This window comes from Ruditapes philippinarum, unplaced genomic scaffold (assembly GCF_026571515.1).
Source record: "Ruditapes philippinarum isolate M1 unplaced genomic scaffold, ASM2657151v2 ctg1957_1_1_1_1, whole genome shotgun sequence".
NCBI classification, from domain to species: Eukaryota; Metazoa; Mollusca; class Bivalvia; order Venerida; family Veneridae; genus Ruditapes; species Ruditapes philippinarum.
Genome location: NW_026857326.1, coordinates 4,017 through 108,644, shown reverse-complemented (window position 1 = coordinate 108,644; position 104,628 = coordinate 4,017). Strand labels below are relative to the sequence as shown.

Below are 104,628 nucleotides of genomic sequence, written 5' to 3'. Positions count from 1 at the left end.
CACATGATATTTCTAAGGGGAAACAGATGGAACCACGAGGTAAACCTGAATATCATGTATACGATTACCTGAACTATATAACACTAAGAATTATAGCCACAACGTTTAACAAAGAAGAAGTTGATGTATGTACGGAAATATATTCGAAACCACCTAACCTTGAAGGCTGTTTTCCCCTGAATTCTGCCGATTGTTCAAATGTTGTTTAACCGACAACGCCGACCGACCACAGCAGATGAATCATTTTGATCTATATCTAGAATAATTTCGCAGATTCGAAATTATCTATAAAACGAAAAAAATTTGACTTGACTAAATTTGCCATCATTCTGAGCCCACATTTTTTAAACTTGAACCTGAAGATCATTTAGATTACAGTAATAAACATAGAGGATATCACATGAGTGTCTTTTCATATTGATTTATTAAATGAGTTTGATAAAATATGGATTACGGGGCTCGGTCGAGCATGTTATCGGCGTCAATGTGTTTTAAATTAAGTTCAATGTTAAAAGACACGAAATGTAACATTTTTAATATCACAATGTTAATTTAAAGGGATGTCTTCCAGAATATGAGAAGTTTTCCCTTTTCTTCGGGAAATTTATTTTCTGGACACCCTGAGATCCGTAAGAACAAACTATTGAATAACTGAATTTAATAAATAAAAGAGTGTCCACCAGCAATGGCCTCGAACTCACGCATATAGTTTCAGACCTCCTGACGCCTCGAACATACACGTTCACAATAACTGTTGGATTAAGACGGAAACTAAATTCAATTTTATACAAATCAACTTATACCGTAGCGCTACGCTTTATAGATTTATAGATGGTTTTGTTAATGGCAGTCCCAATATGTAGTTTATCATTGAATGAACACTTTGCTACTTAATTAAGGTTAACTTTGAATGATTACGTGATGTTTTAATTATATTTGAATGTATGTATTTTTGTGACCATGTTGCATTTTGTACACGTCTTATATTAATAAACTATCTATCTATCTATTTTAAAGGTGATAAAATATAATTTGTAATGTGTTTACTTAGTTCATCCTTGACAGTAACTTACTTACATATCCCTCTTCATAAAATAGTAAAGAAATTTCATATACAAAATTGTTTTCAAAATTCATTTTTTCAGCCATTCCGGTAGACAATACACCTTTAAGTTTGATATTAAACTACTAAGCATTTGTCATTTTCTGGTCCTAATTATGCTGTGAAATTCAGCGAACGTCCGCACATATAAGATGAAGTCGACGCCAAAACGATATTACTCAAGAGTAAAATAGAAAACATGGTTACTTCACTCCCGCGACATCAAACGTGATAGACAAGGTTATTAACATTGTTGCCAATAATTAGATTCTTGGAGTGATTTAAACGTCAAAATGATAATGTTTGCCAACTGTTTGATTCACCTTAGTTACATCAAATGAAACATTTTGGTAAGCAAAAATTGTCACTTTTTGGAAAAAAAATTTAATTACGTGTATCTATATTTTACAGCGGGCAAAAATGATCTTTTGGCTACTAAAACAAAATTTTTCAAAATATTTTTTTCAAAAATGAAATAAGATCAAAATGACTCTTTGACCTAGTTCTAGTTTTTATACCGCCTCCGTGGTCAAGAGGTTAAGGTTGACTTGTATTTACTGATATCCCCTGATTTAAGTGTCACGGGTTCGAGTCTTGTTACAGTCTTCTTTGTGCGAGAGGTTGATGCCTAGTGCTTTTTTCCACCAAGGAACGATGGAAAGGTAAACTTAACCCCTTTATATTAACCCCTTTATATCACTAGAAAATTGTTGAAACGGGCGTTAAACAAATATCAAATCAAATCAATTTGGCCTAGTTCTTCGAACTTAACACGACTCATTTTCGATCTTGGCTTTATCTAGTTACATTTTCTGACTAGCGTTGATAAAAATTAATGCATTTATGAAGTTGCTTGAGTGACAATAAGCTGAAAATGGTCATTTTTGCAATTTGCACGGTTATGTTGACCCAGGTTTAGACCATAGATGATCCATTTTTAAACTCTACCTGAAGTTCGTCTATAGTGTCCAAAAAATTCGTGTACCTAACCTAGGCTGTTTCTGTACTTTAAGTTTGAAGAAAAATAGCTGTCTATCTTTTATTGGAAAACCAACTAATAATGTGTCTTCTGAAACTGTGTTCTTTTCTAGAAATTGCATTTCAAGTATATAGAGTAGTTGCTAAGCAACGGACTTAAATCCCTTCTCGAACAAGACACACGGACAAAGGTGTGGCGCTCCGTTCAGACACAATGAATACGTAAATCCCCGCTATTCTTCAACATAGACATCATCACAGTTACGTGTTGGTGCATTGGTAAGTGTTTAGTGTTCCGGACTACAAATCCAGAGGTCCCAGAGTCGAATCCTGGTCAGGGTATTTGAAATTCAGAGCAGCTTTTCAGTGTTTTCCACTTATATCTAGATATAGAAAGTACGAAACCGAGCTGTAGTGTAGCACGTTAAAGAAGCAATGGGTCTATTTGTAACGACGAAGAACTACTACTACGAGTACTACTACTACTATTACTACTACGAGTACTACTACTACTACTACTACTACTACTGCTGCTGCTACTGATACTGCTACTACTAATGCTACTGCTACTACTGCTACTACTAATGCTACTGCTGCTACTGCTGCTGCTGCTACTGCTGCTCCTGCTACTGCTACTACTGCTACTACTACTACTAATACTCCTACTGCTACTACTACTACTGCTACTACTAGCAATGCTACTACTGCTACTACTACTGCTACTACTACTGCTACTACTACTGCTACTCCTACTACTAATCCTACTACTGCTACTACTACTACTACTGCTACTACTCCTACTACTACTGCTACTCCTGCTACTACTACTGCTGCTACAACTACTGCTACTACTACTACTGCTATTACTACTACTTCTAATGCTACTACTACTACTGCTACTCCTACTACTAATCCTACTACTGCTACTACTGCTACTACTCCTACTACTACTGCTATTCCTGCTACTACTACTGCTACTACTACTGCTACTCCTACTACTAATCCTACTACTGCTACTACTGCTACTACTCCTACTACTACTGCTACTCCTGCTACTACTACTGCTGCTACAACTACTACTACTACTACTACTGCTACTACTACTGCTACTATTGCTCCTGCTACTACTACTCCTAATACTGCTGCTACTATTGCTACTACCACTGCTGCTGCCGCTGTTGCTACTGCTACTATTACTACTACTGCTACTCCTACTACTAATCCTACTACTGCTACTACTACTACTGCTGCTACTACTACTACTGCTACTGCTAATCCTGCTACTACTACTGCTACTGCTGCTACTGCTACTGCTACTTCTAATGCTACTGCTACTAGTACTTCTGCTACTACTACTGCTACTACTAATACTGCTACTACTGCTACTCCTGCTGCTCCTGCTACTACTACTGCTTCTACTTCTACTGCAACTACTACAACTACTGCTACTACTACTGCTACTACTGCTCCTGCTACTACTACTCTTACTGCTACTACTGCTGCTTCTACTGCTACTACTACTGCTACTGCTGCTGCTGCTACTGCTACTGCTACTACTACTACTACTACTGCTACTCATACTACTACTGCTACTACTGCTACTACTACTACTGCTACTACTACTACTGCTACTTTTACTTCTACCAGTACTAATACTACTACTACTACTTTACTAGTACTACTACTACTATAAGTACTACTACTACCACTACCACTACCACTACTACTTTTACTTCTACTACTACAACTACTACTTCTACTACCACTAGTACTACTAGTACTACTACTACTACCACCACTACTACTACTACTACCACCACTACTACTTACACCACCACCACCACCTCAGCCGCCGCTGCCGCCACCGCCACCACTACTGCTACTACTATTACTACTACTACTACTACTGCTACTACTCCTACTACTACTGCTAATCCTGCTACTACTACTGCTACTGCTGCTACTGCTACTGCTACTACTAATGCTACTGCTACTGCTACTACTACTTCTGCTACTACTACTGCTACTACTAATACTGCTACTACTACTACTACTCCTACTACTACTGCTACTCCTGCTGCTCCTGCTACTACTACTGCTTCTACTTCTACTGCAACTACTACTACTACTGCTACTACTACAACTACTGCTACTACTACTGCTACTACTGCTCCTGCTACTACTACTCTTACTGCTACTACTGCTGCTTCTACTGCTACTGCTACTACTACTGCTACTGCTGCTGCTACTGCTACTGCTACTACTACTACTACTACTACTCATACTACTACTGCTACTACTGCTACTACTACTACTGCTACTACTACTACTGCTACTTCTGCTACTACTACTGCTGTTACTACTACTGCTGTTACTACTGCTGTTACTACTACTGCTACTACTACTACTACTGCTGCTACTACGACTACTTCTACTACTACTACTGCTACTACTACTGTTACTACTGCTCCTGCTACTACTACTCCTATTACTACTACTTCTCCTAATACTACTACTTCTGCTGCTGCTACTGCTCCTACTACTGCTACTGCTGCTGCTGCTGCTGCTACTACTGCTACTGCTGCTACTACTACTACTTCTATTACCACCACCACCACTACTACTACTACTACTACTACAACTTCTCTAAAACTACTACTGCTACTAGTACTACCACTACTATTACCACTACCACTACTTTTACTTCTACCAGTACTAATACTACTACTACTACTTTACTAGTACTACTACTACTATAAGTACTACTACTACCACTACCACTACCACTACTACTTTTACTTCTACTACTACAACTACTACTTCTACTACCACTAGTACTACTAGTACTACTACTACTACCACCACTACTACTACTACTACCACCACTACTACTTACACCACCACCACCACCTCAGCCGCCGCTGCCGCCACCGCCACCACTACTGCTACTACTATTACTACTACTACTACTACTACTACTACTACTACTACTACTAGAATAGAGTACTCTTACTAATACTACTACTACTACTACTTTACTACTACTACTACTACTACTATTGGTACTAGTACTACTACTACTACTACTACTAGTTCTACATGTACTTCTTCTACAACTACCACTAGTACTACTAGTACTACTACTACTACTACTACTACTATTGGTACTAGTACTACTACTACTACTACTACTAGTTCTACATGTACTTCTACTACAACTACCACTAGTACTACTAGTACTACTACAACTACTACTAGTACTACTACTACTACTACTACTAGAATAGAGTACTCTTACTAGTTCTACTACTACTACTACTTTACTAGTTCTACTACTACTACTACTTTACTAGTACTTCTACTACCACTACTACTACTACTACTACTACTTGGCAGGTGAGCTAGAAAAGAGACAAAAGGACAATGTTAATTGCATCAATTAAAACTTGTTTATTAAAATTTCTTGCTTTAACAATTAACTGCTATAAAAATCTGAATTCAGAAAATACATGTATTCAAATATTTTTCACAACTTTAATTACATATGGCTGCCTGCTCTCAAGTTAAACAAAAGGCCCATTAAAGCCCGAGAGGGCACTAGAACCTTACCCTGGCAGCCATGATTTCCTAAGAGCTATAAAGACTTGTGCAATGTTGGAGCAAGTCACCTTGTGTGTTATTGTGCAGGTAAAACGGCCAAGTTCTGCTTTAATTAGGGTGCATCCTGCAAATGTACTTTCTTAGAAATACTCAAATAAAAGAGAAAAAAAAAAACTTTTAAAACAGGTAAAACTAAATGAAAAGTTTACTCATAATAAGTAAATGTGCTAATAATAATTAACATTTCAATTAAAACAAAAGCAGATTATCTTGTGTGTAATTGTGCAGGTAAAAAGGCTGTTTACTCGTTAAAAAGGCGCGACAATAGTATGACGTCAGATCACGTGATTCATGTAATCCCTTCAGAGTTCAGAGTTCATACTTCAGAGTTCAGACTTCATACTTAAGACTTCAGGTTTCAGACTTCGGAGTTCAGAGTTCAGACTTCGGAGTTCAGATTTCGGACTTCAGACTTCGGAGTTCAGAGTTCAGACTTCGGAGTTCAGATTTCAGAGTTCAGACTTCATACTTCAGACTTCAGATTTCAGACTTCGGAGTTCAGAGTTCAGACTTCGGAGTTCAGATTTCGGACTTCAGACTTCGGAGTTCAGAGTTCAGACTTCGGAGTTCAGATTTCAGAGTTCAAACTTCAGACTTCGGAGTTCAGAACACCTTAAATGCTATATGTATAAAGCATTATGTATGAAGTCTGAAGTCTGAAGTCCGAACTCTGAACTCTGAAGTCAGAAGTCACCACCGGTCTTTCGTAATTATTTGACAACCTCTCAAAAATGCTTCAAATGTAAATATGTTCAAAGTGATACAAACAATAGAATGAATGCAATGTATGTTAGATAAAATCGGCTGCTCTTTTGTTTGTTAATGTAGCGGGTAAATATTTTTTTTATTTATATAAGCTTTTTCCAATATCAAAAGAAATCAGTACGCTCAAATTCATAATTGCCTTACTCACGTCAAACTTGAAATTTTTAGTCACTTTCTATAAAAAAGACAAGGTGTACTTAAAATACTGCGTTTGTTTGTTTTTTGGGTTTACGTCACATCGACACAGTATAGGTCATACCTCGACGTTCCAGCTTTACTGGTGGGGGAAGACCTCAGGTGCCCTTCCGTGCATTATTTCAGGCACGAACGGGCACCTGAGTAGAACCACCGACGTTTCGTAAGCTAGCTGGATAGCTTCCTCACATGAAAGAATCCAAAGTCCCTGTCGGGATTCGAACCCACAGAGGTGAGTGGTTTGAAGTGTACACTGCGTAGCTACTAAAGCTACTAAAGTGACATGATACATGTCTGTACACATGTATTTATTTTTCAAGCATTATTGAAACTTGCCAGGTTGTTCAGAATTAAGTCTCATTGATATCTTGACATAAAAAAGTTAACAAAAAGACAATGTGCGAAACAAATCGTAATATGGAACGAGGAACGTGATGAAAAAAGCTCCCCTCCCTTAAACAAAATAATAAACAAATAAATAAATAAATAAATAAATAAATAAATAAATAAATAAATAAATAAAGAATAAGAAATAGAACATTGCAAATGAATAACGAAACAGGTAAACACTTTATAATGACTTTTGTGGTAACGTGCACTGACAATATAGCTGACTAAAATCGTCTTTTTAGACATGTTTCTTATTGGTTGTGACTAAAAAAAGGAATGGAGCACCACACTAAATACCGTATTCCGGTATATACCGGACAAGGCGCTTGAATGATAAAATGCTAAAATTTTGTCTTTTTACCCAACGGAATGAACTTTAACAGGTCTAATTCATCTTTTCACACCGAATCGAGTACGATAATCAAGGAAAAATGTAAAATTCGGCGAAAAAAAACCGATATTTGTCTATTTTGTGATCATGATTTCTGCAAGCGTCTAGAGGTACTGCTCCAATCCTGTATTGAGCTAAATCCTTTCTTATTTCCCCAGATAATGCTACCTTACAGCATTCTGACTTAACTTATATGACATGCTTAACCCAACAAAGATTGAAAACTTAAAGTCGTTTATACTTTCATTTATCATATATTTATTTTATATATTACGTTCGTTTATTTTTAACCTACATGCCAAATTTGTAAAAAAATATTATCAAATTGGTGAAACAAAGTCCTTAACGCAGAAAAGAATATTGTCATTTAATTAATTTATTTGAAAATGTTGTTTTTTTGCATGTTGGATTTTGACTGGCTATTTCATAAATGAGCAGCGACAACTATATTGTACATACGGTGTCTCCAACCCCTTTTAATATTTAGGGTACTAAACAAATATGTTGAACAATTGCTACAAAATATAGGGAAACTTTAAGACAAAGTTTTTTTTTTACTTTTATAATCTGTTAAATTGTATTTAACAATTGTACAGGACTTAATTTTGCTTTTTAATTGAAATCAACATAGCGTTAGAGCTAACGAACATGAAATCATAAAAATATACTACTATTGTCTTGTTCTATCTAAAAATCGTTTGCAATTTATTACAGGGTACAAATGATGATATCCTAACGAATAAATTCTACAATAAATTAACCAACATTTTCCTTTATTCGAATAAAAACATTGGCAGATAATCATTCATGTTTGGCACCAGACACTCTAACGACTGTTAAATTATAAATCAGAAATATTGCAGAAATATTGAGAAAAACACAATAAATATCTCAATAAAATTCCATGACACGACAGAATAACGTGCAGCAGAGCTGTTAATTAAATTAAATCTGAATAACAAAATGAATTGTATACCATATAGAAGTATTAAATGTGAGATTGCTAAAACGAAATTATATAAAAGATGCATTAAAATTTCAAGAATGTAAAAGTTTATTAATTGCCATTTTGATGAATCACTATTACATTGTATTAGATAACGAGGCCAAACAAAAGAAGCGCGTGTGCATATCTTATTATTTCGGAGAACCAAAGAACGCTGGCGTCATTATCAATAAAATTGGCAAATTAACACCATGAATGTTTTAATAACCATCAAGCTGTATTATGATATCATTTAAAATCAGTCTTGTTTAACTAATTGCGATTCAGTTGATATCAATATATAGGTCGATTACTTTATAAATATTTTAAACAGTACGACACAGACATAATTTAAGAGTATGCTCATTTATTCGCTGTAAAGTTGACTTGAAGCAGTAATATATATAAAGATTGACTATTATGATTATAAACTAAGGTGATTGACCAATAATTATATAATTTGTAATAACAAATGTGTTTGATACAATATAAAAACTACCTACATTATAAAATTAAACTTTGAATGCGTTAAAATTCGTTTGATACTTGTAACAAAATAAAAATATTTCCTTCTTTTAAATCGCTAGTTTCAAGCTGATTTGAGAACTATTTTTGGTGTTAGGATTGTTGGGAAGCACTGTTTAAGATATTGAATGTCAGCATCTTCGATCACAAAATACAAAACCTGGCCCACTCTTTTGTAAGTGTTAAGCATTATTACTGATACATTCTGAAAAGATATTTATAGTAAAATGTCCGTTGGTCTCATTGATCATTGATTACATTTTTCATAGTAAAATATAAAACTGAATTATGACAAAATGTCGAGATTTATTTTTCTATACCTATACACTTGGATGGGTATGACGTCACCTCAAATCGCCACAGTACTAAATGACGTGGTGCATAGGTCACAAATAAAACGGGCCGCCGCCCGATTTAATGATTTTTACCAAATTGGCGGTTCTGACGATTTCGCGAACGCCGGGCGATTTTTAAAATCTGATACCTGGTGTGGTCATGAATGAAACTGTTGCCGGGCGATTTTTTGGCCTAATTGATGTTAAAGACAGCATTTAAAGACTGGTGCCCCGATGTCCGGACGGCGTCTGTGCAATTTAATAAATGGATCGGACGGTCATCGTCTGGGCGGCGGGCGGTAAAGGCATTGAATTTTATGATATTATTTTAAAAATCAGTGGACAAATATGCTAGCAGAGAAGGCAGTTGATAGAGACAATAAAAAATACAACGCTGGTAGTTTGCCTTTACCTTAATACCAATATGCATAGACGTTCTTGCTGGACCATAAAGTTCATGTTATTCACAGATACATTTTTATGCAACTACAAAAATCTGAAGCCATATTACAACAAACTGAAACCACGCGATCGCCGCATAACAATACGATGACCGTTTGGTGCCTGTGCACGAATCGTTTGCGAACCGGGCGATATTCGTTCGCCAACTGGTGTCTATTCGGGCGCCGGTCGATGTCCGGATGGGGCTCGGGCGATGTCTGTACGGGTCCCTTTAAAATCGAACGGGGTTTTTGTATCAAAAACAATCGTCCGTTTAAACAAACATCGTCTAGGCGCCGCCTGGCGACCTGGCGATCACAGCTAGATGACTTTTTTCAACTCACTGACCCAAATTATCGTACGGTTTAAGTAGTACTTGAAACACGACGGCGCCCGCCCGATGACAAAAAATTTCAGCTGCTGCCGTCCGATTTTCACGGTGGCAAAAAAAAAAAAAAAATGGAAAATTGACGCCGTCCGGCGGCACTTTGTCATTTGTGACTTAGGCATTAACAGTCAAACAAGAGAATATTTTTTGACAGTCTTTATTGTTAAGTTACACAAAATGACATTTCTTTCCCTGGATGTTTAATATATGTTTTTTAAAAAAAAAACAACAAATACATGTATAGTTGTCAATCCATCGAACCGTCCCTCATGGTTAGATTACCGGTAATTTCCATTTTTCCAGGAAACTAAAAATGAAATAAATGACAATTTCATATTGACCTAAAAATGAAGTTTTCTAATGCTTTTTCACTTGCATTGTCTCGCTATCGATTTTCAAATTTAATCTACGTAATTTTTTTTTCAATATCCTTGCAGGCTTTCGCATAAGTGCCTCAGCTGACCTACTGATAATGTTCAAACCTTATTTTTCAGGCTTTTCTACCTCAGTGGTAAAATCACTTACAACATGATCAGAAATATTTTGATAGAAAGTTTTACATTTCAGTCGGAAAACAATTCATTTAATAAAAAATAGGAAAACCTGTAAAAGCTATCACCAAAAATAAATAAGAGAGTGAAGAGGAATTAAAACAAGAACGTTTTATACCGGAAGTGCATAATGGATTTAGTTATTCTTTTTTTGAAATTCCTTCTATCCCTGATTCATTTATTTAAACTTAACACATGTTGACTGTCTTTTTGACAGTCCAATTTCTTTTTTATGAAAATGATTTTCGTTTGAAATTTAAAACACCATTATTAAGCGGTTTACCGGTTATAAATGCATTCATTACCAATACAAAATATAAATAATGAAATGATTGACAGAATTTTGAAAATCTGGCTAAATGGAGATCTCTCGATATCAATGATACTAACAAAAAAAGGTTGAGGACTGAGCTTGACTAGACTGTTATTTCTAGATAATATCAGATGCAAAATAGATAATATCAGATGCAAAATCATTCAGTCCACACCACCTCCATCACCACCCCCTCCGCCGCACCGCCTCCCTCTGTAACACGATAAGCTAAACTGTGTACAGTAAAGTTAGTAATAGAAAGAGCATCAAAACACGAGGCTATCTGATTTGTACAAGGGCGCGTAGCCCCCGAGTATTAATCAGATTGCCGAGTGTTTTGATGTTTTTTCTCTTTTGTAACATAGTCAAACAAAAAAAACACGTTCCTTGTTGTCACAATATGAAACCCCAGAAAAAAACATCACCAACGAACAAGAATTAGAATATAATATTTCTATCTGCGGTCACAATCAATAAACCCCAGCAAAAATGAGCCAATAGTTATAAATTGGCATTCTCTGGAGTGCGGGTAACTAATACCTGCATTCCAATTAACGAACTGTACATGTATATACGATTAAACTCTGACACATTTTCAACAGAATGGTCCAGATTACTTATATTGTGATTAAATTCATTACAGAATACATAAAATGAGACAAAATTTGACAGTATATTTTATTGAAAGCGAGCGCATCATGCGTTAAATAATTGACAAACATATTAAAATAGAAGCGGAATATTTTGTGGCGGAACATTCTACTCTGTTTACATACACTTTTCATTATATTAAATTACATAGACATTCTTTATGTTAACGAGTCTTTGAAGGAAATCAAAATAATTGGTTTTAAAATTGTATGACATATTTTATCAGTTATAGCTTAATACACCTTATTGTAATGGATTCGATTGGTACAGACTTATTCATATTTTATGACAGCTATTTCGATATGATTTACTTCATTTACATGCATGCTCAATCCATTTGGAAACGTTAAAGTTATTATAACAGTGCACTTAAGAGAAAAAGCATTGGCATACAGATACTGGTTGAAACTCAATTTGTGTAATGGAACGTTTCGTTGCTTAGGGTTGGGTATATCCAATCCTTGAAGATCGTCCAATACAACAGTATTGTTGTGTTTATGGTATATTCAGCGTCTTTTATTTGATCTTTGTTCCTGTTGTATTGTACCAGTATTCAAATTATAATATTTTTTTTGCCTTAGAAATTAGTTTTTGACGGCTACCTAGTGATCAACAAGCTCCATAGCTGCCGATCCTCACTTGTTTAGTTCCGCCAATTGGTTTCTCGTTTTGGACACACGGATTCTTTTACTGGGGTGGGTGTGTACGGGTGGGTGGGTATTAACTAGCCACTTTACAAAAAGGGATAAACAGCCGTGCAAAAATATCTGCGGATGTTTCTATACTAGTGTCAAAGAAGCCACAAAAATGAAAAAAAAAAAAAAAAAAAAAAAAAAAAAGGGGGGGGGGGTCTGGAATGGTGGGGGCTTGGGGGCAGACACTTGCAATCAATGACAACAATAGAACAATTATTACATTTGTAGACTCTGTGTTTGTGTGTTCATGAGCACTAATGTATGATGCGACATATCTCACGCCCTATAGTCGATCATTGACTTCTAAGAGTCTCTGACTTTAATTCTTTTGTTTATCAACTCCCTAGGTTTGAATTGTGTCCGGATTTGTTGAATATTTTCAATATTGTCTTTAGCTGTAATTAAAATATACCTTTGTTGTAGCTACCACTTTTCTGTTCGTTCAAGGATTGATCGAGTAATTTAGAAAAATATATTTATATCGAAAAATATATTGTTTTTTGTTGTTATAGTATAATACAATCTATAGCTTCTGCTACTTTATTAGCTATGTTTTGATGTTTTCAAAGGATATAAAATTGTACGCAAGACAAGTCTGAAAGAGTTTTTCTTTTGAGCGAAAAAAGCATTTGCACTGAGTTTATTCATTTATCCAATAAACATGATAAAGAAAAGTTGCAAAAACATGTCATAATATTTTTACATTTTCAGATTATTTGATCAATAAATACAATAAACCAACTTTGTATAACAAAAAACATTGAAGCCTATCTGATATATACAAGTTTAATCATTAAGCAAACTTGCTGTACTAAAAGTAAGCAACCTTTTTAGAAAGGTAATAATTGTAGCTGCAAAAAGTGGTTTAGTAAACTACATAAAGGAACCCATAGTCGCTGTATATTTTAATGCATCGTCGGATACCCACGGCCGAACCATTAACATTTATCTGATTGCATGTTATGTGACATGTTTATCAATCGTGGGTATCCGACGATGATTTTAATGACAAGGGATGAAGTTTTAATAATTCAAAAATATTTCATTTAACTGTTTTCAAAATTGTTTTAAAAAAACGTTTGTATCGAGAATATAGTTGACAATAATCGATCAACAGAAAAAGGATTTTAGAGACCGGTGGCAGTCAAAGATCTGAGGGAGTCGATCTCACGGTCACTTTCTTGATATGTCCTCGATGCATGTGTGTGGTCGCATGGTCGAAAATCTGAAATAAAAGGTCATTCGTGTATCATCCAAACGTTTCAGATTAGTCTTTCAATCGTCTTGATGATACAAAAATATTTCATCTTTTTATTTTTTAATTGCACTTTAATATTCTTTCATATACCCAATAATACAATATATATATAATTTCTCTTTAACATAAAATATTATGCTCGCTCTTTGAAATTTACGTAAATTTACAATTGCATCACAACAAAACAATAGAATCAATTTCTGATTAAATTCTATTTCGACAACCATTTTCAAATCAAATCGATTTAGGAATGAAATTTTAAACGTATTCTCCAACAATTTCCGGAATTCCATTAACCTGTTTCACACTTTAATGCAGAAATGATTCTAATGTAAATACACCAGCCACCATTACATGTAGAACTTGCGTAATATAAGTTGGATGTTGGAGATCAATTGTCCCGAATGTGAAAATTTGTCCATGACATTCAAATCTCTGACATTGAGTCTAATTATCATTCGATTCTCATCACTTATGTATTTTCATGTAGGATTAGATGATGGAAACTTGCGGGAGAATTGGTAACTTATTTGCTGGGTTGGTTATCTAAGAAAGCCGGCTACAATAGGTGGACTGAACGCTTAGATATGATAAACAATGCCTTGCAATGGGCGTCAAAAATAGACAAACAAACAACAAACAAACAATATGAATAATAATTCATTGAATGATAGTTGTTCTTTGTTTATTGTTTTCAGATTCATTATTCATTTATTTTTCATGAAAGATAATTTACACATGATATGCCTTTGAATTTTATTTCAAATGCATACTGAAAACAATGACAATGCTAAACTCCATGTATTTACGGACAAATATTTGACTTGCTTTTGTTAAAGATATTTTTCTTTGGTTTAAGCGGACGTTTCTCTGCTGGGGGTTATATTGTGAAGATGTGTAATACAAGTATCAAATGCGTCAAAATTAGCTCATCTGATTCGGAGAAAAAGTCGACATATTTAGAGTGCTGTGTCAGTTAATGAATATTTCAATCTATTACCTAGCTCGAAAATCAAATCCAGCATGTAAGGTTTGTATATGGAAATTCAGCGTTTAAATTTTTTTAAATCTTCCAGCTGCCAGTAAATTCAACTCAAGCACGAAATTTGATTGATATCACTTTTGAATTGCAATCATCGACCTGCATCGAAATTCAGCCCGAATTTTAATTTTGAAATGTTTAAATTTCGATCAAAGTTCATCTTTAGCTCAAAATTCATCTTCAAAAGAGTTTTACTTCCGATCTCAGAACTTGCCCGGAAGTCAAAGTAGTTTCGATTTTCATAAATATCGATCTTCGAGCTGACTCGAAATTCAAACGAAGCTCGAAATTAGCTATATTGTCATGGTCCGATATGAGTGCTCGCTTCTCTTTATTCAAAAAGAATAAATAAATGATAGTTCGTCCATAGAGAATTCAATTGTTTTATTGCTCACATGTTATTAAATGTAATACTTGTAGTATTGACTGAATGCATTCAAGTCAAATAAATTGAAGGGAGAGGGACTATATAAATTTTCTTTCGCTCTAATCCTTTCAATTTTATGTAACAACTATATACATTTAAAATGTAAAATATGAAAATAAATATATTTAAACTTAATACATTGAAATATCAGATCGTCCACGATTTAGATATACCAATTTTGCCGGCTCGCCACGGCGAGCCGGTATTACGTTAGGATTTTACTGAGAAACAACCTTAAACTCCGAATCCATCCAAAAATTTAATCAAAGCTTGGCTTCCAGCTTTCTAACAAATTTATCTGTCAGGGCTGGAATCCAAAATTATTTAGCCAATCAAATTTAATCTTACATAGCGTCAAAAAACCTTCAATTTTCACGCCATTTTTTAAGAGCAGCAAGTATTGCTTTGAGCGCAAAGATATAATGATGATTAAAATGTTTGTTTTCATGAATTCTTTTCAATAAATCATATTTACACTGACTTTTGATTTAGCGATTTCACCTGTTTTCTCTGTAGTAAGTTTTCGTTTGGTTAATTAACATAAGTGTACATCTGGTTCTGTGCATTTTTTTCCCCGGTCATTTTATCCTTTCCGGTATGAATTTACTGGTGGGTGGGGGAATCCCGGGATCCGGGACGTCCGGGATCGTATTAGATATAGAGGAAAAACTAGTAAACTATAGATATTTGTGTTGATTATTGTCGTAATGAAAGGCCATTAAACGTTAAGTTTTTATTTTTTTAATTGTATGTAATGAACGTTAAATTAATTTAACTTAGGATATAGATTTATTAACAAACTTAAAATGCGGAAATCACAATACTTATAATTTATATGCCTAATTAATTGGAAAAATCAAAGACTATATTCTTGAATTGGTCAAATCTCGGGATCCCTTTATGTTTTAATACGATCCCAGCTTTTCTGAAAACTATATTCTTGAACTGGCCAATTCCTGGGATCTCTATATATTTTAATACGATCCCGGCTTTTCTGAAAACTATATTCTTGAACTGGTCAATTCCCGGCATTCCTATATGTTTTAATACGGTCCCGGCTTGTACTGTATTGAAAACTCAATATAATAAACTTTTCTAATATTTATTTACAGAAGTACTAACAGAGGTCTGAAGAACATCTTCTTAGACTGATCATTTTCCGGGATCCCTATTTTTTAATACGATCCCGGCTTTTCTGGCTGAATTGATTGACAACTTGTGTTTACTTTAGGACTTGTGTCTGTCACTCATTCCAATTACAACTTATCTTAGTATTAAGAGACATCTTAAGTTTATGAATTCTACCTATCTAACATTTTTTTGGTCAAGGTCAAAAGGCTATATAGTAAATGTGCATAGACATAGGGACTTCATTCTATATTCAGATATACTCATATTCCTCTTTGTTAAACTGAGAGAACTGGCTTCCATAACTTTATATGTCACTTTTATTTTGATGTTCGCTGAAGTCTCTTTGAACTGCTAACAGAACTGTCATTTTTACATTTAAACACATCCCTGGAAAAAAATTACGAAGCGAGTCGCTACTAGCTTTTTTTAAAAGCTAACCTTGTTAGTATTTACATTTGATATCATGGGGGCCGTTTTATTAACGTGTCGTAGTATACGACATTTTATTGTCACTGTCTTGCGTCTGTCGATGACAACATCGTTCGACCGTTTAATGAAACGTGTCGCAGACGTTGTGTTTCTGCGACAGCGCAGCCTTTGTCGTAGACACAAATTAATGCGAGACACAATCTAGCCAGTGCGCGTTTTGACGTCACATATAAAATCAAAGTTTTAAAAGTACTGATGGAATTTACATGATTATTATCAAACGGATAAATTTATTTGATTATTATAAAACGAATCAATACTTTTTAGTGTCAGTCAAAGAACAATTTTGGTGAGAAAAAACAGCTGCTATTTTCTGCACTCGGTTCATCCCTTAAAATACTATGTCACGCTACGGTTCCACCCTTAATGCCGGGTCTGTACTGAATGCTAAAGGCACATTATGTCTCAGAAGCGAGTTTTTTTACCAGAGCAAACACGGGTTTAATAACGTTTAAATAACGATTCTAGAGCATGCAGCTGCTTATCGCGGTGAATGTAAAATTATTTGTAAGTATTAACCAAAATGTAAACAAATTAGTATTTGACTTTTATACAATATAGAAAATACTAAATTACTATCACAACCAAATTGCCAAAAAATAATAGACGCAAAAGAAGGTTTATATTAATGTCCGATCAGTCACTTTTGGAAATTAAAACAGAAAACTAAAAAATCAAAAGCGTTTTTAAAAAACGCCAAAAGTATGTTTATAGTACTTTTATAGTAAATTAAAAGCTAAATGCAAGTATAACGTGTGGCGATCAATCGACGGAACGTCACGGCTATTATCTATAATAACCTCGGAGTAAGTAGTTATACCACGTGGTGTCAGATGTTAACAAAAAACAGAAAGTGTAATCTTTCATTATGTATTTTTAAAACGAATGTATATATTTGATATCTACAGCAAAATTAAATCTGTTTCTGTACAATTATGATTGAAAATGTCTGACAACAATTTTTAGTTTAAATACGTCCACTGATGTCCATTGATAAACAAACTGACTAAATGTCAACAGGTTGGCATTTTGTATTTTCGGTTTCTTCAAACAATAATAAATGTATAAATAATGTATTGTTTGCTTTTGTATCTATGAATTCACTTATTTCAAGTGAACTTTTACTTGATACATTGGAAATAAACTTGTCAACAACCCCCAGCATGTTTCATGTTTAGTTTCGTAGCGTACGTTAGACCGAAATACCGTATCTGTGCTGTGTATTCATACTATTGTCACGCCCGTTTAACTCACAACGAGTGTAAAATGTCCATCGGTAAAAATGTTGTGAGCAACTTCCGTTCCTCGTTGTGAGCACCCGTCTAGGACGTTTGACACGATAAACAAGGTGAGTTTTTCATAATTTTTGAAGATTACAGACATTTATTTAAAAATATCGGAATGCAGTTAGCTAGCGATGTGTTTTCCGAGTATGCACATGTAAAGATATTGCCTATTGGTCGACAATTTGATGGAAATACCGTGCGACGCACTCACTCGGGGTAGCTGGAAAACTGGAGACAACTTCTCTCCGGACCAAATTTAACATTGAAAACGTCGATTTTGGTGAGGTTTTGTGCATTCTAACCTTAAACAGATGCCCACAAGTCTTCAGCGTAAATAATTACATGAAAGTCTTCATAGAAACGAAGATAAACCCTTATTTGCTTTAATCCTCGTTGTGAGCACCATAACCTCGTTGTGAGCAAGACAAGCGCAGTGCGTGTCTGGTTTTAATATGTTATTCAGATGGTGAAAAAGAGGGCGTCCGTGGCTGAGTGGTTAAGGTCGTTGACTTCAAACCACTTGCCCCTCACCTCTTTGGGTTTGAATCCCGACAGGGACTTTGGATTCTTTCATGTGAGGAAGCTATCCAGCTAGCTTACGGAACGTCGGTGGTTCTACTCAGGTACCCGTTCGTGCCTGAAATAATGCACGGAATGGCACCAGAGGTCTTCCTCCATCAGTAAAGCTGGAACGTCGCGATATGACCTATACTGTGTCGATGTGACGTAAAACCCAACACAAACAAAAGATGGCGAAAATATAATTTTCAACCTACCAAAGCAATTAAAACGTTTTTGCACAGCAGCATTTCTTTAACAAAGTAACAAAAATAAAAATACTTCTCCCTTTTACATCGCTAGTTTTAAGCTGTTTTGAGAACTACTTTTTGTTGTTAGGATTGTTGGGAAAACGCTGTTCCAGAAATGGAATGTCAGCATTGTATTTCCTGATCTGCGATCAGAAAATACAAAATCTGCCTCACTCTTTTTAAGAGTTAAGCTGTATTACTGATACATTCGGAACAGATAAAAAGCTGAATATTGAGGACTTGGCTTGACTAGACTGTTATTCCTAGATAATATTAGCTGCAACATCTCTCAGTCCACACCCCCTCCACCGCACCCCCTCCGCCGCACCCCTCCCTCTGTAGCATGATAAGCTAAAATGTGGATAGTAAAATTAGTAATTGACATAGCATCAAAACACGAGGCTATCTGATTTATACGAGGGCGCGCAGCCCCCCCCCCCCCCGAGTATTAATCAGATTGCCGAGTGTTTTGATGTTCTTTCTCTTTTGTAACATAGTCAAACATAAAAACACGTTCCTTGTTGTCACAATATGAAAATCCCAGAAAACGTCACCAACGAACAAGAATTAGAATATAATATTTCTATCTGCCGGTCACAATCAATAAACCCAGCAAAATTGAGCCAGTAATTATATAAATTGGCATTCTCTGGAGTACGGGTAACTAATACCTGCATTCCAGTTAACGAACTGTGCATGTATACGTATACGATTAAACTCTGACATATTTTCAACAGAATGGTCCAGATTACTTATATTGTGATTAAATTCATTACAGAATACATAAAATGAGACAAAATTTGACAGTTTTTTTTTATTGAAAGCGAGCACGTCATGCGTTAAATAATTGCCAAACATATTAAAATAGAAGCGGAATATTTTGTGGCGAAACATTCTATTCTGTTTACATACACTTTTCATTATATTAAATTACCTAGACATTCTTTATGTTAACGAGTCTTCGAAGGACATCAAAATAATTGTTTTAAAATTTTATGACATATTTTATCAGTTATAGCTTAATACACCTTATTGTAATGGATTCGATTGGTACAGACTTATTAATATTTTATGACAGCTATTTCAATATGATTAACTTCATTTACATGCATGCTAAATCCATTTGGAAACGTTAAAGTTATCATAACAGTGCACTTAAGAGAAAAGCATTTGCATATAGATACTGGTTGAAACTCAATTTGTGTAATGAAACTTATCGTTGCTGAAGGTGAAGTATTTCCAATCATTGAAGATCGTCCAATACGATATTATTGTTGTGTTTATGATATTTTCAGCTTCTTTTATTTGATCTTTGATCTTGTTGTATTGTACCAGTATTCAAATTGTAATATTTTTTGTCTTAGAAATTAGTTTTTGACGGCTACCTATAGTGATCAACAGGCTCCATAGCTGCCGATCCCCACTTGTTTAGTATCGCCAATTGGTTTTCGTTTTGGACACACGGATTATTTTACTGGGATGGATGTGGGTGGGTGGAAACTAGCCACTTTACAATGAATGGCACGAATATGTTAAATAAACAGCCGTGCGAACATATCCGAAAATGTTTCTTTTCCAGTGTCAAAGAGCCACAAAAAAAGATCTGGAATGGTGGGGGATTGGGGCAGACACTTGCAATCAATGACAACAATAGAACAATTTTGACATTTGTAGACTCCTGTTCATGAACAATAATGTAAGATTCGACATATCTCGCGCTCTTAAGACGGTCATTCACTTCAAAAGGTCATTGACTTCAACTTTCGTGTTAATTTGTAATTTGTCCGGAATGTTGAATATTTTCGCTGTTGTCTGTAGCTGTAATTAAAATATAATTTAATTGTAGCTACTATTTTTCTGTTAGTTCCAGGATTGACCGAGTAATTTAAAAAATATATCTATATTGAAAAATATATTGAATTTTGTTGTTGTTATTTGTTCCTAAACGCTGTTATAGTATAATACAATCTATAGCTTTTGCTGCTTTATTAGCTATGTTTTGATGTTTTCAAAGGATATAAAATCGTGCGAAAGACAAGTCTGAAAGGGTTTTTCTTTTGAGCGAAAAAGCATTTGCACTGAGTTTATTCATTTATCCAATAAAGAAAAGTTGCAAAAACATGTCATAATACTTTTACATTTTCAGATTATTTGATCAATAAAAACAATAATGCAACTTTGTATGACAAAAAACATTGAAGCCTATCTGATATATAGAAGTTTAATCAATAAGTAAACTTGCTGTATTAAAAGTAAGCAACCTTTTTTGAAAGGTAATAATTGTAGCTGCAAAAAGTGGTTAAGTAAACTACATAAATGAACCCATAGTCTCTGTATATCTTAATAGTTTCCTGCGGGGAGGATTTGATTATTTGCGGATATTTCATTTAACTGTTTTCGAAATTGTTTTAAAAATTGTTTGTATCGGGATACAATAATCGATCAATAGGAGAAGGATTTTGGAGACTGGTGTCCGCCAAAAACCTGAGATAGTCGATAAGTAGGTCATCAGTGTATCATCCAGACGTTTAATATTTGTCTTTCAAACGTCTTGATTATACAATTATATTTTTATTTTTACATTTTTTTAAAATTTCTTTATTGTACTTGAATATTCTTTCATATACCCATCTTAAACTACCATATTGCATGAGGTATATATATTATTATCAATTGATCAAAAATAAGAAGCATCTTTAAAAAAGAGATACTCGGGCAAGGTAAAACTGGTTAACATGCATGTATAAGTTTTCTATGAAAAGTCATATAGAAATGTTAGCATAAGTTGCATAACAATGGCATAATAATGTCTTGTAGGGTTATTAGCCTTGAGAAATGGTACACAAGACTTCGGCCGGAAAAAAAACAAAAATACAGCATTGAGTTACCAATCATGTACGGTTTATATATCATGTGCTCCTCCATATACCGAAAACAGGTCACGTGCTCCTCCATGACTCAAAAATACGTCGCATACTTATACCATGCGGGCTCCAGCCAACAGGGAATAAACTAATAAGAGTTTAGTATTTTCAAATACGTTGAATAGCATTTAAAACATAAGAAAAGAGCGAGACCGTACCCAAGACACTTCTACTGTTAGTAGTGCTGGTACAATATTGATATACTAATGCTTATGTCTTGAAGACGATGATGATGATGTAGTTATGATGAAGATGAAGATGATGGTGATGTTGTTAAAATGACTATATCTGTGTGTTTCATATGAAAAACACAAACATTTGCGAAAAATATTAATTGCTTGCTTTATACACTATCATTATCTTATTGGGAGCTTTATCCGTCAAAACCAGGCATAATGACTTATACAGCTCCCCTTTGTTGTGAGCTATTTTTGTTGCAATTGCTATAAGTTATCGACGAATACGGCCCTCCAGAGAGCTATAGTCGTTGAGAGTTTTAAAGCGGCGTAACGCACGTTTGATTCTTGAAAAATTTTGGCCGATATATGCTTTTATTTCTCAAAATATTTTTTTGTGTGTGTTAAATTATAGTTTGCAAAATGTAACCCATTAGCCAATTATCAGAACCGTCTTTTTGTGACAATTTATTTCACATTAAGTGCAACTTTATTCAGGCAAAAACATCTACCATTGTTTAAATTTGATAAAATTCATATTTGCTTTAAAAAGAAATCGTTTCTGACGCATAATGCCTCTTTAACATAAATAATTATGTTCGCTCTTTGAATTTTACGTAAATTTAGCCTTGAATCAAAAAACACAATAGAATCGATCTCTGATTAAATTCCATTATGACAACCAATTTCAAATCAAATTGATTTAAGAATGGAATTTAAAACGAATTCTCCAACAAATTTCCGGAATTCTATTAACCTGTTTCACACTTTAATGCAGAAATGATTCTTATGTAAATACACTAGGAACCATTACATGTAGAACTTGCGTAATATAAGATGGATGTTGGAGATCAATTGCCCCGGATGTGAAATTTTGTCTATGATAATCAATCTCTGACATTTGTGTTTAATAATCCTTCGATTCTCATGACTTTCGTATTTTCATGTATAATAAGTTGTTGGACATTTGCTTCAGAATCGGTACCTTACTTGTCAGAAGGCAAGCTAGGTGGACATGATAAAAACATATGTGTTGCCATGGGCGTCAAACAATATGCACAATTCATTGAATCATTGAATAATAACTGTACTCTGTTTATTGTATTAAGATTCATTATTCATTTTTTTACATGAAAGCTAATTTACACATGATATGCCTTTGAGTTTGAGTTTCATTTCATATGCATAGCATAAACAATGACAATGCAGAATCCCATGCATTTACGGACCAATATTTGAATTGCGATATTATTATTTTGCTTCTGCTGGAGGATATATTGTGAAAATATAAAATACAAGTATCTAATTCGAAGAAAAACAAATGCATCAAAATTAGCTCAAAACATCTAATTCGAAGAAAAACAAATGCGTCAAAATTAGCTCGTTTTGTAAGAGATAGTGCATCTATTATTGCCTTACCTTTAACACACATTATAAATTTGTTATTGATACAAGGCACTGTACCTGATGATTTGAAGGCAGCCAGAGTTGTTCCTCTTTTCAAAAAGAATGATAAAACTGAAGTTGGCAACTACAGGCCTGTTTCCATATTAAGCATTGTTTCTAATTTTTTTGAAAGAGTTGTTTATGATCAGATTTCTTCCTATCTTAAAGAAATGGACATATTATATAAATTTCAATCAGGATTTAGAGGTGGTTTTTCCACGGACACTTGTCTTACACATCTATCTGATTTAATTAGGCTACATATGGATAAAGGTAATCTTGTAGGCATGATTTTAATGGATCTTCAAAAAGCATTTGATACAGTGGACCATTCAATCCTTTTAATGAAATTAGAAGCCATTGGTCTTAGTACTGATGTATTACAATGGTTTAGGTCATATCTGTCTGATAGGCAACAACTTGTTGATGTATCTGGTACTTTTTCCTCACATGAAAGGGTTACTTGTGGTGTTCCCCAAGGGTCTATCTTGGGACCATTATTATTTTTAATTTATGTAAATGATATGCAGGCTGTTGTTAAAAATAAACTTCTTCTTTATGCAGATGATTCTGCTATTCTTGTTACAGGTAAAAATAGGTCATCTATTGAAAAAGAACTGACAGATGAACTACATTCTGTCAGTCAATGGTTAATTGACAATAAACTTTCCCTTCACTTAGGCAAAACAGAGACAATATTATTTGGCTCTAAACATAGGTTAAAAACAGGTTCATCTCTTCATGTCAGTTGTAAAGGGACTGATATACAGTCAACTTCTAATGTCAAATATCTAGGTTCAACACTTGATCAGTCTCTCTCTGGTGAAGCAATGGCAAGTTCTATTATTAAAAAGGCCAATGCAAGGTTAAAGTTTCTGTATAGAAAACGTGATTATCTCACTTTTCACACTAAAAAACTTCTGGTTATGACCCTCATCCAATGTCATTTTGATTATGCATGTTGTTTCTGGTTTCCTGGGGTTACTAAATACTGGAAGGATAAACTCCAAGTCACACAAAATAAATTGATAAGATTTGTTCTAAATCTTGGTTATAGGTCACATATTGATAATGAACACTTTAAAATTTTAAATTGGCTACCTGTCCAGAAAAGAGTTGATCAAATCATTCTATGTAATGTTTATAAAATAAAACATGGACTTGCCCCTGAATATATGGGAGAAAACTTTATTCCATTAGATTCTGTTCATACTTACAGGACCAGGTCAAGTGAAAGTGGTTGTTATATGCTACCTAAGGTCAAAGGTTTCGGATCAAAGTCTTTTGCTTACAATGGATGTGTATTGTGGAATAAACTACCCTCTTCTATTAGGATGGAATCAAAATTGTACAATTTTAAATTATCTGTAAAAAAACATTTACTTAATGGGTAATTATCTCTTTTAAGGGTGTCTATCCTCTAGTCTTAATATTTATTACTTTTATTATTTTATTTTAATTTGAAAATTTTATGTATACTTTTGTCTTTCTTTAATTTAAAACTGTGATAAGTCATTTTCATGCCTCTCTTTGTCAAAACCATCAGTATCTAAGGACCACAATGGAAATAAGATATTAAGTTCTCTTTCTTGTGTTATCCTTGGTATGATGTTTTTGATATGGTGCATTTCTTTACATTGATATTTGTTTTTATTGTTTTATCATGTATTGGATATGTTTTTACCATGTTACTTACTGAATACTGAAATAAATCTATCTATCTATAAGGTCATCTAATTCGAAGAAAAACAAATGCATCAAAATTATCTCAATACATCTAATTCGAAGAAAAACAAATGCGTCAAAATTACCTCATCTAATTCGAAGAAAACAAATGCGTCAAAATTAGCTCATCTAATTCGAAGAAAAACAAATGCGTCAAAATTAGCTCATCTAATTCGAAGAAAAACAAATGCGTCAAAATTAGCTCATCTACTTCTAAGAAAAAAAATGAGTCAAAATTAGCTCATCTAATTCGAAGAAAAACAAATGCGTCGAAATTAGCATATCTAATTCGAAGAAAAACAAATGCGTCAAAATTAGCTCATCTAATTCGAAAAAAAAAACAAATGCGTCAAAATTAGCTTATCTTATTCGAAGAAAAACAAATGCGTCAAAATTAGCTCATCTAATTCAAAGGAAAAGTCCAACTTTTTAGAGTGCTGTGTGAGTTATTGAATTTAAATCTAATACCTGGCTCGAAAATCAAATCCAGCATGTAAGTTTTGTATATCGAAATTTAGCGTTTAAATTTTCTTAATCTTCCATTTGCAAATAATTTCAACTCAAGCACGAAATTTGATTTAGCTCATCTAATTCGAAGAAAAACAAATGCGTCAAAATTAGCTCATCTAATTCGAAGAAAAACAAATGCGTCAAAACTAGCTCATCTAATTCGAAGAAAAACAAATGCGTAAAAATTAGCTAATCTACTTCTAAGGAAAAAATGCGTCAAAATTAGCTCATCTAATTCGAAGAAAAACAAATGCGTCAAAATAAGCATATCTAATTCGAAGAAAAACAAATGCGTAAAAATTAGCTCATCTAATTCGAAGAAAAACAAATGCGTCAAAATTAGCTCATCTAATTCGAAGAAAAACAAATGCGTCAAAATTAGCTCATCTAATTCAAGGGAAAAGTCCAACTATTTAGAGTGCTGTGTGAGTTAATGAATTTAAATCTAATACCTGGCTCGAAAATCAAATCCAGCATGTAAGTTTTGTATATCGAAATTGAGCGTTTAAATTGTCTTAATCTTCAATTTGCCAACAATTTCAACTCAAGCACGAAATTTGATTGGTATTACTTTTGAATTCCAATCTTCGGCCTGCCTCTAAATTCAAACTTCAGCCCGAATTTTAGTTTTAAAATGTTTTAATTTCGATCAAAGTTCAACTTCAGCACGAAATTCATCTTCAAAAGATTTATACTTCCGATCTCAGACCTGGCCCGGAAGTCAAAGTAATTTCGATTTTGATAAATATCGATCTTCGAGCTGGCTCGAAATTCAAATCAAAAATAATAATGATCAAGAACACACTTCAGGTGCTTGGTATTTCAATCATTATTCAAACTAACCAGGACGCAACTGGACTTTTAGAATTTACTGCTATTCATATCTTGACATGAAAAACAAATGAAATGAAAATGTCCTTAACAACATATAAAACGTAAAAGTCCTTTAATTGCAAAAATATAGTCATTTTATTCCTTAATTTGAAAATGAAATGATTTTAACATGTTGGATTTTGACTGGTTATTTAACAATTTATAGCAACGACATCGATTGCCCCCACTTGACACCAATCTCTCTCATATTAACTACTAGTGAACAATTACAGGGAGCAATTGCAATAAAACATGGCGAAACTTGCAGCCACTGTTTTGTTTTCTTTACTTGTTTAAAAGCTATTATATTGTTTAAAACAATCATACAGGGCATTTTTCTTCTTTTTTTTTGGGGGGGGGGGGGGGGGCGTTATTCATCTGAAATGAAAATAAAACAACATTGTATTTAGTTGTTCATTTCTAAAAATCGTATGCTATTTATTACAGGATATAAATGAATCAAATTAATATGATATTCTAATGAATCGATGAATTCTAAAATAAATGAACCATTATTTCCCTTTATTCGAATAAAAACATTGAAAGTTAATCAAGAATCAAGTTTGACACCAGACATTTTAACGACTGTTAAATAATAAATCAGAAATATTGCAGAAATATTGAGAAAAAAAAAACAACATAAAAAATACCTCAATAAAATACCATAACGAAAACAGATAACCTTGAGCTTTTAATTAAATTAATTCTAAATAACAAAATAAATTGTCAACCATATAGAACAATTAAATGTGAGATTGCAAAAACGAAATTTTATAAAAGGTTCATTAAAATTTCAAGAATGTAAAAGTTTATTATTTGCCGTTTTGATGAATCACTATAAGTTACAGAGGCCGAACGAAGGAAACGCGTGTGCATATCCTATTTTTTAAGAACAAAAGAACGCTGACGTCATTAGCAATAACAAAGGCAAATTTCCACCTTGAATGTTTTAATAATCACCAAGCTGTATTATGTATCATTTAAAATCAGTCTTGTTTAACTAATTGCGATTCAATTGATATCAGTATATAAGTGGATTCCTTTATAAATATCTAAGCTGTACGACATTAACAACATGATTTAAAGACAAAGTCTATTAAAGTGACATTATGCTCATTTTTTTTCGCTGTCAAGTTGACTTGAAGCGGTAATATTTTTATATTTTTCTAAAGATTGATTATTATGGTTATAATGGTGATTGACCAATAATTAAATAATTTGTAACGAAAAATGTGTTTAATTCGTTGGATACTTGTAACAAAATAAACATATTTCTTTCTTTTACAACGCTAGTTTTAAGCTGTTTTGAGAACTACTGACAATGACAATGCTAAAATTCCATGTATTAACGGACAAATATTTGACTTGCTTTTGTTAAGATATTTTTCTTTTGGTTGAAGCAGACTGCTGGGGGTTATGTTGTGAAGATATAAAATACAAGAATCAAATGCATCAAAATTAGCTCATCTGATTCGGATAAAAAGTCGACATATTTAGAGTGCTGTGTCAGTTAATGAATTTCAATCTACTACCTGGCTCGAAAATCAAATCCAGCATATAAGTTTTGTATATCGAAATTGAGCGTTTAAATTTTTTTAATCTTCCAGCTGCCAGCAAATTCAACTCAAGCACGAAATTTGATTGATATAACTTTTGAATTCCGATCTTCGGCCTGCCTCGAAATTCAAACTTCAGCCTGAATTTTATTTTTGAAATGTTTCAATTTCGATCAAAGTTCAGCTTCAGCTCGAAATTCATCTTCAAAAGATTTTTACTTCCGATCTCAGAACTTGCCCGGAGTCAAAGTAATTTCGATTTTGATAAATATCGATCCACGAGCTGACTCGAAGTTTAAACTTAACTCAAAATATCGTCATAATTAGCATTCGCATGAAGGTAACAATTCAAGTACAACAACGAAACGCAAGCTGAAGCACTAAAATTAAAGAAAAATACGTTATAAACTTTTAATTAGTAATATACACTTCGTTAGCATCTTTTTTATCCATAAATTTATTTTTATTAAATGGGTTCATGTATACGGTAGAACTTAGACGATATGTTGTAGATGATATCAGCTGCAACATCTCTCAGTCCATACCTCTCCCCCGCCGCACCTCCTCCGCCGCACCCCCTCCCTCTGTAGCATGATTAGCTAAACTGCGGACAGTAAAATTAGTAATATACAGAGCATCAAAACACGAGGCTATCTGATTTGTACGAGGGCGCGTAGCCCCCGATTATCAATCAAATTGCCGAGTGTTTCAATGACGTTCTGTCTTTTGTAACATAGTCAAACATAAAAACACGTTGTCACAATATGAAACCCCAGAAAAAACGTCACCAACGAACGAGAATTAGAAAATAATATTTCTATCAGCGGTCACAATCAATAAACCCCGAAAATTAAGCAAAAATGAACCAATAATTATAAATTGACATTCTCTGGAGTGCGGGTAACTAATACCTGCATTCCAGTTAACGAACTATGCATGTTTATGTATGCGATTTAACTCTGACACATTTTCAACAGAATGGTCCAGAAGATTTCTTATGTTGTGATTAAATTCATTACAGAATACATACAAGAAAAGCATTGATGCAAAGCATCAAAGGGCGTCCAAGCAAGACATGCAGAAAGTGAAGATGAACTAGTAGACATATGATGAACAGATATTCTTATAAACTTTTCAATGGTTAATTTGTTTTTACCAGAATGAACGGACGAAAGACATTGTTCATTATGAACTTTGATTGGCATGCTAGAGATTAGAATATTACTTGTTATTTCATATGATCGTGATTACTAATAGCAACGGATATACATGTATACAATCATATATAATCCATATGTGTAACGCATGAGCAACACCACACTTGTCTCTTATTATGCTATCGCTATTAGCGAAGACCCCCTCTTAAGGTATCTGTTCACACTTAGTAAAAATATGACACTGGCTATATTACCATGTTGATCATGTTGAGCATAATTGTTTATTTTACAATAATTGTAATACCTATTTTAATATAAAAAATACAGATTAAATGAATATTGTTTTCCTCTCTTTTTTTGTGTTTTATGTGCTATTTTAATACTGAGTTTTTACGTTTACTACTCTTTTTTTATCAAAATTGTAAAATGTTTTAAGAATTCAATTGTCATATTGACCGACGATTATAAGTCAAATTAAACTTAACTGGAAAAAGTCAGTAAATTATGCTTAATCTTTCAATAAATTAAATAAAATATTTCAAAGTTGATAGTGTCATATTAATACCATAAAATGTACATTTTTCTCAATTATTGCACAAATTTATTGTTTTTATCCCATATAGATAAAATGAAACATGCTATTGTTGTTGTTGTTGATTTTTTTTCGAATTGTATGTTTATGTGTAATAATAATCAATAAATTTGAGAGTTGAGTGACAAACATTCATTTTGGAAAAAAAGATTATTTATCTGTAAAATATTTGTTCTGTTCTGTAACGATATCAAACATCTACTCCAAAACCGGGAGAGACCGGACAATAAACGTGTGATACTATTCGCCGGTCACTAGTAAATCCCGGTCAAAATAGACCGGGAGAGACCGGGAATTACCGATAGCAGTACATCCCTCTATAAATAGATTATCGGAATGTTTAGGTCATCAACTCATCATACCATATTAACCTACTTTGTACTACAAAATGATAAATAAAAAAAAAACGAAGAGACGGAAAAGGTTATTTCATGTATTGCGAAATTCTCCTTGTGCATATCGAGACATTTTTTTAATCAAGCACCCTCATACCGATCGGAATGATCGGCTTTTATTATGACCGACTAAAAGGCTCGAGAAGTTGCTGTCGCCCATTCACAAAATCTGATTTCATTCCATAAGGGCGCCGCGCTTCGGCGCGGACGCCAAAAATGAGACAAAATTTGACAGTATATTTTACTGAAAGCGAGCACGTCATGCGTTAAATAATCGCCAAACATATTAAAATAGAAGAGGAATATTTTCTGGCGGAACATTCTACACTTTCCATTATATTAAATTACATGTACCTAGACATTCTATTTGTTAACAAGTCTGTGAAGGAAAACAAAATAATTGGCTTTAAAATTATATGACATATTTCATCAGATATAGCTTTATACGTTTTAACGTATTGGAATAAAGTATGAGATTTGATTAGTACAGTTGGCAGAATTATTAATATTGTATGACAGCTATTTCAATTTGATTAACTTCATTTACATACAGTGCACAAAGCATTTGACAACGTTAATTTTATTAAAAATTGAGCACTTTATGGAGATACATTTAAATACGGATCTAACACGCTACAATGTTGGGACAGTACATTCAGACGCTTGCAGGAGTCATGATCACAAAGTAGAATCAAAGCACAGAAGGCGCTGAATTTGTTTGGGTCTCAGAATTTCAGAAAGGTGAAGGTTGTGAGATTATAAAACAATTTGTTTTTGTATAGTGCCACTAATGCTTTCCGGCGTTTTAATTGTAGTAAATTGCCTATAAGACTAATTGCAACACTGATATTCAATTCAATGTTTATTTAACTTAAACAATTTGGAAAAATAATGAGTTGCCTTAACTGGGATTTGAACTCCCGACCTCTCGATTCCTAAGAGAGCGCGCAAACACCTCGGCCACGGTGAAGTTATACGTTAACGGCATGAAGAAGACCATATTATTCTAAATTAGGGTTTGTAACGACGCTAACTGTTGTTTAACACAGATGTAAATGATCATGGAGCTTACTATAAGCATGTATATCTATAAAGAATAAAACAATATTAGAAATCTTCGACCATTCGGGAACTATTTTGCTTGAAAATAAATGAGCCTGTCATTTGACCATCTTCACGCAGTGATCTCCCCTCAATTTTTCGTCGTAAGTGTACATATAAAGGGAAGTAACCGCTTCTAAAAAGTGGACTACTTTCGGCATTTGCAATAAACAGCATCAGAGTCTGACATTCGCTACCATTATTTGTTTAGTCTGACGACCCAAACAAATAAAAACTATCGCTTGACTTCTAAGGGTCTCTGACTTTAATTCTCTTGTTTATCAACTCGCTGGGTTTGAAATTTGTCCGTAATGTTGAATATTTTTAATATTGTCTTTAGCTGTAATTAAAATATACCTTAATTGTAGCTGCCACCACTTTTCTGTTTGTTCAAGGGTTGATCGAGTAAATTAAAAAATATATCTATAACGAAAAATACATACGTATTGAATTTTGTGCTATTATTTGTTCCAAAACATTGTTATAGTTGTTAAAGTATAATAGAATCTATAGCTTCTGCTGCTTTATTAGCTATGTTTTGATGTTTTCAAAGGATATAAAATTGTACGCAAGACAAGTCTGAAAGGGTTTTTCTTTTGAGCGAAAAAAACATTTGCACTGACCTTATTCATTTATCCAATAAAGAAAGGTTGCAGAAACATGTCATAATATTTTTACATTTTCATATAATTTATAAATAAATGCGATAAACCAACTTTGTTTAACAAAAAACATTCAAGCTTATCTGATCTATACAAGTTTAATCAATAAACAAACTTGCTGTATTAAAAGTAAGCAATCTTCTTTGAAAGGTACAAAGGTATTGGAGATATAAAATAGTGGTTAAGTAAACTACACAAAGGAACCCATAGTCGCTGTATATTTTAATGCATCGTCGGATACCCACGGCCAAACCATTAACATTTATCTGATTGCATGTTATGTGACATGTTTATCAGTCGTGGGTATCCGACGATGATTTTAATGACAAGGGAGGAAGTTTTAATAATTCAAAATATTTCATTTAACTGTTTTCAAAATTGTTTAAAAAAAAAACGTTTGTATCGAGAATATAGTTGACAATAATCGATCAATAGAAGAAGGATTTTGGAGACTGGTGTCCGCCAAAAACCTGAGGGAGTCGATAAGTAGGTCATCTGTGTATCATCCAGACGTTTTAGATTAGTCTTTCAAGCGTCTTGATGATACAATAATATTTTAATCTTTTTATTTTTTGTTTGGGTTGCACTTGAATATTCTTTCATATGCCCATTTGAAACTACCATATGTGCATGAAATATAGATATTATTATCAATTTATTAATACAACGTTGATTAACCAACCATGTACGCTTTACACATCACGTGCTCCTCCATGTACCGAAAACGGATCAAGTGCTCCTCCATGCCGCAAAACAATACCGACAGGGAATGCACGTATTGGTCGAATAAAAGTTTATTATTTTCAAATACGATTAATAACAATTAAAAAAAATAAAGGAGGAAAACCGTACCCCAGTAACTCATGTGCATTTTTTCTACTGTTACTGCTACTAGGATGTTATTGTTCATGATGATGATGAGTCTTGATTACCTGCCGCTGATCTTGACGTATACAACTCCTCATTGTAGGGAACTATTTTAGTTGCAGTTGTATATGTGTGTTCTAAGTTAAATAAGGGTAAATCCACTCTTTCAGGCACTGAGAGAACGTACCCCGCCATTCTCTTTTGTGTTTTAATTGTTGCAGTTGTAGTTAGTTGTCGACTTATACCCCTACGGGAGTTTTTATGCGGCTTAACACAGGTTTGATATTTGAAACATATTGAAAAAATGCAAAATTTCAAAGGCCATTATGCCCGAGAAAGGCTTTTATTTCGAGAAATATTTTGTGTGTGTTTATTTTTAACCCATTATCCAATTATCTGAACTTATCTTTTCTTCTGTTGGTTTTGGGCAATAAGTACAGTTATAGTTATTTAGTTTTTTTTGTTTGGAACTCAAAAAACTTCTTTGTTAACGTTTTGCTTCTTTAAGAACTCATTGTTTCACATTTAGATCTACGTCTGCAAGAGAATGGGTAACTTACTTGCTGGTTGCTTGTCTAAGAAAGCCGGCTAGGTGAGCCGAACGCCGAGATATGATCAAATTATGTGTTGCAATGGGCAAACAATATGAATAATTAGTCATCGAATTGTACTCCAATTATCTGAACCGTCTTTTTCTTCTGTTGGTTTTAGGCAATAAGTACAGTTATAGTAATTTAGTTTTTTGTTTGGAACTTAAAATACTTCTTTGTTAACGTTTTGCTTCTTTAAGAACACATTGTTTCACATTTGGATCTACTTCATTCGGGTTACAAACATCTATAATGCTCCAAAAACATTGTTTAAATATTTTACATTATAAAATTCATATTTGCTTTTTCTAAAGAATTAAAACAATTATTCGTTTGTGATGCATAATGTGTCTTGATTGAAATTTACGCTAATTTACACTTGTATCTGATCACAAAAAAACCCCCAGTCATTCTGATTGAATTCATTTTTACAACCATTTTCAAATTAAATCGATTTTGGAATGAAATTTTAAACGCACTCTCCAGCAATTTCCGGAATTCCATTAACCTGTTTGATAGTTTAATGCAGAAATGAATCTTATGTAAATATGCTAGGAACCATTACATATGGAACTTGCGTAATATAAGATAAATGTTGGAGATTAATTGTTCCGGATGTGAAATTTTGTCCATGTCAATAAATATCTGACATTTGGGTCTAAAGATAATTCTTTTTTTCATCACTTTTGTAATTTCATGACAGATTAGTGGAAGAATCGGTAACTTAATTGTTGGCTGCTTATCTAAGAAAACCGGCTAGGTAGACCGGACGCCTAGATGTGATCAAAACATTTGTGTTACCATGGGCGTCAAACAATATGCAAACAATATTAATAATAATTCATCGAATAAAAGCTGTTCTCTGTTTATTGTTTTCAGATTCATTATTCATTTATATTTCATGAAAGCTATTTTACACATGATATGCCTTTGAGTTTTATTTAAAATGCATAGCATAAACAATGACAATGCAAAATTCCATACATGAACAGACCAATATTTGACTTGCTTTTGTTAAAGATATTTTTCTTTGGTTTAGGCGGACGTTCTCTGCTGGGGGTTATATTGTGAAGTTATAAAATACAAGTATCAAATGCGTCAAAATTAGGTCATCTGATTCGAAGAAAAAGTCAAATATTTGGAGTGCTATGCCAGTTAATAAAATTCTATCTACTACCTGGCTCGAAATTCAAATCAAGCATGTAAGTTTTGTATATCGAGCTTTCATCTATCTCGAAATTCAGCGTTTATAAACTTTCAATATTCCAGCTGCCTCGAAATTCACAATTCAGCCCGAAGTTTAGTTTTGAAATGTTTTAATTTCCATCAAAGTTCAACTACAGCTCGAAATTCACCTTCAAAAGATTTTTACTTCCGATCTCAGACCTGGCCCGGAAGTCATAGTAAACTTGATTTTGATAAATATCGATCTTCGAGCTTGTTTGAAATTCAAGCCTGGCTCGATATTAGCTAAATTGTCGAGGTCCGATGTCAGAGTTCGCAACTCGTTATTTAAAAAGAATAAATGAAAGTTTTTCATAGAGCATTCCGTTGTTTTATTGCTCACATGTTATTAAATGTAATACTTATAGGTTTAGCGCGGAGGAAGGTAGTCTAGTACTGGTGTTACTTTCCAGGGACGATGGTTAGGAAACTACCCGCCTATATGACTGAAATACTGTTGGAAAAAGGCGTTAAATGAAACAAACAAATAAAAAAAAAACAACAAAATAATTCTCATAGTATTGACTGAATGCATTCAAGTCAAATACATTGAAGGGAGAGGAACTATATAAATTTTCTTTCGCTCTAATCCCTTTCAATTTAATGAAACAATTATATACATTTAAAATGTAAAATATGTAAAATTTGAAATGAATATGTTTTATCTAAATACATTGAAATATCAAAACGTACACGGTTTAAATATCAGTTAGTATTTGATATCCTGATGCGTAAAAATCAAATTATAGTGTAGATATGGGTAAACTTGAGTAAAAAGCATCATCATCTTCATATTGTCACAATTTTACCATCATTATTCACTCTTTAAAGACGTGAATTAGTTTAGCGTGTAGTTAATAGCTATTGCTCTAACACATACATGTACTATATCAGTATGATGCCGACATTTTTTTGACAAGATGGAAAAAAAAAATATTGTTTAAATACTGTATACTGACATAAGGTCAGCGGTTAATCGAACACTTATTTTTGTTGTTGTTGTTATTTTTTGTATTTTTTCCCTTGATTTTTCTTAATATTAACACAATGATATGAGGCCGGTGATATATTGAAAACATGTGAAATGTAATACTTTTCAAATGAAGGTGTGTTACAATCAAGCTGATTTAAATGAAAGTTCTCAATGATGCGGAATCAATAATGCAGTCTGAATCTCATACAACATTAACCTTTAAATTAGTTTTGGTTGGTTTTGTAAATCTAAAGTTTACTGAACCATAAGCTACTTCCTTATTTAACAAATCTTATTTAAAATCATAGCGGAACGTTTGTCCTGTACTTAATGTGGTGATGATATTTTCTTATATATGACAAAGTGTTGACAGTAATCAAACAATTATCAAAGACTATTAATTGATTACACGTGATTTACTCCAGGTAAATATAAGGTGACTTTATTCAAATGCATATTTTTTTCTCTTTTTGTTTTCTAAATAATTACATAAGATATTTATTGATAAAAATTCTATGTTTCTTCCACTTATAATACCTCTACCTTAAACAACTGTAAATCAATTTCGAAATCGTCGCGTACCTTCAATCTTTAACTAAATTGTTAAAAGATGTCTATATAACCACGTTGTCTTTTTGAAAACAAAGTGTTATATAACCACAATCTTTATCTGAAAACAAATTGTTATAAAACCACGTTGTCTACTTGAAACCAAAGTGTCATATTACCGCGTTGTTTTTGGAAAACAAAGTGTTAAATTACCATATTGTCTAACTGAAAACAAAGTGTTATATAACCACGTTGTCTAACTGAAAACAAAGTGTTAAATAACCAAGTAGTCTCACTGACAACTAAGTGATATATTACCACGTTGTTTAAATGAAAACAAAGTGTTATATAATCACATTGTTTAACTGAAAACAAAGTGTTATATAACCACATTGTCTAACTAAAAACAAAGTGTCATATAACCACGTGTCTAATTGAAAAATGATATTTAATGTGTGTTGCGACTTCAAATCAATCAGTTTCATGTTATGGATAAAGAATTATGTCATTTTAGGTATTTTTTCATTCTGAACACATGAGCAAATGAATGTTGGAGATATAAAAATGAAGAATACTTTACTGGGACTAGTTTTACTTTTATGTGACACAGGTATGTTTTAAACATCATCATAATCAGCATATGACTACTTTTATATTACATATCTAACAGCATACAGGTTCACTTTCGTGTTTAAACATTTCTAATTTATGAGTAAAACGTAATCATGTAATTTCAATAAATTAACACTTGCGATGATTATTTTATTTCATTTGACTCTGATGTACACATTTTGTATTGAGCAATGGTGTATAACATCAAATATAAATGTTTTATAACTATTAAATGCATGAAGAGAAATGATAATGCATTTTCGACTAAAACACTTGAATGATTGTGTATGTGTATCTACGCTAAGGTAAAATAACTACTATTACACTTTATTTCCCATTTTCACAAATTTTTAATATAATAGAAAACAATATTTTATATAAACATCACTTTCCTTACATGTTACTCGGTCGGTATGCGTGCTTTAGCATTAGATTAAGAACTCCGTTAAAAGCTTGCACTCACCACTCCCTGTATATTTTATATGTTTATTTACAATTTTATCTTGACTTCCACATTTATTTATTTTCATAGAATCTATCGCATTTATTGTCACTCTGCATATTGTTCTTGTGAAAAAATATTTCAGTTCTTTCATTTTTGATCAGAATTTTTGTCAGATGTTTATAAAAAAATATAGTAAGTTAAAATAGATTTGGTATCAACTTTTTTGAAGTGTTATACACCGTTGTTTAGAAGCAGTAACAATTTAATAATTTTCACAATTTCCCTTACATCTTAAAGTTATAGCATTGAATGAATGTGACAGGTGTAACTGTTGTATAAATGGAACTTCAAGATGTGAATACAACAATAATGAAGACGGTGTTTGCTTGGATGGTTGTATTGACGGATATTATAGTGACAGTTGTATACATGCTTGTAGTAACAATTGTCTAACATGTTCTAGTGTAAACCGTTGTAACACATGCAAGAAGGGCTTCTATATTGGTCGTCATCCAGAAAATAATAAATATACAGAAGATTGTAGTTTATCGTGCCCGGACAACTGCATTTCATGCACTTCATATTATTATAACTGTAGCAAATGCAATGATGGATATTACAATGGGAGACAATACCCATCAAGCAATGTTGTAACCAACAAATGTCAACATAAATGTAGAGATAGTTGTTTATCATGTACATCATACGATAATTGTACACAATGTAAAACTGGGTTTACAGGTGATCTATGTGATAATTGTGAGGTAGGGAAGAATGGGAGTGTCGGATGCGTTGATTCTTGTTCTGTAGGCTGTGAAAATAACAAGTGTACTGAAACTGGGGAATGTCCTAGCTGTAAGGAGGGATTTACCGGGGTTAAATGTGATAGATGTATCGATGGTAAGTTCGGGAATCTCTGTGACCAAAACTGTCCTATTACCTGTTTAGCACGTAGGGCACAAAATGGGCGCAATTTAATGAAACACTTGCCATTTGTTACAAAGGTTACGAAGGTTGAGAATGAAATGAAAATTTCACACATTATTGTTACAAATGTTACAGGTTGTTACAAGTGTTACAGCACAAGCCTTAAAAATGGTCGAAAAACGGAATTAATAAGGTTACATAGATGTTACAAGGTTGTTACATAGTTGTTACAGCATTGTTACAAGTGTTACGAAAGTTTGGATTGAAATGAAAATTTCACAGATAATTGTTACAAATGTTACAGGTTGTTACAAGTGTTACAGCACAAGCCTTTAAAATGGTCAGAAATAGGAATTAATAGGGTTACATAGATGTTACAAGGATGTTACATAGTTGTTACAGCATTGTTACAAATGTTACGAGAGTTGAGAATAAAATGAAAATTTCACAGATAATTGTTACAAATGTTACAGGTTGTTACAAGTGTTACAGCACAAGCCTTAAAAATGGTCGAAAAACGGAATTAATAAGGTTACACAGATGTTACAAGGTTGTTACAGAGTTGTTACAGTATTGTTACAAATGTTACGAAGGTTGAGAATGAAATGAAAATTTCACACATTATTGTTACAAATGTTACAGGTTGTTACAAGTGTTACAGCACAAGCCTTAAAAATGGTCAGAAAACGGAATTAATAAGGTTACATAGATGTTACAAGGTTGTTACATAGTTGTTACAGTATTGTTACAAATGTTACGAGAGTTGAGAATAAAATGAAAATTTCACAGATAATTGTTACAAATGTTACAGGTTGTTACAAGTGTTACAGCACAAGCCTTGAAAATGGTCAGAAAACGGAATTAATAAGGTTACATAGATGTTACAATGTTGTTACATAGTTGTTACAGCATTGTTACAAAGGTTACGAAGGTTGAGAATGAAATGAAAATTTCACACATTATTGTTACAAATGTTACAGGTTGTTACAAGTGTTACAGCACAAGCCTTAAAAATGGTCAGAAAACGGAATTAATAAGGTTACATAGATGTTACAAGGTTGTTACATAGTTGTTACAGTATTGTTACAAATGTTACGAAGGTTGAGAATAAAATGAAAATTTCACACATAATTGTTACAAATGTTACAGGTTGTTACAAGTGTTACAGCACAAGCCTTGAAAATGAACATTTCTACTTACTTTTTACGACTGATTTCAAAACACATATAAGTTACCTTATGGGTTACAGCCTTTATATGTGTTACATCGATGTTACGTACATGTTACTTAGAGTTATACTTGTAACATATTAGAAGTGTTTCATTAAATTGCGCCCATTTTGTGCCCTATCTCAACATTGCATTGTTTATTACATATTTGTCCATGAAATCCTTTGTCACATGATGAACAAATGCTACTGGAAGAGCAATTTAAGCAGTTTGCGGGACATTGTTATCTCACATTGTTGACAAGTGTTTCCCCAGTGCTTTTCAATACAGTGAGAACACTTTGTCAATGAAGAACATGCTAAACAGGAGATAGGGCACAAAATGGGAAAGCAAAAAAATAAGGATTAAATTGACGTCAATTATTATAAATAACCCTAAATCTATCATGTGAAATGATAAAAATATGGTAGTGAAGCATGCAACAATCCTGGTGCTGCAACGATTTTCTGGTAGCTGTTTATATTCAAAAGTGAGATTTGCATAGTATATATTATGCAGAAACCTTTTGTTATTCTTTATGCAACTTGTAGACTCAAAAGATTAGAGAATAGCAGAATTCCTCTGGGATCCAATAAAGACCTGAGCTACTACAATATTAATAATGCCTTTGTTGGAGGTAGGTTGTTTATATACTACCTTTTTAACTTTTGTTTCTTCTGAATTATTAAAAAATTTATTCTTTTGATCATTGTATCATAATTTTGAATCATAAATTTGTTTAATTATAGTTTACATGTCAAACAAATAAAATGCAATGCACGATATTTTCAACAGATGTATAGGTACGGAGGGAAAATAACCGTAGTATCGCAGTATATTCAGCAAAGTTTTAAGAAAGACATCAGTATAAAGGCATACGTCTACTGAACATAATAAAATGTAAACGAAGAAAATCGAATGAGAATTGATAAAAACAGACAGTTTTATAGATAAAAAGACGCAATTCTGCCGCCGCCGATAGGGGGCGCTTTTGAGTCATATTAACATTCTTTCTTTACAAAATAAAGCTGCGGAATTAAAACCTACCTATCAACATGTTTGCAAGTCAAATAATAAAGCTCTGAGATATTGTCCAGTTTTGGTTGGAAACTAGCGAGTTACCTTTCAACATACATATATTTTTGTGATAAAGCTCAGTTGCTATGGAAAGCCAAAGTCTCATTATATAGTTTTAATCTTGGTTAAAATTAGGTACGATTTGTATCAAACTATAGTCAGAAATATGTTAACTAAGATAAGATTCTAAATTGAATATAAAAGTGTGCAGAATGTGAATTTTTATCAAGGGAAACTTAAACAAATTGCAACTATTGCAGCCACTACCGACACAGACACGATACCAGCTGACGTAAACCAACCTACAACTGTGTATGATACCGACACTGACACGAAACCAGCTGACGTTAACCAACCTACAACTGTGTATGAAAGTCTAACAGCTACCGGTGTAAACCGGTTTGCTGATTATAGTTCTCTAGAGCTACAGGTAATATTTCTAAAAGTTTACGATTAAACACATTCTGTTAGCTGATTTTAGTTCTTTGAAGTTATAGGTATGTTTTGATGATAAATGATAGATCATGTAAATAACATTCAATAAATCATTTAGTCTTTTTATTCATTGTGCATCCTAGCATAATGCTAATTAAAAATAAAAGGTATGTTTCGATAAAAGAAATAACATTCAATAAATCGTTTAGTCTTTTTATCAATTGTACAGTCGAGCATAATGCTAATTGAAACTTTTACGAAACTTTAGAACTCTCCCTCTCTCTCTCTAAGTATATATAAATGTATTGCACTTTCCTGTCAAGAAATATCTTTTTTATATACTTTCTCATTCTCTTTATTAGTATATAAATGATATATTCCACTTTCCTTTCATGAAATATCTGTATTTTTTTGTTTTACAAGGATGTGCCGACACCAGAATTACCGAATGATCACACAGTCAAATTAGATACTAGAGTCCAATACTACAATGTAACGGCAAAATAAAGAAGTGTTTAGGAATGGTTTGAATGGAAATTAACTAATTGACAAAGAAAGAAAACAGCAAAAAAAAAAACAAAAAAAAAACAACAACATTTAAGATGGTCTTAAGGATAACTTTGCGGGAAAATCGCCATATGGCCTCTACTGTGTCGTGGCGACGTAAATCCCCACAAAAATATATGATGTACTACCCAATCTAGAAATTGAGCGTTTCAAAACTTTAAATCTTCCAGCTGCTATTAAATTCAACTCAAGCACGAAATTAGATTGATAACACTTTTGAATTCCGATCTTCGGATTGCCTCGAACTTCAAACTTCAGCCAGAATTTAAGTTGTGAGATGTTTTGATTTCGATCAAAGATCAACGTTCGTTCGAAATTAATCTTCAAAATATTTTAACTTTCGATCTCAGAGCTGGCTCGAAGGTCAAAGTAAACACGATTTTAATATATATCGATCTACGAGCTGACTCGAAATTCAAACCAGGTTCGAAATTCAAACCTAGCTGGGAATTCAAACCAAGCTAGAAATCGGCTATATTGTTGAGGTCCGATGCCAGTGCTCGCTTCTCATTATTTAAGAAGCATAAATGTTCGTCTTTATTTAGAGCATTCCATTGTTTTATTGCTCACTTAATACTTAGTCTTGACTGAATTCATTCAAGGCAAACACATTGAAGGGAGAGGAACCATACACATTTTCTTTCATTCTAAACCCTTTCAATTTTATGTAACATAAAATGTAAAATATGTAAAATATTGAAATAAATATGTTTAAACTAAATACATTGAAATATCAAAACGTCCACGGTTTATATATCAAGTTAGTATTTAAATTTGAAATCCTGGTGCGTAAAAATCAAAATTATAGTGTAGATATGGGTAAACTTGAGTAAAAAGCACAATCATCTTCATATTGTCACAATTTTACCATCAATATTCACTCTTTAAAGACGTGAATTAGTTCATAGTGTAGTTAACAGCTATTTCTCTAACATATACATGTACTATATCAGTATGATGCCGACAATTGTTTGATAAGATGGAAAAAATCATTTTTATATTCTGTATACTGACATAAGGTCAGCGGTTAATCAAACACTTGTTTTTGTTGTTTTAGTTTTTTTCCTGATTTTTCTTAATATTAACACAATGATATGCGGCTGGTGATATATTGATAACATGTAAAAAATAAAAGTTAAGTTATTCATGTAATAAATACGTAATAATAGTTCAACCTCGGTTGGCTCGAACTACCGATCTCTCGACGAAAGAAGTTCGACTGTACTTGAAATACTGCTAAAATTAAGGTGTGTTACAGTCAAGATGATTTTATGAAAGTTTTCAATCATGCGGAATCAATTATCCAGTATGAATCTCATACAACATTTACTTTTAAATTAGTTTTGGTTGGTTTTGTAAATCTAAAATTTACTGAACCATAAGCTACTTCCTTATTTAACAAATCTTATTTAAAATCATAGCGGAACGTTTGTCCCACTAAATGTGATGATGATATTTTCTTACATTGATAAATGATATATGACAAATCTGAGTGTTGATAGTAAACATACAATTATCAAAGATTAATTGATTGATAACACGTGATAAACTCCAGGTAAATATGAGATTACTACCTTTAAATGCATACTTTTTATCTCTCTTCTTTTCTTAATACATGTAATTACATAAGATATTTATTGATTAAAATTCTATGTTTCTCTTCCACTTATAATACCTCTACCTAAAACATTTGTAAGTCCATTTCGAAATCGTCGCGTACCTTCAATCTGTATTTAAATTGTTATAAGATGCCTATATAATCACGTTGTTTATTTGAAAACAAAGTGTCATATAACCACGTTGTCTAATTGAAAAGAAAGTGTCATATAACCACGTTGTCTAATTAAAAACAAAGAGTAATGTAATAATGTTGTCTCATTGAAAAACAAAGTGCTATATAACCACGTTGTCTTATTGAAAACAAAGTGTTGTATAAACACGTTGTTCATTTGAAAACAAAGTGTTATATAACAACGTGTCAAATTATAAACAATGTGCTATATAACCACGGGTCTAATTGAAACATGATCTTTCGTGTGTGCTGCGACTTCAAACCAACCGCTTTCATGTTATGGATAAATATTGATGTCATTTTAGGTCTTTTTTATTCTGAACACATGAGCAAATGAATGTTGGAGATACAAAAATGAAGAAAACTTTGCTGGGACTAGTTTTACTTTTATGTGACACAGGTATGTTTTAAACAATATTATAATCAGCATATGACTACTTTTATATAACATACCTAACAGCATACAGGTTCACTTTCGTGTATAAACATTTCTAAATTATGAGTAAAACGTAATCATGTAATTTCAATAAATTAACACTTGCGAAGATTATTTTATTTCATTTGACTCCTATGTACACATTTTGTATTGAGCAATGGTGTATAATATCAAATAATGTTTTGTAACTATGACATGCATGAAGAAAAATAATAATGCATTTTCGACTAAACACTTGAAGATTGTATATGTTTATCTACGCTAAGGTAAAATAACTACTATTACACTTTATTTCCCATTTTCACAAATTTTAAATATAATAGAAAAAAATATTTTATATATATATTCACATTCATTACATGTTACTCGGTTGGTATGCGTGCTTTATCATTAGATTAAAGAACTCCATTAAAAGCTTGCACACACCACTCCCAGCATATTTTAAAATTAAGTTAATTTATCTTGACTTCCACATTTATTTATTTTCATAGAACTATCGCAGATATTGATATTGTCATGCCGCAGATTGTTCTTGTGAGAAACATGTTTTAATACTAATTTTGATCAGAATTTTTATCACATGTTTATGAAAAATTTAAATAAGTCAAAAGAGAGTATCAAGTTATATTAAATGTTATACATTGTTGTTTAGAAGCCGTAACAAAATAATATTTTTCACTTTTTCCCTTACATCTAATTTAAGTATAACAGAAAAAGATATTTTATATATATACTATCACATTCATTACATGTTACTCGGTTGGTATGCGTGCTTTATCTAAAGATTAAAGAACTCAAAAGACATTTACAGTTTTGTCTTGACTTCCACATTTATTTATTTTCATAGACTCTATCGCACATATTGTCACCCCGCAGATTGTTCTTGTGAGAAAAGTATTTCAATACTTTGATTTTTGATCAGAGTTTTTATCAGATGTTTTTGAAAATTTTAAGTAAATCAAATTAGATTTGGTATCAAATTATTTGAAGTGTTATACACCGTTGTTTAGAAGCAGTAACATTTTAGTTATTAGTTTCCTTTATATCTTTAAGTTCTAGCATTGAATGAATGTGGCAGATGTAACTGTTGTATAAATGGAACTTCAAGATGTAAATACAACAACAATGTAGACGCTGTTTGTTTGGATGGTTGTATTGACGGATATTATAGTTACAGTTGTATACATGCTTGTAGTAACAATTGTCTAACATGTTCTGGTGCAAGCAGTTGTAACACATGCAAAAATGGCTTCTATATTGGTCGTAATCTGGTTAATTATACAGAAGATTGTAGTTTATCGTGCCCGGACAATTGTAATTCATGCACTTCTTATTATAACTGTAGCAAATGCAATGATGGATATTACAATGGTAGACAATACCCATCAAGCGATGTTGTAGTCTACGATTGTCGACACGCTTGCAGTAATAATTGTGCAACATGTTCTGATGTAAGCACATGTCACACATGCAAAAATGGCTTCTATATTGGTCATAATCGAGAAAATAATAAATATAAAGATGACTGTAGTTTATCTTGCCCGGACAACTGTATTTCATGCACTTCATATTATAACTGTAGCATATGCAATGGTGGATATTACAATGGGAGACAATACCCATTGAGCGATGTTGTAACCTACACTTGTCAACATAAATGTAGAGATAATTGTATATCATGTACATCATACGATGTTTGCACACAATGTAAAAATGGGTTTACAGGTGATCTATGTGATAATTGTGAGGTAGGAAAGTACTGCTGGGTTGATACGTGTTCCGTAGGTTGTGAAAATAAAAATTGTACTTATAGTGGAGAATGTCCAAGATGTAAGGAAGGGTTTACCGGAGTTAAATGTGATAGATGCATCGATGGTAAGTTCGGGAATCTCTGTGAGCAAATCTGCCCACTTACCTGTTTAGCATGTTATTCATTGACGAATTGTTCTGACTGTATTGGAAAGCACTGGGGAAACACTTGTCAACAATGTCCCGCAAACTGCTTAAATTGCTCTTCCAGTAGCACTTGCTCATCATGTGACAAAGGATTCCATGGACAAATATGTAATAAACAATGCAATGTTAACTGTCTTGATGGTAGCTGTGACCTATTGTCTGGAAACTGCAATGACGGATGTGTCGCTGGCTTTTACGGAAACTTTTGTGATATGAAATGCAGCAATGACTGTGTGAATTTAATATGTGACAGAATACATGGGAATTGCAATACAGGACACAACGGTAAAATGTTTTCTATTTAGTAAACAATATAACATCTTACACAAACTAACACATTAAGCAAGCAAGTAAGTGAATGAGTCAATAATAATAATTATGATAAGAGTAATTATAACAATTTTACCGATTAAAACAATAATAACAATAGTAATAACAACAATATTTTTTCAATTTGAAATAAAGATAGCATGTTATTAAATAACTATACGTCATTAGTCCTATAAAAAAATTACCTGCCACGTTCAATAACACAATAGCCTGCCTTAAAACAGGGCCAATATCTATATCACTTTTTCGGCCCCGGGCCGAAAAGTGATATAGATATAAAGCCCGCATTTGAAGTTATTTGATTGGCTAATAAAGCAGGGCAAAAAATGACATTTCAAACATTTATTAATATCAATAAATGAATTATAGACCATATACCTATACTATAATATAAATTTATATCAGGTATGTCTGTTTCTTTGTTGCAGAAGATGTACTGAATGTTATACTAGTAGTAATAAGGATAATAATTGTTATTACACACATGTAGATAAAATAAGTTAACAAAACAATTGAAGACATTGCACTTTTCCATATGTTATGTATTTTATTGTTTTATTTAATACAACAGCTATAAATTCGGCGCCTGGAAATGAAGACACTAAAGGAATAATAATAGGTGCTGCTGTAGGTGGTGTCATTCTCCTGATAATAATACTGGTACTTGTTGCTGCTGTGGTCCTCCTGACAAGAAGGTAAATACAAGATCATTAATACATAAATGAAATAAATATATGTTTTAAGTCATGCCTTTAGTTTTATATCCTTAATTCAATAAATCGGAAATGAAATTATCCTGAACAACGGACGAATATAAAGCAACCCATAGACCGTTACAATATTTTACGTTAGGTCTGATTCGCTATGAAATTTATCAGTTGGAAAAAATCTTCAATATTCTGTTTTTATTGAAATTGTTTTTAGATGACTTTTTATTTTCAAAGCAATTGAATTTGACCAGACAAAACCTTCAATTCACTTTGACACAAATTTGACACAATTCAAATTCAAATTTCTAAAAATGTTACACAGTATGCAATCTAATAAATTACACGTTAAACGAATAAATGCCTGAGGGCATTCGCGATTTTTATACGTGCAAATTGTTTCATTCCATATTTATATTTTAATTTTTACTTTGGTAAAAAATGTTTGTCGTAAAGTTTCTAGCAAAACTACAGATAAGTATAGAAAACAGGGAACGGGCAATCAGCTTGGATTTCACGATATCTGCGGCATATCGACGTATCTAGTGTCGGAAACTTGTGAATAAGATGGCAGCATATAATTATTAAAATATCTCAAACACGTTTACTTTGCATCAAATCTAATTTTACCACAAATATTTGGAATACAAAATGTTTATTTAAAAGATGTTCTTATATAACAAATCAAAGGTTTTAGATAAATTATAAAATTTGACACGTGAAGAAATTTGTAGCATCATATTTTTTTTTTCAGGACTTTTACTCTAAAAATAACAGAGATATATTTTGCAATACCTCTTTCAAGAATCGACCTTAAGATAAGGGAAGCATGTATACTTTTAATTTTGACATAAGTGTTACATAAGTATACATTATTTGGTACCTATCAGATATTTTTCGGTTTGGGTATTTGCTAGAAAGGAATAACTTTTTCATCAAACAGATCCATTTCCTAATCAAATTCACAAATTCAAATCGGTTGATGGTCACGCAAGATATTAACAGAAATAGCTGAAATGTGACTAACAAAATCCAAAATGATTTAGTATAAGCGGATATACAGTATATAGAACAAATGTCTGAAATTGTTTCAACAATGCTGTGTGAAATACATCACCCTACCTTATATAAATTATTCTTTCTTTTTAAAATTCCAATTGGATTTTTAATTTTTATTTCTGTAAAATTGGAATGAATTCTGATAGGAGATATTTCCAGTAGAATATATTGAGAAAAAAAATCAGTAGGAAAAATTCCACTAGGAGACATTCCAATCGGATTTTTTTCCTGTTAAAACAAATGGAAAAAATGCAATTGGATGTTCAAAAGAAAATGCTCAAATTAACGCTTTTTCAACAGGAAAGTACATAAAAATACATACTTAGCATATGGTGAAACATTTCCACAATTTATATAAAATAAGAAAATGTAATTGAATAAATAGACAATGCTGCAAAATAATCCGATTGGAATTTCAAATTTTCCGGGTGGGTGACATTTCTTAGATTCAGCTGATATTTGCCCGGACAAAATTTTTAAAGTGTAACTTTAGACGAGAAAGCAAATAAATAAAGCTTAAATTGAAGTCAATTATTGTTAATTAACCCTAAATGTATCATGTGAAATGATTCATAAATGTTTAGGTCACTTTTAAATGGTAGTGAAGTTTGCCACAATCCTATTGGTGCAAAGATTTTCCGGTGACTGTTTATATAAAAAAAGTAAGATTTGCCTAGTATATATTATGCAGAAAACTATTGTTATTCTTTATTAATTTTGTAGACTCAAAAGATTAGAGAATAGCAACACTGCTTTGAGATCCAATACAGACCTGAACTACTACAATATTAATAATGTATTTCTTGGAGGTAGGTTGTTATAACAAAAAAAATCTTCTTTTGATCATTGAATCATAACTTTGCATCATAAATTCGTTTAACTATAGTTTACATGTCAAACAAATAAAATGCAATGCACGATATTTTCAACAGATGTATAGGTACGGAGGGAAATGAACCGTAAAATCGCAGTATATTCAGCAAAGTTTATAGAAAGACATCAATTTAAAGGCATAGTCTACTGAACATTATAAAATTTAAAGGAAGAAAATCGAATGAGAATTGATAAAAACAGGAAGTTTTATTGAAAAAAGAAGCAATTCTGCCACCGCCGATAATGGGCGCTTTGGGGTCATATAAAAAACAAAATAAAGTTGAGGAATTAAAACCTTCCTATCAACATGTTTGCAAGTCAATAATAAAGATCAGAGATATTGTCCAATTTTAGTCGGAAAGTAGCGAGTTAACCTTTCGACAAACATATATTTTTGTGATAAAGCTCCATTGCTATGGAAAGTCAACGTCTCATCATATAGTTTATATCTTGGTTTAATTTGGGTACGATTTGTATCAAACTATAGTAAGAAATATGTTAACTTAGATTCAATTCTTTATTGAATTTAAAAGTGTGCAGAATGTGATTTTATGTACGGAAACTTAAACATAATTGTAACCATTGCAGCCAATACTGACACAGACACGAGACAAGCTGACGTTATCCAACCTACAACTGTTTATGAAAGTTTAACCACTGCTGGTTCAAACCGGTTGGCTGATTATAGTTCTCTACAGCTACAGGTAATTCTTTACGATTAAACACATTCTGTTACTTTGAAGTTATAGGTATGTTTTGATGATAAATGTTTGATCATGTTAATAACATTCAATAAATCATTTAGTCTTTCTATCAATTGCACATGCGAGCAAAATGCTTATTGAAAATTTTACGAAACTTTAGAACTCTCTCTCTCTTTCTAAGTATATATAAATGTATTCCACTTTCCTTTCATGATATATCTATATTTTATGTTTTACAAGGATGTGCCGACATCAGAATTGCCGAATGATCACACAGTCCAATTAGATCCTGGAGTCCAATACTACAATGTATCGGCAAAATAAAGAAGTGTTTAGTAATGTTTTGTATGGAAATTTTCTAATTGACAAAGAAAGAAAAACAACAAAAGGAACAAACAAAAAAGCAAAAACAACAAAAACAAACAAACAAAAACCAACAAAACAACAACAACAAATTTTTTTAGATAGTCTCAAGGATTACTTTTCGGATTTTTTTTTGAATTTGTAACATGATATTTTGTATTAACGGAACGACGTTGACTAATTAATACGTGTAAAAATCTGGAAACAAAGTTATCCCTCGGAAGCATGGAAGCATTAATCACAACAAATCTACATGACAATTGTAGACTCGGTTTGATTGAGTCTATACATGAGGGATAATGAATTAGTGCAACATCCCTCACACTCCCTAGCACCGGCTTGAGCAGTTTTCAAGACTCGATACTTAATAAAGCTGGTATCAATGATCCCGAAGGATCAGAAAAATATAACAACACTAATTTTGTAAACAAAAAAGGTCACCTTTGAGATATTTCAGGACTTTCCTCTAAAGTGTAACAGCAAAGTTTGAAGATTTCGTTTGAAGATTAACAGTGAAAAGCGCGTGTCATGTTTCTAAAATGAAAATGAGGGTTTCTGGTCGTTTCACAATTATTTACAAAGCTTATTCTGCAAAATGTAACAGTTTAGTTGCGAGGCATGAAGCAAAACATCAAATAACATTAATAATAAGAAACAAGAATATCGAGAATGGCCAATTTCTATGTAGTTCCGTTAATCTTTTTTTGGTTAAAAAAAATCCTGAAATTGCCTTTGAGCTCCATATGTGCTGAAGAGATCCATATGTGATATAGCTACGGATCACTTTCATATAATCATTAAATAGCCAACGCACAGGAACAATTAAGGTTTCGTAGCTTTGTCTGAAAGTGTTTTTGATCACCACAATGACAGGGCTAACTAGCTTATGCTAGCATTAGAAATGCCAAAAGACCCGAGAACATAAAAATGTTGACGCAGAGCGGATACTACTTGTATGATAAACAATTCACTAATAAAGGATATGTAACTTGGACATGCCAAACTGAAAGTATTGAACTTTGTAAAGCTTTCGTATTATATAATTTGTTTCTATAATAATGTTTATATTCATAAAAATATTTATCACTTTAAGATTCCACAAGTTATAGTTATAGCGACGAGACTTTTATGTGGAAATATCATGGCCTGGTGCGACATCGAACATTTTTTCTTTACAGAATATGGACCGAGAACATGATCCAAAACTTATGACAGTACGTATTTCTCAAACAGAAGAAAAGCATGCTCGTCTATTTTCAGTGCTTTATAGTAAAACAAGAGCCTAGATTATGTAAATTTTTCAAGAGTTCAAAAAAGGCCATAATTCCGTCAACATCCATAATAGAATGGGCCTTATACAGTGACCTCCCAAATAAGTGTGTGAAATTTCAACACAATCCCTTCTGCAGATCTTGCACGCAGGAACTTCACAAAAGTGTAACAACAGATGTGTGAGAACAAAAGAATTCTTTGAATTGTCCAACTAAAAATGAATGTTTTAAGTGAACAATTTTAATCATTAACATGCTCTCATTTTGTAACTGTCATAACCAGCAAGTTTATTTAGTTCTTCCGTCAATTCCTGTGGAGTAAATCTCTTGAACTGACGTCTCGGTAAAATTATTGCTTCTTAAAATTAAATTAAAAAGAAATGGTATAATGTGGTAAAAACTCTTACAAAGGTTCTATTTGTTGTGGAATTGCTTTTGCGTGAGCTTAATACAAAGCACGCATTTTCGTCACGGTCATTTTCTTACCTGGAGCGTAACAAATTAACATTTTTGTATAGATTTGGGTAAACTTGAGTTAAAAGCATAATCATCTCCTTTTTGTTATTATTTTACCATCAATATTCACTCTTGAAAGAATTAGTTCAGTGTGTAGTTTTTGTTTGATTTGGGTTTTACGTCACACCGACACAGTATAGGTCATTTGGCGACGTTCCAGCTTTATTGGCGAAGGAAGACCTCAGGTGCCCCTCCGTGCATTTTTCAGGCACGAACGGGCACCTGAGTAGAACCACCGACGTTCCGTAAGCTTGCTGGATAGCTTCCTCACATTTAAGACTCCAAAGTCCCTGTCGGGATTCAAACCCATAGCGGTAAGGGGCAAGTGGTTTGAAGTCAACGACGTTAACCCCTCGGCCACGGACGCCCCCAGTGTGTAGTGAATTGCTAACATATACTATATGAGCATGATCCCGTTTTTTTTATCTTTTACAAGATGAAACAAATCATTTTTGATATACTTTATACTTACATAAGGCCAGCAGTTAACCAAACACTTAATTTGTTTTTGTTGTTGTTGTTGCTTTTTTGTGTCTTTTTTTTCTGAATTTTTAATGTTAATACAATGATACGAGGCTGGTGCTATATATTGAAAGCATGTGAAAAGTAATAGATAAGTTAAACATAAAATATTTTTCAAATGAAGGTGTGTTACAGTCAAGATGATTTCATGAAAGTTCTCAATGATGCGGAATCAATTATTTAGTATGAATCTCGTACAACAATTTACTTTAAAATTAGTTTTTGTTGGTTTCGTAAATCTAAAATTTACTGAACCATAAGCTACTTCCTTATTGAACAAATTTTATTTGAAATCAAAGCAAAACATTCGTCCTAATAAATGTGATGATGATATTTTTTGATATTGATAAATGATATGTGAGAAATCTGAGTGTTTACTGTAAACATACAATTATCAAAGACTTATTGATTGTTTTCATGTGATAAACTCCAGGTAAATATGAGATTACTTCCTTTAAATGCATACTTTTTCTCTCTCCTTTTTTCTTTCTAATTACAAAAGATATTTTTTGATTTAAATTCTATATTTCTTCCACTTATAATACCTCTACCTTAAACATTTGTAAATCCATTTCGAAATCGTCGCTGACCTTCAATCTTTATTTAAATTGTTAAAAGATGCCTATATAACCACGTTGTTTATTTGAAAACAAAGTGTCATATAACCACGTTGTCTAATTGAAAAGAAAGTGTCATATAACCACGTTGTCTAATTAAAAACAAAGAGTAATGTAATAATGTTGTGTAATTGAAAATCAAAGTGCAATATAACCACGTTGTCTAATTGAAAAGAATGTGCTATATAACCGCGTTGTCTCATTGAAAAAGAAAGTGTTATATAACCACGTTGTCTTATTGAAAACAAAGTGTTGTATAAACACGTTGTTCATTTGAAAACAAAGTGTTATATAACCACGTGTCAAATTATAAACAATGTGCTATATAACCACGGGTCTAATTGAAACATGATCTTTCGTGTGTGCTGCGACTTCAAACCAACCGCTTTCATGTTATGGATAAATATTGATGTCATTTTAGGTCTTTTTTATTCTGAACACATGAGCAAATGAATGTTGGAGATATAAAAATGAAGAAAACTTTGCTGGGACTAGTTTTACTTTTATGTGACACAGGTATGTTTTAAACATTATTATAATCAGCATATGACTACTTTTATATCAAATACATCACGACATACAGGTTCACTTTTGTGTATAAACATTTCTAAATTGTTAGTAAAACGTAATTATGTACATTAAATAAGTAAACACTTGCGATGATTATTTTATTTTATTTGACTCTTATGTACACATTTTGAATTGAGCAATGGTGTATAATATCAAATAAAATGTTTTGTAACTATAACATGCATGAAGAGAAATGATAATGCATTTTCGACTAAACACTTGAAGATTGTATATGTATGTCTACGCTAAAGTTAAATAACTACTATTACACTTTATTTCCCATTTTCACACATTTTAAATATAATAGAAAAAATATTTTATATATACATTCACATTCATTACATGTTACTCGGTTAGTATGCGTGCTTTATCATTAGATTAAAGAACTCCATTAAAAGCTTGCCCAACTACGCCCTGCATATCTTTTATGTTCATTTACAATTTTATCGTGACTTCCACATTTATTTATTTTCATAGAATCTATCGCATTTATTGTCACTCTGCATATTGTTCTTGTGAAAAAACATATTTCAGTTCTTTCATTATTGATCAGAATTTTTGTCAGATGTTTATAAAAAATTATAGTAAGTTAAAATAGATTTGGTATCAACTTTTTTGAAGTGTTATACACCGTTGTTTAGAAGCAGTAACATTTTAGTAATTTTCACTGTTTCCTTTATATCTTTAAGTTCTAGCATTCAATGAATGTGGCAGATGTAACTGTTGCATAAATGGAACTTCAAGATGTGAATACAACAACAATGAAGACAGTGTTTGCTTGGATGGTTGTATTGATGGATATCATAGTGACAGTTGTATGCATGCTTGTAGTAACAATTGTGTGACATGTTCTGGTGTAAACCGTTGTTACACATGCAAGAAGGGCTTCTATATTGGTCGTCATCCAGAAAATAATAAATATACAAAAGATTGTAGTTTATCGTGCCCGGACAACTGCATTTCATGCACTTCATATTATTATAACTGTAGCATATGCTATGATGGATATTACAATGGGAGACAATACCCATCGAGCGATATTGTAACCTACAATTGTCAACATAAATGTAGAGATAATTGTATATCATGTACAACATACGATAATTGTACACAATGTAAAACTGGGTTTAAAGGTGATCTATGTGATAATTGTGAGATAGGAAAGTACGGCTGCGTTAATTCGTGTTCCATAGGCTGTGAAAATAAAAAGTGTACTTATACTGGGGAATGTCCAAGGTGTAAGGAGGGATTTACCGGGGTTAAATGTGATAGATGTATCGACGGTATGTTCGGGAATCTCTGTGACCAAGGCTGTCATCTTACCTGTTTGGCATGTTCTCATTGACAAATTGTTCTGACTGTATTGGAAAGCACTGGGGACGAGCCTGTCAACAATGTCCCGTAAACTGTTTAAATTGTTCCTCCAATAGCATTTGCTCATCATGTGACACAGAATTCCATGGGAAAATATGTAATAAACAATGCAATGTTAACTGTCTTGATGGTCGCTGTGACCTACTCTCTGGAAACTGCAATGACGGATGTGTCAATGGCTTTTATGGAAACCCTTGTGATATGAAATGCGGCAATGACTGTGTGAATTTAACATGTGACAGAGTACGTGGGACGTGCTTACATGGCTGCAAGGCTGGATACAACGGTAAAATGTTTTCTATTTAATAAACAGTATAACATCTTACACAAACTAACACAGTAAGCAAGCAAGTAATTAAGTGAATGATTCAATAAGAATAATTATGAATAAAGTAATTATAACAATTTTACCGATTAAAACAACAATAAAAATAGTAATAACAACAATATTTTTTTTTTAATTTGAAAGAAAGATATTTTTAAAAGTAGAGCGGAAATAAAAGAAAAATTCACATTTAACCTGTTAATACTTAGAAACTAATGTGGGCTGGATGAAATATTTAACTCACAAAAAGGTATTGCTGTAAACCATATAAAAAAAGTGTTGCATTCCTGATATAACATTAAAAAATCAAAACGATGCGGGATGAATTTAATAAAGCATGAAAAAAGACGTTGTTTGAAAAGGGATTCAATGTAAGTTTGACACAAACATTAAAAGTATACCGAATTAATTGCAAACAAAATATATGGAAGTAGTATCTACTTGAAATTCATAAAGACATAGAACAATTAGCTCTATCGATGTAAGATGTAGCATACGTTTGAATACATAAAGAAATAACACACGCCGCTGTATCAATGTACGATGTAGCATACATTTGAATACATAAAGAAATAACACACGCCGCTGTATCAATGAACGATGTAGCATACATTTTAATACATAAAGAAATAACACACGCCGCTGTATCAATGTACGATGTAGCATACATTTAAATACATAAAAAAATAACACACGCGGCTGTATCAATGTACGATGTAGCATACATTTGAATACATAAAGAAATAATACAAGCAACTGTATTAGTGTATGGTCTAGCATTCATTTGAACACATAAAGACAGACATAATACAAGCAACTGTAACAATGTTCGGTGTAGTATTCACGATACAATGATTTCAAATCAATCATGAATAAAATTATAAAGGTGTCCTTCGTATAGAATTGTAATGGTTTAAGTGCCAATAAATTAAGAAAAAAAAGACTTTAATTTTAAAATTTTGGAAAATGATATTTGTATTCTTACTGCATCCAGAACGGATGAAAATTCATTTGAATTGTTATATATAAGTAATGAATAATATTAAAACGGACTTATGGTTGTTAGAAACATTGTGATACAATCATAAGGAAAACCTGAAATGAAACAATTATTTTATAACGCTTACATAGCTACTTTTGATTATGGATGCATTAGTAACAAATCAGACCTATATAGAAAAACGAAATTACAATAATAACTGACACAATTAATTTAAAGAAATTCGAAAAAAAAACAACAACAACAATTCTTTTGAAATGTTTCAAAATCTAAAATGGTTATCCTTTCCATCTAGATGTAATAACTTACCTTGACTTGTGGAACATAAAGCTATGAATAAATTGACACCAGCAGATATTTCTGATCTATAATAAAACGTATTTACTATTAAAGATAAACGCAGAAAAAGACATCATGCATAAAAGACAAGAAAACATTATTTGAAACATACTTTTTTTTTCTATTATGGGGTTATGGAACACTATGGAACACTATTCCTTTAGAAATAAGAAATTCTTCTAAAAGTCTTAAATTGTTTCAATAACATTTCAAACATTTATTAATATCAATAAATGAATTATAAACCATATACCTATACTATAATATAAATTTATATCAGGTCTGTCTTCTTTGTTGGAGTAGATGTACTGAATGTTATAATAGTAGTAGGAATAATGATAATAATTGTTATTATACACATGTAGAAAAAATAAGATAACAAAAGAATTGAAGACATTTGAGTCGCGTCGCGACAAAAACCAATATAATGGGTTTGCGACCAGCATGGATCAAGACCAGCCTTCGCATCCGCGCCGTCTGATCAGGAGCCATGCTTCTCTACTTGTTATAGAGTTGGAAAGCGAACAGCATGGATCCTGATCAGACCGCGCGGATGCGCAGGCTGGTCTGGATCCATGCTGGTCGCAAACCCATTATGATGGTTTTGTCATGACGCGGCTCATTTTACATTGTTCATATGTTATGTATTTTATCGTTTTTATTTTAATACAACAACTCTATATTCGGCGACTGGAAACGAAGACACTAAAGGAGTAATAATAGGTGCTGCTGTAGGTGGTGTCATTCTCATGATTATAATAGTGGTACTTGTTGCTGCTGTGGTCCTCCTGGCAAGAAGGTAAAATACCAGAACAATAATACATTAAATGAAATAAATATACATTTTAATTAAATTGATCGAAAAATAAAATTATCCTCAACATCGAATGCAATAGGATGTTACAACATGTGACGTTATGCCTGATTGGTTTTGAAATTTATCAGTTGGAAAATTTTAAAAATTTCTTCAATATCCTGTTTGTTTTGAAAATTGTTGAAGCAATTGAATTCGACCAGACAAAACTTCCAACTCACTTCTTTTTGATAATTCTATAACCTTTCACACAATTCAATTAAAATTTCTAAAAAAGTTACACAGTATGCAGTCGAATAAATTACATGTTGAACGAATAAATGCTTGAGGGCATTCACGATTTACAGGTGTAAATTATTGAAGTAAAAATTATTAAGTCATATTTACTGACATAAACTTTTACGTTGGTAAAAATGTTTGTCGTAATGTTTCTAGCAAAACTTATGGATAAAATGGCAGCATATAGTTATTAAAATATCTCAATCACATTTACTCTGCATCAAATTTAATTTTACAAAAAAAAAATATCTTTAATTACAAAATGTTCATTTAAAAGAAAAACAACAAATTAATAATATATCATGCGTTTGCATAAAAGATGTTCTTATAATTATAACAATTAAAGGTTTTAGACAAATTCTAAAATTTGAAACCCAGTCTGCAATTATTATGTAATTTTGTTGTGATTAATGCTTCCGAGGGATTACTTTGTTTCCAGAGTTTTATACTTCACAACAACGGGTGTCAAGTGCCGTGTGGCGGCTGTGAAAAGTTGCCCCGTTGTTCACTTCAGTGTTGTTATATTTTCAATTATTGTTAATTAACCCTAAATGTATCCTGTGAAATGATTTATAAATGTTTAGGAGACATTTAAATGGTAATGAAGTTTGCAACAATCCTGGTGCTGCAAAGATTTTCTGGTGGTTGTTTATATACAAAAGTGAGATTTGAATAGTATATATTATGCAAAAACCTTTTGTAATTCTTTATGAAACTTGTAGACTCAAAAAATTAGAGACTGGCATCACTCCTTTGGGATCCAAGCACTTTCTCATTCTCTTTATTAGTATATAAATGCACTTTCCTTTCATGTAATATCTGTATTTTTATGTTTTATAAGGATGTGCCGACATCATAATTGCCGAATGATCACATAGTCAAATTAGATCCTGGAGTCAAATACTACAATGTATCAGCAAAAAAAGAAGTATTTTGTATTTTTTGAATGGAAATTAATTAACTTATTGACAAAGAAAGAAAAAACAGCAAAAAAAGAGAAAGAAACAAAAAAAACAAAAACATTTAAGATGGCCTTAAGGATTAGCTTGCGGAAAAGTCGCCATATGGCCTCTACTGTGTTGTGGGGACGTAAACCCCAACAAAAAAATATATGATGTACAACCCATCTCGAAATTCAGCGTTTAAAAACTTTAAATCTTCCAGCTGCTACTAAATTCAACTGAAGCACGAAATTTCATTGATATCACTTTTGAATTCCAATCTTCGGATTGCCTCGAAATTCAAACTACAGCCCGAATTAAAGCTTTGAGATGTTTTAATTTCAATCAAAGATCAACGTTAGTTCGAAATTAATCTTCAAAATATTTTAACTTTCGATCTCAGAGCTGGCTCGAATGTCAAAGTAAACACGATTTTAATAGATATCGATCTACGAGCTGACTCGAAATTAAAACCAGTTTCGAAATTCAAACCTGGCTGGGAATTCAAACCAAGCTCGAAATCGGCTATATTGTCGGGGTCCGATGTCAGTGCTCGCTTCTCGTTATTTAAGAAGCATAAATGTTCGTCTTTATTTAGAGCATTCCATTATTTTATTGCTCACTTAATACTTAGTCTTGACTGAATGCATTCAAGTCAAATACATTGAAGGGAGAGGAACCATACAAATTTTCTTTCGTTCTAATCCCTTTCAATTTAATGTAACATAAAATGTAAAATATGTAAAATATTGAAATAAATATGTTTAAACTAAATACATTGAAATATCAAAAGGTCCACGGTTTATATATCAAGTAAGTATTTAAATTTGATATCCTGGTGCGTAAAAATCAAGATTATGGTACAGATTTAGGTAAACATGAGTTAAAAGCATAATCATCTTGTTATGATTTTACCAATATTCACTCTTACACGTGAATTAGTTCGCTATTGCTGAAACATATACTATATCAGCAAGATGCCAACATTTTTTTTATACAGTAAACTGACATAAAGTCAGCGGTTATCCAAACACATTTTTGTTGTTGCTTTTTTGTGTTTCACTTGTCTTTTCAATGTTAATACAATGATATGAGGTTGGTAATATATTGTTATATTAAAAAAGTTAAGTTATAATACTTTTCAAATGAAGGTGTGTTACAGTCAATGTGATTTTATGAAAGTTCTCAATGATGCGGAATCAATTATCCAGTACGAATCTTATACAACATTTACTTTTAAATTAGTTTTGGTTGGTTTTGTAAATCTAACAGTTACTGAACCATAAGCTACTTCCTTATTTAACAAATCTTATTTAAAATCATAGCGGAACGTTTGTCCCACTAAATGTGGTGATGATATTTTCTTATATTGATAAATGATATATGACAAATCTGAGTGTTGATAGTAATCATTCAATTATCAAAGACTAATTGATTGTTTACACGTGATTTACTCCAGGTAAATATGAGAATTCTTCATTTAAATACATACATTTTTTCTCTCTCTTTTTTTCTTAATAATTACATATGATAGTTATTGATTAAAATTCTATGTTTCTACCACTTATTATACCTCTAACTTAAACATTTGTAAGTCCATTTCGAAATCGTCGCGTATCTTTATCTAAATTGTTAAAAGATGCCTATATAACCACGTTGTTTATTTGAAAAGATTATGTCATATAACCACGTTGTCTAATTGAAAAGAAAGTGTCATATAACCACGTTGTCTAATTAAAAACAAAGAGTAATATAATAATGTTGTCTAATTGAAAATCAAAGTGCTATATAACCACGTTGTCTAATTGAAAAGAATGTGCTATATAACCACGTTGTCTCATTGAAAAACAAAGTGTTATATAACCACGTTGTCTTATTGAAAACAAAGTGTTGTATAAACACGTTGTTTATTTGAAAAGAAAGTGATATATAACAACGTGTCAAATTAGAAACAATGTGCTATATAACCACGTGTGTAATTGAAACATGGCATTTTATGTGTGTTGCGACTTCAAATCAATCAGTTTCATGTTATGGATAAATATGGATAAATATTGATGTCATTTTAGGCCTTTTTTATTCTGAACACATTGAGCAAATGAATGGTGGAGATATAAAAATGAAGAATACTTTGCTTGGACTAGTTTTACTTTTATGTGACACAGGTATGTTTTAAATATTATTATAATCAGCATATGACTACTTTTATATAACATACCTAACAGCATACAGGTTCACTTTCGTGAATAAACATTTCTAAATTATAAGTAAAACGTTATCATGTAATTTCAATAAATTTACACTTGCGATGATTATTTTATATCATTTGACTCTGATGTACACATTTTGTATTGAGCAATGGTGTATAATATCAAATAACAATGTTTTGTAACTATAACATGCATGAAGAGAAATGATAATGCATTTTCGACTAAACACTTGAAGATTGTATATGTATATCTACGCTAAGGTAAAATAACTACTATTACACTTTATTTCCCATTTTCACAAACTTTAAATATAACAGAAAAAATATTTTATATATATACAATCACATTCATTACATGTTACTCGGTTGGTATGCGTGCTTTATCATTAGATTAAATAACTCAATTAAAAGCTTGCACACACCACTCCCTACATATTTTATATGTTCATTTACAAATTTATCTTGACTTCTACATTTATTTATTTTCAAAGAGTCTATCGCAGATATTGTCATTCCACAGAATGTTCTTGTGAGAAAAATAATTCAATACTTTGACTTTTAATCAGAATTTTTATCACATGTTTATGAAAAATTTAAATAAGTCAAAAGAGAGTATCAAGTTATATGAAATGTTATACATTGTTGTTTAGAAGCCGTAACAAAATAATATTCTTCACTTTTTCCCTTACATCTTTAAGTTCTAGCATTGAATGAATGTGGCTGGTGTAACTGTTGTATAAATGGTACTTCAAGATGTGAATACAACATCAATGTAGACGCTGTTTGCTTGGATGGTTGTATTGACGGGTATCATAGTGACAGTTGTATACATGCTTGTAGTAACAATTGTGTGACATGTTCTGGTGTAAGCAGTTGTAACACATGCAAAAATGGCTACTATATTGGTCGTAATCCTGATAATAATCAATATAAAGACGATTGTAGTTTATCGTGCTCAGACAACTGTATTTCATGCGCTTCATATTTTAACTGTAGCATATGCAATGATGGATATTACAATGGGAGACAATACCCATCCAGCGATGTTGTAACCTACAACTGTCGACATGCTTGCAGTAATAATTGTGCAACATGTTCTGATGTAAGCACATGTCACACGTGCAAATATGGCTACTATATTGGTCGTAATCCGGAAAGGAATCAATATAAAGATGATTGTAGTTTATCGTGCCCAGACAACTGTATTTCATGCACTTCATATTTATCTGTAGTATATGCAATGATGGATATTACAATGGGAGACAATACCCATCCAGCAATGTTGTAACCTACAACTGTCAACATAAATGTAGAAATAATTGTATATCATGTACATCGTACGATGTTTGCACACAATGTAAAAATGGGTTTACAGGTGATCTATGTGAGACATGTGAGGTAGGAAAGTACGGATGCGTTGATTCTTGTTCTGTAGGTTGTGAAAATAAAAACTGTACTTATACTGGGGAATGCCCAAGCTGTAAGGAGGGGTTTACCGGGGTTAAATGTGATAGATGCATCGACGGTAAGTTCGGGAATCTCTGTGACCAAAACTGTCCACTTACCTGTTTAGCATGTTATTCAATGACAAGTTGTTCCGCATGTATTGAAAAGCACTGGGGAAACAGCTGTCAACAATGTCCCACAAACTGTTTAAATTGCTCTTCCAATAACATTTGCTCATCATGTGAGAAAGGATTCCATGGACAAATATGTAATAAACAATGCAATGTTAACTGCCTTCATGGTCGCTGTGACCTATTGTCTGGAAACTGCAATGACGGATGTGTCGCTGGCTTTTACGGGAACCTTTGTGATATGAAATGCGGCAATGACTGTGTGAATTTAACATGTGACAGAGTACATGGGACTTGCAAGACAGGACACAACGGTAAAATGTTTTCTATTTAATAAACAATATATTATCTTACACAAACTTACACATTAAGCAAGCAAGTAAGTGAATGAGTCAATAAGAATAATTATGATAAGAGTAAGTATAACAATTTTACCGATTAAAACAATAATAACAATAGTAATAACAACAATATTTTTTTCAATTTGAAATAAAGATAACATGTTATTAAATAACTATACGTCATTAGTCCTATAAAAAATTTACCTGCCACGTTCAATAACACAATAGCCTGCCTTAAAACAGGGCCAATATCCATATCACTTTTTCGGCCCCGGGCCGAAAAGTGATATAGATATAAAGTCCGCATTTGAAGTAATTTGATTGGCTAATAAAGCAGGGATAAAAAAAATGATATAGATTTCTGCAAGAAACTGGAAAATGGCAGCCATTTTGTTTTATCTTGGATTTTTTATTAACATTAAGGACCCGAAACAAATTATTTGAAACATACTTTTTATCATTCCACAACGGGGTTATGGAACACTATGGAACATTATTCTTTTAGAAATAAGAAATTCTAAAAGTCTGAAATTGTTTCAATAACATTTCAAACATTTATCAATATCAATAAATGAATTATAGACCATATACCTATACTATAATATAAATTTATATCAGGTATGTCTGTTTCTTTGTGGGAGGAGATGTACTGATTGTTATACTAGTAGTAATAATGATAATAATTATTATTATTATACATATAGATAAAATAAGTTTACAAAAGAATTGAAGATATTGCACATTTTCATATGTTATGTATTTTATCGTTTTATTTAATACAATAGCTATAAATTCGGCGACTGGAAATGAAGACACTAAAGGAGTAATAATAGGTGCTGCGGTAGGTGGTTGCATTCTTTTGATAATAATAGTGGTACTTGTTGCTGCTGTGGTCCTCCTGGCAAGAAGGTAAATACAAGAACAATAATACATATAATAAAATAAATATTTGTTTTAAGTTATGCCTTCAGTTTTTATCCTTAATTCAATAAATCGGAAATAAAATTATCCTGAACAACGGACGAATATAAAGCAATACATAGACCGTGACAATATTTTACGTTAGGTCTGATTCGCTTTGAAATTTATCACTTGGAAAAAATCTTTAATATTCTGTTATTATTGAAATTGTTTTTAGATGACTTTTAATTACCAAAACCTTCAATTCACTTTGACACAAATTTGACACAATTCAAATTCAAATTTCTAAAAATGTTATACAGTATGCAATCTTATCAATTACGCTTTGAACGAATAAATGCTTAAGGGCATTCACGATTTGCACGTGTAAATTATTGAAGTAAATTGTTTCATTCCATATTTATATTTTAATTTTTACTTTGGTAAAAAATGTTTGTCGTAAAGTTTATATAGAAAATTTTCTTTAGAATACAAAATGTTTATTTACAAGATGTTCTTATATAACAAATCAAAGGTTTTAGATAAATTTTAAAATTTGAAACGTGAAGAAATTTGTAGCATCATATTTTGTTTCAGGACATTTTACTCTAAAAATAACAGAGATATATTTTGCAATACCACTTTCAAGAATCGACCTTAAGATAAGGGAAGCATGTATACTTTTAATTTTGACATAAGTTTTACATAAATATACATTATTTGGTACCTATCAGATATTTTTCGGTTTGGGTATTTGCTAGAAAGGAATAACTTTTTCAGCAAACAGATCCATTTCCTAATCAAATTCACAGATTCAAATCGGTTGATGGTCACGCAAGATATTAACAGAAATCGCTGAAATGTGACTATCAAAATCCAAAATGATTGAGCGAATATCAAGTTTTTGTTAACTTTAAATTATGCAACTTGTTTAGAAATGATTGCGTAGTACTTTAAAATTTATTTATGTACAGTACAATAAAGAAATATAGATAATTATTATCTGCGAGATGATGAAAAATTATTAATAAATCGTTTTAATCAACGTAAAACAAATGCCTGAAATTGTTTCAACAATGCTGTTAAACGTTCATTTTTAATGGTCCAACCGACTTATTTCGTCTTAATTGAGTCTGGGAAATACATAACCCTACCTTATATAAATTATTCTTTCTTTTCAAAATTCCAATTGGATTAATAAATTTGAATAATTCCCATAGGATAAATTCCCAGTAGAAAATATTGAGAAAAAAAAATCGAATAGGAAAAAATCCAGTTCCAACCGGATTTTTTTTCCCAGTTAAAATAAATGGAAAAAATCTAGTTAACGCTATTCAACAGGAAAGCACACTAAAATACATACATAATATTATGGCGAGGCATTTCACAATTAAATAAAAAATCAAAAAATCTGATTGAATAAATAGACAATGCCGCAAAATAATTCGATTGGAATTTTAATTTGTCCGGGTGGGTGACAATTTTCCGGATGGATTCAGCTGAAATCCGCCCGGACAAATGTTTTAAAGTGTAAATTTAGACGAGAAAGCAAATAAATAAAGCTTAAATTAAAGTCAATAATTGTTAATTAACCCTTAATTTATCATGTGAAATGATTTATAAATGTTTAGGAGACATTTAAATGGTAATGAAGTTTGCAACAATCCTGGTGCTGCAAAGATTTTCTGGTGGTTTGTAAACAAAAGTAAGATTTGCCTATTATATATTATGCAGAAAACTATAGTTATTCTTTATGAAACTTGTAGACTCAAAAGATTAGAGAATAGCAGAACTCCTTTGGAATCCAATAAAGACCTGGGCTACTACAACATTAATAATGCCTTTGTTGGGGGTAGGTGGTTTATATATTAACTACCTTTTTAACTTTTGTTTTTTTCTGAATTACACAAACAAACTTTATTATTATTGTATCATATTTTTGAATCATAAATTTGTTTAATTATAGTTTACATGTCAAACAAATCAAATGCAATGCACGATATTTTCAACAGATGTATAGGTACGGAGGGAAATTAACCGTAGAATCGCAGTATATTCAGCAAAATTTTAAAAAAGAAATCAATATAATGGCATACGTATACTGAACATTATACAATTTAAATAAAGAAAATCGAATGAGAATTGATAAAAACAGGCAGTTTTATAGATAGAAAGACGCAATTCTGCCACCGCCGATAGGGGGCGCTTTTGGGTTATATTAACGCTCTTAAAATAAAGCTGCGGAATTAAAACCTACCTCTCAACCTGTTTGCATACCAATAATAAAGATCTGAGATGTCCAATTTTGGTCGGAAAGTAGCGAGTTACCTTTCGACATACATATATTTTTGTGATATAGCTCAATTGCTATGGAAAGCCAACGTTTCATCATATTTTATATCTTGGTTAAAGTTGGGTACGATTTGTATCAAACTATAGTAAGAAATATGTTAACTTAGATTCAATTCTTTATTGAATTTAAAAGTGTGCAGAATGTGATTTTATGTACGGAAACTTAAACATAATTGTAACCATTGCAGCCAATACTGACACAGACACGAGACAAGCTGACGTTATCCAACCTACAACTGTGTATGAAAGTTTAACCACTGCTTGTTCAAACCGGTTCGCTGATTATAGTTCTCTACAGCTACAGGTAATATTTTACGATTAAACACATTCTGTTAGATCATGTTAATAACATTCAATAAATCGTTTAGTACTTTTATTCATTGTGCATGCGATCATAATGCTAATTAAAAATTAAAGGTATGTTTTGATAAAAGAAATAACATTCAATAAATCGTTTAGTCTTTCTATCAATTGCACATGCGAGCATAATGCTTATTGAAACTTTTACGAAACTTAAGAACTCTCTCTTTCTCTTTATTAGTATATAAATGTATTCCACTTTCCTTTCATGAAATATCTGTATTTTTTTTTTGTTTTACAATGATGTGCCGACACCAGAATTGCCGAATGATCACACAGTCCAATTAGATCCTGGAGTCCAATACTACAATGTATCGGCAAAATAAAGAAGTATTTTGTAATGTTTTGAATGGAAATTAATTAACTAATTGACAAAGAAAGAAAAACAGCAAAAAAACAACAACAAAAAAAACAACAAAACAACAACAACAACAACAACAACAAAATTAAAGATGGTCTCAAGGATTACTTTGCAGATTGTCTTTGAATGTTTGTGGATTAGTCACAAAACTTAAATGCCATGAATTTCTCACTTTTATCAATAACTATGATATTATAGGTCTACAGGAAACTAAAACAGATGATACTGATGTAATTAATGTTCCTGGATTTTTAGTTCATATGTTTAATAGAATAAAGCTTTCAAATTATCGATCAGGTGGAATGGCATTATTGATTAAAACACATTTAGCACCATATGTTGATGTTGAGAGTAATAACAAATGTAATCTGATTAAATTGTTCACAATTTCAAATGAAATATACGGTTCAAATTGTAGTTCTCATGTAGAGGATCTAAAATGTGGAATTGTATATATACCGCCAGTTAGTGCGAAAAATTCTCACAGTGAACCTTTTTTGATATACAAAATGAAATATTTAGATATTTTATAAACATAAACATTTTCTGTTGTTTGGTGATTATAAAGCACGATGCCGTAGTTTAAAAGATTTTACGCCTGTTGACTTATTTATTTCTAACATGTGCGATTTATAATATGTTGAAACCGAAGAAAATGAAATAATGAAAAATTTTGAGCTATTTGATGTACCTGTAAATAGAATTTGTATAGATAATACTGTAAATCATTATGGAAATCAGTTGATTGAACTATGTAAAAATAACAATATGTTTATATGGAATGGTAGAGTTGGGGTCCAAAATTAACATGTAAGAATTCGATTACTGTTGATTATTTTATATCATCATCATTTGTTTTTGAGAATGTTTTAAATTTTAAAGTACATGATTTCTGTAGCTTATACTCTGATGTTCATTCCGACTTAGAAGCAGTGATAAGTATCAGGCCTAAAAACAATTTTTGTATTCCTTATGAAATATTGTTTGAACCATTAACTCTTAAAACTAAATTATAGGATAACAAGAATGCCCATACATTTTCCGAAAATCTTGACCTATCTAAAATCTCTGAATTGAATAAATGCTTGATGAAGTATTAGAAAAAAGCATAGTTGTACAGAACGACTTAGATGAAAAAGTTTCTGACATTTCCACTCTGTTTAATAATTGTTCTAAACAGTCATTTGGAGAGATAACTTAATATTCACTCTTGAAAGAATAAGTTCAGTGTGTAGTTTTTGTTTTTGTTTGATTCGGGTTTTACGTCACACCGACACAGTATAGGTCATTTGGCGACGTTTCAGCTTTATTGGCGGAGGAAGACCTCAGTTGCCCCTCCGTGCATTTTTTCAGGCACGAACGGGCACCTGAGCACCGTAAGCTAGCCTAGCTGGATAGCTTCCTCACATGATAGAATCTAAAGTCCCTGTCGGGGATTCAAACCCACAGCGGTGAGACGCAAGTGGTTTGAAGTCAACGACCTTAACCACTCGGCCACGGACGCCCCCAGTGTGTAGTGAATCGCTATTGCTGTAACATATACTATATGAGCATGATGCAGATTTTTTTCTTTTACAAGATGAAACAAATCATTTTTGATATACTTTATACTTACATAAGGCCAGCGGTTAACCGAACACTTAATTTGTTTTTGTTGTTGTTGTTGCTTTTTGTGTTTTTTCTCTGACTTTTTAATAATAATATTATGATCATATGAGGCTTGTGATATATTCAAAGCATGTGAAAAGGAATAATTAAGATAAACATGTAATACTTTTCATATGAAGGTGTGTTACAGTAAAGATGATTTAATGAAAGTTCTCAATGATGCGGAATCAATTATCCAGTATGAATCTCATACAACATTTACTTTTAAATTAGTTTTGGTTGGTTTTGTAAATCTAAAATTTACTGAACCATTAGCTACTTCCTATTTAACGAATTTTATTTAAAATCATAGCAAAACGTTTGTTTTGCTAAATGTGGTGATGATATTTTATTATATTGATAAGTGATATGTGAAAAATCTGAGTGTTGACAGTAATCATACAATTATCAAAGACTAATTGATTGATAACACGTGATAAACTCCAGGTAAATATGAGATTACTACCTTTAAATGCATACTTTTAATCTCTCTTCTTTTCTTAATACATGTAATTACATAAGATATTTATTGATTAAATTCTATGTTTCTCTTCCACTTATAATACCTCTACCTAAAACATTTGTAAGTCCATTTCGAAATCGTCGCGTACCTTCAATCTTTATTTAAATTGTTATAAGATGCCTATATAATCACGTTGTTTATTTGAAAACAAAGTGTCATATAACCACGTTGTCTAATTGAAAAGAAAGTGTCATATAACCACGTTGTCTAATTTAAAACAAAAAGTAATGTAATAATGTTGTCTCATTGAAAAACAAAGTGCTATATAACCACGTTGTCTTATTGAAAACAAAGTGTTGTATAAACACGTTGTTCATTTGAAAACAAAGTGTTATATAACAACGTGTCAAATTATAAACAATGTGCTATATAACCACGGGTCTAATTGAAACATGATCTTTCGTGTGTGCTGCGACTTCAAACCAACCGCTTTCATGTTATGGATAAATATTGATGTCATTTTAGGTCTTTTTTATTCTGAACACATAAGCAAATGAATGTTGGAGATATAAAAATGAAGAAAACTTTGCTGGGACTAGTTTTACTTTTATGTGACACAGGTATGTTTTAAACATCATTATAATCAGCATATGACTACTTTTATATTACATACCTAACAGCATACAGGTTCACTTTCGTGTTTAAACATTTCTAAATTATGAGTAAAACGTAATCATGTAATTTCAATAAATTAATACTTGCGATGATTATTTTATTTCATTTGACTCTGATGTACACATTTTGTATTGAGCAATGGTGTATAACATCAAATAAAAATGTTTTTTTTAACTATTACATGCATGAAGAGAAATGATAATGCATTTTCGACTGAACACTTGAAGATTGTATATGTATATCTACGCAAAAGTAAAATAAATGTAATTACACTTTATTTCCCATTTTCACAAATTCTAAATATAAAAGAAAAAAATTATTTTATATATACAATCATTTACATGTTACTCGGTCGGTATGCGTGCTTTATCATTAGATTAAAGAACTCCATTGAAAGCTTGCCCAACCACTCCCTGCATATTTTGTATGTTCTTTTACAATTTTATCTTGACTTCCACAGTGATTTATTTTCATAGACTCTATCGCACATATTGTCACGCCGCAGATTGTTCTTGTGAGAAAAATATTTCAATACCAATTTTGATCAGAATTTTTATCATATGTTTATGAAAAATTTAAATAAGTCAAAAGAGAGTATCAAGTTATTTATAATGTTGTATATTGTAGTTAAGAAGCCGTAACAAAATAATATTTTTTCACTGTTTCCCTTACATCTTTAAGTTCTAGCATTGATCTATGTGATAATTGTGAGGTAGGGAATAACGGGAGTGTCGACTGCGTTAATTCGTGTTCTGTAGGTTGTGAAAATAACAAGTGTACTTATACTGAGGGAATGTCCTAGGTGTAAGGAGGGGTTTACCGGGGTTAAATGTGATAGATGTATCGACGGTAAGTTCGGGAATCTCTGTGACCAAAACTGCCCACATACCTGTTTAGCATGTTATTCAATGACAAATTGTTCCGCATGTATTGAAAAGCACTGGGGAAATAGTTGTCAACAGTGTCCCGTAAACTGCTTAAATTGCTCTTCCAATAGAATTTGTTCATCATGTGAGAAAGGATTTCATGGACAAATATGTAATAAACAATGCAATGTTAACTGCCCTGATGGTCGCTGTGACCTATTGTCTGGAAACTGCAATGACGGATGTGTCGCTGGCTTTTACGGAAACTTTTGTGATATGAAATGCAGCAATGACTGTGTGAATTTAACATGTGACAGAGAACATGGGACCTGCTTACAAGGATGCAAGGCAGGATACAACGGTAAAATGTTTTCTATTTAATAAACAGAATAACATCTTACACAAACTAACACAGTAAGCAAGCAAGTAAGTGAATGAGTCAATGAGAATAATCATGATAAAAGTAATTATAAAAATTTTACCGATTAAAACAACAATAACAATAGTAATAACAACAATATTTTTTTTTAATTTGAAATAAAGATATTCTTTTTAAATTAGAACAGAAGTAAAAGAAAAGCTCACATTTAGCCTGTTTATACTTAGAAACTAATGAAGGCTGGATGACATATTGAACTCACAAAAAGTTATTGTTGTAAATAAAAAGAAGTGTTGCATTCCTGATATTACATTAAAAAATCAAAATGACGCGGGATAAATTTAAAAAGCATAAAATAAGGAAGTCATAACAAAAGCACCTGTATCAATGTATGGTATAGCATTCATTTTAATACGTAAAGACATCACACAAGCAACTGTATCACTGTATGGTGCAGCATTCATTTGAATACATAAAACATGAAACAAGCACCTGCATCAATGTTCGATATAGCATTTACGATACAATAATTTCAAATATGTCATGAATAAAATGATAAAGGTGTCCTTCGTATAAAATTGTAATGGTTTATGTGGCACAATATATATAGAAAAAAAGCTTAAAATGATATTTATATTCTTACTGCATCCTGAACGGTTGAAAATTCATTTGAATTGTTATATATAAGTAATGAATAATATTAAAACGGAATAATGGTTGTTAGAAATATTGTGATACAATCATAAGGAAAACCTGAAATGAAACAATTATTTTATAACGATTACATAGCTACTTTTGATTATGGACGTATTATATGTTCTCAAAGTAACAAATCAGACACATATAGAAAAACGAAATTACAAAAATAACTGACACAATTAATTTAAAGAAATTAGAAAAAAAAACGCCAACAATTCTCTTGAAATGTTTCAAAATCTAGAAAATTATAATTTCCATCTAGATGTAATAACTTATCTTGACTTGTGGTGTGTAAAGCTATGAATAAATTGACACCAGCAAATATTTCTGTACTTACTGTTAAAGATCAACGTAGAAAAAGACATCATGAAAAAGACATCATACATAAAGGACCCGAAACAAATTATTTGAAACATACTTTTTATCATTCCACAATGGGGTTATGTAACACTACGGAACATCATTCCTTTAGAAATAAGAAATGATAAAAGTCTTAAAGTGTTTCAATAACAATTCAAACATTTATTAATATCAATAAATGAATTATAGACCATATACCTATACTATAATATAAATTTATATCAGGTCTGTCTTCTTTGTTGGAGAAGATACACTGATTGTTATACTAATAGTAATAATGATAATAATTATTATTATACACATGTAGATAAAAAAAGTTAACAAAAGAATTAAAGACATTGCACATTTTTCATATGTTATGTATTTTATCGTTTTATTTAATACAACAGATATAAATTCGGCGACTGGAAATGATGACACTAAAGGAGTAATAATAGGTGCTGCTGTAGGTGGTGTCATTCTCCTGATTATAATAGTGGTACTTGTTGCTGCTGTGGTCCTCCTGGCAAGAAGGTAAAATACGAATACAATAAAACATTAAATGAAATGAATATATATGTTTTTAATTATGCTTTCAGTTTTTTTCTTATCCTTAATTCAAATGATCGAAAATAAAATTATTCTAAACAACAGACAAATAAAACGCATGTCATAGAATGCTACACTATTTTCTGTTTCCCTTTGAAAATTTTATCAGTTGGAAAAATTCTTTAATAATTTGTTCTTTCTGAAATTGTTTTTAGATGACACAATTGAATTTTACCAGACAAAACTTCCAACTCACTTCTTTAAACTTTAATAATTCTTTAACACAACTCAATTATAATTTCTAACAATGTTACACAGTATGCAATCTAATAAATTACATGTTGAACGAATAAATGCTTGAGGACATATACGATTTGCACGTGTAAATTAATGAAGTAAAATTTATCATGTCATATTTACTGACATTAACGTTTACGTTGGTAAAAATGTGTGTCGTAAAGTTTCTAGCAAAACTACAGATACGTATAGAAAACAGTGCACGGAAAATCTGCTTGGATTATACGATATCTGCGGCATATCGACACTTTATAACGCATATAAAATGGCAGCATATTGTTATTATTATCAAAATCCAAAGTGATTGAGTTAAAGCGAATATCAAATTTTTCAAAATTATCAAACTTTAAATTATGCAACTTGTTTAGAAATGATTGCGTGGTACTTTATAATTTATAAATGTACAGTACCATTAAAAAATATTGATAATTATTATCTGCGAGAAGATAAAACATTATTAATACATAATTTTAATCAACGTAGAACAAAAGTCTAAAATTGTTTCAACAGTGCTGTTAAACGTTCATTTTTTGTGGTCTAACCGACTCATTTCGTTTTTATTGAGTCTGGGAAATACATAACCCTACCTTATATAAATTATTCTTTCATTTCAAAATTCCAATTGGATTAATAAATTTGAATTAATTCCGATAGGATATATTCCCAGTAGAAAATATTAAGAAAACAATCCAGTAGGAAAAAATTCCAGTTGGAGGCATTCCAATCGGAATTGTTTCCAGTCAAAATAAATGGAAAAAATCCAATCGGATTTTCCGAAAAATGCTCAAATTAACGCTATTTCAACAGGAAAGTACCTTAAAATACACACTTAGCATATGGTAAAACATTTCCACAATTTAAATAAAATAAGAAAATCTAATTGAATAAATAGACAAAGCCGCAAAATAATTCAATTGGAATTTTAATGTTTCCGGGTTGGCGACATTTCTCCGGATGGATTCAGCTGAAATCCGCCCGGACAAATTTTTAAAGTGTAAATTTAGAGGAGAAAGCGAGTAAATCAAGCTTAAATTGTAGTCAATTATTGTTAATTAACACTAAATTTATCATGTGAAATGAGTAATTAAAGTTTAGGAAACTTTTAAATGGTTTTGACGTTTGCCACAACCCTATTGGTGCAAAGATATTCCGGTGGCTAGTAATATAAAAAAGTGAGATTTGCCTAGTATATAATATGCAGAAACCTTTTGTTATTCTTTATGAAACTTGTAGACTCAAAAGACTAGAGAATAGCAGCCCTCCATTGGGATCTAATAAAGACTTGAGCTACTACAATATTAATAATGTCTTTGTTGGAGGTAGGTAGTTATTACAAAAAAAATCTTCTTTTGATCATTGTATCATAATTTTGAATCATATTTTGTTTTTAATTATAGTTTACATGTCAAACAATTCAAATGCAATGCACGATATTTTCAACAGATGTATAGGTACGGAGGGAAATCAACCATAGAATCGCAGTATATTCAGCAAAATTTAAGAAAGACATCAGTATAAAGGCATACGTCTACTGAACATTATAAAATTTAAAAGGAAAATCGAATGAGAATTGATAAAAACAGGCAGTTTTATAGATAAAAAGACGCAATTCTGCCGCCGCCGCTAGGGGGCGCTTTGATGTCATATTATCGCTCTTTCTTTACGAAATAAAGCTGCGGAAGGAAAGCTTACATATTAACATGTATGTATACCAAAAATCTCCAACATCTGAGATGTTGTCCAAAAAGTAGCCTGCTACCCTAAAACATAAATATATTTTTGTGATAAACCTCTATGGAAAGCCAACGTCTCATCATATAGTTTATATCTTGCAATTTGTATCAAACTATAGTACTTAAGAAATATGCTAACTTAGATTCCATTCTTTATTGAATTTCAAAGTGTGCAGAATGTGATTTTATGTACGGAAACTTATACATAATTGTAACAATTGCAGCCAATATCGACACAGACACGAGACCAGCTGACGTGAACCAACTTAGAAATGTGTATGATACCGACACAGACACGAGACAAGCTGATGTTAATCAACCTACAACTGTGTATGAAAGTTTAACCACTACTGATGTAAACCGGTTCACTGATTATAGTTCTCTACAGCTACAGGTAATATTTCTAAAAAGTTTACGATTAAATACATACTGTTAGCTTATTTTAGTTCTTTGAAGTTATAGGTATGTTTTAATAAAAAAGGATAGATCATGTAAATAACATTCAATAAATCGTTTAGTCTTTTTATCAACTGTGCATGCAAGCATAATGATTATTGAACTATTACAAAACTTAAGAACTTTCTCATTCTCTTTATTAGGATATAAATGTATTCCACTTTCCTTTCATGAAATATCTGTATTTTTTTTGTTTTACAAGGATGTGCCGACATCAGAATTGCCGAATGATCACACAGTCAAATTAGATCCTGGAGTCCAATACTACAATGTATCGGCAAAATAAAGAAGTGTAATTTTTGTATGGAAATTAACTAATTGACAAAGAAAGAAAAACAACAAAAGAAAAAAAGAACAAAAAACTAAAAAAAAAAAAAGAAAAAAACATTAAAGATGGTCTCAAGGATTACTTTGCGGATTTGTATATAATGTTCAAAACATAATATTTTGTATTAACAAAACGACGTGGTCTCGTAAATTTCGTGTAAAAATCTGGAAACAAAGTGATCCCTCGGAAGCATTAATCACAACAAATTTACATGAAAATTGTAGACTCGGTTTGATTGAGTCTGTACATGAGGTATAATGAATGAGTGCAACATCCCTCACGCCCCCTAGCACCGGCTTGAGCGGTATTCAAGACTCAACACTGAATAGAGCTGGCATCAATGATCCCGAACGACCAGAAAAATATAACAACACCAATTTTGTAAACAAAAATGTCACCTTGGAGATTTTTCAGGATTTTCCAATAAAGTGAAACAGTAAAGTTTGATTTCTCTACGGGAAGTCTCTGTTCTTTATTTTGCGTAGCGATTGCCGAGGTACTTAACAGCAAAACAGTATCAGTATGACATCAGTATGTATATCAAAGTTGTGAAATAAAAAACCACACCGAGATATAATCAAATGATTTATCCACTAATGCTGCATAAACATGTATATATTAAAAAAATAACAAAATTTACCGTACGGTAAACCACAGGCGTTATAAATTATATATAGTAAACGGGCGCTGGATAGTAATTTTGTTTTTGATAATCAAGGGGGCTATGACCAGTAATGACAAGACAAATTTCATTAAAAATCTTTAAACTTTGTGAAGTTGACAGCACATAAAAAGTGAGTATTTTCCCCTACATCTAAAACATAACCCCTTAGGATATTTCCAATAACTTATTTATATATTTATTTATTTATTTATTTATTTATTTGTTTATTTATTTATTTATTTATTCGTAAAAGATAGTGATCCAGTTCATCGCGAAATCGGGACAGGATATCTTTATTTTATTTATAACGGTATCTCCTGCTTCTTGGTGCGATTTTTATTTTTCTATTGAAAAGTACGCTATAACTGAAAATTAATAAATAATCATTCAAATTTCATTAAAATTTAATAAATTTGGAAGCGTCTGTATGAAATCTTAAAAGTTCAGCATTTTAAAAATTAAAGACCACGATAATGAAAAAAGACATGCAATGATCTAAGGAAGTGCTTCTTATGTATTTCCGAAAGTTTTCTTGTTTGTAATATCCTTTATTTTCTTTATTCTGCCAGGCTACCAACTTGACCAATTTCAAAGCGTCAGAATAAAATCTTTTAAGTTCAACATCTTAAAAATAAAGATCACGATAGAAAAAGGCGTGAGATCTAAGAAAAAGCTATACTTATGTATTTCCGACCGTTTTCATGTTTGTAATATCCTTTTCATTAGGCTGCTAGGATGTTAGGATTTCAACTTGAGGCTGCTAGGCCGCCTGACTGCCAACTTTACGAACATGATTTTGTTAAAACTACATAAGGCCATTATCAATGATAGGATACTACGTCATCGCGCATCTGCAAAATGCTCCCAATCGTTAATGATTCTAGTTATTGAGATGGAGCCGACTTAAAGAATGAAACTCTTATATATCGATCTGTCTTAAGTACGTGATAGTAAACCCTCTTTAGCATGCCAAGGAAAACATCTATCTTAAATAATTCAGACATCTGCACTTTTGTTATCAGTTTAAAACAATTTTAGGTCTGATAGCTGATACCGTTAACAACATTAAGTATATGAATGACAATAATTCAGTGAGAATAGAAATGTATAATTTTGGTTCAATGTCTTTACACAGAAGTCTTGCTTTTTTGTACAAGTTTAATTATTTAACTATAATTAATAAACCGTAACACCGTCCAGTTGCTCCTACAAGGCTGTCTTACGTTAAAAAATTTTCATTTCGGCTCCGGGACCTCTTTCGTGAAGCCATTTTGATTAATCATATAATCGCATGTGCTATCATTCTTCACTCCGACATTAATTTCGTTCACAGTGGTACAATGTGGTAAAGACTCTTGCAAAGGTTCTATTTGTTGTGAAATCGTGAGTCAATTTTGCTCCGTGTAAAACTATTGTGAGGACATTATATCTTATCCTATCATTTTTATTTACCTTCACTTTTGCGTGAGCTTAATACAAGGCACGCATTTTCGTCACGGTCATTTTCTTATCTGGTGCGTAAAAATCAACACTATTGTATAGATTTGGGTAAACTTGAGCATCTTCTTTTTGTTATTATTTTACCATCAATATTCACTCTTGAATGAATTAGTTTAGTGTGTAATTTTTGTTTTTGTTTGATTTGGGTTTTGCGTCACATCGACACAGAATAGGTCATTTGGCGACGTTCCAGCTTTACTGGTGGAGGAAGACCCCAGGTGCTCCTCCGTGCATTTTTTTAGGCACGAACGGCACCTGAGTAGAACCACCGACGTTCCGTAAGCTAGCTGGATAGCTTTCTCACATGAAAGAATCCAAAGTTCCTGTCGTGATTCGAACCTACAGCGATATGGGGCAAGTGGTTTGAAGTCAACGACCTTAACCACTCGGACACGGACGCCCCACAGTTTGTAGTTAATCGCTATTGCTGTCACATGTTCTATATAAGCATGATCCCGTTTTTTATCTTTTACAAGATGAAACAAATCATTTTTGATATACTTTGTACTGACATAAGGCCAGCGGTTAACCAAACACTTAATTTGTTTTTGTTGTTGTTGTTGCTGTCGTTGCTTTTTTGTGTCTATTCCCTGATTTTTTAATATTAATACAATGATATGAGGCTTGTGATATATTGAAAACAAAGTTTAAAGTAATAGTTAAGTTAAATATGTAATACATTTCAAATGAAGGTGTGTTACAGTCAAGATGGTTTGATGAAAATTCTCAATGATGCGGAATCAATTATCCAGTATGAATCTCATACAACATTTACTTTTAAATTAGTTTTGGTTGGTTTTGTAAATCTAAAATTTACTGAACCATAAGCTACTTCCTTATATAACGAATTTTATTTGAAATCATAGTGAAACGTTTATCCTACTAAATGTGATGATGATATTTACTTTTATTGATAAATGATATGTGAGAAATCTGCGTGTTGATAGTAATCATACAATTATCAAAGACTAATTGATTGATAACACGTGATTAACTCCAGGTAAATATGAGATTACTTCATTTAAATGCATACTTTTTCTCTCTTTTTTTCTAAAAAATAAAATAAAATATCTATTGATAAAAATTCTATGTTTCTTCCACTTATAATACCTCTATATTTAGCATTTGTAAATCAATTTTGAAATCGTCGCGTACCTTCAATCTTTATTTAAATAGTTAAAAGATGACTATATAACCACGTTGTCTAATTGAAAAGAAAATGTCATATAACCATGTTGTCTAATTAAAAACAAAGAGTAATATAATAATGTTGTCTAATTGAAAATCAAAGTGCTATATAACCACGTTGTCTAATTGAAATGAATGCGCAATATAACCACGTTGTCTCCTTGAAAACAAAGTGTTATATAACCACGTTATTCATTTGAAAATAAAGTAAAGTGTTATATAACCACGTTGTTTATTTGATAATAAAGTGTTAAATAACTTCGTTGTGTAACTGAAAACAAAGTGTTATATAACCATGTTGTATAATGGAAAACAAATATAAACAAAGTGCTGTATAACCACGTGTCTAATTGAAACATGACCTTTAATGTGTGTTGCGACTTCAAATCAATCATTCTGATGTTATGAATAAATATTGATGTCATTTTAGGTCTTTTTCATTCTGAACACATGAGCAAATGAACGATATAAAAATGAAGAATACTTTGCTTGGACTAGTTTTACTTTTATGTGACACAGGTATGTTTGAAACATCATTATAATCAGCATATGATTACTTTTATATTACATTCATGTTCAATTTCGTGTACTTGTATATACATTTCTAAATTGTGAGTAAAAATAATCGTGTATTTTATGCGATGATTATTTTATTTCATTAACTCTTATGTACACATTTTCTTTATTAAGCGATGGTGTATAGTATCAAATAATGTTAACTGAATGTTTGTTGCTATTACATGTTTGAAGAGAAATGATAATTCATAAATGCTTGAAGATTGTACATGTATCTCTACGCTAAAGTAAAATAATTATTATTACACTTTATTTCCCATTTTCACAAATTCTAAATATAATAGAACTTTATATATATATATATATATATATATATATATATATATACATTCACATTCATTACATGTTACTCGGTTGGTATGCGTACTTTATCATTAGATTAAAGAACTCAAAAGAAATTTACAATTTTGTCTTGACTTCCACATTTATTTATTTTCATAGACTCTATAGCACATATTGTCACCCCGCAGATTGTTCTTGTGAGAAAAGTATTTCAATACTTTGATTTTTGATCAGAGTCTTTATCAGATGTTTTTGAAAAATTTAATTAAGTCAAAATAGATTTGGTATCAAATTATTTGAAGTGTTATACACCGTTGTTTAGAAGCAGTAACATTTTAGTAATTTTCACTGTTTCCTTTATATCTTTAAGTTCTAGCATTCAATGAATGTGGCAGATGTAACTGTTGCATAAATGGAACCTCAAGATGTGAATAAAGCAATAATGAAGACGGTGTTTGCTTGGATGGTTGTATTGACGGATATTATACTTACAGTTGTAATACATGCTTGTAGTAACAATTGTCTAACATGTTCTGGTGTAAGCAGTTGTAACACGTGCAAAAATGGCTACTATATTGGCTATAATGTGGATAATAATCAATATACAGACGATTGTAGTTTATCGTGTCCGGACAACTGCATTTCATGCACTTCATATTATAACTGTAGCAAATGCAATGATGGATATTACAATGGTAGACATTACCCATCAAGCAATGCTGTAACCTACCATTGTCAACATAAATGTAGAGATAATTGTATATCATGTACATCATACGATAATTGTACACAATGTAAAAATGGGTTTACAGGTGATCTATGTGATAGATGTATCGATGGTAAGTTCGGGAATCTCTGTGACCAAAACTGTCCCCTTACCTGTTTAGCATGTTCTTCATTGACAAACTGTTCTAAATGTATTGGAAAGCACTGGGGAAACAGTTGTCAACAATGTCCCGCAAACTGCTTAAATTGCTCTTCCAGTAGCACTTGCTCATCATGTGACAAAGGATTTCATGGACAAATATGTAATAAACAATGCAATGTTAACTGTCTTGATGGTCGCTGTGACCAACTGACTGGAAACTGCAATGACGGATGTGTAGCTGGCTTTTACGGAAACTTTTGTGATATGAAATGCAGCAATGACTGTGTGAATTTAACATGTGACAGAGTACATGGGACCTGCAAGACAGGATACAACGGTAAAATATTTTCTATTCAATAAACAGTATAACATCTTACACAAACTAACACATTAAGCAAGCAAGTAAGTGAATGATTCAATAAGAATAATTTATGGTAAAAGTAATTATAACAATTTTACCGAATAAAACATCAATAACAGTAGTAATAACAAAAAATATTTATTTTCAATTTGAAATAAAGATATTCTTTTAAAAAATAGAGCAAAAGTATCAATGTCTTATATTGTTTCAGTAACATTTCAAACATTTATTGATATCAATAAATGAATTATAGACCATATACCTATACTATAATATAAATTTATATCAGGTCTGTCTCCTTTGTTGGATAAGATGTACTGAATGTTATTACCGAAGCGTCCTGGTGCCAATTTAACATGTTCTTTAAAAAAGATAAATCCTACGTAGGACTTTGTAATTCCTACGTAGGGCTTTATAACTCCTACGTAGGAGATAAAAAAGCCTAATCAGTAGTTTATAGCTCCTACGTAGGACTTTGTTAGTCCTACGTAGGACTTTATTAGTCCTACGTAAGACTTAATAACTCGGAGGAGATATTAAAACCTAATTAGGATTTTCAAGTCCTACGTAGGACTTACAAACTCCTACGTAGGATTTTATAACCCCTACGTTGGAGTTTAAAAAGCCTCATTAGGAGTTTATTATACACATGTAGAAAAAATAAGTTAACAAAAGAATTGAAGACATCGCACATTTTCATATGTTATGTATTTTATCGTTTTATTTAATACAACAGCTATAAATTCGGCGACTGGAAATGAAGACGCTAACGGAATAATAATAGGTGCTGCTGTAGGTGGTGTCATTATCCTGATTATAATAGTGGTACTTGTTGCTGCTGTGGTCCTCCTGGCAAGAAGGTAAAATACCAGAACAATAATACATTCAATTAAATAAATATACATTTTAATTAGATAGATCGAAAAATTGAATTATCCTCAGCATCGAATGCAATAGGATGTTACAACATGTGACGTAATGCCTGATTGGCTTTGAAATTTATCAGTTGGAAAATTTTGAAAATTTCTTCAATATCCTGTTTGTTTTGAAAATTGTTGAAGCAATTGAAATTTCTAAAAATGTTACACAGTATGCAGTCTATTAAATTACATGTTGAACGAATAAATTCTTGAGGGCATTCACTATTTGCACCTGTAAGTTATTGAAGTAAAATTTATCATGTCATATTTACTGACGTTAACTTTTACGTTAGTAAAAATGTGTGTATCAAAACTACAAATAAGTATAAAAAAACAGGGAACGGGAAATCGGCTTGGATTACACGATATCTGCGGAATATCGACACTTTATAACGACGCATCTTGTTTCAGAAACTTGTGAATAAGATGACAGCATATAGTTATTAAAATATCTCAATCACATTTACTTTGCATCACATCGAATTTTATCAAATATTATCTTTAAAATACAAAATGTTTATTCACAAATGAATAATATATCATGCGCTTGCATAAAAGATGTTCTTATATAATGATGAAAGTTTTTAGACAAATTCTAAAATTTGAAACCGAGTCTGCAATTCTTATGTAATTTTGTTCTGATTAATGTTTCCGAGGAATCACTTTGTTTCCAGATTTTTATACTTCACAACAGCGGGTGTCAAGAGCCCCGTACTTAACTTCAGTGTTGTTAAATTTTTGCTGGTCCTTCGGGATCATTGTGTAAATTTAACGAGAAAGCAAATATATAAAGCTTCAATTGAAGTCAATTATTGTTAATCAACACTATCATGTGAAATGATTTATAAATGTTTAGGACACTTTTAAATGGTAGTGAACTTTGCCACAATCCTGGTGGTGCAAATATTAATCCGGGTCTGTTTATATAAAAAAAGAGAGATTTGCCTAGTATACATTATGCAGAAAACTATTGTTATTCTTTATTAATTTTGTAGACTCAAAAGATTAGAGAATAGCAACACTGCTTTGACATCCAATACAGACTTGAGCTACTACAATATTAATAATGCCTTTGTTGGAGGTAAGTTGTTTATATAGCTTCTTTTGTTTCTTCTGAATTACACAAAGAAATCTTCTTTTGATCATTGTATCTTAATTTTGAATCATAAATTTGTTTAATTATAGTTTACATGTCAAACAAATAAAATGCAATGCACGAAATTTTCAACAGATGTATAGGTACGGAGGGAAATTAACCGTAGAATCGCAGTATATTCAGCAAAGTTTTTAAGAAAGACATCAACATAAAGGCATATATCTACTGAACATTATAAAATTTAAACGAAGAAAATCGAATGAGAATTAATAAAAGCATACATATAGATAAAAAGACGCAATTCTGCCGCCGCCGATAGGGGGCGCTTTTGGGTCATATTAACGCTCTTTCTTTACAAAATAAAGCTGCGGAATTAAAACCTACCTATCAACATGTTTGCATATCAATAATAAAGATCTGAGATGTTGTCCAATTTTGATCGGAAAGTAGCGAGTTACCTTTCGACATACATATATTTTTGTGATACAGCTCGATTGCTATGGAAAGCCAACGTTTCATCATATAGTTTATATCTTGGTTAAATTTGGGTACGATTTGTATCAAACTATAGTAAAAAATATGTTAACTTAGATTACATTCTAAATTGAATTTAAAAGTGTGCAGAATGTGCTTTTATGAACGGAAACTTAAACAGATTGTAACTATTGCAGCCACTACCGACACGAGACAAGCTGACAGTAACCAACCTACAACTGTCTATGATACCGACATAGACACGAGACCAGCTGACCTTAACCAACCTACATCTGTTTATGAAAGTCTAACAGCTACCGGTGTAAACCGGTTCGCTGAATATAGTTCTCTACAGCTACAGGTAATATTTCTAAAAGTTTACGATTAAACACATTCTGTTAGCTGATTTTAGTTCTTTGAAGTTATAGCTATGTTTTGATAAAAAGGATAGATCATGTAAATAACAGTCAATAAATCATTTAGTCTTTTCATCAATTGTACTTGCGAGCATAATGCTAATTGAAAATTAAAGGTATATTTTGATAAAAAGGATAGATCATGTAAATAACATTCAATAAATCGTTTAGTCTTTTTATCAACTGTGCATGCGAGCATACGTGTAATTGAAACTAGTAACGAAACTTAAGAACTTTCTCAGTCTCTTTATTAGTATATAATTGTATTCCACTTTCCTTACATGGAATATCTCTATTTTTTGTTTTACAAGGATGTGCAAACATTAGAATTGCCGAATGATTACACAGTCAAATTAGATCCTGGAGTCCAATACTAAAATGTATCGGCAAAATAAAGAAGTATTTTGTAATGTTTTGAATGGAAAACAAATGTTAACAAATTGACAAAGAAAGAAAAACAGCAAAAGAAACAAAAGAAACCCCCAAAACAACAGCAACAACAACAAACTTAAAGATGGTCTCCAGGATTACTTTGCGGATTGTTTTTGAATTTGTAAATAATATTTCAGGAACAGAAAAATATAACAACATCAATTTTGTAAACGAAAAGATCACCTTTGAGATTTTTCAGGATTTTCCTCTAAAGTGTAACAGCAAAGTTTGATTTCTCTACGGAAAGTCTCTATTGTTAATTTTCGTAGCCATTGCCGAGGTACTCTTCATTTGAAGATGAACAGTAAAAAGCACGTGTCATGTTTCTAAAATGTACTTGAGGTTTTCGGGTCGTTTCACAATTATTTTGCAATACTTTATCTGTAAAATGTAACAGTTAAATTGCGATGCATGAAGCAAAACTTCAAATAACATTAATGATAAGAAACAAGAACATCGAGAATGGCCAGTTTCTATGTAGTTCCGTAAATCTGTTTTTCTAGAAAAAAATCCCGAAATCACTGCATAATAATGCAATAGTTAATGATTCTAGTTATTGAGATGGAGCCGACTTAAAGAATGACAACTCTTATATATCGATCTGTCTTAAGTACGTGACAGTTAATCCACTTTAGCATGTCAAGGAAAACATCTATCTTAAATAATTGAGACATCTGCACTTTTGTTATCAGCTTGATACAATTTCTGATAGCTAACACATTTACCGTTAACGACATTAAGTATATAAATGATAATAATTCAGTCATAACATAATTGTATAATTTGGGCTCAATGTCGGTACACAGAAATCTTGCTTAAGTGTACAAGTTTAATTATTTTACTATAATTAATAAACCGTAACACACTCCAGGTGCTCATACATGGCTGTCTTACGTTAAAAAATGTTTTCATTTCGGCTCCGGGACCTCTTTCGTGAAGCCATTTTGATTAATCACATAATCGCATGTGCTATCATTCTTCACTCCGACATTAATTTCGTTCACAGGGGTACAATGTGGTAAAGACTCTTGCAAAGGTTCTATTTGTTGTGAAATCGTGAGTCAATTTTGCTCCGTGTAAAACTATTGTGAGGACATTATATCTTATCCTATTATCTTTATTTACCTTCACTTTTGCGTGAGCTTAATACAAGGCACGCATTTTTGTCACGGTCATTTTCTTACCTGGTGCGTAAAAATCAACATTATTGTATAGATTTGGGTAAGCTTGAGTTAAAAGCGTAATCATCTTCTTTTTGTTATTATTTTATTATTCACTCTTGAAATGTTCAGTGTGTAGTTTTTGTTTTTGTTTGATTTGGGTTTTACGTCACACCGACACAGTATAGGTCATTTGGCGACGTTCCAGCTTTACTGGTGGAGGAAGACCTCAGGTGCCCCTCCGTGCATTTTTTCAGGCACGAACGGGCACCTGAGTAGGACCACCGACGTTCCGTAAGATAGCTGGATAGCTTCCTCACATGAACGAATCCAAAGTCCCTGTCATGATTCGAACCCACAGCGGTGAGGGGCAAGGGGTTTGAAGTCAATGACCTTAACCACTCGGCCACGGACGCCCCCAGAGTGTAGTGAATCGATATTGCTGTAATATATACTATATGAGCATGATCCCCGTTTTTTCTTTTAAAAGATGAAACAAATCAGTTTTGATATACTTTATACTAACAAAAGGCCAGCGGTTAACCAAACACTTAATTTGTTGTTTTTTGTTGTTGTTGTTGTTGCTCTTTTGTCTTTTTCCCCTGACTTTTTAATATTAATACAATGATATGAGGCTTGTGATATATTGAAAACATGTGAAAGGTAATAGTAAAGTTAAACATAAAATACTTTTCAAATGAAGGTGTGTTCAAGTCAAGATGATTTCATGAAAATTCTCAATGGTGCGGAATCAATTATCCAGTATGAATCTCATACAACATTTACTTTTAGATTAGTTTTGGTTGGTTTTGTAAATCTTTAATTTACTGAATCATAAGCTACTTCCTTATTTAACGAATTCTATTTGAAATCATAGCGGAACGTTTGTCCCACTAAATGTGGTGATGATACTTTCTTATAATGATCAATGATATATGACAAATCTGAGTGTTGACAGTAAACATACAATTATCAAAGACTAATTGATTGATTACACGTGATTAATTCCAGGTAAATATGAGATTACTACATTTAAATGCATACTTTTTCTCTCTTTTTTTCTAAATAATAAAATAAAATATTTATTGATATGAAATTCTATGTTTCTTCCACTTATAATACCTCTACATTTAGCATTTGTAAATCAGTTTCGAAATCGTCGCGTACCTTCAGTCTTTATTTAAATTGTTAAAAGATGTCTATATAACCACGTTTTTTATTTCTAATTGAAAAGAATGTGCTATATAACCACGTTGTCTCATTGAAAACAAAGTGTTGTATAACCACGTTGTCTAATTAAAAAAAAAAGAGTAATATAATAATTTTGTCTAATTGAAAAACAAAGTACTATATAACCGAGTTGTCTAATTGAAAAGAATGTGCTATATAACCACGTTGTCTCATTGAAAACAAATTGTTATATAACCACTTTGTCTAATTCAAACCAAAGTGTTATATAAACACGTTGTTTATTTGAAATTAAAGTGTTATGTAACCACGATGTTTATTTGAAAACAAAGTGTTATATAACCACGTTGTCTAATTTGTCGAAAATGTCATATAACCACGTTGTTTATTTAAAACAAAGTGTTAAATAACTACGTTGTGTAACTGAAAACAAAGTGTTATATAACCACAATGTCTAACTGAAAACAAAGTGTTATATAAACACGTTGTGTAACTGATAACAAAGTGTTATATACCCACGTTGTCTTATGGAAAACAAATGATTATATAAACACGTGTCAAATTATAAACAAAGTGCTATATAACCACGTGTCTAATTGAAACATGGCATGTTATGTATGTTGCGACTTCAGTTCAATCAGTTTCATGTTATGGATAAAGATTTATCTCATTTAAGGACTTATTTTTTCACTCTGAACACATGAGCAAATGAATGTTGGAGATATAAAAATGAAGAATACTTTGCTGGGACTAGTTTTACTTTTATGTGACACAGGTATGTTTTAAACATTATTATAATCAGCATATGACTACTTTCATATTAAATACATCACAACATACAGGTTCACTTTTGTGTATAAACATTTTTAATTATAAGTTAAACGTAATCACGTGTTTTAAATAAATTAACACTTGCGATGATTATTTTGTTTCATTTAACTCTTATGTACACATTTAGTATTGAGCAATGGTGTATAATATCAAATAAAAATGTTTTGTAACTATGACATGCATGAAGAGAAATGATAATGCATTTTCGACTGAACACTTGAAGATTGTATATGTATATCTACGCTAAAGTTAAATAACTATTATTACACTTTATTTCCCATTTTCACAAATTTAAGAATAACAGAAAAAATTATTATTATATAATTATATACAATCACATTCATTACATGTTACTCGGTCTGTATGCGTACTTTATCATTAGATTAAAGAACTCCATTAAAAGCTTGCACTCACCACTCCCTGCATATTTTTTTGTTCATTTACAATTTTATCTTGACTTCCACATTTATTTATTTTCATAGTATCTATCACATATATTGTCACGCCGTAGATTGTTCTTGTGAGAAAAATATTTCAATACTCATTTTGATCAGAGTCTTTATCAGACGTTTATTTGAAAAAATTAAGTAAGACAAAATAGATCAAATTATTTGAAGTGTTATTCACCGTTGTTTAGAAGCAGTAACAATTTAATAATTTTCTTCACTTTTTCCCATACATCTTAAAGTTCTAGCATTGAATGAATGTGGCAGGTGTAACTGTTGTATAAATGGAACTTCAAGATGTGAATACAACAATAATGAAGACGGTGTTTGCTTGGATGGTTGTATTGACGGATATTATACTGACAGTTGTATACATGCTTGTAGTAGAAATTGTGTGACATGCTCTGGTGTTAACCGTTGTAACACATGCAAAAATGGCTACTATATTGGTCGTAATCCGGAAAATCACAAATATATAGAAGATTGTAGTTTATCGTGCCCAGACAACTGCATTTCATGCACTTCATATTATAACTGTAGCAAATGCAATGATGGATATTACAATTGGAGACAATACCCACCCAGCAATGTTGTAGCCTACAACTGTCAACTTAAATGTAGAAATAATTGTATATCATGTACAGCGTACGATGTTTGCACAAAATGTAAAAATGGGTTTACAGGTGTTCTATGTGATAGATGTAAGGTAGGGAAGTACGAGATTGTCGGATGCGTTGATTCTTGTTCTGTAGGCTGTGAAAATAACAAGTGTACTTATACTGGGGAATGTCCAAGGTGTAAGGAGGGATTTACCGGGGTTAAATGTGATAGATGTTTCGATGGTAAGTTCGGGAATCTCTGTGACCAAAACTGTCCCCTTACCTGTTTGGCATGTTATTCATTGACAAACTGTTCTGACTGTATTGGAAAGCACTGGGGAAATACCTGTCAACAGTGTCCCGCAAATTGCTTAAATTGTTTCTCCAATAGCATTTGCTCATCATGTGACAAAGGATTTCATGGACAACTATGTAATAATCGATGCAATGTTAACTGTCTTGATGGTCGCTGTGACCAACTGACTGGAAACTGCAATGACGGATGTGTCGCTGGCTTTTACGGAAACTTTTGTGATATAAAATGCGGCAATGACTGTGTGACTTTAACATGTGACAGAGTACATGGGACCTGCTTACAGGGATTCAAGGCAGGATACAACGGTAAAATGTTTTCTATTTAATAAACAGTATAACATCTTACACAAACTAACACAGTAAGCAAGCAAGTAAGTAAGTGAATAAGTCAATTAGGATAATTATGATAAGAGTTATTATAACAATTTTACCGATTAAAACAACAATAACAATAGTAATAACAACAATATTTTTTCAATTTGAAATAAAGATAGCATGTTATTAAATAACTATACGTCATTGGTCCTTTAAAAAAATTACCTGCCTCGTTCAATAACACAATAGCCTGCCTTAAAACAGGGCCAATATCTATATCACTTTTTCGGCCCTGGGCCGAAAAGTGATATAGATATAAAGCCCGCATTTGAAGTAATTTGATTGGCTAATAAAGCAGGGCAAAAAAAATGATATAGATTTCTGCAAGAAACTGGAAAATGGCAGCCATTTTGTTTTATCTCAGATTTTTTATTAACATTAAGGACCCGAAACAAATTATTTGAAACATACTTTTATCATTCCACAATGGGGTTATGGAACACTATGGAACATTATTCTTTTAGAAATAAGAAGTTTCAATAACATTTCAAACATTTATTAATATCAATAAATGAATTATAGACCATATCCTATACTATAATATAAATTTGTATCAGGTATGTCTGTTTCTTTGTTGCAGAAGATGTACTGATTGTTATACTAGTAGTAATAATGATAATAATTATCATTAAACACATGTAGATAAAATAAGTTTACAAAAGAATTGAAGATATTACACATTTTATATTTTATGTATTTTGTCGTTTTATTGAATACAACAGATATAAACAGGGCGACTGGAAATGAAGACACTAAAGGAGTAATCATAGGTGCTGCTATAGGTGGTGTCATTCTCCTGATAATAATAGTGGTACTGGTTGCTGCTGTGGTCCTCCTGGCAAGAAGGTAAAATACCAGAACAATAATACATAAATGAAATAAATATATGTTTTAAGTCATGTCTTTAGTTTTTTATCCTGAATTCAATAATTCGGAAATATAATTATCCTGAACAAGGGACGAATATAAAGCAACCCATAGACCGTTACAATATTTTACGTTAGGTCTGATTCGCTTTGAAATTCATCAGTTGGAAAAAATCTTCAATATTCTGTTCTTATTGAAATTGTTTTTAGATGACCTTTTATTATCAAAGGAATTGAATTTGACCAGACAAAACCTTCAATTCACTTTGACACAAATTTGACACAATTCAAATTCAAATTTCTAAAAATGTTATACAGTATGCAATCTAATCAATTACACTTTGAACGAATAAATGCTTAAGGGCATTCACGATTTGCACGTGTAAATTATTGAAGTAAAATGTTTCATTCCATATTGAATTTTTAAGTTTTTCTTTGGTAAAATATGTGTAGCAAAACTGCAGATAAGTATAGAAAACAGTGCAAGGGTAATCTGCTTGGATTACACGATATCTGCGGCATATCGACACTTTATAACGACGTATCTAGTGTCACAAACTTGTGGATAACATGGCAGCTTATAGTTATTAAAAAACTGTCGCATAACGGAGGAAGAACTCACGGATGTTACATACTTTTAATATACAAATACAAACACACATGTGAACGAGTGGAATACCAAAGTCGAACTCCCGGACTGAATATCTAGCCCAAAATATATAGTGACAGTTTACACATAAAATGTTATGAAATCTAGCCGACTTACAAATACGTTATCTATCATTTTGACATAAGCTCAGTTTGTATGTATCTTGCACTATAATACACATAAATCATGTCATGTTCCAGAGTTCACATTATGAAATAAAAACCCTAATATATGTATATACATGTTGACTTGTCATTCTTTTTGAATATAGCATGTATGACTAATTAGCCTGTGCAACCAGCTATACGACAAATATCCTCCTTATCTTACATAAAAAAAAATATTTAAAAAAAAAAGTTTTAAACAAGGTTACTATCAAATATTTCAAACTCGTTGTAACAAATAAAAAAAAAATCTAAAATCAACTTGACATCTGTTTTACCCCTAAGGTAAGGATGTTTTACATCAACCTTTTGTTACTTTATTCTCAAAGAAAAATCGCCGAAGGTAATATCCGGTCAGAGATGTCCGGTCAGAGATGTTATCTAATGACTTTTTATTAGTTTATTTTTAAAAGAAAAAATCACCTTAAGTCATATAATCTCTGATTGGTCAATTGTATATCGTGCGTAACCTTTTTGTTTGAATTCATTTTAATAGAAAAATTTGGATAGGGTTAATATGGAACATCATGTTAGCTCCGTGTGCAGATCTTCGTATGCCCAAATAAGTAAGATAGGACGTATTCGAAAATATATCAACGAAGAAGCTACAAAAACACTCGTTAACTCTCTCGTGACATCAAGACTGGATTATTGCAATGCTCTTCTATATGGTATACCTCAACAAACCATGAAAAAACTTCAACTTGTTCAAAATACTTCAGCCCGTGTGATTAAACGTACATCTAGGAAAGATCATATTACACCAGTGATGAAAGATCTTCATTGGCTGCCAATCGAATATAGAGTGAATTACAAGATCTTATTACATACTTTCAAGTCACTGAAACAACAATCTCCATCATATATGCAGGAAATGATTCAAGTTTATTCCACTTCCCGAAATCTGCGCTCTTCAAATGCACCTGTACGATTAGTGCAACCAAAAACTAAACTGAAATTTGGTGAAAGGAGTTTTTCGGCATCAGCTCCTAAGCTATGGAATTCACTACCAAGTCATCTAAAAAACTGTAACACAGTAGAAAGTTTCAAAAAACATCTTAAAACACACTACTTCAATTTAGCTTATGGAAAATAATCAGTGACTGTTATGAATGAATTTTATAAACAGTGAATACGAAGTATCTGTTATTTGAATATTAGTTTTATTAAAAAGTTTTTTTTTTTTTTTAAACAAACAATTTTTAAATCAATTTAGTATTTCTATTGTTTTATAACGATGATATAGCAAGATCTTATCTATTATTATAAATCCATTGCTAGCATTTTTAAGCACAGAATATTTCTTTTTTTTTAAATAAAAAAAAAACAAAAAAAAAAAAAAAAAAAAAAACTAACATTGATTTATCATAATAATTTACATGTGTTATATAATATATGGCTCGTGAATGCAGAGGGGTCAGATTTCAAGAATATTTAGTGTTAAGGTGTGTGGGGCGTGGCCCTTTCCTCCTGTGGTGATAGTAGTGATGTCATCCTGGGGGTCTGCATGCGCTGTGGGGAGGTATCTGACTCCCTCGGTACTGGACCTTGGTGTAGCAGTACTCATGCTATCCAGGTTCGTTAGGTTCAATATTCTTTTAGTCTGATGTCGCTGTATTCATTCTTTTATCAATCGTTCATATATTTTCTGTTGTAAAGTATGACAACAAAACAATGAAAATCATCAATATGCATTTAAAGTAGCTTTTAATATTTATTTATGAGTTTATGTTAAAAGGCACATTATTTCTTACACATTTATATATTGAAGACAATTTTAATGTATGACAATAATATTGTAAAGTGAGTTTTAAGGATCTTTAAGTTATATTGTATTAATATGTAAAAAATAATTCCATAATTTATACTTTTAATTAGTTAATGCAAAATATTTTTAATGTTCATAATCCTGTTCATTTATATTGTTTTAGACATATATGATTGATGTAAAGCGCCTTTGAACATTTTAATGAAAAGGGCGCTATATAAATGTGGTATTTATTATTATTATTATTATTATAGATACAATGTAGCACAGGTAAGTTTACTTTTGATATTAGTTTTAAAAGTTTAGAATAAGTAAAATAATAATTATTGTTAAATGTTCGATTAATCTTTATGCAAAAAAAATACAAAAATAATATGTTAAAGTAAGATGAGCTTTATAAGTTTTTCAATAAATATTAAATTTCCTTTATTTCATCATAAAAAAAAGAAAAAAAAGTTAATTTCTAGAGATCAAGAAAACATAAAAAACAAACAAATAAGTTAACAATTTTCAAAGAACAAATTATTTTAAGAATATTAATTAGAAAAACTTTAAGGTATAAAATTTAACAGAATTATATGTATGATAAGAGTAAAAAAGATATTTATATACGAACAAGTTTAAAAAAATATTATAAACAATTGATAATTGATAAAATGTCCAGGTGTTTCATTTCCTGTAAAATGTGTATTGTGCATGCGCATTGAACACTTCCTGTGACACGTATATTTTTTGTAACAGGTACTTGCTGACATCAGTATGGCTTGGTCTTCGTGACGTGTCGGGAATTTCAAATCGTTGGTATGTAGCTTTCTTAAGTATAATTTTAAATTGACACTCATAATTGTTCATAAATGTTTGATGTTCTTGAAGATTCTTTTAAATTTGTATATATGTATTTGATATGTGTAAACGTGGACTTTATACACAAGTTGATAAAGTTATATTCGAATATTTATTGGCACATCTGTAAACGCTGTTCTTGTTTCGTCGTTGTAAAAAGAATGTCTTGTATTGAACAATACAACAAAGTGATGATAGATCTATAATTCTTCATTTATGTAGCAATGTTTTTGAGTAATAAGATAATTAAATTAATAGTTTACTGTTGCACGATTCTCGCAAATGTTTATGTGATATTTATTTTGGATATCTCTGTCGCGCACAAATAATTATTTTGATAAGAAGTTGTCATCAGTATTTCTCTGGGTTTTTGTTTTTAAGTTTATATAACACATAGAAAAACACATTCTATTGATAAACGGAAGTTTTCGGCTTCTCTGGTTGAAGACAGGAACAAAAGTTTATTTGATTCCACAATTTTGTTGTTGTTGTTGTTGTAGACGGCTGTAACAGCATAGTTATGTATTTTAAACATCGTAGACGCTTATTTCATATAATTTTACATCGAAGAAGGTGTTTATGGTTATATCTGCATGGTTTTACATCGAAGAAGGTGTTTATGGTTATATCTGCATGGTTTTACATCGAAGAAGGTGTTTAAGGTTATATCTGCATGGTTTTGCATCGAAGAAGGTGTTTATGGTTATATCTGCATGGTTTTACATCGAAGAAGGTGTTTAAGGTTATATCTGCATGGTTTTGCATCGAAGAAGGTGTTTATGGTTATATCTGCATAGCTAGCTTGTTCTCGTTTTGCTTTTTTAAGGTTCTTATAAACAGATAGAAAAGTATTATGTTGTTCTTGTAATGCAATTTTGTGATACTCTTCGCCATGATAGCGCTGCCTTGGTTGTAGCAACAGGTCGACCGGTAATGTGGCCTCACGGTTATATAACAAATAAAATGGACTATGCTTTGAAGTCCTAGAGACATTGAATCTAAGTGCGGCTAGTGTCATGTTAAGATGAATATCCCATTGTTTGAGATTTCCCTGAATTCTTTTAGCTAAGATATCATGTATGACGTGGTGAGAACGTTCATTTTTTTGCGTATCCGGCAGCATGATAGGTAGTTGTACGCACGTGAATCAATTTTTAACTCTTTAGTGTTTCTTTAAAAAGCATTACTTGTGAATTCTGATCCATTGTCAGTGACAATTTGTAATGGACATGCGTATCTAGGGTAAATTTCTTCTAATAGTAAATGTATAATTGTATCAGTACTTTTGTCAGCAGTAGGGAAACACTCGGGATAACCACTGTAAAGGTCAATAAAACAAATAATGTAGCGGTTACCACTCATTGTTTTCTCATAGGGCCCTATAACGTCGATACTCATGGTCTGGAATGAATACATTGGTACTCTTGTTTCGCCCATAGGTGCTTTTATTTTTGTAAGATTACGTGACTGACAATCAACACATTTAGAAACATATTCATACAATTCTTTGAACATATTTGGCCAAAAATACTTTTGTTTTATTGTTGTAAATAACCTCTGTGTTCCTGGGTGACCATTATTTAAATGATATTGAGTAATGACAAGGTGTTTTAAGTGTTGCGGAACAAACAATCTAAGATTAGGATTATCATCTACATTAGACAGATAATAAAGAACTTGGTCAATTTCTAAATATTTGCTCTGCACTGATTTAGTTGGCTGTCCGTGACGTAGTAACATTTTCAGTTCAAGAATAGTTTGATCTTTATCTTGCTCTGAAGCCATATTTAATTTTTTGAATTGTTTAATATCTTCTACAATTGGCTCTTGAAATTGGTAATCTTTGTTTGCTATTTCTTTGGCATTAAAGTGCGTAGAATCAAAAGCATTTACTTCATAGCTTTCATCAGTTTTCACAGCATGTACATTATCATTATTTGAATTATTACTTGAATTTGAGACTGTTATTTCGAAGGCATTGTCATTTATATCTGGCTCATAAAGTTCAATATCGGACTTGTTAGCATTTTTATCATCAGCTGGAGGTCTAGAAAAGAAATCGGCAATTAAATTTAATTTTCCTGGCAAATATTCAATTTTACAGTTATAGGCAGAAATATTTAAAGCCCAAAGCTGAATTCTTTTGTTTTGCATAGGTGCTTCTAAAAGATATTTTAAAGGTTTATGGTCTGTAAATATAGTAAACTCTGCATTATGTAAATAAACATCTAATTTTTGTAACGCATAATGAATACTGAATGCTTCTTTTTCTATGGTACTGTACTTTCTTTGAGATTCACTTAATTTATGAGATAAGAAGTATATGGGTTTTTCAATACCAGATTTGTCACATTTCTGACTTAAACATGCTCCGACCACTAAATCTGAGGAGTCCGTGTATAGAATATAAGGCTTATTTGGGTCTGGGAATGCTAAAAGTGGAATACGTGTTAACATTTTCTTTAATTGTTCAAAACTTTCTTGACATTCTTTTGTCCATTTAAACAAAACACGTTTTCTTGTAAGATTGATTAGAGGTTCAACAATTTTAGAATATTTAGGGCAAAATCTTCTATAAAAAACCAGCAGCGCCAAGTAAAGATCTGACATCTTTAACACATTTTGGTACCGGAAGTGACCTAATAGCTTTTACTTTTCTGGGTCTGGTTTTATACCTTCATGATCAATTATAAAACCAAGGTACTTTGTTTGTTGCTGAATAAAACTGCACTTTTTCAGTTTAAGTTTTAATTTATGCTCTTTAAGCTTTGAAAATACTGTCTGTATATGTGATAAATGTTCATTTAATGACTTCGAAAATATTAGAATGTCGTCAAGAATAACTGACAGCAAATGCCTCTAAACCTTGTAAGACATGTGACATGAGTTCTTGGAAAACTCCAGGGGCAGAAACTAGGCCAAAAGGGGTTCGGTTGAACTCAAACAAGCCTCGGAATGTCGTAAAAGCCGTTTTTTCCTTGTCTGATTCATGCACGGGTATTTGCCAAAACCCTGATCGCATGTCTAGTGTTGTAAAATATTTTGAAGACCCTAGTAGAGTTAAAATATCATCAATTAATGGGAGAGGATATGATGTTGGCTTTGTAATTTTATTCAATTGTCTAAAATCAACACAAAACCGTTTACTGCCGTCACGTTTTCCGACAATAACAACAGGAAATGAATAAGGGCTATGACTTCTTCTTATAATATTAGCATCTAACATCTCATCGATTGCGTCACTCATAAATTTTCTATTGTTTAAAGGTGTGCGATATGGGCTTAATTTGATTGGAGGATGATTACCTGTTGGTATTTTCATGGTAACAGTATCTGTCTGTGATAATTCAGAATCTTTATTGGCGAAAATATTTCTATATTTCCTTAATAAATCTCTAACAATATTAAAATGCTCTGAAGGTGTATGAATATCACGTTCGAAATCGTTGTTAAGAGGGGAAGTTGTTTGAAGAGCCTCTGTAACCGAGTTAATGCTCTCAACTTCTGAAACTTTAGCAACTACTGAATCTCGTTTTAATCTTATAGTTTTATGCGTATTATTGACAATCATAATAGGAAATCTTCTATCAGCCGAAAGTTTCATAACAGAATTTGTTATCATAAGACCTGGTTCAGAAGCAATCATTCCAGTTTCTATACTTTTTAATTCATATAATCTATCATTTTCCAAGCCTGGATTTTGTTTTAACTTAGCAGTGCACACATTAACTGTTTGAGGTTTCAGAATAACATCCTGTTTTAACCTAACAATTGATGCAATATGAATATCTTCTTCGAGGGGTACATATGTATTATTAACTCTTAAGCAGCCTAAATCAAAATATAATCTAACACCATTTTGTGTTAACCAATCACGGCCTAAAATAATATTTCTATTCATTTTAGAAACAACATAGAATTTTTGAGTTGTTTCTGTTTTCCCTATTTGAAAAGTAAGATTTATATAACCATCTATATGTAAATAATTTCCGTCAACTGAACATAAATTTATTTTCTGTTTTATAAGTTGAGGGGGATTCTTCAATTTTCTATATATTCTGCGATGCAGAAGACAAACTTCAGCACCTGAATCTACTAACGATCTGTATTTATAGTTTTCTATTTTAATCAAACACGAATTAGGGCTTCCAGCTAATGCTATACTAAATTTTGGTATTTTATCGTTCCTGTCAATGACCCCTTTGTGGCAGGAACTTGCTAGTTTTCCTGAAAATTTATTTTGTTTCTGTCGTAAAAATTTTGTTTACGACATTCACGCATAATATGACCAAAATTATTACATTTCCAGCACTTAATCTTTGATTTCAAACTATTATTGCTATTATTTTTCCTAAATCGTGACAAATTTTGTCGGTGAAAAACAGAATATATTTCATTTTTCCTAAATCTACAACTACGTACATGGTGACCTGGTCTCTTACAGTACACGCAAAAATTTCTTGTATAATATTTATTAGAATTATTTGCTCTGTAATTATTGTATTTTGCATGATTTTGAGAATTAGAAAATTTTACTCTGGCAGAAAATCTAGCTCTGAAATTCTGTTCATTCATTGCGCAAGTAATTGCTTCTTGTAAAGTTTTGGCTTTTCTCTCATAAGTTTAAGTTTTAAATAATTATGCGCTAAATTATCCGTAAACAATTCTACTAACTGAAGTTCAATTAAACTATTATCTCCTAGTTTATAATTTTCATAAGCGGTTTCAGCACAATAAATAAATTTTTCCCCAAAAATTTGAACACTTTCTCCCAAATCTTGTTTTAAATTTCTCAAAAGATAAAATTCATGATGTAAATCTTTAATTTCCCCAAATCTAGTACTTATTTCTTCTTTTAATTGTTCCCACGAATTACGATGATTATCACGCAAATATCTACATATAAAATCGCTTACAGTCCCTTTACTTGATTGAAATGCGACTAATTTTATTTTATTATCATCCAAACCTTTTAAAATAGCATATTTTTCTATAGATTTTATCCAGTCATTAAAATATTTAGAATTTCCATAAATATTTTGTACTATTTCTGATAAACCCTGTGTACCTATGATAGTTGAAATATTGTTCAATTTATCTGACAAATTTTCAAAAATTGTAGTTATTTCTTGATCTGACATCTTCAAAATTAGCAAATTACAGGTATATAAACGATCACTCACCTTTAATTTTCTGTTTCAGGTACTTCGTTGTGTCCCGCTGTCCAAAATCGTCGCTTCGACATCGCTGGTCTTAGGCGCCAAATCAACCGTTGTCGCATAACGGAGGAAGAACTCACGGATGTTACATACTTTTAATATACAAATACAAACACACATGTGAACGAGTGGAATACCAAAGTCGAACTCCCGGACTGAATATCTAGCCCAAAATATATAGTGACAGTTTACACATAAAATGTTATGAAATCTAGCCGACTTACAAATACGTTATCTATCATTTTGACATAAGCTCAGTTTGTATGTATCTTGCACTATAATACACATAAATCATGTCATGTTCCAGAGTTCACATTATGAAATAAAAACCATAATATATGTATATACATGTTGACTTGTCATTCTTTTTGAATATAGCATGTATGACTAATTAGCCTGTGCAACCAGCTATACGACAAAACCTCAATAACATTTACTTTACATCAAATCTAATTTTACCAAAAATTATCTTTAAAATACAATAACTTCATTCAAAAGATGTAACAACAAATGAATAATTTATCATGCGTTCGCATACAAGATGTTCTTAATGAAAGTTTTTAGACAAATTATAAAATTTTAAACCGAGTCTGCAATTCTTATGTAATTTTGTTGTGATTAATGCTTCCGAGGGATCACTTTGTTTCCAGATTTTTATATTTCACAACAAAGGGTGTCAAGTGCCGTGTGGCAGCTGTGAACAGTTGCCCCGAAGTTCACTTCAGTGTTGTTATATTTTCAATTATTGTTAATTAACCCTAAATTTATCATGTGAAATGATTTATAAATGTTTAGGACAATTTAAAATGGTAGTGAAGTTTGCCTCAATCCTGGTGGTATACAAATTTTCCGGTGCTGTTTATATAAAAAGTAAGATTTGCCTAGTATATATTATGCAGAAAACTATTGTCATTCTTTATGAAACTTGTAGACTCAAAAGATTAGAGAATAGCAGAACTCCTCTGGGATCCAATAAAGACTTGAGCTATTACAATATTAATAATGCCTTTGTTAGAGGTAGGTTGTTTATATAGAGGATATTTGTTTAGTTCAGTGTATGATCGGAATATATTTCACCGAGTGAGCACCAAAAGGTATATTTCACGAGTGGCGCAGCCACGAGTGAAATATGAACTTTGGGTGTTCACAAGGTGAAATATATTTCGATCTTACACTAAACTAAACAAATTTTCTTTTTATTATATGCAAAGAAACGTTTTAAAAAGACATTAAATCTAATGCTGAATGAAAAGCGCGCCAAATAATAATACAACGTGACGTCATTTACGACGTCACGTCATTAAGTTGGTACCCAGTACTGTGCACGCTGGTATTTCACTGAAACAACGTAAGGGGCTTAAATTCAAAACAGTGAAATTATCAAAGTGGTAATTTCACTGTTTCAAACAGTGAAATTACCAGTTTTATTTCACTGATATATTTCTATAAACCACCAAAAAGCATGTAATAAATAGCTACCTTTCCAACTTTTATTTTTTCTGTATTACAAATAAATTCCTTTTTTGATCATTGTATCATAAATTTGAATCATAAATTTGTTTATATTATAGTTCACATGTTAAACAATTAAATGCAATACACGATATTTTCAACATATGTATAGGTACGGAGGGAAATTAATCGTAGAATTGCAGTATATTCAGCAAAGTTTTAAGAAAGACATCAGTATAAAGGCATACGTCTTCTGAACATAATAAAATTTAAAATGAGAATTGATAAAAACAGGCAGTTTTATAGATAAAAAGACGCAATTCTGTCGCCGCCGATAGGGGGCGCTTTGGGGCCATATTAACGTTCTTTATTACATGCTTTTCGGTGGTTTATAGAAATATATCAGTGATATAAAACTGGTAATTTCACTGTTTGAAACAGTGAAATTACCACTTTGATAATTTCACTGTTTTGAATTTAAGCCCCTTAAGTTGTTTCAGTGAAATACCAGCGTGCACAGTACTGGGTACCAACTTAATGACGTGACGTCGTAAATGACGTCACGTTGTATTATTATTTTGCGCGCTTTTCATTCAGTATTAGGTTTAATGTCTTTTAAAAACGTTTCTTTGCATGTAATAAAAAGAAAATTTGTTTAGTTTAGTGTAAGATCGAAATATATTTCACCTTTTGAACACCAAAAGTTCATATTTCACTCGTGGCTGCGCCACTCGTGAAATATACTTTTTGGTGCTCACTCGGTGAAATATATTCCGATCTTACACTGAACTAAACAAATATCCTCTATATCTTTATAAAATAAAGCTGCGGAATTACAACCTACCTATCAACATGTTTTGCAAGTCATTAATAAAGATCTGTCCAATTTTAGTCGGAAAGTAGCGAGTTAACCTTTCGTAATACATATATTTTTGTGATAAAGCTCCATTGCTATGGAAAGCCAACGTCTCATTATATAGTTTATATCTTGGTTAAAATTAGGTTCGTTTTGTATCAAAGTATAGTAAGAAATATGTTAACTTAGATAACATTCTAAATTGAATTTTAAAGTGTACAGAATGTGATTTTATGTACGGAAACTTAAACAGATTGTAATTATTGCAGCCAATACCGACACGAGACAAGCTGATGTTAACCAATCTACAACTGTTTATGATACCGACACAGACACAAGACTAGCTGACGTTAACCAACCTACAACTGTGTATGAAAGTCTAACCACTACTGGTGTAAACCGGTTCGCTGATTATAGTTCTCTAGAGCTACAGGTAATATTTTTAAAAGTTTACGATTAAACACATTATGTTAGCTGATTTTAGTTCTTTGAAGTTATAGGTATGTTTTGATAAAAAAATGATAGATCATGTAAATAACATTCAATAAATCATTAAGTCTTTTTATCAATTGTGCATCCTAGCATAATGCTAATTGAAAATTATAGGTATGTTTTGATAAATTGGATAGATCATGTAAATAACATTCAATAAATCGTTTAGTCTTTTTATCAACTGTGCATGCGAGCATAATGCTAATTGAAACTATTACGAAACATAAAAACTTTCTCATTCTCTTTATTAGTATATAAATGTATTCCACTTTCCTTCATGAAATATCTGTATTTTTTGTTTTACAAGGATGTGCCGACATCAGAATTACCGAATGATCACACAGTCCAATTAGATCCTGGAGTCCAATACTACAATGTATCGGCAAAATAAAGAAGTATTTTGCAATGTTATGAATGGAAATAAATTAACTAATTGACAAAGAAAGACAGCAATAAACAAAAAGAAACAAAAAAATCCCATTTAAGATGGCCTTAATGATTACCTTGCGGAAAAGCCGCCATATAGCCTCTACTGAGTTGTGGCGACGTAAACCCCAACAAAAAATATATGATGTACTACCCCATCTCGAAATTCAGCGTTTAAAAACTTTAAATCTTCCAGCTGCTACTAAATTCAACTGAGGCACGAAATTTCATTGATATCACTTTTGAATTCCGATCTTCGGATTGCCTCAAAATTTAAAGCCCGAATTAAAGCTTTGAGATGTTTTAATTTCGATCAAAGATCAACGTTAGTTCGAAATTAATCTTCAAAATATCTTAATTTTCGATCTCAGAGCTGGCCCGAAAGTCAAAGTAAACACGATTTTAATAAATATCGATCTACGAGCTGACTCGAAATTCAAACCAGGTTCGAAATTCAAAGCTGGCTGGGAATTCAAATCAAGCTCGAAATCGGCTACATGTATATTGTCGAGGTCCGAGGTCAGTGCTTGCTTTTCGTTATTTAAGAAGCACAAATGTTCGTCTTTATTTAGAGCATTCCATTTTGTTTTATTACTCACTTAATACTTAGTCTTGACTGAATGCATTCAAGTCAAATTCATAGAAGGGAGAGGAACCATACAATTTTTCTTTTGTTCTAATCCCTTTCAATTTTATATAACATAAAATGTAAAATATGTAAAATATTGAAATAAATATGTTTGAACTAAATACATTGAAATATCAAAACGTCTACGGTTTATATATCAAGTAAGTATTTAAATATGATATCCTGGTGCGTAAAAATCAAGATTATAGTACAGATTTAGGTAAACTTGAGTTAAAAGCATACCTAATCATCTTCTTCTTGTTATTATTTCACCGTCAATATTCACTTTTGAAAGAATTAGATCAGTGTGTAGTTAAATTGCTATTGCTGTAACATATACTTTATTAGCAAGAGGTGGACATTTTTTATACAGTTAACTGACATAAGGTCAGCGGTTATCCAGACACGTAATTGTTCTTGTTGTTGTTGCTTTTTTGTGTTTTTTTACCTGACTTTTTAATATTAATACAATGATATGAGGCTGGTGATATATTGAAAACATGTGAAAAGTTAAAGATAAGTTAAACATAAAATACTTTCAAATGAAGGTGTGTTACAGTCAAGATGATTTAATGAAAGTTCTCAATGACGCGGAATCAATAATTCAGTACGAATCTCATAAAATTAGTTTTGGTTGGTTTTGTAAATCTGAAATTTACTGAACCATTAGATACTTCCTTATTTAACGAACTTTATTTGAAATCATAGCAAAACGTTTGAATGTCCTACTAAATGTGATGATGATATTTTATTATATTGATAAATGATATGTGAAAAATCTGAGTGTTGATAGTAAACATAGAATTATCAAAGACTAATTGATTGATTACACGTGGTTAACTCCAGGTAAATATGAAATACTACATTTTAATACATACTTTTTCTCTCTCTGTTTTTCTAAATAATAAAATAAAATATTTATTGTTAAAAATTCATGTTTTTCCACTTATAATACCTCTACATTTAGCATTTGTAAATCAATTTCGAAATCGTCGCGTACCTTCAATCTTTATTTAGATACTTAAAAGATGCCTATATAACCACGTTGTTTATTTGAAAAGAAAGTGTCATATAACCACGTTGTCTATTTAAAAACAAACAGTTATATAATAATTTTGTCTAATTGAAAAACAATGTGTTATATAACCACGTTGTCTAGCTGAAAACAAAGTGTTATAAAACCACGTTGTGTAATGGAAAAAAAAGTGTTATATAAACACGTGTCAAGTTATAAACAAAGTGCTATATAACCACGTGTCTAATTGAAACATGACATTTAATGTGTGTTGCGACTTCAAATCAATCACTTTCATGTTATGGATAAAGAATTATGTCATTTTAGGTCGTTATCACTCTGAACACATGAGCAAATGAATGTTGGAGATATAAAAATGAAGAATACTTTGTTAGGACTAGTTTTACTTTTATGTGACACAGGTATGTTTTAAACATCATCATAATCAGCATATGACTACTTTTATATTACATACCTAACAGCATACAGGTGTAATTTCAATAAATTAACACTTGCGATGATTATTTTATTTCATTTGACTCTGATGTACACATTTTGTATTGAGCAATGGTGTATAACATCAAATAAAAATGTTTTGTAACTATTAAATGCATGAAGAGAAATGATAATGCATTTTCGACTACACTTTAAGATTGTATATGTATAATTATCTACGCTAAGGTAAAATAACTACTATTACACTTTATTTCCAATTTTCACAAATTTTAGATATAATAGAAAAAAATATTTTATATATACATTCACATTCATTACATGTTACTCGGTTGGTATGCGTGCTTTATCATTAGATTAAAGAACTCCATTAAAAGCTTGCACACACCACTCCCTACATATTTTATATGTTCATTTACAATTTTATCTTGACTTCCACATTTATTTATTTTCATAGACTCTATTCCTACATATTGTTCTTGTGAGAAACATATTTCAATACTAATTTTGATCAGAATTTTTATCACATGTTTATGAAAAAATTAAATAAGTCAAAAGAGAGTATAAAGTTATATGAAATGTTATACATTGTTGTTTAGAAGCCGTAACAAAATAACATTTTCACTTTTTACCTTACATCTTTTAGTTCTAGCACTGAATGAATGTGGCAGGTGTAACTGTTGTATAAATGGAACTTCAAGATGTGAATACAACAATAATGAAGACGGTGTATGTTTGGATGGTTGTATTGACGGATACTTTACTGACAGTTGTGTACATGCTTGTAGTTACAATTGTGTGACATGTTCTGGTGTAAGCATTTGTAACACATGCAAAAATGGCTACTATATTGGCCGAAATGCGACTTCTAATCAATATAAAGTTGATTGTAGTTTATCGTGCTCGGAAAACTGCATTTCATGCACTACGTATTATAACTGTAGTATATGCAATGATGGATTTTACAACGGGAGACAATACCCATCCAGCGATGTTGTAGCCTACAATTGTCAACATAAATGTAGAGATAATTGTGCAACATGTTCTGATGCAAGCACATGTCACACGTGCAAATATGGCTTCTATATTGGTCGTAATCCGGAAAATAATCTATATGCAGAAGATTGTAGTTTATCGTGCCCGGACAACTGTAATTCATGCACTTCATATTATAACTGTAGCATATGCAATGATGGATTTTACAACGGGAGACAATACCCATCCAGCGATGTTGTAGCCTACAATTGTCAACATAAATGTAGAGATAATTGTGCAACATGTTCTGATGCAAGCACATGTCACACGTGCAAATATGGCTTCTATATTGGTCGTAATCCGGAAAATAATCTATATGCAGAAGATTGTAGTTTATCGTGCACGGACAACTGT

At 31.7% G+C, this 104,628-nt stretch overlaps 5 protein-coding genes across 6 annotated transcripts in view; all 5 read left to right on the top strand.

Annotated features, from left to right (window-relative positions):
- Nucleotides 1–39,811: 39,811 nt before the first annotated feature.
- Nucleotides 39,812–49,643, top strand: LOC132749391 (uncharacterized). Its single transcript, XM_060739120.1, has 3 exons — nt 39,812–39,956; nt 49,140–49,255; nt 49,496–49,643. The coding sequence occupies exons 1-3, from the start codon at nt 39,833–39,835 to the stop codon at nt 49,577–49,579; spliced, it is 324 nt and encodes a 107-aa protein (XP_060595103.1). The 5' UTR covers nt 39,812–39,832; the 3' UTR covers nt 49,580–49,643.
- On the top strand, nt 42,880–45,952 carry LOC132749388 (multiple epidermal growth factor-like domains protein 10). The gene is made up of 3 exons (XM_060739117.1): nt 42,880–42,953; nt 43,496–43,590; nt 44,680–45,952. The coding sequence occupies exons 2-3, from the start codon at nt 43,524–43,526 to the stop codon at nt 45,885–45,887; spliced, it is 1,275 nt and encodes a 424-aa protein (XP_060595100.1). The 5' UTR covers nt 42,880–42,953; nt 43,496–43,523; the 3' UTR covers nt 45,888–45,952.
- Nucleotides 49,644–53,944: 4,301 nt separating the features above from the next.
- Nucleotides 53,945–74,718, top strand: LOC132749390 (multiple epidermal growth factor-like domains protein 11). 2 transcript variants are annotated; one of them, XM_060739118.1, is made up of 6 exons: nt 59,906–60,351; nt 61,094–62,286; nt 63,099–63,222; nt 64,980–65,065; nt 65,754–65,869; nt 74,592–74,718. In XM_060739118.1, exons 2-6 carry the CDS (start codon nt 61,605–61,607, stop codon nt 74,673–74,675), a joined length of 1,092 nt encoding a protein of 363 aa, XP_060595101.1. In that variant the 5' UTR covers nt 59,906–60,351; nt 61,094–61,604; the 3' UTR covers nt 74,676–74,718. The 2 variants fall into 2 exon arrangements, with proteins under 2 accessions (XP_060595102.1, XP_060595101.1); XM_060739119.1 differs by lacking the exons at nt 59,906–60,351; nt 61,094–62,286 and adding an exon at nt 53,945–54,774.
- Nucleotides 74,719–77,591: 2,873 nt separating this feature from the next.
- Nucleotides 77,592–101,108, top strand: LOC132749394 (multiple epidermal growth factor-like domains protein 6). The gene is made up of 7 exons (XM_060739126.1): nt 77,592–77,881; nt 78,500–78,588; nt 79,298–80,132; nt 80,893–81,016; nt 82,072–82,157; nt 100,495–100,658; nt 101,025–101,108. The coding sequence occupies exons 3-7, from the start codon at nt 79,340–79,342 to the stop codon at nt 101,106–101,108; spliced, it is 1,251 nt and encodes a 416-aa protein (XP_060595109.1). The 5' UTR covers nt 77,592–77,881; nt 78,500–78,588; nt 79,298–79,339.
- A 2,033-nt stretch (nt 101,109–103,141) lies between these two features.
- Nucleotides 103,142–104,628, top strand: part of LOC132749387 (proprotein convertase subtilisin/kexin type 5-like) — a gene marked incomplete at its 3' end in the record, with an annotated part of 5,446 nt that continues 3,959 nt past the window's right edge. Inside the window, exons 1-2 of the mRNA XM_060739116.1 lie at nt 103,142–103,208; nt 103,886–104,628. The exon at nt 103,886–104,628 is cut by the window's right edge and continues 331 nt beyond it. Of these exons, the coding sequence (XP_060595099.1) occupies nt 103,142–103,208; nt 103,886–104,628 (810 nt within the window). The remainder of the gene's footprint in view (nt 103,209–103,885) is intronic.

Coding starts and splice junctions, on each gene's coding strand:
- LOC132749391 (XM_060739120.1), top strand. CDS start 39,833: ATGCAGAAACCTTTTGTTATTCTTTATGCAACTTGTAGACTCAAAAGA. Junction 39,957..49,139: donor TAATAATGCCTTTGTTGGAG/GTAGGTTGTTTA, acceptor TAACCATTGCAG/CCAATACTGACACAGACACG. Junction 49,256..49,495: donor ATAGTTCTCTACAGCTACAG/GTAATTCTTTAC, acceptor ATGTTTTACAAG/GATGTGCCGACATCAGAATT.
- LOC132749388 (XM_060739117.1), top strand. CDS start 43,524: ATGAATGTTGGAGATACAAAAATGAAGAAAACTTTGCTGGGACTAGTT. Junction 43,591..44,679: donor TTTACTTTTATGTGACACAG/GTATGTTTTAAA, acceptor TATATCTTTAAG/TTCTAGCATTGAATGAATGT.
- LOC132749390 (XM_060739118.1), top strand. CDS start 61,605: ATGCACTTCATATTTATCTGTAGTATATGCAATGATGGATATTACAAT. Junction 62,287..63,098: donor TTGCAAGACAGGACACAACG/GTAAAATGTTTT, acceptor TTAATACAATAG/CTATAAATTCGGCGACTGGA. Junction 63,223..64,979: donor GTGGTCCTCCTGGCAAGAAG/GTAAATACAAGA, acceptor TGAAACTTGTAG/ACTCAAAAGATTAGAGAATA.
- LOC132749394 (XM_060739126.1), top strand. CDS start 79,340: ATGGAACCTCAAGATGTGAATAAAGCAATAATGAAGACGGTGTTTGCT. Junction 80,133..80,892: donor CTGCAAGACAGGATACAACG/GTAAAATATTTT, acceptor TTAATACAACAG/CTATAAATTCGGCGACTGGA. Junction 100,659..101,024: donor ATAGTTCTCTAGAGCTACAG/GTAATATTTTTA, acceptor TTGTTTTACAAG/GATGTGCCGACATCAGAATT.